General features: G+C 38.8%; 1 protein-coding gene across 3 annotated transcripts; it reads left to right on the top strand.

The window, feature by feature from the left end:
- Positions 1–30,398: 30,398 nt before the first annotated feature.
- On the top strand, positions 30,399–122,235 carry ELOVL5 (ELOVL fatty acid elongase 5). Of its 3 annotated transcripts, none has more exons than XM_007484096.3 (8): positions 30,399–30,774; positions 91,778–91,843; positions 94,200–94,387; positions 105,845–105,922; positions 112,622–112,793; positions 115,440–115,564; positions 118,328–118,462; positions 120,228–122,235. In XM_007484096.3, the coding sequence occupies exons 2-8, from the start codon at positions 91,786–91,788 to the stop codon at positions 120,357–120,359; spliced, it is 888 nt and encodes a 295-aa protein (XP_007484158.2). In that variant the 5' UTR covers positions 30,399–30,774; positions 91,778–91,785; the 3' UTR covers positions 120,360–122,235. The 3 variants fall into 3 exon arrangements, with proteins under 3 accessions (XP_007484158.2, XP_001364339.2, XP_056674382.1); XM_001364302.5 differs by having other exon boundaries at positions 30,509–30,976; XM_056818404.1 differs by lacking the exon at positions 30,399–30,774 and adding an exon at positions 31,905–32,258.
- The last annotated feature ends 21,944 nt before the right edge of the window (positions 122,236–144,179 follow it).

The following is a 144,179-nucleotide window of genomic DNA, read 5'->3' as shown; positions in this document are numbered from 1 at the left end:
GATAGGCATTCCTTTAGTTTACAGTTTTTTATTGCTATCACATAAAGAACTAGTGTAAATATTTATGTATATAAAAGGCCTCTATCTTTTTCTTTGATCACTTTGGGAGATCTTAGTAAGAAAGCTTAGTAATGAGATAGCTGGGTCACTGGTTAGTAAATCTTTGTACCAATTCCAAATTGCTTTCTAGAACCGTCATGTCTATTTTCAAAGTCTTATTTGTTCTACTTCTTCAATATCTTTCACATCCACATCCATCACCTTCTCTCTTCTCACATCACAACCACTCTAGCTCAGGCTTTCATTACCTATCATTTAAGCTATTGGAATTACCTTCTGTATGGTCTTCCTGTATTCAGTCTCTTCCATCTCCAATGCATCTTCTACCCAACCATCAAAAAAACAAAAACAAAAACCCAACAACAACAACAACCTGAGATGTCATATTTCATTTAACAAACTGATAAAGATGGCAAAAGGCAGAAATACCCTATGATGGAAGGGCTATTGAAGGGCCAGCAAATAATGCATTGTTGGTGAAGCTGTAGCATGGTGACTAAAAATGTGACTAAAATGTCCATACCCATTTGTCAAAAGTCCAACTGTTAGGAATATTTCCCTTAGAAGTCAAAGTAAAAAGGAAAGGTCTTATATACACCAAATAATTCACAGAAACTTTTTTTTTAGTAGTAAAGAAGTGGAAACAAAGTAGGTTTCCATTGATTAGGGAATGAATAAATAAACTGTGGTAAATAAAAACATTGTAATATAATTATGCCATAACAATTAATATGAAGAATTCAGAGATGCATGAGGGTGCTTATAGGAACTGATGCAGAATAAAATAAGGCAAATCAGGAAAATAATATACATAATGACTATCATAATGAAAATAGAAAGAACAATAAAGTAAACATGAATACTATGTATTATAATTAATGACTCAGCCTAGATCAAAAGAAGGATTAAAATGTACATCCTCCCCTTTCTTGCATAGGGGAAGGAGTATTGATTTGGAATATTCGTATACTATAAGTTATAACCAAATTATTGTTTGTATGTTTTTTATAACTCTTACCTTCTGTCTTAGAATTGATACCAAGTATGGATCCAAGGCAGAAGAGCATTAAGGGCTAGGCAATTGAGGTTAAATGACTTGTCCAGGGTCACACAGCTAGGAAGTTGTCAGGCCAAATTTGAACTGTCTCCAGATCTGGCTCTCTAGCCACTGAGCCCCCTGGTTGCCCCCATTGTTTGGTTTTTATAAACTACTTTTTTCCCTCTTAAAATCTTTGTTATATGGTAGTAATGGGGATATATCCAGCAATGATTTTTATGTAAAAATAAAAGATACCAATAGAAAAAGAAAACACCTATTCAAATTTAGTGTATCAAACCCACCTAGAAAACTCCAGTTTATGTTGCATTGTTCTAAAGGGCATGAATGTGGCTAAACATAGCATTCACAGCTAAAGGAATGAATAAACTGCCACAAGGAACCTAGATATAGTTCCAGCAGAAAATTCTCATACTATGGACTTGCACTAAGTCCACCTACAGAGGTCAAATGCATCTTAGATTGCATCAAATAGTTCCCTATTATATTTGAATCTGGTTTGGGTCACACTGAAGAGTGTGGTGGGTCATATATGACCCAGGGCCATGTGTTCATCATCTCTATTCTCTATCAATTTAAAGATTTCAAGTTTCACCACTAAAATCCTAAAAATCTAAGTATAAAACATCTTTACCATGACATTGCAACAAGAACACTTGGAGATTTCCAGTCTTCTCAGGTTGCTACAAATAGGTAGAACTCTGGAAATATAGTTGGAACAACCTAGTATTACAACTTGGAAAATAATGTTCCTTTTTAAAAAGTTAATATTCTTTTTTTAAGAACTCATTTTCTGGCTTAGAATCAGTACTAAATATCAGTTGCAACGCAGAAGAGTGGTAAGAGCTAGGCAACTGGTGCTACATGACTTGCCCAGGGTTACATAACTAGGAAGTGTCTGAAGTCATATTTGAATCCAGCACCTCCCATCTCCAGATCTGGCTTTCTGGCCATTGGGCCACCTAACTGATCTAAAAATTAATATCTTAAAGTTCAGCTTTGACCTCTGTCATGTCAACCTCTGCTCAAGAAGCTTTGGCCCACAGGATAAAATATGAACTCTTTTGTTTGGAAATTAAAGTTCTTGATAGTCTGGCTCTAATTTTCATTTCCAGTCTGATTACATATCACTATCAGTCATTCATGGCATATTTTCCATTCCTGATATACAAGATTTCATCTTCCTCCTTTTTTCTCAGTGTCTACATAGATTCTTTCCTAAGACTGAAATGCACTTCTTTCCAAATACTACCCCCTGGATCCATCATCTTCCTCCAAGACTCAGCTCAAGTCCCAGGTCTTTCAAGAGGCCTTTTCTATTTCCTCTCATGGTTAGTCCTCCTCTTCCTCCTCTAATCACTTTTATTTCATAGGATCCTATTACAGACTTGAAGGAACTTTAGAGGTGGTCTACTACAAAACCTTTATTTTACAGTTGAGGAAACTGAAACCCAGAGGGTAAAGTGAGTTGTTCAAGGTTATACAGATAGGAAATTTATTTTGTATTTATTCTATATTTTCTTACCTGTTAATGGGCATCTAGGTGGTACAATAGAACTCCTAGCCTAGAGTTAGGAAGACCTGAGCTTAACATACTTAGATATTAGCTTTTTGACCCTGGGTAAGACACTTTACCCTGTTTGCCTCAGTTTTCTCATCTGTAAAATTAGCTGGAGAAGGAAATGACAAGTCACTCCAGTATCTTTGCCAAGAAAACCCCAAATAGGGTCATGAAGAATCTTATATGACTGAAACAACTAAATAACACAATATATAAATGTAATTTTGTGAGAGGCAGCATAATATAGCAGAAATACTACTAGAATTGGAAGTTAGAGGATCTAATTTTGAACTGGGGATCTGTCACTTGCTTCTGTATGATTTGGGTAAATAGATTCATCTCTCTGAGCCTTGTTTTTCTTCTGTATAAAATGGTGAACTGGGACTACAAGAGTTCTATGAGTCTTTCCAGTTCTAAATCCTATGATCTATAAACCTACAGTTCTTATTAACTGTTGTGGGACAGGTGGTTCAGGGATTTTTGCTAGAGAACAGAAGGCACCAACCAGGGAAAAGTTTCTGAAGAAGGTAGATGGGTATGAGAGGCATAATGTAAAGGGTAGAAGGAAATTTCAAAGGGTCATCAGTGGCTTTCCCCACCAACTTTAGCATCCTACCAAGATGATTATGCACAAATTGTGGTAATCTTTCATGGATGGGATACTCAGAGGAAACTTGTAAGTCCTATGTTGGAGGGGGGGGGGGGATTCAAGAGTTCTGATTTTTGCCTTGCTGATGTCTTTTATGTGTTGTCTTCTTTTATAAAACTGTAATCTTCCTAGGTAGGGAGTGTCTTGCTTTTCTATTTGTTTTTCCAGTGCCTTGCATTTAGTGTTTAATATATGTTTTTTCATTCATTCATTTGTTTCATTCATTCATTTGTTCATCTCTTGGAATTTCAATTGATTTATCATAGTCTCTGTGTGGGATGAGATTCAGTGTACAATTCTCAGAGTAGTATTGAGCTTGTAACCCCAGTTCTCAAGACCCTTTAGTGTTACTATTCCTTAGACTAAAAACTGCCTGCCCCTCCCCCCATAAAACTTCTAGTTTTCCTGACCTATTTTCAAAAACCTTGAGAAGAATTTATTTGTTCCCTGGGAAGAAAGCCAACTTTAAGATAAGCTGAATGAGGGAAAGTACAATGAGTTTTTAAAGTATCATTATGGTCCCTAGCCTGGGAATCCCATGATAGTCACCGATTTTTCTGGATCATGGGGGTCTTTAGGGGTATGTAATATTGAAAATCATGTGCTCAAGATTAGGGGTATGTAATACTGAAAATCATGTGCTCAAGATTGTAAATGTCACAGTCACTTCCCTCCTCCCCCACCTCCTTCCCCCTTCTTTGGGATTGGTCACAGGGGAGGAGGAGAATCACCAGGGTTATTATAAAAGTCTGTGATTGTACCTAGAAGAAGAAAGGACATTTTTGCCCAGAGCAAGCTGCTTGTGTGGGCAGAATCCCTTTTCCTTTCCTTTCCCCTTCCTTTCCCCTGTGATCCACTCTTTTCTCTGAATAAAGACGCTTTTCTCTGCCAGCATCTTATCAAGTCTTCTGTTTGCTCACTAGAGTGATTTCTGGGGTATGACCCTCCATTGCCCCCATCAATTCCACTGCACACAGCCTCTAATGCTGTTTGTCATTATGGAATTAAATACCCATACCCTTTGACACAGAAAGCCTATTCCTAGACATATACTTCAAGTATGTAAAAAAGTTGGTGAGTTCCCATATATACCAACACATTAATAGAGACACTTTTTGCAGTAATCCGGAATTAAAACATAGTAGATGTACATTGAATGAGGAAAATTATAACAGATGTAGTATGTGCATATAATGGAAAATTACTGTATTATAAGAAACCATCAATCATGAAGAATACAGAGAAGCATGAGAAGACAATTGAACTGATGTAGAGCAAGACCAACAAGCAATGACTACAACATTATAAATGGAGAAAACAAAAACATGAAGGTGTACGTTGTGATTATCATGACCAAGTTTGATCACAAAATAGGTATGAGAAAATATCCTTCTATTTTCACAGAGGTAGAGCCATGATTACAAAGGGCTGATGATGAACTAGTTTACCTTTCTCTTAACAAGAAGACAGACTTCAGATACAAAACGAAATGTATATTTTTGGACATAGGCAATATGGGAACTTGTTTTTTGCTATTCATATTTGCATAAGGATTTCTTCCCCTGCTCCCTGAATTGTAGGGGTGGTAGGGACTTGAAAGACAGAAAAGATAAAACAACCATTTTAAGATTATCCATGTAAAGGAAATGGATGGTCTAGACAAACCAAATCAACCCATCCATCAATAAGCACTTATTTGAACATTTAGTATGAGATGATGATCCAAAGATCATGAACTAGGATCCAAAGGTTTTAATTATACCTTCTCCCATCCAACCCATACTGATATCATGTCCTTTTCTTACTCTGAAATTCATCAATCGTATCTGAAAAAATACCCTCCTCAAAATCTCCCTCCTCCTCATACAGATTTCCTTCAAAAGTACTTTCACAAATGATCTCCTTCATACACAATGTATCCTTAATTTTTAAAAAAATTATATAGAAACTTCCAAAATAATTTGAAAAGTATTTGACTTTGAATGTACTATATTTTTGCAGCAGCAATTGTGTTTTCAAAATTATATTTGATTTAGTCTCACATTGAAATTAGCTTTCTTGCTCTAAACAATAACAAATCATGATATAAGAGGACTATATTCTCAGTCAGACCAACTTTCTTTATATGTTACCTTCTTTATGCCATTCTTTAGCTCAAAAATCTTCGTTTCTTCCTATTTGCTTAACTTTTATCTAAGTTCCTTTACCTGACTCTCAAGATTCTTCATCATCTCATTCTATTCTACATATTTTAAATTATTTTTCACTGCTACCCATGCAGTCCAGTCTTATCAATAATTGTTATATAAGCCATGTGGGGTAGGTGGCACAGTGAATACTCTCTACCCCACTTCCCCAGTACAAACAAATAGTTTACCCTGCCCCACCCCCAATATAATTAAATACTTGTGAATCTAGAAATTATGTGCTAACTGAAAAAAAAAAAGAAAGAAAAGAAAGACCAAAAAAAACCCATGCTGGTCTACCTTATACCTCCATCATATTAGATCTTTCTCTCTCTCTCTGAAAATAAATGCACAAATGAGGAGAAATGAATTCCATTGACCAAGACTTTGCTCTCATTCAGCCACTTAAGCAAGTGCTTTTGGTTTTGAATGTCATCGTCTTATCCCCATTCATGAATAATTATCTATATATATATATATATATACATATATATGCCTTTTTGTATGTATGTATACACATATTTAAAGTCTGGACACCTATTTGCATTGGAAGACTATATTCTGCCCTTCAAAGCAAAATATCTATCTATAATGGGCAAGCTGCAAACAACAGGACTTTATCTGGTTTTTCATTAAATGTGATAAAGTTCTGGGTCTGGAATAAGGAAGATCCGACTTCAAATTCAGCATTAGACACTTGCTAGCTATGTAACTATAGGCAATATAATTGACTATAAAATAGGAATCATAATAGAACCTGTGGGACAGGATTGTTGTGAAGATCAAATGAGATAATATTTGTAAAGGCTTAGCACATTTCCTAGCATATAACAGGTGCAAAACAAATGCTTATTCCCTTTTCATTCTTTATATTTTAATCTATATTTGAAATCCTCATATCAAAGGTATTTATAATATGAAGGCCCCAGTTTCACTTTAAGGAATTTTCTGGTTTAGAGCCCCACACCAAAAAATCTAGGGAAATTACTACTTGATTTAGACAAGTATGCTACCATGACTTTCTTGCAAACAATTTGTTAACAAAATTAGCAAAGGAAAAACCTATTGGTTAAAGAAATAAGATTTAGGGGCAGCTAGGTTTCTCAGTGGCTAGAGAGGCAGGCTTGGAGATGGGAAATTTTAGGTTCAAATCTGGACAGACATTTCCTAGCTATGTAGCCTTGCACAAATCACTTAATCCCAATTGTCTAGCCCTTACTGCTCTTCTACCTTGGAACTAATACTTAGTATCAATGCTAAGACAGTAGAGAAGGTTTTTTTTAAAAAATAGGATTAACAATGGAACTCTTAGAAAATAGATACATTATACATTATACAGGGGACAAATAGGCTTTCACTGTGACTAAAGTTTATTGCTCTTCAGAAATAACAAGCATACACTAAGTATCAAAGGTGATAAAATCATCATCTCAACACCCCACCCTCTCAATTCCAAACAGAGTATCTGACTAAATGGTCAAGAAAATTAGTACAGAGGCCCACGAAACAGTCTGAGCCCTACCACAGTATCTCAGGATTCCTAGTGGTGAAGGGAATTGATTCACAGAATTTTCAGATTGACAGATCCTCAGGGACCACCTAGTTCAATACATGTCTGAACAGGAAAGGGTTACCCTGACTTCACTTGAAAACTAACTGTGTTTAGGAAACTCTAGACCTCCCAGAGGCAGAGCATTCCACCATTATATAGTTGTAATTGTTAGGAAGTTTGTTATAGGCTGAAGCCTAAATTATCTCTTATCCAACTTCTACCCATTGTTCCTAGTTCTGCCCTCTGGAGTCATACCGAACTGTCCTAAACTCTTTTCCAAAAGACAAGTTCTTTTCAAGTACTTGAAGACAGTTATCTGTCTGAAGTCATCCAATTTAACTTCTTCCCTCTGGGCTAAACATCCAATTTCTTCAAACCGTTCTCACATACTTCACCATTCTGGTTGCCCTTCTTTGGTTCCTCTCCAGCTTATCCTTTCTAAACAGTGGTACTCAGAATTGAAGCAATACTATAAATATAGCTTGCACAGTGCAAAATATATCCTGACCCTTTCTCTTCTTTTTCTTGATTTTAGGCTTAACAAAAATGAGAAACAGCTCTCATCACCAAAAAAGTTTTAGTATCCCTGAAATAGTTTATTATATTGCATGTATCCTTCCCAAAGAAGAGTTATAAATTAATTAAATAAGCTAGTCCAGTCAAGAAAGGAGAGTTTAAAGATAACACTAGGAATCCTATAAATTTGCACTAAATGAAAAGAATTAATGTGGGTTCATAAATTTTGTATCTTCCTTTCCTGGAGAGATTAAATTGATTCTGCATCTTTTTTTTTTAAACTGGTCATGTTTCCAATTAATTGTTTTTGTCCTATAATGTCCTGATATAGTTCTTCATTTCTGAATTTAATGCAGAAATTCAGTTGGCATGTATTGAGGCAAGTTCTGAAACCCAGGCCTCCTGCTAATCATGTTGGACTCTTGCCTCAATTCTGTTGTCCTTGAGGGATACAGGCTGACATCTAAAAGTCCTATTTGCACTTTGACACCACCAAGCTACCCTTCAAGGAGGTCTGGTTTGGTATCCAAAGAAGTCTGGCCCACTGTCTTTAAACTTTAGAGGCAGAATTCAACAACAAACACTTTTTGGTCATAGGAGGGAAGGAAGCGGCCATTGCTAGCCCCTCATTTCTAACTTTCAACCAATCATATTGTGCCCCATGCCTCAACCATGTAGCCACTTATGTTGTCCTCAGCCTTATGATATTGCCTACCTTGCTCTGTTCTTTGTTCTAATCTTATAAAAATAAGGTAAATCTTCAGCTTGAGGTCTTTGGCTTAAAACTGAGGTAGAGCTATTGACCCATTCTTTCTGGCAGGTTCTTGTCCTGCTAATAAAGTGTTATCTTGCTTGGTGAGAATGTGCCTCCTCAGTCTACCTTTGTTGAATTTTACTCTCAACATTGGTATTAACCTGACTTTGAATGGAAATACATTGGGAATGTCCACTTATTTCCCTGCCATCACCTCTATTCAGACCATTACCTCTATTTTTTCTTCTTCAAAAGAACCTGAACTGTATCTGGAACCTTTGATAGATCAGCTTTTGCCTTTTCTTAAGGGATCCAGGACTCTGCACCCCTACTGGTCTGTGGTAGCTATGTTGCCTCTTTGAGAACCATCTTTTCCACTAGTCCAGATGAAGCAGGAAGAGGTAAAATCCTTGAGAGACAAAATGAGTGCCTTCTGCCAGGCTAGCTAAAGTGCCCCCTGGCCTCAACCCAAAAGCTGTGGGAATAGCAGTGCTCCCTATACTAGCCTAGCCTTGTGTCCAGACTAGTCCCACAACCAGCACTGACAGAAGTGATCCCTGTGGGGAAAGGGTCTTAACGTAAATCACCACAACCAATAATAATTGTGCCTCTTTTTGTATACTTAACACTGAACATAATACCTGGCACAAAGCTGGTGCTTAACAAATATTTACTGATTGGAAAAGGTAATAATAGCTAACATTTATTTAGTATTTTAAAACTGGCAAAGCACTTTACACATCCTATCTTATTTGATCCTCATAACAACCCTATCAGATGGGTATTATTATCTTCATTTTATAGATGAAGAAACTGAGGCAGCTAGAGGTTAAGTCACTTGCCCAGAATCTAATAACCAGTCATTGTCAGGTTGGATTTGAACTCAGGTCTTTTTGACTCTAGGTCTAACACTATCTACTATGCCACCAAGTTACCTCGCAGTCAAATGGTTCCATTTGACAACTAGGCAAGCCCAAGGGTCTTAGAAGTAACCATTCCTCCCAGACCCATACTTCTCTATGAATCTAGCCCCTGTAGTCATTATTCCATAGTGAATGTCCTGGTAACTACTTCTGTGCGTATTGTACCCACAGACACCGAAGCCCCCCCAAAACAACCTCTCTATAACCTAGTCCTTGGCATTGTCAATTGATTTAGCATTAGAAACTGATAAGATTTTATCAATGGAAATGACATTAAAAGATGCATGATCTTTTGGTGCCTCATGTACTCCAGGTATATCCAGATCATCACTTCCAGCTCTTCCTCCCTAGGCTCTATACCTTTAGCTCCATGGTGTATGGCTATTTTGTCCATTTTCTCATTTTGAGGATAGATCTTGGGAGTCAAGTGTCTGTAAGTAAAGGGGCAGTGATCTGAAATTTCAAGATAGAGTCATCAGGTTTTCTTGAACTACCTAGGAGATTGCTTAAATTGGCTTTTCAATAGCAAGAATCACTGTCATCTCTAAGTAAATCAAGCTTTTGGTCAATAAACGCAGGTTTAAGTTTTGTTTTCTTAAGTTTTCAGATAATTCCTGTGTTATTGTTTAATCAAATGTTTCAGTAATATCCAAAACTATTCTTGATCTCATCTGGAGTTTTCTTGGCAAAAATACCAAAGTGGTCTTGCCATTTCCTTTTCTAGCTCATTTTACAGATGAGAAACTGAGTTAAGAGACTTGCCCTGGATCACAAAGCTAGGAAGGATCCGAGATCAGATTTGAACTCAGGGAGATGGGTCTTCCTGACTCCAGGTCCTGCACTCCAATCCACTGAGTCATCTGACCACCCGAATTCCCTGTATATTCTGCTTCAGAGTGGTTGTGGAAATAGAGAATGCCATAAATAACTCAAATGACTGGGAAACCAAAAAGGTTTTTGGTCTAAGTAATTAGAAAGATTAACCATTAATGAGCTATGTCATAAAATCCTATAATCAATCAAAATTTACTAAGTGTTGACTGTGTACAAGCACTATAGTAAGCTCCAGGGATACAAAAATCGGCAAAAGATAGTCCCTGCCTTCAACATCACCAAATATTTACGAAGCAGGTCCAGACAAAAACAAAACCAAACAAACCAAAAAACAAACCAAAAACCAAACCAACAAACAAACCAAAACCCATACATTCATTTTACACCAGCTGCTCCACCTAGAAACAAAAGAAATCAATCCCCAAGCACTGTCTCACTATAGATTGCCCAGAACTTGACTAAGTTTTTTGCTGTTAAGTTAACTGGGGCTTGTAACCACACATCTACTACTATGTGCTACAGAGTAAAGGGCAGAGTTGATCAATTAACATTTATTAAGCGCCTCTTTCCTGCCAGGTACCGTGCTAAACCCTAGGGATAGAGAAGCAAAAAACAGTCCGTGCACCCTAGCAATTCCCAGTGAAATGAATAGAGCGAGATGGGGACGGGGTTGGGGGGGGGGGTGTATGTGGAGACGACATGAAATCAACTACATACAAACAAGATAAATACAGGAAATATTAAACTAGGGGAAAACGCTAGCAGTAATAGGGGTCAGGAAAGACTTCTTGTGGATGGTGGGATTTTAGCTGGAACTTGAAGTAAGCCAAGATGTGGAGGAAGAGAATTCGTGGCATGGGGGACGATCTGTGGAAAAGGCCTTAACTTAAGTCGGGAGATGGACTGTCTTGGGGGTGAGGGAGGTACAGCCTGGAGTACGGTGTCACCGCAGCTCAGAATGGGTGGGAGTGAATTGGGTGTAATGAGACTAGAAAGATGGGACGGAAATGGGAATAAAGGGCTGCAGAACCCACGGTCAAAGCCATCAGAGAATAAAGAATCCAAAGACTTCGGAGTCGGGTCTCGACCGGTCTAGAACACGTCAAGAACCATTCTAGACATCATGTAACAGATTTACCTTGGTGACAGACACTATAAATGGCCGAGTCACATTCTACACACAGAGAGAGGAAAATGGGAAAACCCTTTAAACTGGGCGGCCTTTGCTTTTAAAGCCTTCCCAGTGTCACCTGGGCAGCTGGTAACCTGCCTGGCTCCACGGGGAGGCCATGTGCAAGAACTCCAGTCCCAGCCCAATTACAAAGTAAATGGTGAGAGAAGGCATTTATTCTGAGGCTTCTCTTACATCTTCCTCCTTTCCAGTCCAGCGCCTCTCCAGGACTCCCGGCCCCGCCCTCCCCCCTTGCACCTTCCCCGCTTGCGCGGACCCCCCACTTCGCCACCCAGTCTTGGCGCTACTCTAGGGTTCCTCCGCCCCGCAGGCGCTGGTTGGCTGCGCGGTCCCAGGGGCCCGCAGTGCCGGCGCGTACACTCCTAGGCCTTGGCCGAGGCCTCCTCCCCGACGCAGGGTCAACGCGAGGACGAGGTCCTAGGACAGTCATTGCCCTGGAATGACTCTGCGACCAGAACCAGAGGAGGGTGGAGAATTAAGCTACGAGGGATAGGGAGAAGTTGGGGGAAGGAAAGCGCGTGCTGCCGAAGCCCCGCCCCGTCTCCTAATGCGGGAGCAGCAGGTGGGAGCTGATTGGCGGTCACCGAGGCGGAATGAATGGGGTGACCGCGGGAGTTTGGCGCGGCTCGGGTAGGGGTGAAAGGGGCGGGAGATAGGAGGCTCCAGAAAAATATAGAGGAGGGAAGAAGGGAGGGGACGTGGCGCGGGAAGGTTGCGAGGAGGCGCGCTAGCCGCCTAGAGGGCCTCCTCCCTCTCTGGAGTCTGAGGAGGCCGAAGCGCATTCGCGGTGGGTGGGTAACGGTTAACGGTCTCCTCTCCCGGCTGCTCTTCGGTTGGAGAACGGCCGGGAAGGCGGAGGGCAAAGACTAGAGGCAGAACTCCTCTTTCTTCTTGGACCGTAGTAGAATCCTGTGGCCTCCCCCAGCGCGCCTGGAACAGCAAGAAGATCGGACAACTCTATCCCTCCCCCTAAAATCCACAAGCCCAGACAAAACAAAGCAAAAAACCCAAAAAAACAAACCCCAGATACTAATCCCCAGAGCAGTGAGGCTTCTAGGATTTCTAGGCCCATGGGATGAGTAAAAAGTGCCCGGCACACAGTAGGGGCTTGTTTGACTTCTAAGTGCTTGTTTAATTGAACATTCTTGCCCCAAATTCCTCAGAGGTCCACGTTTTCCTTACAAAAAAGCCTCTGTGAGACAAAGCTATAAAAGCCCTGGGTTGTTTGACATCAAGAAAGCCACTGAACTTATTTGACCCGTCAGTTTCTGTCTGTAAAATGGTGATAAAACTTATAGTACCAACCTCAGTGAACGAGCATTTATTATTAAACTTAGAATGCGGAACTTGGAGTTATGAAGACCTGAATTCTGGCACCTTATCATGCCAGGATCTTTGGAATCTTCCTAAGACAATTCAGATAGAAGCAATTCAATTTCCTGGCCTGGCAATGGTAGACTGACCATGTTTCACAAGCATATATCATTTCTTAACATCACAACAGTATTACATCCCATAATTTATTCACCTGTTCCTCAATTACCAAGTACCCCCTCAGATTCCAATTCTTTGCCTTCACAAAAAGATGCTAGGATATAGACACAGCTGTAATATTTCTGGGTCAAATTAGGTGACCAGTTCAGTAGCTTTTTGAGCCTACTTCCAAATTGCTTCTCAAAATGGTTTGATTGAACTCGTTCCCAGCTCCATCACCAGTACATAAATGTACCTGTTTCACCATAGTTCCAATAACATAATTTTCCTTTTTGTTATTTAGTTTATTATATTACCTATTTATGTCAATCATATCCATTTTGAGCTTGTTTTCACATATGGGGTGAGATGATGAGCTATATTTAAGTTCTGCCAAAATAATTTCCAATTTTCCTATGGTTTTGGTCAGATAGTTCTTGCCCCAAAGCTGAGTTTATCAAACATTTGTTACTGTAGTCATTTTCTTCTATATATTGTGCACCTAATAGATTCCACTGATCAATCTTTCAAATTTCTTACCTAGTACTAAATTGTTTTAATAATTATAATTTTGTAGCATTTGTATTATCAATCTGGTATATCTAGGCCCCCTTCCTTCTCATTTTTTTCACTGATTTCCTTGATAATCTTGATTCTTTGTTCCTCCAGATGAATTGTTATTTTTTCTAGTTCTTAAATGCAATTCTTCAGAAGTCATTTTTACAATATTAGCTCAGCCTATTCATGAACAATGAATATTTCTTCACTTATTTATGTCTTTATTTGTATGAAGATTGTTTTATAATCATGTTCATACAGTTTCTGTATTAGCTGGCAGACTCCCAAGTATTTTATCAGGTTCCTAATTATTCTCTTTCTGTCTCTTTGCTGCATTTTGTTGGTATTATGCAGGCAGAAATTCTAGTCACTTGTACAGTTTTATATTTATAGCTTTGCTGGTGTTGTTGTTTTGATTAGCTTTTTAGTAGACTCGATGGTTCTTAGCATGCAGCCTCCAACACTCCTGTATGTGGTTTGAACCAGATTAAAATGTAATTGGAAAATATATAATAAAATTAATAAAAATTTAATAAATAAAAATGAGATATACATAACATTACATTTTAAAACAAAGTCAATATGTGGTCTTCAGGAAACCCTGTGTATAGATAGATTAGTGGCTCCCATTTCAAGACAGCATTGCTCCAAGTAAAACAACATATCTTGAGAAAGTGATCATTTGTTTCCTCTTTGCCTATGTTTATACTTTTAATTTCTTTTCCTTGGTTAATTGGGATAACTCACATTTCTGGGGCAAAATTCTAAAGTGATGATACTGTTGCTTTGGTTATCTTGGCTTCACCCTTGATCTCAATAGGAAGGCTTATAGCTTAGCCTAGTTACAGATGTTTGTTCTTAGTTTTAGTTAGATGCTACTTACCATTTTAAGAAAAGCTCCATTAATTATTTTGCTTTCTAGTGTTAACAGGTATAGATGTTAAAAATTTTGGCAAAAACCATCTCAGCATTTATTGAAATAATCACCTAATATTTGTGGGTTTTGATATTTGTATGTCAATTGTACTTATACTTTTGCTAATGTTTAACCCACACTGCATCCCTGCTCTAAATGTATCCTGGTCATGGTTTATAATCTTTGTGATTATATTGCTGTAATCTTCTTGCTAGTGTTTAATTTAAATTTTTTTGTTGTTAGTATTCATTTGGCTTAGGTATTAAGGCCATATTTGTGACATAGAAGGAATTTGATAGGACTCCTTTATTTTTAAAAATAGCTAATGTAGTATTAGAATTACTCATTCTTTAAATGTTTGATAGATTTCACTTGTAAAACGCTATGATTTTGTTTTTCCTCTTTGGGAATTCATTTATTGCTTATTCAGTTTCTTTTTCTAAGAAAGTTATTTAAGTAGTCTATTTCCTCTTCTGTTGATCTGAACAATTTATCGTTCTACAAATATTCATTTACTTTATATTGACAGTTTTATTGGCATATAATTGTGCAAAATAGTTCCTAATAATTGCTTTTGTTTCTTCTTCATTAGTTGTGAATTCCCTTTTTTCATTTTTTATGCTTATAATATTGTTTTATTTATTTTTCTTAGTTAACTTATCTAATGGCTTATTTTTCAATTGATTTTTAAAAAATAACTACTGAGGTTTTTGTTGTTTTTTTTTTTACTTTCAATTTTGTTCACCTCTCAATTTTAAGAATTTCTATTTTGGTGTTTGAGGGAAGGGTTAATTTGTTGCTTGTGCTTTTTTAGCTGCACATCCATTTTGTTGATTTATCCTTTCTCTCTTTTATTGATTAGAGAGTTTGGAGATAATTTTTCTCCTAATTTCTGTGTTGGCTATCTCATTTTTTTCTCACCATGACTCTGGAAGGTGGATGCTATTATTATCCCCATTTTGCAGATGAGGAAACTGAGGCAAACAGACCTTGTGTCTGAGGTAGGGTTTGAACTCAGGTCTTCCTTACTCCAAGCTCTTTAATGTTGATATTGTCTGTACACCTTTTAGTAAAACTTAATTTCCCTCATTTTAATTTGGTCAATTTTTGCTTTTGCTTACTACCTCTGCCTCTTTTGGCTCATCTGAAGTATAATAGATTCTGATCTAGCCTTTTATTTTAACTCCGTATTTTTCTGTTTAAAGTGTCCTTTTTGTAAACAGCATATTTTTGGATTCTAGTTTCCAGTTCATTCTGTCCTCTTTTATTTTATGAATTCATACTATTAACATTTACAGTTATGATTCCTGTGTATTTCCCTCCATCCTATTCTTTAATACTTACCTTTCTCTTTTTTTCTACTACCCCCTCTTTAAGAATCTCTTTTGCTTCTAACTAATGCCTCTTTAAATCTCCCCTCCCTTTTATTCTTCCCCTTTCACTTAATCCTTCTCTTTACTATTTACCTGTTGGGTAAGATGCATTTTTGAATCCAACTGTGTATATATGCATTCTTCTTTCCAGATGTTGTCAGCTAAACTCCTCTTTCCAAATTCCACTTCAATAAGTTTCCCCATTCTTCCTCTCCCTTCTCCCTTTTCCCAGTGCATTCCTCTTGCCCACTCATTTCATTCTTCTGAGATGATCAAAATACAACAGAAACATACCTAAGTTCTCTGTATAATTAGCCAACCTCCTTGACTCCTGGTTATGATAAAATTCTATCATTTTCTCTTAAGAGAATGTAAATAGAGAAATTGTTATCAGGAGGTAGATCCAATATGGTGGAGTCAAAGGAAGGAATGCAGTGAGTTTCTCCTCACATACTCCTCTTAAAGGATCTAGAAAATGCCCTAGACTGAATTGTAAGGAATCCAGAAAAAGTATAGTAAGTCCATTGTTGGACCAGTTTGGCATAAAGAGACATACAGGAAAAAAAAAGTTTTTGGACACTGGAGACCAATTGCACTGTAGTACACTGCATGTGGAACACTCCAGTATCCAGGAAAAGGCTATGTATAAGGGGAAAAAGAGATCTTACCCCAGACCCATATTGGAACACTCTGGGCCAGATACCAACTGGCAGCTTTGTTGACTAATACCCAGTTCCTGATCACAGATGTTGGATAAAGAAAGAGACCCAGTGTGGAAGCCCTATACAGAAAAGGAAGAAAGTGTGCAAAGGAAAAAATTTAGAAGCCAGCAAAAACAGCAATAGTATGTAGCAGTAGTATGTCTCAGATCTCAGGAGGAAACCAAGGCCTTATTTTTAACATTTAGTCCAACCTGCAGAGGAAAACCAGTACAGAATTCCCAGACCAAAGGAAACCTATTTCTGTTGCTCTAAGTCAACAGAGTTTTCCAGGTGGCTGATAGGGGCAGAGTCCAGCAGCAGTATACTCTTGTTGAGAACAAAACTCAGGTCAAGAACTTGCAGGAAGGAAGCATTCAGACTTTGCCCTGAATCAGACCACTTTGGGAACACTGAAAACTTGTAAGTCCTTAGCCTGCCCCTGAAACCCTGGTATAACATAATACCTCAAGAAAGCAAGAACAGGATGAGGCCATACTTTACCTCCAGAAGTGCCACAAAAACAACTAACCTAGAAAACAGATTAAAGAGGGGGGAAAAAATTTAAGTCCTTGAAAAAAATCTACATTTGAATGAAAGAGACAATGTATATAAATCAGTACATAGAAAATAAAGGCAGAATTAGATGAAAGGTAACCTCAGAAAGGATGGCAAGAAGAAGTTGGTATAGATAGTAGGAAAAGGCTGGAGATGCCACCTGAAGTGAGTTTTAAAGGGACTGTATGAATTTGAGATTTGGAAGGAAATTCTGATTCAGTTTAGGGAAATGGGGGATAGTGTCTGGTTTGCACAGTAGAGAGCAGTAGAAAGGAATAGAATGTAAAAAGACTGGAAATGTTGGAAGTGACCAAGTTTTAAAGAGCCATCCATATCAACAGTCTTTATATTTGATCCTGGTGATAAAAGGAACCATTAAGATGGATATGGGACAGGTTACATGGTCAAAACTACACTTTAGGAAATTCAGTGTCCACAGTGAAGAGTGGATAGACATCAGGGAGACATGAGCAGAGTGAGCAATTGGGCTATTGCAAGAGTATAGATGAGAAATGAATTAGGATATTAGCTTCGTGAGAAAACAGAAGGGGACATATACAAGAGATAATGTAATGAAAAGAATTATAAGGGTTGACAACTTATTGATGATGTAAGGTATGTGTAACCTGCTAATGGTGGTTACAAAAAGGGATTTTTCCTTTGTGTGTTGGGACTCGAGAAGAAGCGAGGAGTCTGAGAATATGAGTGAAGAATGAGACACACAGACAAGTCAAAGTAATTGACAGGGCAGGCGTGATCCCTATGACATTCTCCTAGGTAGGAGAATGTGAGAAGTTTGCAGACACATGGAAGTAAAGATTCCAAGACAGAAAGCATGTGGCCCAGAGAGGCCTTAGTAAAGAGACAGTCTGGAAGCTTTAAGATTGCTGGAACAAGAGAGAGAGAGGGAATCACACCTTTACCCCAGGCTTTATTGGGGATTGCCAGGATCAATGACCATGTAACAAAGCATAGATAATTCAGATTGGATGACAAGGTGAAGGTGATACCTTTTGGGCATGTATATTTCAACCCCTGCTTTTTCAGAGGAATGCGAATGAGCCAAATGTTAATGAGTTTGTCCTAGGCACCAGATTTCACTCACAGATATCAGAGTATCACCTTGTGTCTGAAGACACAGTAACCATATAATCATTCATATTTCATAGATGTGAATATGCTTGGAATGCTACAGTATGCAAGAGAGAGGGTTCACAAATGGCACCAAGATTGTGAACCTGAGTGACCAGGCAGTTGACTATTCAAGGCTAGAGCTCAGGAGAAACACTGAGGCTGGACAAATAGGTTTGGAAGTCATCTGCATAGAGATAGTAATCCAACCCATGGGAGTTGATAAAAATCACATTAATTGAGAGATTATAAAGAGAAAAGAGAAGGCAAGGGATTGAAATAAAATCAGAATAAATGGGAAAGACAAGGATGAAGAGCCAGTCAAAGAGGTTGAAGAGGGGTAGAGAAGAACAAAGAATGTAATCGCAAAAATCCAGAGTGGGGAGAGTATCCTGGAAAAGAAGGTTGTCAATAGAGTCAAGTGGTGCAGAAAGGTCAAGAAGGATAAGGAATGAAAAAGGCCGTTACATTAGGTAAATAAAAGATCATAGGTAACTTTATAGAGAACACTTTTAATTGAATGATAAGATTGGGAGACTGGTTGCAGAGTGTTTAGATGAGAGTAAGAGGAGAGGAAATAGTGGTGCTTCTTAAGGAATTTAGCTGAAGAGAGGAGAAATAAAAGGAACTTTCAGGCAAGGTAGATTTGTAAGGTGTTTTGTTTGTTTGTTTGTGAAGATTATGGCTTGTTTGTAGGCAGCTGTAAAGAAGTCATTAGATAAAGACTGAAGATTATCAAGAGAGTGGGGAGGATAGTGAGGGCAATCCAACAGAGATGATAGGAAGTGGTGATGGGATCAGGGCTACATGAGGAGGGGCTGTGTTGGCAAATAGATTAGCAATTTTTTCAGATACCAGAGTAAAGGAAGAGGTGATGTTAGAGAGATGGAAGAGGAAGGGGAAATGGCTCCATTGTTTTGTTATTGTTGAAGAATGAGGCCAGGTCCTCAGCAGAGAATATTAAGTGCACAAGTGTTATGGGAAGTTTGAGAAGAAAATGTTTGAAGCTGTCAGAGTGAGTGGTAGGACTGTTTTAGGAGGATCCAGTTGAGATTAGCTATCATAAACTTATTGTGAAAGCCAGTAAGCATGGTTTCATGGTTTGATCCAGTTCTATTCAACAGCTAGTGAGTAGGATCAAAGGAAATGGTAGGAATAATACTAGAGTGGGTTTGGCAAGGTACGGAACATATAATTAAAGAGTTCATATGAACATATGATTAACTGGTTCATTCAGGGATTAAGAGAGGGAAGAGAGAATAGAATAGCCAGAGCAGGAGTGATAGCATGTGATAATGCTGAAAGATGAGTGATTGAAGATCATGGTGAAGATGAAGAGTAGATTTAGGAGAAATGAGGCCGAGGAAGAGGTAAAAATATAAAATATAAAAGATTAAAATCAGATAAAGGAAATCCAGAATCCTTGACCATGAAAGTACAATATTTTGGGTCGATGTCAAGATCAAAAATATAACCATCCATACCTATGTATGCCTGACGTAAGATGGAAGATTAGGATATGGGTCTTGGGTAGTAACTGGGAAGTTAATGAAGAATTAATATGTATTAACATTAACAAGTCTCCTATAATGAAGGAAGGACATATGGTAGAGAAAGAGGTTTTGAGTCAGCCATTGAATTCATTGAGAAAGAAGAATGTCCCAGGAATCAGTAAGTAATAGCTACAAGAATCTTGATTGAGTGACAAATTTGGATTTAATGAATTCTAAAGGAGAAATTGCTGTATAATGAAATAGTGGCAATAGAGATCAAGTAGTATTCTGACTGCCACTGAGACCAATGAAGGGAAGGGGGAGAACGAAAGTAAACCCAGTTCTGGAAAGGGTGGTGTGGGAAGCAATGTCAGCAGAGGAAAGCCAGGTCTCAATTCAGGTAAAAGATGAGAGAGAAAAGAAGAGTTTTAAGATGAAATCTCTCTGTGCTTCAGTTTCCTCATTTGTAAAATGAGAGTGTTGAATTGGATTACTTTTAACATCCTTTACAACTCTAAATCTCCTTTTGCTTAGGGACCATATAATTTTCAGGGAGTTATAAAAGAACAACTAAGCTTTGTTAGTTTAGGTTTTCTTTAAGTTAGGACCAATTATAATTTTTATATTTCTCTAGCATTTTGAAGTGCTTTTCCACATCCACTGTTGTGATGTGAAAAAAACTTTGGAGGTGGGTCAATTATCTGTTTCTCATATTAGTTAACTGAAGCACAAGGGATATTGTGATTGGCTAAAGGTCATAAGACTCCAGACAGGTCTCTAGATAGCTAACAACTCTCTCAACAATCAAGAAGGTCTGGGCAAATTGTGATTTAGTTGAAGTTAATTTTTGGCACCTCCTCCCATAGAGAATTGCAATAATTTCTGAGGCTTTAAGATTTGTAGGGCTTATTATAAACATTATCTCATTTTATCCTTACAACAGTCCTGGAAAACAGATGCTAGTATTATCCTAATTTTACAAATGAGTAAATAAAGGCAGACAGAGATAAAGTGACTTGTTCAGGACTACTTGGCTGGATTTGAATTCTGGTATTTCTGATTCCAAATCCAGCACAGTGCCACCCAACCACCTTTGAACACTCTTCCTCTTTCCTGGCCCAATACCTTCGTGATTTTCTTGAATTGAGACTTCACTAAGACATTTCCTTTAGGGTTACTCTTGATCCAATGCTTTGGATTTGTCCTTAGTCCTTACCCCAATATGACTTGCTTTGTAATGGTCTAATGAAATTAATTTGTGGTACAGTACTAATTGGTGAAAAACTTTACAGTTCCTAAGTGTCCCCCATGTCTTAATCCAAAAGACTAACTAATGTAGAAATTTGGGGCAAAAAGGCAGTGGAAGAGATACTTCTGGCCAGGAAGCCTGTATGAGTCCCTCAAATCCTATCATACTGACAGCAACCTATTCTGATTACAAGTATAATTAGCCCTAGCTCCTGTTTTAAAATTTTACAAAGATACTTCCATTGGTTTGCTCTATGGCTTTGAAAAATGGAGCACAATTTCTGAAGACTTGAAAGTAGATATTGTACTGAAGGAGAAATCTAGGTTGCTCAGTGGATAGTGTTGGGCCTGTAGGAAGACCTTAGTTTGAATCCTGCCTCAGATGCTTCCTAGCTGTGTGACTCTGGGTAAGTCACTTACCTTCTGATTGCCTGACAAAAGGATCTACTGGAGAAGAAAATGGCAAATCCATATCTTTGCCAAGAAAATTCCACGGATAGGTATGGACTATGGGATTCCAAAGAGTCAGAGACTGGATAGCAACAATAATAATCAATGAAGACAATGGAGAGTTGGATGTGAGGAGGCTGAAACATAAAATTAAGGAGAATTTTTGAAAAATTAATTTAATCTTTTAGTTCCAAATTCCTACCCTCCTACCTCCCCCTTTCCTACTTACTGAGGCCAAAAAAGGGTTAAAAAATGGATAGTCAATCAAAAGAAATTCCCACATTAGTTATGTTCCTCCCCCAAAATATATACTTCACTCAACATCCTGAGTCTACCACCTCCATTTGGAGATGGATGCATGTTTTATCACGAATACCTTGTAACTCCTTTGTATTAATCAGAGTTCTCAGATCTTTCCTAGTTGTTTCAGTATTATTGGTATTGTATAAATTCTTCTCCTGGTTTTGCTCACTTCTCTTTGCATCATTTCATACAAGCCTCCCCAGGCTTTTCTGAAATCATCCTCTTCATCCTTTCTTATAGCACAATAGAATTCCATCACATAGATAACTTATTTACCCCATTTCTTAACTGTTGGGTACCCCTCAGTTTCCAATTCTTTGCTGTCATAAAAAGAGCTCCCATAAATATTCTTGTACATATGAATCTTTCCCTTTTTTCTTTGATCTCTTTGAGGTATTATATAGATCTAATAGTGGTATCAGAAGATCAAAGGGTAAGAACAGTTTAACAGCTTTTAAGGCATAAGTCCAGATTGCTATCCAGAACTGGACCAGTTTACGATGGCATCCATAGTTTGTTAACCACTCTCACATGTCATTTTCCTTTTCTGCCAACTTTGCCAGTCTGGTGGGTGTAGAGTTGCTTTAATATATATTTTTCTAATTATTAGTAATTTAGGTTATCTTTTTTTTATATGGCCATTGCCAACTGTAAAGATTAAAATTTAGGGGAGACTGGGGAGATTGAGACAGGTGAGGCAGGTAGAAATTAGTTTCTCTCTGCAAGAAGTATTATATTTTTTAGAGGTTTATTAAAGGTTAAAGATTAAAGAATATACAAGAAAGAAACATGTGCCTAGGCCAGAGGCCTAGACAAAATAACCTCACATCACGCAAGAGACCGCCTGCTCCCAAATGGAAGTCCAAAAAGAGCCAAGAGAGAGTCTCTCAAAAGCCTTTGAATCAGCTTAAATACCTTCTCGATCTCGGCCCAGGTGAGATTACAAGGCATTCTGGGGAAGTGGAGCAAAGGCTCATGGGGATTGTAGTCCTGTATTCGAGTCTATTTTTTACACCATTGATAAGTTGGGTTTCATCCTCTGAAAACTGCCTATTCATATCCTTTAACCATTTGTCAATTGAGGAATAGCTCTTATATAAATTTGAATCATATAAATAATGTTTTATATATCTTAGAAATGAGACTTTTATCTAAGAAATTTGTCACAGAGTCCTCTCCAAATTTCCTACTTTTTATGTATTTTGTTTGTGCAAAAACTTGTAAATTTTATATAATCAAATTTGTCCAGTTTTCCTCTTCTGAACATATCTGTTGTTTGTTATGAAGTTCTCCCCTAGGATGCCCTGTGGTGAACTCATGGCATGATATAGACAAGAAGTACATAGAATGAGCTAGTATGGATGTGTCCGTCTTTAGGATCAACATCATTGAGATCACAGACCCATTTGTGTACTTGACAGTACTTTCAATGGGTATGCAAATGTGGTTTTGTACTTATTAGGGAAATCTGTATGAAGAAATTACAAGGATTAGAAACTATAATACTGACAGCTATTATGCATCTTGCATTCTATTTCTTGTGGTAGTATAAACTAACTTCATTTCACTGTTTGTACCTGTGATAGAATCTTAGAGACTTAGAAGTATTGATACTATCTCAGTAGAGCATACAGATAAAATTATATAAGCTTCCAATCTCTCTTTTATAAAGACACCAGAACAGGCTTCTTAACTTCATATATTGATTTAATGGTGAATAAACACACACACACACACACACACACACACACACACACACACACACGCACAAATAACTTATATGCATATAGCACTTGACAGTTTTAAAAAATGCATTCACACATATTATCAAAGAGGCAACATGCTGTACTGGAAACATTAGACTGGAAATCAGAAGATCTCCATTCCAGAAATTCATTTACATTCTCTAGATCTCAGTATTTGCATCTATAAAAATGGACATGGAGTGCAGGTGATTTCTAAGGTTCCTTCAGCTTTAAATGCTATGATCTGGTTTCATTCTCATATAACCACCCTTTTGAAGTAGGTAAAGTAGATATAAAACTTCTTGAGAATCAGGTCCTGGCTTATTTATTTTTGTCTTTGTATTTTCTTCCCCAACTTACTCTTTCCTTACCTATTTCCTTGCATGTAGTGGGCCAAGGGATTTTATAAATAATTGTTGAATGTTTGAATGAATTTTATAGATGCTGAAATAGATATTCAGATGATTAAGTGACCTGCCCAAGGTTGCATGCTAAGTGGGAGAGCCAATTTTTCTGACTCCAAGCCTATGTGTTGTTTTTTTTTAATACAAGCCCAAAAATTAATAGGTGGCCCAGTGGATTGAGAGCCAGCCCTAGAGATGGGAGGTTCTAGGTTCAAATGTGGCCTCAGACACTTCCCAGTTGTGTGACCTTGGACAAATCACTTAACCCCCATTGCCTAGCCCTTACCATTCTTCTGCCTTGGAACCAGTACATAGTATTGATTCCAAGATGGAAAGTAAGGGTTTTAAAAAAACAAAACACAACTGTGTCTCTAAGTAACCACTAAGAGTGATGTTAATGGGAGTTACTTTTGATATATGTGGTATGACAGCTTTTAGAATATCATTTCATAATTTTATCTTTGACAGAAAAAGCAGTCATTTTAATGTTAGGTTAAATAACAAAAGAGAAATTAAATTTCCAATATTATAAAACCAAAAGTACAGCTGATTTGTTAGGTTCTGATGGAATGAATTTGGTCTTGAGAAGTGTTTACTTCAAACAGAATTGTGCTATATATGTAAATACCCTTATTTTGTTGCAATATTTTCCATATATGATTGAACTGCTTCTCCATTAAAAAAATTGCATTTGATCTCTATCCTGCTTTGCAACTACCCATTCAAGTTTAACCTCCTTGGAATTCAATTTCATCATCAGTAAAATGAAAAGTTTGGACAAGATGATCTCTAATGTCCTTTACAGCTCTCACATTCTATGACTTATGATCTATCTGTTCTTTTTAGATGCATTCCAAAATGAATTTAGTCAGTTTAGGCTAATGTGAGAATTGAAGATAGTGAAAATAAATACATGCTAGCAATTTCTGACATGTAGCAACATGTATAACATTTTTTGGTGTACAAAAGGGAGGGCTTTTAAAATTTGGAATTAAGAATTGATGCAAATATGCAAAGTATCACCTGACATAGAATGACCAATCACTTGATCCTTAATTTTAGAGGGTTCATTTTCTAAATGATAGAACTGGGTCACTAGGCTATGATGTACTGTACTAGTTACAGAAACTATCTAAATAAAAGCATTTCCATGTAAAACAGAACACATTATACTTTTCTTTAAAGGACTATACTGTTTTAAAACAAAAATGTTACAAAGAGCATATAATTCTTTTTTTAAACAAAGGTTTTTTTTTTACTTTCCTATTCTGGCCTAATACCCTAGAATGACAAGCTGGTTATATATGTCAAAGCTACAATCCAGCAGTCAACAAAAAGGGGAAAAGGTAGACTGCATAGAACTAATGGTTGTCTCAGATATATAATGTACATATATATGTATGAATATAGTCTAGCTGGTAAAAAAAAAAATAGTGGGATGAGAATCTGAAGTCCTTGCCTGCCAGTAGCTATGGTATTTGGGGGGAAGCAATAGGATCATTAGATTTGGATGGAGAAAGGAACATTTGGTTTGGGTTTTTAATCTATTATAGTTCATGGATGCCCAAGGGGCAGTGGTTTCCTATTAAATGTCTAAAAATCACTTCTGGCAGGAAAATGTACACTTTTCAGTTTAATCCACATTATTGACATTTTCTCCATCACTTAAGTCTTGACACTCAAAACTATAAATCATGATTTGTAGCTTGCCAATATCTAAGTATAAATAAGAACATCAAAAATTTAATTATCTGCTGGCCTGTAAAAGCTGGCTTCAGCATAACCTTTAATCTGTGGATAGATTTTAGTGGATTTGTGAATTTGTTTTAAAATATTTTGATAACTGAGTTTTGGTATAATTGGTTTTCCTTTGTAATCCCATGTATTTTATGTATTTAAAAACATTCTGAAAAGGGATCCTGGGCTCCACCATACTTCCCAAGGGTCCATGACAGAAAAAATTAAGAAATCCCAAGGCCTAGTCAAACTTTATTTTACAGATGAAGAGATGAAGCTAATAAAGGTTAGTGATTTGTCTCAAGTCACACAGTTTCCTAATTTGGAAAAATGGGGATAAGAATAGCTGTTTTACCTCTTAGAACCATTATGAAAATAAAATGAAATAATGTATGTGAAAGCATATATTATTTGAAAATAAAATTATAATTTGAAAAATTGAAAATAGGTATTTAGAAATTACACTGTTCAGTTAAAGTCAGCTTTGGATTTGTCAAGGTATGTTCTAGAAAAAGTACATAGTATTTATTAGAAAATTGATTTATAGGAAAAGCAGAAGAAAAAAAATTCATACAATTTTAAATAATAGCCTTTTTCTTCCAGTCTTCATCTGTATCTTTGAAACAGGAGAATTTACATTTTTCAGACTTTAATACTTCAGAGGAGGCAGTGGTAGTTATGAAAAGATACATTCAATTTCCCTTTAAAGGGGAACAGTCTGAATAGAGAACAGTTTTTTTAAAATTTATATTTACAAGCATTCCAGTTGAACAATTAAGAAAACAAAAAGCAAAGCTCTCAAAACAAACAGACACACACACACACACACACACACACACACACACACACACACACACACATATATATATATAAAACCAAAAATATATAGGCAGTAGTTAAAATTCTCCATTCTTTTAACCAGTCTCTTTAACCTTCTCCTTAGACTTCACTTCTTTACTAGGAAAATATGTTATTGATATGCATTGTGCATCTGTGAAAATCTAAGCATCAAGCTTATATGCTATTAGTAAGTATTTAGTAAACCATTGAATTGAATTCCATCTACTCTCCCTTGCCCCTATATCCTGAAAAAGATGCCAATGGCAGGGAATTAAATGGGAAAAGATCCTAGGGCCTTGTTGGTGAATCTATGGCATGTGTGCCAGAGGGGGGCAGTTGCCTTTCCCCTCTCCTTGTGTGCCTGAGGACATTTCTCCCATCACCAGCCCCTCTTCCCAGCAGCCCAATGGGAGTGCTTCTTCCCTTTCCTGTCTGGGGTAAGGGGGCAGCTCAAATGCAACATAAGGGTTGTAGTTTGGGCACTTGGTCTCCAAAAGGTTTGCCATCACTGCCCTAGAGAGTCAACAAATTATTAATCAATCAATGCATAGCAGAAAGCTGAGTGTAGACTCAATTGTTTCTTGAACAATGGCTGGAACACAAGGGAAAGTTAAGTCAAAGTGGCAAAAGAAGGGGAAACCTTTGCATTTGTGGGTTAAAAATAGCTGGTTATTGAGGTTTTTTTAAAATCTTTTCATGCTACCAGAAAGACAATGCAATACTTGTGGGTATGACATTCAAGATAGAAAGATAAAGAATAGGAGAAAGAAAGAAAATGCATATGAAAGATTATCTCTACTGTGGTCTATAGGAACTTAACCCTTTGTCAACACAAATGTTTCTACAACATAATAAGTATATTCTAGGGATTTGCTTGAGGCAAGTCAAGGTTAAATTATTTGTTCAGACTCGCACAGCTAAAAAGTTTCAGAGGCAGGATTCCAACTCAGAGTTTTGTGGGGTTAAGCTTGGCACTCTATCCACTACAGAAATTACTACTATTACGTAATAGTACTATGCCACTGTGTAATATTACTACATGGGATTACGTTATAATCCCATTTTACTCCCTATCCTATTTTACTGTGTAATTCTATGTAGCAGTAAATTTAAAATATTCAGAGGCAAGCAATCTAATCCAGTCTCAAAGAGTAGACTTCATTGTGTCACTCGTACATACCTTAGGCACATAATATATAATTAAGGTAAAGAATTCTTGCTAATTGGGACAATACTGTAATTGGACTTTCATTTGTTTTCCTTGAATTAACTCCAACGATATGACAAATGTTTCATAAGCCCTTTTTCATCATTCCAAGTAAGAACAATTCTAAATCCTGAAAAAAAAAAATTTGGATTAGGCCTGTGGGTGAAAACTGACACAGGGAGAAAAAGGGTTCATGCTGGGAGGCAAAGGGATCAAAAATTATATAATTTAACTAGAGTTTGTCTAATTCAATTAAACTAAATTCAACAAGCATTTATGCATTTAATAAACTTTTTTTCATGATGATCCATGATGAATAATAGTTTGGATGTACAAAGGGAAGTTAATCTTTTTTTTTTTTAATTCAAATTTTGGAAGAAGTGATATGAAGTGATGAGGTAAGAGACATAGGCTACATGGACAGTAGTCTTTGGTGCTCAGCTTAAAGCCATAATACACATGAAACAATTTCTGAGACAGCCACATAATGGTTCAAAGACTAATTGATAAACTCTGGATGCCGTCTTGTCTTTTGATGAGCCTGATATTGTATCTTATGTTTTCTTCTGTGTCAATTTGAAACAGTTCTGCCCTTTTGCTTCTAAAGATTTAATGATATTCTCTCTGAAGTTGATTATATATGACATATATATACATATATAATATATATATATAACATAACTTATAAGATACCAAGCCTTTTACTGAAATACAAAATATAATAGAATATAAAAGTGCTCTTTGGGATCTTGTTAAAATGGCAAATGATAACTTTCTGATTCAGATCCAGTCACTGAGACTTAAAATATATAGCACAGCCTTAACATTGCTACACAACTTTAGCTGTGTATTATTGCCTCTCGATTTTACCTTGATATTCCTTGGTAATTTAGGCATGTCAAACTCAGTATGACTAAAATGGATTAATATTTTCTTTATCTCTATATCTGTTGATGTGTCCATCTTCCTACCTTCCATCTTCAGATCCTTCACTCTCCCCCAAGCTAATCAGTTTCAATCATTTGTCAATCACATAGCTATATCAGTTCATTCATTTCATTCCTCTGTTCATGCTACCTCTATCCTAGTTCAGATCTGCATCACCTTTCACCTAGATTATTTCAATGACCTCTTAAATGGTCTCATTGACTCTAGTTTTTACATCTCCAATCCAACATATCTTCACATAGCTGGTAAATTGATATTCCTAAAACATTTCTGAACACTTTAATCCCTATCCCCTAACTCAAGGACCATCAACAGTTTTTCTCAAGGTTAATCTACAAAATTTTAGTTTGGCATCTATTAATCCACAATACAGATTATGTCTACCATAAACATACTATTCTCCTTCATGTACTCTCCAGTAAAAATGGTCTACTAGCTATTTCTTATATGCACATTTCATCTTCTTCCTCCATATCATATCAGAATTGGCTGATGTATTGATTAGTATTTCCTTTTTTATTGTTAAAAGAGCCAGCTCTTTGGATGGAGCAGGAAAAGGGATATATAAATGAAGATCATATAAAAGCAAAAGTTATCAATAAAATTTTAAAGAGGACTTCCATCTCTTTATCAAGGATGTCTTAGTTATTCTTTCCATCATGACATAAAGTCAAGGCACACACTTTCAACAACTACAACAAAAATCAAAACCTTCCTTCTCCTATCATATGTGGACCTTCAGGCTGGCTGGGGCCAGAGTAAGCAAAACACAGTTATGTTGTAGAAATGGCTGGCTAATGTTTATTGCAAAAGAGATCATAGTCCAGGGAGATAACTCTGAGATAAGTTTCAGAACAAAATAAAAGAGAATATATAAAGTCCTGTGTAGTGAGTGACAGAGAAGTTGTGAAGAAATAGGAGGCTTTTAGAGAAACTGTAAAATCAAAAGGAATGAAGAAACTTATACAGAAGAGCTGTTAGGACAAAGGCATTAAGGAGGAACTCAGGAGAGTGACTAAATGCCAGTTTTAAAAAAAGACCCCAGGTCAAAGTACTTCTGCTTTCATAATCCAGGAGAGTCAAATGGACATTTCAAGAGGTTTGGAGGAGAGGAATATTATTCACTCAACAACCATTAAGCATCTACTATGGGTAAAGCACTGTGCTTGGTAATGGGGAAAATAGAAAAATAAGACATCCAGTAGGTATTATTATAGGACAAATATACCACAATTTGGCTATCCAAATAACTCTGAAGTCTAAGGCTAGATCTATTTCAGCATCTCTGTTTAAAGCAAACTAGAACTGGGATCAAAAGGGTTCTTATAGTAGGGAAGACCCTAGATATCACCTCATCCAACCTTTGATTTTTCAAATGAAGACACTACTAATTCTTTGGAAAATTAGAAATACTTGTAAAACTTTGAAGATCTTTAAGGAAAGATAGGGAGAGGGGCAAGGATTCCTGAAGGAGAATCCCTGATTTCCTAAGTGATGGAAGCTGAAATTTACTCGTGATGGCAGAAAATGATCCTGGGCCCAATTCTGTGGCCACATTACCAGCCAACAAGGATTCTCTACCCTTCCACGAAGCCAGCTTCTCTCTCATTCAAGTAATTACATCTATTATATAATTGCTTCAAAAAGAAAAAAAAAAGCACACTCCAATTTATATGGTTTACAATATTATCAAGGCAACACCAGGCATGGCTTTTTGAATGGCTTTCCACCTTTCCTTGACGTCCTGGCCCTTCTGCGATTTAAAAGCCAAACATTCTCTCCTGCCTTCTTGTTCATTCAAATCTTTCTCCTAAAAGCTCCAAGTAGCGGTCTGCTGTCCGGGCGCTAGAAACATGCCCTCCTGCTGGGCATGCTCAGTGCTAGGGCAAGGTTCTGCTAGAACAGTAATACAGTCCGGCATTCTTTGGGATTAAGACTATCTGAAAGAGTTTAGGGCAGCGGGAACTTCATTGCTGTTACTGCGCAGGCTCTTCTTTTCACGCAGGCTTATTGGGAAGAAAGCGGGTAAAACTGACGATAGACACGTGAACTAGAGGGGACCACCCCCCTCAGCCCAACTGCTTTGGATTCTCAAATTTACAATCACGAAAGTTCTATTGTCTCAGGATTGGCCCTTAGTGACACATGACATCATAGAACTTGATTCATAGTTCGGTTTCCTATTCGCCCATCGGGCCATTGTGACGTCACAATCAGCCCACGTTTTATTGTAGGTACCCAACTCCCTCCTCTTCTCATCTTCGTGGTTCCTCCCTGCCTCGTCCCTCCCTCCCATATCCTCTTCTGCTCTAGCGTGACAGCCTGAAAGAGCCGGCTGTCCGCTCCAGCTTTTGCTGCTGCCGTAGCTGTTGCTGTTTTCGCAAAGCTGCTGCTCTCGGTCTAAGGAGGTAAGCAATTAGCTTTAGGAAACTTCTTCGTGCAGCTTCTGTTCTGCTGTGGCAGATATTAAAAAAAAAATGAAGGAAGCAGAGGGGCTTGCTTTTTAGCGTTACATTTTCTGTTCCTGCTCTCTCAAGGCTGGACCGAGCTTGAGAATGGTTTATCTTATGAATGCAACTGTTCCCGCTTCACCACTGTAGGTTGGAAGAGGTATGTTTTCTTTCGGTCGCCTTCTGGGGAATGGAAAAGTATGCTTTTTTGGAAGGTGCTTGCACTGGGGGTAGATTTTGTAGATTCTCGCCACCCACCCTTCCCATTCCTACATTTTACTCCATTCTTACTCAAAGAAACTGAAGAGTTTTCCTCCACCGATGCCTGTCGCACCTGTTAGGCTAGTGGAAACGACTACAAGCTGATTTTCCCCACCTAACATTCTGTGTGGATGCACGGACTCTGCAAAGAGACCTAGATGCCGGGCGGAGTAGATAGGGTTCTCTGTGGTAGGTCTCTCTATGGCTGTCGGCTGACCGGGTTTGGATGGATTCGCTGAGGAGAGGTCGGGAGAGCTGTTGCTGCTGGTGTGGCTTCCGTTTGGGTGGATTTAGAAATGTTGAAGGAGGGGGACGCTTTGGAGTAGGATTTCCCCTGCTGTTGTCATCTTAGACAAAAAAAAAAAAATCAGCTCCTTGAGTCCATTTCTGCTCCCCGGGCCATGAAAAGAGGTGGCTGTTAGGTGCTCAGTCCTTTCCGCCCGGTGATTTAACCTCTCTAGCAAACCAAGCTGGGCTTTAGAGGGTGTCTGTCTGTTTGTCGGTGTGTGTCTGTGTGTGCGCGTGCCTGTGTATGCAGCCCTTCCCCCAGGACCCGGGTGGAAAAGATTGCTTTCCTGGGACTGCTTTGGGTTTATTAAAACCAGAAAGGAATGGTGATGAGTGGTGAGACGTATGAGGCTGGTTGAAGAGGCAGGGTGGCTCTGAGGGAGCGGCAACGGCAGCCTTTTAGGGAGGTAGGAAGGGAAGAGCCTCGCTGCCGACCCCCGCTACCCCCCAACATCAGCCCATGAGAGCGGCGTGAGCTGGTTGGCTGTGTGCATGAGCCTAGAGCGGACTACCTCTAGGGAGAGAGGAAGGGGTGGGAAGGAAGGGTTGCTCGGAAACTTGAGTACAGGCTGATGAGGGGGCTAAGGAAGGAGGGAAGCCGGGAGTAGGAGTGTCTTTTTTACGTTGTAAGGAAAACGGTTTAAATAGCGTTTTCCTACAAACCTCATTTCCTTCCCTTCTTCCCTCTTCCCCCTGCCCCAAATCCCCTGCGTACTAGATCTTTTAGGAGTCTTGAGTCTTGTAATATGTCGAGTGCTATTGCAAGTTAAGGGCGAGATTACCCCCTTTCAGTTGTGACTTAACTTCACCTCACAACTCCAGGTGGCAAATCTGGGAGTATAGTGTGTATTGTCCAAATCAGGTCACAGGAACCCGTACAACTGAGAAATACGGTGAGTGGTTTATTTGCCGGGTGGGAAGGGATAAAGGCGGAGTTGAGAATTCCGGGGACTGGCTTCGTGGTGGAGACAGACTTAACTGGATCAATTACAGGAAGGGCTGTATTAGAGTTAAAAAGACGGAAGAGCTGCAACATTGCAACCTGGTCCTTTCAAACTTGCAGATGTCTTGTTTCTTAATGTTGACCAAAAAGTTAAGATTTAGCTATTAATTTTTCTTTGGCCTTTTGGGGAGTAGCAGGAGCACATTTTAAAAGATCTAGGAGTTTAGTTCATTGAATCTACACATACAGAAACTGAAAAAACAAACAAACAAACAAACAAAAACTCAAACCAAACCCTAAAGCTCTTAAAACTTCAGTAAGAGGGGTTATAATGTACCTCTCATGGAAGGCAAAAGCCCAGCTGTACTCTGTACTGGTCAGACTATGGGTGGATTTTTGAGTTCAGTTCTGGGTACCACAGTTTAAATAGGGTACTTGATAAGCCAGAATATGTTCAAAGGAGAACAAGCAGGATGATGAGGAAAATAAAAGGAAACCATGAATAGATCAGTTGAAAGAATTGGGGATATTTAACTTGGAAAAAAAGACTTTTGAGAAGGGACAAGTTAGCTAAATGAGGCACTTATTAAGGTTGTCATGGAGAAAAACAATTAGAATTGTTGTCCCTGGTCCTAAATGAATAAAAAATATTAGTTTGTCAGACACTCTGTGATAATCCAGAAAAGTATCACCATGAGAATCACCATGAGATATGATCTACCTTCCTTTCTATTACTTAGGTATTTGCCTTTTTTTGTTTTTTGTCTTTGGTCCTCAGGCCAAAAACCAAACCAAAACAAAACAACATCATCAGGTCAACAGTTATAGATTAAATATTTCACCTGGAGGTGAAACAAAAATATCCTGATTACTAATATTCTTGAAAAATGTATACATATATAGTGACTTAAAACTTCTCTGTCCTTCCCATTTTCATAAAGATAAAGTGCCTAAAGACACTTAATTGGAGAGTTGGGGTTGGAGGAGGAGAATTAGATGAACTTTTTTTTTCAAAGCTACTCTTAGAGGCTTATGATTCAGAGGGTTTGTTAAGAAAGCTAGGTTTACTTGGATTTCTTAACCTCTCTGAATCTCCTTTGGCAGATAAGATTAAAAAGATCTTATCTTTATATTTGCCTCTTGGTATCTGTAGAAGACTATAGTTACTTATCTTTTGATTGTTCACCATTGAACTAGGAGGACATGGGTTTCTGATCATAGCTTTGCCACTAACTGTGTAGCCCGAGTCTGCTTACTTCATTGTGCTGGGTTAATTTGTTCACATGTAAAATGAAAAGGTTAGAATAGGATTATCTCTTAAGTCCCTTCTAACTCTAAGACAGTCTGATACCACCTTTTTTATCTTTCTTTCTTTCTGGTGTCTTTATCTGGCATTTGTTCAGCACCATTTTCTCTCCTTATTCACCCTTTTGTCTACCAATCTGAATTGGGCAGCTCAAAGTGGAAGAGTTTAATTTTTTACATTGCAACTTGTCTTGGTCCTGAGGACAGATAAAATTTCACATAGCCTCAAAACATGAAATTTTGTAGTTACCTATGGTTTCTTATCCTTTGGGTTTTAATATCCATTTCAAATGAAGTTTTCTCCCTTTGGGCAGTTTGACTGTATCTTCATTTCCCTACTTTGGCTAGATCCTGGCAGTGACTAAATTTGCATTTTTATCTCCAGTGCAAATAAGGAAATTATTTTCTTTGCCTACTTTTTTGACCTTGTGCTTCTCAAATGTGTTGCCATTCTGCCCCCTCTCCCACCCACCCCCATCTTTCACCGAATGCTTCTCCCATCAAATTATCTAGGCTCATCCATCCTTTCTCTTGTCTGCTTTTTTGTTTGCTACTGAAAACATATCGCCTCACTCACGTACTGCATGAGAGACACATGGGGTCTCTCAGTACAAATGGAACCTGAAGAATCATCCCCAACAAGTAATCAGTCATCCAACTATCACTTAAAAAAAGACTTGAAGTCAACCTGTAGAGGGAGCCCTCTGTACTTTTGGATAGCTCTTATTGTTAAAAAGGCAGGAGATTTGGGTTCAAATTCTGTTTCCCACACACTGTTGTGGGGACCTGGAAAAAACTACTTAATCTCCAAATCTCAGTTTTCTTTGCTATGTATGAAATGCTCATCACTTCTAGGGGTTATAGTAAGGAAATCCCTTTTTCAGATCTTAAAGTGTTATATAAATCTGAGTTGTCTAATATTGTAACTCATTAAATCAAACTTAAATATGCCTCCTTAAAGCTTCCATCCAGTACCTCTTGTTCTGTTATTTAGTTCCAGGGAAAATCTGTTTAAACCATTTTTTACAGTGATAGTTTTTTAAGCCCTTCAGTACAACTTCAGCCCTCCCTGAAATTTTTCTCCTCATTTTCTTTAGCTTATCTTCCTGTCATGGTTTCCATTTCCCTCACCATTCTGCTTGTTCTCTATTAAATATTCTATCTAACTGTGTCTAGAACTAAACACAATTCTAGATATGGTCTGACTATGGCAGAGTACAGTAGCCTATTACTTTCCATGAGCTCAGACCTCTCTTAATATAGCTTAAAATTGCTTTAGTTTTTTTAGCTTCAACAATCAATAAGTAAGCATTAAAGCACCCTACTATGTGCTAGGCAATAGGGATTCATTTATAAAAAATGAAATGTCAGTGTTGACATTGGCAGTCCACTAAAATCCATAACTTCTCCATAGCCAGCTTGTACTTTTGAACCCCAGGTGTAATTTATATTATTACATTTAATCTTATATCCAGCCCATCATTACAACCTGCCAACATTTTTGGATCCTGATTTCGTCATTTGGTGTTAGGTATCTCTTCCAGCATTGAGTCTTTTTAATCTTGCGCTCCAAAAATCAATATGCTATTTGGCTATATTCTTTTTAAAATAGGACTTTCTATGCTTGGAACATTCCTTCCTTCGTATACCTCAAATATTTTCTAAGCAATAAAAGGCAGAGGGCAGCTGGGTAGGTAGCTCAGTGGACTGAGAGCCAGGTTCAGAGTCAGGATGTCCTGGGTTCAGATGTGACCTCAGATACTTCCCAGCTGTATGACCTTGGGCAAGTCACTTAACCCCCATTGCCCAGCTCTTACCACTCTTCTGCCTTGGAGCTGAAATACAGTATTGATTCTAAGAGGCAAGATAAAGGTTTAAATAATAATAATGATCATAAAAGGCAGATTGTTTTTAACTTTTTTAATGCTAGTACTCATATGCATCTACATGGTTATCAAAGTTCATATATTTTATTCACAATATATAATCTCTTAGAAAGGTTTCCACTTATATAGTTTTGTCCTTTTTTTATGTGTATCTATATCATTCCTCTCCTTAGAAGATTTTTATAAACTTACTCCATGAAAAAAATGAGAGTATTGCTATAGCATTTATTAAGCATAGTAAATATATGAACCTTGTTGGTTTGACATAGTTCACGTTTCTCTCTGTATCTGTCTTACATAAAATCCAATATGGTCTGTGGTCTGTGTAATTCAATATCCATTCTACATATGCTTAATTTATCATTTTAATGTAAACCAGAGTTAGCTTTGGGCTTTTGTGAGTATGAGATTTTGGGGTGTTTGACTCATTTTATGTCATTTCATGCAGAGATTCATACACAGATTCATTCAGCAAAAACATTTTCTTCCTGTGTGTGTAAGATACTGAGCTAAGGTAGAAAAGAGAAACAGTAGGGCCCCCATATTCATGGGAGATAGGTTCTAAGCCCTACCAAGGATGCTTGAAAATGCAGACATAATAGAACACCTGCTCTGACCCCATAGGTATATGTTCTCTTGCAGCCTCCCACATCCCCACCAAAAAAAACCCTTAGAAGGTGAAAGTGAACATAGAAGGGGGGGGGGGGGCAGACCTGCCCCATGACCTCTAGCACAGAAAGTGAGACTGAGGATAAGGCATCCCCACTATATTTTAGGAGAGGTTAAGACTAGGGATGGTGGGAGTCAGTGGAAAGATTTCTTCTACCTAGGGAGATCAGGAAAAGTGCTTTGAAAAACTTTAAAATGAGTATTATTTTCATAATTTTTTATAATTTTAACTAGGGGTGAGGAGAGGTGAGACTTTGTAAACTGAGGGAGATTATGTAACAGTAGCACGGGGGAAGGCAAACATATGGTATGTTCAGGAAGGATTAGCTTGGTTTGGTAGAGTTTGAAGAGAAGTGACATGAAGCACGTGCTCCTTGAATTCTAAGCTAAGACATTTGTTTGGCCTTTATTAAGTTGGGAGATGAAAGCCATTGAAAGCTTTTGAACAAGAGGCTGACCTGACTATTGGCTGCCCTTTGGGGAAGTTTACTTAGATAGTGAGGTGTAAAATAAATTGGGTGATGGGAGAATGGAGAAGTGTAGAGGGGCTATGTACCAGCAAGCATTTATTAAGCACCTCTGTATATGTTAGGCACTGGGGAGGCAACATGGTCAGTAGGACTGGAGTAAGGAAGACACTTGCATTCAGTCCTGCTGTGTGACCCTAGGCAATTGACTTAAATTCTCTGCCTCAGTTTCCACATCTGTAAAATGACAGAATTGGACTTAGTCTCTAAGGTTCCTTCCAGCTCTGCATCTATGTTCCTTTTAAGATAATCTCTCTCCTCTGGTTTAAGGTCTGTCTTGGAGAGAGATTCTGTACCTAGATGTCTATGTTAAGACAAAGCAATTGGGGGTGGGAGCAGGAAAGACACCATTAGCTAGGAAATTAAGAATTTCCTCATTTAGAAGGTGATTTTTGATTTGAGCCTTCAGAGAAACTGGAAATTCTACAGAAACAGTTGAGGAAGGAGGACATTTCCCCTAATTGAAGGTAGAACCCTACACTCTATTTAAGAAAAGGAACAAATCTGACATCTCAGATATCACCCCCGTTCATACCCACCTACCCCCAAATTAGACCCACCGTGCCCCTGTCCAAATACCCCCTCCCCCTTCCCAAAGACCACCTTTGTCTTTTGCTGTACTCTCTTTTTCAGATTTGTATCCCCATGCCTTAGCACTGTGCCTGGCAGATAGTAGGTGCTTAATAAGTGTTTATTGAATATTTTTTTAATTAAGTAAGGTGGGGGGACACAGGGCTGTACATTTTGTGAAGGATGGAGTGTACAGGACAGAGACCAACTAGGAGTCTCTTGCAATGGTACAGGTAAGAAATGAGGAGATCCTGAATGACAGTGGGGGCTAGATGAGTGCAGAGAAGGGGACAGACCTCAGAGATGGAGATAGGAATGACAAGATTTGGCATTTAAATGGATATGTGGGGTGAGAAAGAGTGAGAATTCAAGCATAACTGAGATTCTCAAAAGCTGCTGGTGCCCTTAATAGAAATAGGGAAGTTCAGAAAGAGGACTGGGTTTGTGGAGAAAAACACCGAGTTCAGTTTTGAAAGAGTTGAATTTGGTACAGTGCTCTTAGTATAAGGAAGATGTGTTCATATTCTGTCTCAGAGGCTTACTTAGCTGTGTGATTGAGCAGTTTCCTTGTCTAAAAGATGAGGAAAATAATAATACTGATCTCAAAAGGTTGTGAGGATCAAATGAGATAACATATGTGAAGAAGTGCTTTGTAAACTTCAAAGCGCTATATAAAATGCTAGCTTTTATTGCACAAATGCCAATGGTATTTCTAGTTGAAAATGTCCAGGAGGCAGCCTATTGGTACAATTAGGGCCAGAAATAAAGGTCTAGGAGTCCTTAGCATAGAGAAAAGAATTAAACCCACGGAAACTGATATGGTTACCAAGAAGGAAAGAAAAAAGGGCCCAGGACAAAGCCTTGGAGTGCACTCGTGGTTGGGCATAGGGGCAGCTAGTTGGTGCTATGGATAGAATGCCAGGACCAGAGTCAGAAAGATTTGAGTTCAAAAGGAGCCTCAGACACTTACTAATTGTGTGATCCTCGGCAGGGTGTTTAATCCTGTTTGCTTCAGTTTCCTCATCTATCAAATGAGCCTGAGAAAGAACTGGCAAACCTGTCTACCTCTGTGCCAAGAAAACTCCAAATGGAGGCATGAAGTCAGATATGACTGAGAGACTAAACAGCCCCATACACGCAGGTGGCACGTTGTAGATGATGATCCATCTACTGCACTATTCCAAGCTGGGACAATGAAAATCTTAAGCTGTGGTTGGGATACCAAGAATGGAATATTAACAGTCACAGTAAAGATTGTGGAAAAAAATAATCCCCAGGATTTTTTCAGTTGATTAGATGTAAGAGTAAAGGGTGGTGGCTAGGAGGTCAGGGAAGACTGTAGATTTTGAGCCTCATTAAGTGAGAGAATGGGGGTGCCACTAACAGATACACCCAGGTCAGAGGGGAGATCTGGAAGAGGGTGGTGATTACAGCTTTGAATATGTTGAATAGGAGGTGCTGGTTGGATGTGACCAATAGGGTGTTGGAAATGTAACTGACACTCAGGAGACCAGTCTCAGCTTCCAAATCCAATGCCCTCTTCTCCCCTAGTATTCCTATTCATCTTATCCCTCTTGCTTTTTTCCCCTCTCTGTCATCATCATCTTTAACAGTAGTTAATTTTTTTTTCTGTATATCATCTCACTGAGTTGGAAGAATCCCACAAAGCTCCAGTTCTTGGGTTTCTTTTCTTTTTCCCTCAGAGTCCTCCTTCTCTGACACTCTTATGTGAGGAACTTGTTTTTTTAATTAAAAGAAAAAATTTACTTGTCCAAACAATTCTGTAATTTGGCTTAAGCCACAGCAAATCAATAGAGTGTTAAGACCTGGAGAGTACCTTTAGATTCATCTATTCTATCTCCTTCAGTTTTTTTTCTTTTACTTGAGTAAATAGAGAGGTTAAACATCCATTAAAATGTAAGGCCCTTGCAGCCTGTTTCAGTTTTGTCGTTGTATCCCTACTTCTCGACCCAATCCCTTGCACCCAGTAGCACTGGATAAATGTTCATTGTATGTGGTTCATAACCACACAGCCTTAGCAATGTCAACAATGACTGCCTTCCTGCCTTTCTACTGTGCCATATTTATGGTCTCAGGTGATAAAACAATCTTGAGAATTTGCGTTTCAGACTCTTAGTTTATATAACAGGGAGAGCCTAGGTTCTAGGCACATGCTCCCGGATCCCTGTCTGACTAATCGGCCGAGTCCACAGAGAACACCCGACTTGCTGCATTCCCGGGAATGCCGCCCCACACAAGCCTCCATCGGCCGTCCTCCTGCCCAGTCAAGCTGGCCAGCCGCTCTCTCCATAACAAGGGCGGATGTACAGAAGCGCCCCTTTCAGAGCCCATCTCCCCTGCACACTGGCTTGGGCCCTGGGAGTGCGGGCTCACACTTACGTGGAGACTTAACATAGGCCTACCAAGCTCCCTTCTGAGTAGAGTCCGGAAGGACAGAAGGCCAGGACATGAAGGGAGTTAAAGGAAAATAGGAAGGAAGGCGGTGCCGCTCTGCCAGACCTCACACTGTGGTAAAGCAGCAACCACCAAAACAATCTGTTTTGGCTAAGAAAAATGGAATAGATTAGGCATTCGGCGACCCCAGGAACCCAATGTTTGACCACCCCAAAGAGCCACACTGCCGGGCAAACTGGAAACAGTATGGCAGAAACAAGACAGAGACCCGCACTCATGCCATATGTCAAGGTAAAGTCCAAATGGAGACATGATTTACAAATAAAGGGCGAGGGTGGTTTGGCTTGAGAGCCAGGCCCAGAGAGAGGAGATCCTGGTTCAGAGCTGGCCTTGGATATTTCCTAGTGGTGTAAGACCTGGGCAAGTCACTTAACCCCCAGGGCCTCGCTCTCACTGCTCTTTTGCCTTAGAACCAATACATTATATTGTTTCTGAGACTGAAGGTAAGGGTTTTTAAAAAAAGAAAAAGAAAGAAAGGGTGAAATTAAGCAGATTAGACGAGCGTGAAAGTTTACCTGTCAGATCCATGGATAAGGGGACAGACCTTGGAGATGGAGGTAGAAATGACAAGATTTGACAACCAAATGGATATATACAAGTCAGAGAATAGGATAAGATATAAAATAGTTAACTGACTAAATTAAATTTAAAAGTTTTTGCACAAACAAAACCAGTACCTCCACAATTAGAAGGGAAACAACAAACTGGTAGAAAAAAATTTTATAGTAAATATCTCAGGCAATGGCTTCATTTCTCAAAAATATAGAAAACTGAGTTAAGTTTTTAAGAATAAAAACTTTCCCCAGCTGACAAATGGTGGGTTAAAGGATAGGAACAGGCAATTTCCAGATGACAAAATTGAAACTGTCTTTAGTTATATGGAAAAATGTTCCAAGTCACTATTGAGTAGAGAAATGCAAATTAAAACAACTTTGAGATACTACTTCTCACCTATCAAATTGGCTAATATGACAAAGAAAGGAAAATGATAAATGTTGGATGGGATGTGGAAAAATGTTTTCACGATGTTTTAAAGAGTTATTTTTGTTTTGTTTAGTAATTTTCAGAGCATATCCTTGTATTTCCTTGTTTTATTTCTACTAGTCATCTAGGTTAAAAGCAAAATTAATAAAAAATTTAAAAAAGAAACTCATGGCTGAATAGTAATAAAAGTAACAGGCTGCTACAATAGGCTTTTCTAAGAGGAAATTTTCTTTCCCAGTGATGTATGTTGTACATGAAAAAGAAAAAAGACCTGACCTAATTTGAAGTTTCCACTCCATAGTAGAACACACCACCTGACTAGTCTCTAAATGCTATCATTCCCAAGCTGTTCAACTCCTACTGAACTATGGCATGTTCCCACTGTGGGAACATTTTTAGTTGATTTGTGTCTATTTGTTTTTATAATTACATGGGCCTTGTATCAAAAAACTATCTGACTGGTACATTTTTAGAAACATGAAATAGCCAACCAAATTCTATGCCTCCTCTAGCTGAGCTACAGCTGGGTGCTTTTGAAAAGAAGAGCCATTGCTGCTAGAGGGGAATATAATTAAGCTCAGTAGAGACCTTTGCTCTTGTTTTTTGGTTAGAGTCTTAAGTGACTGGCATTTAGGGGATGTGTGTTTAGTCATTTTTTTAAGTCAACTCTTCATGATCCCTTGTTTTGTTTTTTTGGCAAAGATACTGGAGTAGTTTGCCATTTCCTTCTGCAGCTCATTTTACAGATAAAGAAACTGAGGCAGACAGGGTTAAGTGACTTGCCTTGAGTCACACAGCTTTAGGGGGGAGAGCATTTCTGTTTAGAATGATGGCATAGACCCTAAAGGAGAGAATAACGGCTTTCCCAAAATAGAGCTGTGGTTATGAATATAGGCTATAGAATTAAACTCTATCCATCCAGTTTAGTTATAATATGTTACTTTCTCCCTACCCTCATGAATTTCCATCTTCCTTCCCAGCCTTCATCCTCAACAAAAGCATATTGTAAAAAACTTGTCCTTATCTTCTGTTATTATTATGGTATCATAGATTAGGAATGGATCTCATTGATGATTTAGTGCAATCTCACATCATTACAGATAAAGAAACTGAAGTTCAGAATGATAAAATAATTTATCTAAGAACACATAGCTTTTAAGTAGTAGAATATCAGCTTTTCCAACTCTAGACCTGGTGCTCCTTCCAGTCTACAATGCCAGGAATTATTCCTGTGAAGTGATTGTTATGAAATTCTCCTTCCCCAAGGAATAGTTCTCAGGATGCCAAATTCAGTAATTATTCATTTGCTTCCCTAGGGCATGATAGCTGTCTGGTGTGCTTATCCCTGCGGGTAGTGTTCAGGGTACCTCTGTTCCTATTTTTGGCATTCATTGCATTGCTCCACTCTAGAAAAAATGAACTTTTGGAGGAAAATTTGTAGATACGTCCCTTTATTGTAACTGATCTCAGTTTTGTTTTGTTTTTTGTAAGTGGAGTTTAATGCAAATGACTTCTTTAGCTTTGCACTTACATCTTTAAATGATAATTATTTAGACTAGAAGCTGTGGGAAGGTAGGGCAGTCCTTATGGTGTATCTCTGTCACAGCAGCCTAGTCAATTGCTTGAGAAGCTCTGTGGTCCGGTAGAAAAGAATCTTGCACCATTTAATCTCTCTTGAACCTCAGTTTCCTTCTCTGTAAAAATGAGGATAATGCCTTTTGGTAGGATTCTTTAGAGTAGGGATCCCCAAACTGCGGGTCATGGGCCACATGCAGCCCCCTGAGGCCATTTATCCAGCCCCCACCGCACTTCCGGAAGGGGCACCTCTTTCATTGGTGATCAGTGAGAGGAGCACCAAATGTGGCGGCACCGCAAAGTGTGGCATCTCTCACGTACACTACTACTTCCGGTGACAATCCTTTGCGGAAAGGATTATGTGGCTGCACAATGGAAGACATCAGCATGGTGAGCCGTGATCTGGGGGAGGGGATTCCACACTGTGTATACTGCTGCCCCGTATAAGTGGTGGCAGTGATGGCCTATGCAAGGTGTGGCAGGCCCATCACAGCCAGCGCTGCAGCCTCCGCTATCCCAGACAGCGTATACAGATTTGTTCATCATTTTTTTTTTAGTCCAGCCCTCCAATGGTCTGAGGGACAGTGAACTGGCCCCCTGTGTAAAAAGTTTGGGGACCCCTGCTTTAGAGTCTAATGAGATCATGTCTATGTATATAGTGTTTTGCAGATGTAAAGTATTAAATGGAGATGGTGATAAAATAATAATCTTCTGGTCTGCAGGTAGGCCAGTCGTGTTGGCTGAGCAAGGGATAATTAATGGAGACTGCAGGTTCTGGAGGTATCCACACACTAGACATTTAGAGGAAGTCTATTGGCTGGATCCTTTGTGGAGAAATTCTAGGATGAGGAGGATGAGTTGCACAGGATGAGGTGGTCTGGATGGATTGAGACTTAAACTTATACATACTTAACATATGTCTAAATCTTTTTAACTTAAAATTTATTCTGTCCAATTTTCTCACTTTAGCCTTCAAATGTAACATTTACTTTGTTTCAGGCACTATACTGACAAAACCTTTGTAACAAATATGCAAAATCAAAACCAATTCCAGCAAAAAAAAGAGTCCAGAACTGTATGCCTCATTGTACCTAGGAATCAATTGCTTCCCTGTCAGTAAGGAGGGAGCTTTCCTTTGTCCCCTGAAATCATGGTTGATAATTATACTGATCAGAGTTTAACAGTTTAATATGTTGATGTCACATAAATTGTTTTCTTGGTTAGCTCACTTCATACAAATCTTCCCAGGTTTCTCTTTTTATGATTTTTTTTCTTACAGCACACTAGCATTCTGTTGCATTCCATGAATGTGCCATAATTTCTTCACCTATTCCTCAGTTGATAACATAATATCCCCTTTGTTTCTAGGTCTTTGCCACTACCAATAATTAGAATAAAGATTTTTCTCATAGTAACACCTGAAGAATTTAACTGTTTTGTTATGATGGACAGATTATGCTAAAAAATTAATTTTATAATATATTTGGCAGATTTTCTGTTAATTTGACATCTGACAAGATGGTGCAATGGATAGAGCACATGGCCTGGAGTTAGGAAGACCTGAGTTCAAATCCAGCCTCAGACATGTATTAAGTGATCTGGGTAAATCACTTCACCCTATTTGTCTCATCTGTAAAATGAACTGGAGGAGGAAACCCTAGTATCTTTGCCAGGAAAATCCCAAGTAGTGTCACAAAGAGTTGGATGTGGCTGAAATGACTAAACAACAAATAGCTGTTAAAACAGTCCTTATTAAAATTATATGGGAGAGGGCTACATCAGTATTTAGCCTTCTTTTAAGAAACATGCTACTCTATAGGATGCTTAAACTTTTTGTTTAAAGAAAACCATATATATTTGAATAGCTTATTGGAACCGAGATTAAAATAAAAAATGCAAGTGGCTTGGTGTCCTTAGCTTAATACAATTACCCTTTTCTTCTATCCTTTCTTAATCCCTGCCTCTCAAGGTTTAATTGAAAAAATCTAGTATTTCTTTTAGGGAAAGCTTAATATAACTTATATTTGTGACTCCCTTTATGGGAGTTGCAATTTAGAGTTTTTTAGATTGCTTCTATTTTGCACTCTTGAGTTAAAGGAACATGACTAATTTAATTGCATATTCAAGTAATCTCATCAAGCTGTAATCAGCTAAAACTTATAAGTGATTTAGGCACAGCATAAAATGTTGATTAAAAGCCTCTGTCATATCTGCCTTTCTTAGTTATTATCTATAGCTCGTTCATTTAAAAAAAAATTTTTTTTAAAGAACCCAGTTCTTTTTGGATCTGGAAATGCCTACCTTAAAATGGGAAGCTATTTTTGGCAGATTTTACTGTAGATCAGAATGCCATTTACTATTGTGATGTATGTTTTAGTCTTGAAGATGATTGCACCAGAGTATAGACTACCATACTAGTTTTCCAATCTAGCTGTGTGAGATGCTAAAGACCAAGGAATATAGGGGCATCCTAACAACTCCCATTTACATGTTTTCAGTCAGGTGCCTAAAAGTAATTTTCACCTCATGTAATACCTCTTTGTGTGATGCCTTTGGGGGGTTGGCAAAAATACTGGAGTGGTTTGCTATTTCCTTTTCCAGCTCATTTTACAGATGGGGAAATTGAGGCAAACAAGATTAAGTAAGTGATTTACTTGAGATCGATGTACCTAAGAAATATCTGAGGCCAGATTTGAACTCAGGAAGATGCCTTCCTTACTCCAGGTCCAACACTCTATCCACCTAGCTGCCCAGATATTTGATCCTTTGTTATTTGATATTTTGAGATACCTCAAATATTTTCCATCTTCATTCCATCCTCCACACAGAAACACTGGGTTTTCTTGTTTCATTTTGTTTTTAATTTTTTTTTAATTAACAAGCATTTCCTTTCCCTTGCTCTCCATTGGAAAAAAGAAAAAAAAAACCTTATAATAAATTTATAGAGTCAGACAAAACAAATTTGTACCATAATCATGTCTAAAAAAGTGCGTGTCTCATTCTGTGTGTTTTGTTCATCATCTCTCAACAGCATCCTTTATCATAATACCTCTGCCTTGGGTGCCCGAAGTCCTGATTGGTGGGTGCCCCATGTGGAGCACTATATAACAAGTCAGCTGCTCCAGCCAACTGCATACACATCTGTGACCATTAACATATGCTAAGAGTGGGATATTTGTTTAGAGGTGGGAGGATCATATATCACACATTGCACATATTTTTTTAAACCTTTATATAATGTTTCCCTTTTGAGTATGAATGCATTTTGAGGCCTATTATTTTTTTACTATTATTAATTTGTTTTCTATGGCTACTTTCATTATAATATGGTTTCATTGTTTGTCCCTTAAAAAAAAAGAATAATTTTTCATTGGGCTAGGAATCTGGAGACTTGGGTTTAAATCCTGATCCTGTTATTAACTAAGTGATATTGGGCAAGTCCAATAAATCACCATTCTTTGGGCTTCAGTTTCCTCATCTGTAAAATGAGGGATTTGGAGTAAATGATTTCTGTGTTCCCTTTCAGTTCTAAATCCTATGAAAAGCAAAGAAGGGCAGAGGAATTATATCATTAAAAGAGCCTTTGCCTGTTTTCACATTTGTTTTAAAAAAACAAACACTCTATTGATGTTTCATTTGTTATAATCTGATCTTCCTTTGAATAATCATGTTGTGAATAAAAGAACTATTTAATCAGCTTCCTGTATCCTTCAGTATGAATGTATTTGTAACAAATTAAAATAACAGCAATTCCTTTTTTATTGGTTGAGTTTTAATTACATTTAAAAAAATTAGTAAGCTTAGTAAGCTTTTCTTTTTCTCTCCTTTCACTGTAAAAAAAAAAAAGCCCAAATCTTTATAACAAATATGCATCATGAAACAAAACAGATCCCCCCCCCCCCCCAATTTCCTATGTCTAAAAAAATCTCACTCTTCACATTGAGTCCATCACCTGTGTCAGCATCAGTCCTCTGGAACCATGGTAGCTGGTCATTGCATTAATCAAATTTTTTTGTCTTTCAGAGTTTGTTTTTATAGTATCATTATTGCTTAATAACAATAGTATAATTTCCTAGTTATGCTCATTTTATTCTATTTCACATTTTGATGAAATTATCCCCTTCATCATTTCTTATAGCACAATAAGTGTCCCATTCCACTGAGCCAGCTTTGGAACAGTTGAGCCCCATGTGTTTGCATTCTAGATGTTTTTCCTTAGTAGTAAGTCATCTCTGCCATTTTCATTTTAGGCAAATGGTATTGTAAACTGAACTTAAGCCTATATTTCAGCACATCTTCAATGTCGCCTATCTCTATGGACATTTTCATCTTTCCTCTTTTATTATTTCTTCTCTCCCCACTCTACTCAAAAAAGCCCTTTTGCAAACTGAAATAATCTTTGATACTAACTTTACCACCCTTCCAGTTATCATTGCCATTCTGCTACTTCTTCCTACCAATGATGGGATTATGTGAATAGTATCCCAATACTTTCTTCCATACTCATTGACGTGTAACACATGTAATTTAAGAGATGATTTATCCTTTTGGAGTTGAAAGTGACTTTCAGCAGAGATCTGGACTTTTGTCCTTGTACAGAAGATGAAATCGGTGAAGTGGTCACAACATATCAAGTTGGCAGAACTTCATTTAGAACCCAGATTTCCTGATTCTTAGTTGATCAGGTTTTCCTGCTCTGCTGTTCTTCTTACTGTACCATTTTATCCTGTGTCCTTCAATGTGAATGTATTTTAAAAAATTTTAATGCTAATTTAGAACATTTCAAAGGAAAAAATTCAGAAATGAGAAAAATGAATATTAAAAAAATAACAGTGATAATAGTATGTGGTTTCTGGAATCTGTGCCCCTTAGGTCCATGCTAATAATCATCTGATACAATAAATTAAAGGTAATGAGTAGCTTCTACTTTTCTTTCCTGTCTTACCCAGCTAAACTGTCTCTCCTTTCTCTTTTCTGCCATTTGATTGTATTGATTAAAGTAAAGATAATCAAACTATGCTTTAGAGAGCATCTAAATGTACATGCATTTGGAAATGAGTAAAAGCCTATGATAACCATAAAAGATGGTTCTTTTAAGTTGGATGCTAGTCCAAAGCTTCTAATGTATTTCCTTGAACTGTGTGCTGACCTAGAATTTAGAATGTTAATGAGTCCTTTCTTGCTATCAATAGGTTTTCCTAGTGAGATAGTCTGTTTTTCTGTAATAATTTCAGTACTAAAAAGTCAAACACGAACATTTCTTGGAAAGAAAAATGCAGGTGTTTGCTTGGGACCAAGTAGCCTGACAACTTTTTTTTTTCATTACTTCAAACATAGGAAACTCAGAACAAGGACTTAGCTAAGCCCTCCTTCTTTAAAGTGAGGCCTGCTTTCCTTAGTCTTGGAAAGCATCTCTAGAAAAGTGAAATGTCTCTCTTTGGGTGTTAGTGTATATCCTCTAGCCACTAGAAGAACCAGGAGAAAGATGGTGGTGTTCTTGTGCAATGGCATGATCTCTGAGTAAGAGGAAATAGTTGACATTTCCTGTGTGTTTAAAGTCCCTTTTATATTCAGGGCTTTGGTCTGGAAATCCACCATGCTGTGGTCCTACACCCCTGCCCCAACTGGCCTGGAGGAGAGTGGGAAATGAGACCTAAAAATGAGTCTTTGAAGGGGTAAAGAAAGGGAAAGGGGATTTAATAAATTAAAAATTAATCATCTTTATTGATGCCCTTTTTTCATTTTATGTATCTGTCCCTTTCCAATGAGCTTCCTCCTCCCAACCCTTCCTATTTCCCCACCTTCCCCTGGCCCAGAGAGAGCCCTCTGGTAACAAGAAAACAAAACATATTGACTCTATCTGACATCCTCTGCCTCATTTCCTACCTTCCGCAGAAAGGAGGGGAATCATATTTTACTCATTCTCGGAAATTAAGCTTGGTCTCTGAACAGATCATAATTCTAATGTTTTCAGTGTTGCTTTTGTCCATTAAAAAACCTCAGTGTTTTTCATTGGCCCAAGAGTCTGTCTGTTCATCACAGTTGTACTAATGAACCAGAAGTCCGAGAATCTCAAGTGAACATTTTGGGGGAGAAAGATGGAAAAGGGATCACTGAAAGAAGTTCATTTTGGAAAGAGACCCATTTTACTTCCCAGCCTGAGATCTGGGATCTGATGGAGATGAAATGAGGTGGGAGGTGGGGTGGCTAGTCATAGAAACCCAGAATTAAGAAAGTATTAGGTTCTACCTAGGATAATTGGGGTAGGGAAGTTGTATATTTTTATTTTAATAAATATGTATCTATTTTATCATGAAATTGATAACTTTAAAAAAGTGAATATTTTAACATTCAGCAAAAGGGAAAATAAAGTGTTTTTAAAAATATATAGTTTATATTTTTTAAAAATGTATATATTAAATTTAACAAAACTGCCCTGTCTCCTTCTGAACTGCTTTCTAACTATGAGGTCAAATTTATTATAAAAGGTAGAACTGACTGTTAAAGCTAGCAAGCAAAGAATCTGCTTCAGCTAAAGCCATCTCAGAGCCAAAAGATGGGGTGAGGAATCAGAGTTTTCAGAGCTTATAAGTAACCATCCTCCTCTCCAGGGGCAGCAAATAGATGTTGGGGTGGATGAGGAGGAATTTTTGGAGGCTAGGTTGGGAAGAGTCTGTATTTTCTGAGGAGTGGCCTTTTAGAAGGGTGATTTCAAGTTCCCTGTGACCTGAAGTTTAAGAAAATACTTATCTTTTGTGGGGATAGGGTAGGATAGAGTGGTGATATTTATCTTCCTGATATTTGGAGGTTCCATACCTTGAGATCTGGATACATGGAAGGAAGCTGACTCTGGGGTCTGAGATAGCTAACAACCTTACTGAATCTATGTGAACGAGTTCCAGATTTTGTCCCAATATCTTATACTGATGTAACTTACCTGATTGACTCTAGGACAAGATTGGGGGGGGCAGGTGAGGGGGACAGAAATGAGGGTATAGTTCTCTAGGTTTGTATATAAGACCAAGAGATACTGTTAAGAATTTTATAATTTTTATTTATTTTTTTTAAAGAATTTTGTAACTTTTAAAAAGATTTTTTGCTTCCTTTTTAAAACTTCCATATATTTATTTCAATTTACTGCCTAGTAGTAATTAACATGAGTCAGCTAGGTGGTACACAGGATAGAGACTGGATTCAGGAAGACATCTTTCTGATTTAAAATCAGACCTCAGATACTAGCTGTTTGACCTCGGGCAAGTCACTTAACCATGGTTACCTCAGTTTCCTCATCTCTCAAATGAGCTGGAGAAGGAAATGGCAAACCACACTAGTATATTTGCCAAGAAAACCTGAAATCAGGTCATGAAGAGTCAGTCAGGACTGAAACAACTGAACAACAAAGTAATAGCATCCTAAGGGAGACCATGTGGAGTTTTTGTGGAAGGAAAAGTAGCAAAACAAAGAAGGGGGGGGGTAAAAAAAAACAATCAATGCCTGGCACTTAATAAATGCTTGTTGACTTGACATGAAAACTTGGAAGGAAGGAATTAAAAATTAGGACATGTTTAGGTCTGGTTTCTTTTATTTGAAAGGAAATAGTTGTAAAGCAAATTTGGTTGTATTTGTGTTCAGTATTATTGATAATCTTTTTTTCCCATAAAGAAAAAATACCCACAGTTGCTATGGTCAAGGAAGCCTGGTTCAGATGTGAGAGGGTATCTTGTGCAGGGGAAACTCAAAAGGAGGAGGGGAAGACACTAATTGGCCCAGCCTTGGCCCTTGCCATTGAAAGAAAAGCATGGGCCTTTTTGGTATAGTAGCCTCTGATTTCACATTCACTTCTTTATTGTTGTTATAATGAAATTATGTATCCCTCTAAACTTGCTTTATATCAGTGAACATGACTAGAGTCAGTGAGGCACTTGCCTTGGGTCATGAACCATCCTGATTCTTGCTGGTCTTAGAAGAAAGTGGAATGGAAAATCAGATCCAAGTGCCCATCTGTAATTCCGGAAGCAGAGGTGACTTTGTCAGCCTTACCATCCCAAGTTGTGATTATACTCCTCAGGTGGAAAATGTTGATTTTCGGACATATGTGATGGGATCAAATAAGATAATTTACATAGAATGCTTTTCCTGATACCCTCCCCCACTTAATTCTTATTGACTTTAATTAATTTGATTTAAATTTTAATGAATTAAATTTAATTATAATTATATATGAATATATAATAGCTATATGTTTATTACATGTAAATATCTATATAACTTTAATTTTAAAATGAATTTAATTTAATTGATTTAATTAATTTTGATTATCTGTCCTATTTATTATCTCTAATTTATCCCATATGTAGCTTATTTGAATATAATTGTTTCCATGTTGGTACAGGAAGGTATTCAGTGGATCTCTAGAGCACCCAGCCTGGAATCAGGAAGACCCCAATTCAGTTTGGCCTCAGATACTTACCAGTTGTATGTCACTTAACCTCTCTGCCTTAACTTCCTCATCTGTAAAATGGGGATAATAATAGCACTTACCTCCCAGGGTGGTTGTGAGGATTAAATAAGATAATTTAAAAAACTCTTAGCACAGTACCTGGCACATGGTAAGCACTATGAATATGATCTAATTTTTTTTATTGTGTATTATGGTGGGGGTGTCCTGTTCCCTATTAGACTGTTCCTAGAAAGCAAGACCTATCTTTTTTGCCTTTCTTTGTATAGGCACCTGATATGTAATAGTTGCTTAATATAGTGACAGATTTCACAAACTCTAAATTGCAATCAATATAAGTATCAATTATTATTATTTAATTTTACTTGTAATTGAATAATTAAATATCATTTATTATTTTATATTGAGCCATTTAAAAGTTTGAAAGATTACTTATAGCCCTGTGTTGTGAGCTACCTAGCAGAACTAGTCATGAGTATATGCCCTTAGTATAATGTAATACCAAGATGGCAGGAGGGCAAAGGAAAATTTAAGTGTAACATTTTGTTATGACAAGTTGTAGTTAGGAAAAAAAAATGTGTTTAAATGGGACTTACTCAACTCCATGTCTCCAAATAGCTGTAGGATTTGGGTTGAAAGGATTTTGGTGAATGATAAGGAAAAAAATTATCTTGGGATTGTATTGCAGAAATCAATTCACTTTTTTTGTGCTTATGTTTAAAAACTGAGCCAAACTAGGATGATAATTTCTGGAAAAGAATTCATTTCCCATCCCTGTTAGGATGGGAGAAAGAGGCAGACAGACTGTAGCTAAAGAAACCAGGACACCTTTAGACCAAATTTTTGAGTCAGCAGAATGCTCTGAAATTGGCCACATTCTCCTTTAAGTAATCACAATAAATTCCTGTAAATCCAACGTTCTTAATCTTTTTTGTGTGTGTCATAGACCCCTTTGGCAGTCTGATTTGAAAACTATGGACCTCTTAGAAGAATGTTTTAAATACCTAAAGTAAAATACATAGTTACAAAGGAAACATTGTTTCAAAATATAATTATCAAAATGTTTTTTAAAAAAAAGTTCACAGACTCATCCTTGAGTTAAGAATTCTTCCTTTAAAGGATACTGATAACTTGGGGAGGAGTTGTCCATGTTTGTATAGCTTTAATTTAACTACTGAGTACCATTTTACTCCTGGTATTTTAACTAAACTGGAAAAATTTGGATCCCTTTATCAAACTCTACAATATCTTTGCCATTCGGTAAGCTGCTATTCTTAAGCATAAGTTTTTATCTACTCTGTAGCTAACTAATCTTCCTCTAAAATTTCTACTTATTAGGACTGTCTTGATCTCTTTATATCCTTAATGGATCCTAATTGCTTTCCATCTCTCAATCTACCACTTTTTTTGTAATAAGTTTGTTTTTGTTGATCAGTCATTTTTTTCCTAGTCATATCTGGCTCTTCATGACCCAGTTTGGGGTTTTCTTGGCAAAAGATATAGGAGTGGCCTGCCATTTTCTTCCCCAGTTCATTTTATAGATGAGGAAACTGAGGCAACCAGGATTAAGTGATTTGCCCAGGGTTACACAGCTAGTGAGTATCTGAGGTCAAATTTGAAATTAAAAAAAAAATGAGGCTTCCTGACTCTCCAGATTTGGCACTCTATCTACTTTGCTACCTCATTGTCTTATTTGTATAACTTACTGCATCACTATAGGGTTTTTCCCCCCTTCTCTCGTTTTTCTCCAGGCTTAGTTTACTTTTGGAACATTTTTAAAATTGTCTATTTTCTTTTGGTTCATTATTGCAGTATGCTATTTAATCATTGAGAGGCATTTTGGTTATAATGGATAGTGGGTTTATCTTAGAGTCAAGAGGACCTGAATTTTAGGCTCTTCTTCTGACATATGTCATGAATGTGACCAGGATCAAGAATATACTTAACCTCTCAGATAGTTCTCTAAGGCTACAAGTTGTTAAAGAGTTATAGCTCTTTAAAGGAGCTTCCACGTGGATGAAATCACAAGTTTGGATTTAAAATTTTTGCTGCTTTTGCAGGGTGTTTTTTTTTTGTCTTAAGTTCCATGTACCACCATATTCAACTGTCTTTATAATTTATTTCATTTTTGCTTTTTAAAGATATTTTGTTTTCCCAATTATATGTAATAATTTTCTAAATACATTTTATGAAGTTCTAAGATCCTAATTTTCTCCTTTGCTTCCTTCCCTCCCTACTTCAGAGATGGTAAACAATTTGATCTGGGTTCTACATGTATTATCATGCAAAATATATTTCTCTAGTGTTCATTGTTGTAAGAGAGTACTCCTATAAAACCTAAACCCCAAAATAAGAATGCAAATACATAATTCATCTTTTAAATTTCATGTGTGAAAAATAATTTGTTCCTTTCATCTTTCCATGATAATTGATCATACATAGGGACCTAGTTTTTGTTCTATTGAATATTATTTATGTGTTTATATCTCATTTCACCTTTTACTCATAGTTCTCTCAGGATAAGACACTTAACTACCCAAGTGGCCTTGAGCAAATCAGTTAAATCGCCCTGGGAGGTATTTCCAGATTCATGATTCTGTATGTAACCTAAGGGCTGTGGAATTAGTGTCAGATAACATCACGGAAGATAAACTGACCCATTTTTAGATTGACTCTAGATCCATTTTAGAATGCTTGTTTTGAAAGGAATGGGCTATAAGTTCCCTCTTAAAATTCTGAAGTTCTATGATGTTAGCATATAATTGTTAGCATAGCAAAGCACTGGAAAGCGAGGATAACTCTCTACTAATCAACCAGCATTTTCTGATCACATGCAATTGATTTTAAACTTGCTTTGCACCATTTTTAGTTAGATAAAAATGAATTTCAACCATTGAGCATCCTGACTTTTAGTCACTGTCTCTAAGTCTCCATCAGTAGAGTAGTAGAATCTATTTATTTCTGTTCACTAAAATGTTCAGCTTTTTGGCTTTTTTTTTAATGCCACTCTCACTTTTCAGGTCTTCTTTTCCTTCCAGTATTCCCTTATGACAAAGAAAAAAAGTTAAGCAAAACAACCCACAAGAGTAACTGCATTTGAAAGCATGTATGTAACATTCTCTACCCTTAGTGTTTCACCTCTCTCTCAAGAGGAAGAAAGGGTGTATCAGTGGTGGTCGAACTGAATCTGGATTCTGCTGTCTTTCAGACTTGTTTTTATTTTCGTTATTGTGGTTACTATGTATCTGTTGTTCTCCTGGCTTTTTACTTTGTTCCCTATCAGTTCACAGGAGCTTCCCCAAGGTTCTCTGAACATTTGTTTTTCTTTTGGTGCAATTACATTCCATTCTATTTATGCACCATTATTTGTCATTCTCCAATAGATGGGTGTACATTTCCATAAATGTTTTTGTATTTGTAGCACTTTTCTTTCTGTCTGACTTCCTTGGGGGTAGATGTCCAGGAGTGAGACTCCTTAGTCAAAGGGGTTGAACAGTAATAACTTTTATACAAAATTCCAAATTGTTTTCCATCATGTTTAGAACAGCTTACAGCTTACCAGCTGTATATTTGTTTACCTGTCTTTCCACAACCCCCTTCAACCAGTGACCTTTCTATCTTTTGCCATGTTTGCCAGATTGCTTTGGTGTAAGGCAAAACCGAGGGCTTGCTTTAATTTGCTTTCCCCAGAGGGCTCTTTAGAAGCAGCATTAGGCCATTTAGTAGCCTGTTAGAACAGTCTTCTTATGATTATTTAGGCAGTGCTGCTTCCTCAGAGGATGGAACCACGTAGGTCTGTCAGGGAGTCAGGGTGTCGGGATGTTGTTGCTGTTCAGGAGATGACGCCGTAATGGAGGATACTGCTGAGAGGTACTTGCCTCAGTGAAAGATGGTGTCATGACTCTTAGAAGTTTGCTATGCTTTTCCCATCTCTTCCCACATCTTGAAGGAGGCAGTGGGAGGCACAGGTGAGTTGTCCTTGTTGGGGTTGCCATTATTCCACTCTGCCTTCCTTCTATTTTCTCACCTTTCCCAGGGGCCATAATGCCTTCTGCTGGGCCTTGAGTTAGTGGTGTAGGTTCAGTTCTAGGAAAGTCCTTGGAGTTGGAACTCATCATAGAGTGACAGGATGGTGAATGAACTCTTGCCATGTCAGGAGCAATTGAAGGAAATGGAGCTTTTAACCTAGAGAAGACTTAAAGAAAACATAACACTCTTCAAGTATTTGAAGTGTTGTTTTGTGGAAAAGTGAGTAAACTTATTCTGCTTGACCTTCGAGGCATAAAGCAGTAGGTAAAAGTTGTAGAGGGGACAGATTAAGATTGTATAGATGGAAGAAAACAGTGTGATAATGGAAGTTGTTAAAACAGCCTGCCTCGGAGGTTGTGGTTTTTCCTCTGTGCTAGAGATATGCAGACAAGAGACTGAATTCCGTTGAAATTCAATAGAATTCTTGTTCAAGTAAAGACTGGACTAGATAGTCTAAGGGGTATCTTCCCACGAAAGGTTGTGACCTTTAGTAAGCAGTGTTACAGAGTCTGGGACCTTCCTGACAGGAGAGAAGTTACAGAAGAGCCAATTATATTCAGAGGAGAGCCCTGAGGCCATATCAGCTTCTTCTTTACTTTCCCCAAAGCTAGGGGCCTATGTACTAGGGGGGTAAGGTGGCTCCAAGAGAATTTAAAGTCCATGTGCAAATAAAGCCTTAAGTTGACTAATTAACACAGAGAAATAAGAGTTGACTGTTAAAGAAAATCGAAATTTTGGTTTAGTAGAACTTATCAAAAGTAATTTTTTTTTCATCTCTCCAAAGTTCCCTCTCTAATGGGGCTCAAACTTGGATATTTTATCTGAAAGATGTCAGCCCGTGATGGAACTGAAACTTAGGAAATGAGTGGGGGTATTTTACTATTCTTGTACCATCTTCCCAGGCATCCAGACTTGAAGTCTACACATCATCCTAGACATCTCACTGCACACCTCCATAGCCAGTCTTTTTCGGAGTCTTGTCAGTTTGATAAGATGTCTTACTGTGTTCTCTGCTTGCTCTGTGTTCACTTCTATTCCAGTGCGCCACCACCTTGGTGCAAGTCATCATCCCCTCACCCTTAGGCTATGGTGATAGCCTTTCTCCCTTTCCATCATCTTCTCACCTGTTAAATTGATCTTGGCAAAGTGAAGGTCTGACCATGCAGTCCCCTTGTTATTAAACTCCAGTGGCTCTCTAGCCTGTCCAGGATCAAAAATAAAACCCTCTGGTGTTCTGAGCCCTCTGTAACCTTATGTCTGGTCCCTTCCTGTCTTTCTAGCTTTCTTACACCTTACACTCCTCACTGCCTCCATACTTTGCATTCTTCCAGCATATGACACTCCATTTCTTCACTCTCTGCATTTTCTCTATCACACCCAGAATTCTCTTCCTCATTGTCTTTGCTCCCTTGTTGCTGGCTTCCATCTAGACCCAGCTAAATCCTACCTTCTAGAAGAAGCCTTTCCTGGTACCCTTTAATCCCAGTGTCCTCTCTCTGAGATTCTAGAGATTTCATTTCTAATTTATCCTTTATGGATTTTTTTTTTTGGTATGGTATGTTGTCTCTTCTGTTAGACTCTGACCTCCTTGAGAGCAGGGACTGGTTTTTACCTTTCTTTTGATCTTAGCACAGTGTTTGTTTGGCACATAAGAAGTAGTAACTGAATGCTTGTTCATTGACTGAATGAAAAAGTGCTCTGCTCCTACAATGACAACAATAATAACTAGCCTTTTTCCCCCTAGCCTTAAAAAGCAGGTTTGCAAAGCACTTTACAAAAAAGATCTCTTTTAATCCTCACAACAGCCTTGGGAGGTATGTGCTCTTCATTTCCTTATTTTACAGATGAGGAATCTGAGGCCGACAGAGGTTAAGAGACTTGTCCAGAGTGCCACAGCCAGTTGTGTCTCAGGATGAGTTGACCTCACTCAGTTCCTGGCTACTCCTTTGCCATGTAGCTGTATGTGGAGAGCTGGGGATGAGCTAAATCAACAGAGATGGGTGTAAGAAATCTGGTCCTGAAAATCTTTGTTTGAATAGTGAAAGATAGTGAATCTTTCCTTAAAAGCAGCAAATTCTGCATGTTATGAATCAAATATATTAGACCACCTCATTCTCTTGCTTCTAAATGGTCATTTACATAATGGTAAACAGTGTGATACAGAACAGCTGTCTTAAATTTATACTGGTGCTTATGAGAAATTTTCACTAAAGGTCATGGTGCTTGTTTTTCTCTTAATGTGATCTTATACATTGATATGTCCAGTTTTCTTAAAAACTTTGCTGATGTTGCTGATTTTTTTAAAAAGAATTTAAAGAATTTTTAAAAAAATAAAACAATTTTAAAGAATTTTTTAAAATACAGTTAGGTGATTTTTGACTTGTTTGTACCTGCTACTCATTTTTTTCCAACTTCCCCTTCCCCTTAAGACAGAGAAAAAAATTGAATTCCCAAAATCTAATATAGAATGACCTTTTTGAGTAATGTATACAGTTTTCCATCATAGTACCCAGCCAGGAGAGAAGAGGGAGCTATATTCTGTTATCTAATACCTGGGACCTTCAGTTTACTCAATCTGATTTTCTTTTCCCAGATTTTTAATATAATCTTGGAACCCAGGTTTAGCTTTTCAGATGTTTGACATTTTCATAAGGGGAGTCGGATAGAAGGAAGTAGTGAAAGCAACCAAACTATTTGCTTCATTAACGAACCAACACTGTTGAATATCTATCTCCTGAGGTGTCTATTTTCTCCTTCTAAGCCCACAGAATCTAGAAGTTATAAATTCTAAACTCTTAAGCGAATTCTGAATTTAATGTAATCTAAAAATAATGGCAAGAATGAAAAATTCTTAATTAGAAAACCTGTATGTGATAGAACGTAAAGTACAAATAGAAATTCCCATTCATTTGATTCATTTTTTCAATCGCTTTTTTTCCAGCCACGTCTGTCTCTTTGGAACCCATCTTGGGATTTTCTTGACCAAGATACTAGAGTGGTTTGCCATTTCCTTCTCCAGCTCATTTTACAGAGGAGGAAACTGAGGCAACCACAGTTAAATGGCTTGAGTTTACGAAGAGGAGTCTCCCTGACTCCAGGCCCAACATTCATACTTTTAGAACCTTCGTTTCTGTATATTTCGGGGGGAACCCTTGGTTTTGCCTAACAAAAGGCCCTTGGTTACGCTTCACACTTTGGGTCATGTCCATAAATCGGTCCTAGGACATGTTTACTGTAGGAAGTCATCTTTGTGGGAGAGCGTTTCCTGCACCGGGCTTGGGCAAGCCACTTCACCTTTCTGGGACTTTGGCTTCTGCAGCTTTGTTGTCAGTGGTCTCTGACGCTGTGATGGTGCTCCTGATAGGGCAGGGCGTTTAATCGTCTAGCCCGCACGTGAGCACGTACATGCTTCTTGCACGCGAGTCCGCGAAGGTAGAGAGCCCTTCTCCATCCTGTAAGCCTCCTTGTGTGCGGCGGATGGCCCTGCACTTACACCTAAGACTTATGCCTGCCGTTGGCATTGCAAGACGACTTCAGTTGGGCCACGGCAACCTTAGAAAGCCGAAGAAAAGCCAGACACCCCAGACCAGCCCCAAGAGTGAACCGAATTAGTATACACTCAGCTTTGGTTCTGGGCCACAGGGGCCAGGAGCCCAGTCCTTGTGGTTTAGTCCAGATCCCTTTAGCTTTACAGTAGTTGCTCTTCCCTCCTTAAATTCATTTTGTTCAGTCCTATAACTGATGGCTCCTGGATTCTGGTTGTGTTTTCTTTGGATTTGGCCGGCCATTGCAGTCCACACCCTGCAGAAACCGCTTCTCTCTACGTCCCCTCTATCCCTGTTGTGCTTCAATCATTTCGGCATGTCTGAATCTTCGTGACCCTATTTGGAGTTTCCTTGGCAAAGATACTGGCGTGGTTGGCCATTTCCTTCTCCGACTCATTTTACAGATGAGGAAACTGAGGCAGACAGGGTGAAGTGACTTGCCTAGGGTCACATAGCTGGTAAATATTATTCAGTCTTGTCTGAATCTTTGTGACCCTGTTTGGGGTTTTCTTAGCCAAGATACTAGAGTGGTTGGCCATTTCCTTCTCCGACTCACTTTATAAATGAGGGCAGTCACAGTGTCTGAGGCCACTTTTGTATTCAGGTCTTCTCAGGCCCCGTCCTCTGGCCTCTGTGCCACCGAGCTACCCCAAACCCTAGATAGACGCTATGAGAGGGCAGAAAGCATATCTTAACTACATACACCCCATAGCCTCCCCCACATGTCGCATTGTGCTGTCCACATGATAGGTTCTTACTGATGAATGTATGATGTCAGAATGTCTGGAGTAACCTGCAGGAATTTCTTGTTCCTGACTCCCGGGCTTCATCATGTCGGAGCCCACAAGCTCTTCTGCTCTGCTGTTTTTCCCATCCAGAACCCAGAGCTGGTCCCGGGCCTTGTGACCTCCCCCTTAGCCGGAGGGCGCCAGAGTCCCCCGTGAGCAGCGACCTGCCCACTTTCCTGTTCCTTATTCTAGCCAGACCCCTGAAGCATGTTCTATAAGCTAGCGATGAGTTTATTTCTCCCACCTAGACCCCTAGAGGTTCTGGGGCTTGTGGCCTAGGTCATGAGGTCCCCCTCCGAGTCTCTATCTTTCTTTTTTGTCCCATAAAAAAATCATTTTCTCATCCGACATTTTGTTCCCCAGCGAGCTGGTTCTCTCCTATCGACCAAGCTAAGCAGATAGACATTCTCAGAGAGAAAGCTCAAGAGCTCCTGGATCATTTTCTCCTGCCTTTGCTCAGCCAAGGAGCCCGCTGCTTCCTACCCCAGAATGACAGTCAGTGGTTCTGTCCCTACCCCAGCCCTGGGCTTCCATGAACTCAATTCTGCAGACTTCATGTTACAATGCTACATCAATGTCAGATCTTCTGATTCCGGAGTCTACCTCAGTGCCTTCCTAAAGCTCTTCAGCTATTTGAAGAAAAAGATGAAGCAGGGGAAACTGGATCACATAGTAGATAGGGTGCCAGCCTGGAGTCAAGAAGACCTGGGTTCAAAACTGGCTTTAGACACTTCCTAGCAACTTGACCCTAGGCAAGTCACTTAACTCCGCGTGCCTAGTCCTTGCCACTCTTTCTTAGAGTTCTTACTAAGACCAGAGGGTAAGGATCTTTAAAAAAAAAGAAAGATGAGCTGAGGGACCGTTCAAATAATTGGCCCAGCTCCTCCTTTGACATCTACTTAAAGGTTTAGTCATTAAAAAAACAAACAAACAGGCCTCCTCAGACTATCTGGATTGTCACATCTGAAAAAAGACCCCAGAGAAAGTCCAAACCAGTCACAAAACTCGGAAGCCCAGAGCGATATACGCCCAGCCCGGGGGAAGCTCGCTTCCCAACTTCTGCCTCCGCAGGGATGGCAGTCCTTCTTTTGGCCATCTTGCCGACTCTTTCAGAGTGGTGCCTACGACCTTCTCTCCATCCTTCTAGCTCTTTCCTTTTTAGGTTCTTTCCCAGAGCTCAGTTTTTTATTTTTTTCTCTGTGCCCCTTCCTACTTTGGCCTTTTTTCGGCCTCCACTGTTGAAAAATCAAAGACGTGGGTTGACTTGGTTGGTGAGGAACATTCATCACGTGGTATTCAGCAGCTTGTTGTCCATCTGATTTTTTGGATGGATATTGCAGGGGTCATTACTGGCATTTCTTCGATGTCTGGGTGGTGATGTGGAGGAGGGAACCAATATCAGCTGATTAACTTTGTGAATGCCACCAAGTCTGAAGGACCTGCTGATGTGTAGGGGTATTTAAAATAGCCACATTCTTGTCGCCTGCTTTTGGGCAGAACACTTCCACCAAGGCGATCCGCCCCATACTAAGAAGCTTCCGATGATTAAAACTGACAATGATGTAGCGCTTCCCAAATTTTGCTTCCTAAGAGGCTCACGTGAGATGATGCATGTCATGATCATGATCACTTTGCAGATTAAAGCAGCAACCTGAGCCGTAAAGTGGATAGAATGAGGACACCTCCTAATGGATTATTGTGAGGATTTGATGAAAGGATATACAGAAAGCACTCTATAAATGGGAGTTGTTATTTCTGCAAATACTCTAGATTCAGGTGGGATCTGAAGGCAGGACTTTCTGTTTGTTAAATTCAGCATTTAGTTCGCTACCCCCATGATTCTCCTCTTCTAGACCATAATAAGCAATATGGTAGAGAAGAGCAGCTAGATGGTGAAGTAGATGGAGTGCTGGGCCTGGAGTCTGAGTTCAGATCTGGTCTCAGGTACTTCCTAGTGAAGTCTCTTATCCCTGTTGGCCTTGGTTTCCTCTTCTCTCAAATGATCTGGTGAAGGAAATGGCAAACCACACCAGTATTTTTTCCAAGAAAACTCCAAATGGGGTCATGAAGAGTCAGACACAACTGAAAACAATTGAACAACAGCAAAAAAGGGAAAGGATCACTGATTTCCAGGTCATATTTGAATCCCAACTCCAACCCTTAGTATTATGATCTTATAATTATAGCCTTGGTCAAGTCACTTCACCTCTGCATTAAGACGGTTCTCAGCTACAAAAAAGTGGGTTGGATTCGATTTGCCCTGAGTTTTTTCCCACGTGATCTAAACCAGTCCTGCCCTGTCGATAAATTCCTGCATGAAATTTTCATGGGAGAAGTCAACCTTGCTGAGATGCAGAAACAATCACTAAAGCTAACTTTTTCTAACGATCCAGTACTAACAGCTTTGGATTTCAAAAGAACTTGAATTTGACACCCTGCTCTGCCTCATACAGCTGCCCTTAAGGGTTGGGGCAAGCTACTTCCTCTCTCAGGACCTGAGTTTCCTCATCTATAAAATGAAGCAGTTGGATTTGACCACTCATTCAGTTGGCCTGGTTTCCTTTGTGTAAGCACACCCAAAACTTGTCAAATTGAGTCAGTTCAAGGAGGGAGAAGAAATATTAAACCATTTTTATATCTTATCAATAGACTTGCAGACATCTAACAATAATGGAGTCAGGAGGACTTGGCTTCAAGTCCTTTGTTTGACATGGATTAGCTGAAGCTGTCAAGTCCCGATACCTCTCACCACCTTGAGGCACTTGTCTAAGCTGACCAGCAATACTACGACGATGACGATGACGATGATGACAACGACGACGTCTGTATCTCAGAGAGATCCAGGATGAAGGAAAAGGACTTGTGCAACAATATTTATAGCAGCTCTTTTTGTGGCAGCAAAGAACTGGAAACTGAAGAGATCTCCATCAAATTGGGGAATGTCTGAACCAGTTGTGATACATGATTATAATGGAATATTATTGCACCTTAAGAAATGATAAAATGATCACAATAAAAACCTGAAAAGACTTCTATGAAGTGATGCAAAGTGAGGTGAGCAGAACCAGGAGAACCAGTACACCTGCAGATTGAAGCATAACATTCTTAAAAATTTTTTTTTTTCCAGATGAAGCCAGTACAATTTTTAATAATTGTTTTCTGACATTTTGTAATCCATATTCTTTCCTTTCCTCCCAACACCTCCTCTCCAGAATGTCATGTAATGTTATATAGGTCATATATTTTCATACAATACATATTTACAGACTGCAAAACGTCACATAATCAGAAAAAAACATAAACATTTTAAAACAACAGAAAAGAAGTGGGATTTATTTCTAAGTGGACAGAGTTTTTGTCCACTGAGATCTTCTCACAGATTAATTATAGACTTCCCAAGAAGATGTTGAGTAAATCCTTGGTTGAATGACTTTGCAATTTTTAATTGTTTTTGTTATATACCCAGTATCTTGTTTCTCTTTTATAGGTATTTGGATGGTCTTAAATTTTCTTATCTTGCTTCATTTTTGAATATAGATCTTACAGTTACCTTTTTGAATAGTTCAGTATGGGGGGATTAACATTTATATAATTTCTATTATGTACCAGGCACTGTACTTTAATGCTTTTACAAATAGCTCCTTTTGTCTTTGTAACAACCTTGAGAGATGGATGCTATTATTATTATTCCAGTTTTACAGTTGAGGAAACTGAGGCAAATGGAGGTGAAGTGATGGACCCTAGAAAGTGTCTGAGATCATATTTGAACTTGGGTCTTCTTGACTTCAGGTTCAGGATTCTTTCTACTGTGCCATTTAGTGGCTTCAAAATGCATTTAACAACTTCTTGAAAAGAGAGTGTTATGATTTTGCAATAAACTTGTCAAATCATTTCATCCCTTAAATGAAAGGTTAACAAGAAGAATGATAGAATATAAATTTCTTCAAAGCAGAGTTTTGTTTTTTTAGTCTTTGTATCTCTAACACCTTCAATAAGACCTAGTAGATACTTAAGAAAAGATTTTTGATGGATTACTTAATGATATCCTATCTCTTTGAGGGCCAACATGATAAAGGTTGGGCTGACCTAGGAGCAAAGGCTCAAGTTTCACTTTTTGCATGTACTTTGTGACCCTGGGCAGCTCATTTAACTTCTTTGTGTCGGAGAAGATGCTGACCTGCATTAGGTGAGGGGAATTCCTCATGTAGAAGTTCCCTAATGAAATCATAGGTCCAGTCCCTACATCAGACTGCCCAGCAATTCATTGATAACATTCCTACCAGAGTTAGCATGAGTTTGGGGGCTGCTTGCCTTCTCTGCCATTACCTTGGTGATTAGGCTGTCTGATTCCAAAGTGAAGTTATCCCTTAGTCTCCTTTGTTTATTGAAAGTGTGATGATCAGACAAAGTCTTAGGAAAAGGATTTCCTAGTCATTCTCTGTAACAGCCCTGTGGACTATCTTTATGTGCAAGTCAAACAGTTTTTATCTCTGCTCACTCAGTGTCTCTCTTGGAATTAGAAAAATCAGGCTATTTTCTACTGCTTGCATTAATAGAATCTTCTGCTTTCTAGAAAACAAGAATGCACAAGATTTTGTCAGTTGTTTGAGGAGGATGCTTTGGAGAAGGGAGACACTGGAACCAGGAGACCCAACTGGGAAGCTAATGCAATAGTCCAAGCCCAAGATGAGAGAGAGCTTATACTAAAGTGAGCAGTCCGAAGGGGATAGGTACAAATCTTTTTATAGAGAAAGACATGGCAACCAAATATCTGTATTATTACCATGTTGGTGGAAGGATCTTATTTGGGCATGTCTTAAATATAAAATAAAATGGACGAATTAAAAAGAAGACAATTTTATGGACCTCTCTAACAGAACTCACTGGTATTCTACCTGGCTTATTCAATTCCTGTATTTGCTGTTTGTGCTTCTTTGGAAGGGCAAAAGGAAAGAACAAAGAACAAAATTATTAAATATGCTTCTGTTTTTAATTGTTCTCAGGGATAATTCTTTGATTAAGTAATGGTTTCAGATCTGAATTCAAACCCTCTTTCTGTTTCTGTGTGTCCTTGGGTACATACATCAATTCATCTCTGAGTCTGTTCCTCATCCACAAAATGAAAAGGTTGGACAAGATGATTTCTGAGGTCCTTCCAGCTCAAAATCTATGACCCTTTGATTAGATGGTTAGAAATGTTCATAGGTAAGAGTTCTGTCTTAGTGTGGACACATTTTCATTAGCCAGGAATAGAGAGAACCTGTTACCTAATAAGCATGTGACCCCAAACCAACAAACTGCTATCTTGAGACTAGAAATATAAACAATAGCTTTACTGTTATTTTTTGCTATAATATTGGCTGTAAGACATATTATTTATATATATATATATTATATACATATATATACACACATATATATAATATGCCCAGCTAATAGAGTTCTGTGAACATAAATTTAGCATGTTTCTGGGTTTTTTTTTCCTAGAAAACAGAAGATTCTATTAATGTACTAGTCAGACAAATTTAGTATGTTTAGATAATCTCCAAAGTCCTTTCCAAATCTAGAACTATCATCTTATGATCACATGCATCTCCTAGGAATTCAGATTCAGATCAATAGATATTTTATTAAGAATCTACTATATACAGTGTACCCTAGTAGGCACTGGGTATACAAGAACACAAAAGTCCCTGCAATCTAGGAGTTGTTATTCTTGCAGAGGAATGCCACCAACAGAGATACAACAAGGGGATCAAAGACCACTTTGCAGAGGTGACCATCGAGGTGAGCCTGGAAGGAGGGAAAGGATTCTAAGAGGCAGAGAGGAGGAGATGGCATCCTAGACTCTAAGGATGGCTTGTGCATTCTATGCACAGACGTGAGATGGCAAGAGATAACAACTAGCAGTCCAGTTGAACTGGAACCTAGAGAGTGTAACAAGTTTGAACAAGGTGTTGTAAGTTGGTGGGAGCCGTCTTGTTCAAAGTCCTTAAATGACAAACTGAATTTGTATTTTATCTGGATAAAACCAGAAGACCCTGAAGGGTTCAGGCAGGGGAAGGACACGTTCAGATCTATCTTGGGAAAATGATTTTGGCAGTTGTGAGGAGAGGGGGAGACGCTCGAACCAGGAGACCCAAGTAGGAAGCGAATACAGTAGTCCAAGCCAGAGGTGAGGGTGGGCTGCGATTTAGGAGAATAAAGGGTAGCCATGTGAGCAGACAGAAGGAGAAAGGGACAAAACATTTTATGGAGAGAGACTTGGCAACCAAATAGGATGGTGTAAGGAGGGGGAGAATCAAGAATGATTTGGGAGTTGAAAACCTTGGTGCCTGGGATGACGCAGAAATAGAGTTTGGAGGAAGTACTGATATAGGGGGAAAGATGGAACTGTGCTTTCGACAGGTTTCATTTTCGAATTTTTAAACTTTATTTTCTGCACAATGAGAACTAGTTGTATAAAAAGATACATTTATTGCTTTAAATAAATTTGCATTATGCAAATTTGACTTTACAGAAAGAATTCTGAAAGAAATCTGCATTCCAGAAGCCACCTCTGCCAACTCTCCTACAGGAGTGTGCTCTCTCTCCCTACCCCACAAACCTATATATATCCCCCTCCAAAAAACAAAACCAAACAGGATGCTGGTATGCTGGTACCTGGCACTTCTCTGTAATGAACAGTTCGCTTTGGACATTTGGGGTTTAAAATGTTGATGATGCCCAGCCAACAGCGGGCCTTTTCGGACGGAGGCTTGGGAGAGTTTTAGGGACAGGTACGTACATTTGGAAGGAGTTCACGTAGAGCTCATTGAACCTGCTCCCATTTCTGACAAAAGCATTATGGCCGTATCTTCCCAGATGCTTGCCATGAATTTAGAACTAGAGCAACCACGTTCCTCTCATGATTAGTGGCCTATTTAACGTGGGGAAGTTGTCATGTGCACTTGGTCCTGAGCCCATCCGGCTTCCTGCTTGCTTTGGCTTTTCGTGCAGGGCAAACACATCCCTGAACAAATGGGGGTCTCGTCTCCTGGCTAGCTTACGTTTTGAGTCCTCTCCAGACGGAGCGACGTAACTTGCCGTCGGTCAGCTCCCGTTTGTCCTGTGTGTCCGAGGCAGGATTTCCAAGCCCCGGGGTCCGAGAGGCCCAGGCCTGCCTTTATTTCCTGCCCCTTTGCTGCCTCCACAGGTTGGTTACTAGGATGCAGGGTCGGTTTTGATAAAGGGAAACTTCTGACATAGCATCAAAGCTTTCGAGCTGGAAGGGACCTTAAAGGCCAGCCCCGTGGCTGTCAGATCCAATCACAGAGGTGGAGTGACTTGTCCAGGGTAATCCAAGCCAGCTAGAATGGCCAGTTTGACGTTTTAGCAGTTTGGACGTCCAGTCTGCCTCCATAAAATGGCGTCACTCCCACTCACGCCCCCAATTTTTTTTATTGTCTAGTCCTGTAATTCCACTGATATAGGCAACTTCCTGGTGAGGAAAGTTCCTCTATCTATACACATCAGCAGTCGGTCTGTGCCCGAGTAGAATAGTGTAACGAGAAGTTAAGTGACTTACCCAGGGTCACACAAGCCAGTGTGTGTCAGAGGTGGGTCTTGAACCTAAGTCTTCTGGACTCCAAGGCTAGCTTCCATGGTACTCCAGAAGGGCTGTGTCGTGGTAGTACTTGTTGGAAGTTTACAAAAGGCCAACACATTGGAACACTTTTAAATGTTCTAGCAACTTTGGTAAAGAGGGGGAGAAAGTGACTTCAGTCTTGCATGGGACAGACACCTCTAATCTCCTGGTCAGAACCTTCCCTGGCATTTGTCACAGACCAAGTTCCAAATTAGACCTTTTGGAAATGGTTCCAAATGTACTTTGAAGTCTAGCATAGCATAAATTAGGTAAGCTTTGTAGGGAGTAGATCTCACCACTGTTAATGAGAAGAAAACTCTGTGGGCTGCTCTCTAAATCTAACTAAGTAAAATGACCACATAGGCCAGTGGTGATATGGCCGGCCTGGGTAAGTACAGTGTTTTTTAGTCTCTTTTCATCCTCAGTGACAAGAAGGTAAAACATTAAGAGCAGCACTGCCATAAAAAGCAGCACTTTTGAGTTTTGTTTTTCAAAAAACAAACTCCTTGTTATTCAGTATCCAAACAACCAGAAAACTAAAAGTGCCAGGGTTTCTCCCCACCCCACTAAGGTTCTACTTTCATTTTATCTAATTACCAAAGTCCCCCCACCCCCACATACACCCCACTAAGTTTCCACACACACATACCCCACCATGTCCTATTTTCATTTATCTGATTGCCAGGGTTTTACCACAGTGTATTCTACTTTCATTTTATCTGGTTTCTAGAGTCTCTCCCTCCAGCCCCCCATATTCTGTTCTATTCGCTGTTCTGCTGCTTTATCCCATGACCAGGGCTTTATCCCACCGTGTTCTACTTTCATTTATTGATTTTCCAGGGTTTCAATCACTGCCTCACATACTGTTCTCTTCCCTGTTCTATTGTTTTATCAGGGTTTTGCTCCACTATGTTCTATTTTCATTTTATTTAATTTTTACCTGAAACTATGCTTTCATTATTGGAGCGGGTCCTGGCCTCAACAGTTCATTTGTAGTTTAAAGTCTTAGAAGTTAAGTAGTCAGGTCTTGAACCCAGGTCCTTGTGATGGCAAGGGACTGACCTGACTCCACCATTCCATTCTAGTTTTATAAGAGAGAGCAGTGGCAAGTAAATTAACTGATATGGAAATTTTAATTAAGCCTCTTTGAGGCTATGTCCTAGGATTGGACAGTCTAGTCTCAGCTCCTTCTTCTATACTGTACTCAAGTATAAATAGAATGGACGTTTGGTGATAATTATAACTCACATTTCTCTTAAATAACTAAAAGCATGTTGAGAGGGGATCCCCAGGTGTTGCCAGGCTGCCAAATGGGGTCCGTGGCACAGAAGAGGTTATGAACCCCCAGGGGAGTTTTGAGGAGGTGCCATGCTGTTTCCTTACAACAGACCTAAAAGACAGACTTACAGTATCCCTGTTTTCCACCTGAGGAAACAGACTCAGAAATCAAATTCCTTTCCCCAGCGCCTGCTGGTGTTAGAATGAACTCGAAAGGTGTGTGCTGCCGAGAGTGCCACTTCCGGCTCCTGAGGAAGACTGCATTAGTGTGATAGGCTGTTGATGTCTTCCATTTTATCCTTTTCCAATTCTCTGATGATTGATGAATCCATGAAGAGGGTATCTCTGGGCGGCTCTGTTCCCTTAGGATGCTGTCAGTTCACAGTACTTTTATGTAAATGAAATCATTGAAATCAATTGGCAAAGGATGTAAGATTTTGCTTCTGTTGTAGCAGAATATTGATGCCTGTGAGGAGTAAGAAGAGAACTTGGTTTAATAAAAATCGCGCAAACTCCATCTGAAAATGGTATTTCTCCATATGCCTATTTTAGCAGCTTTTTATCTGTGATGCCATGAGGCTTCCTTGCCATCCGGTTGTCCTTTTCAAGGAACTATGTTAAAACACATCTGGCCGCGTGACGACTGCCTCCGTTCCAGGCTGGCTTGGTGGCTGTTTTAAAATATATCTTGTCAAGTTTTTCATCCTGGCGTGCATTGCTCTTCGGGATTCCCTTCCATCTCTTCTGGATTTACCTAATAAGTTCTTAGACAAGGACGTCTCCTCCATTAGACTCTATGAGTTTCTTTGAGGACAGGAAATGTAGCTTTTCTGTCTCATTTGATTTTCATAACACCCCTGGGAGGTAGGCGCTATTATTATCCCGGTAGAGTCCAGGAGATTGAGGCAGACAGAAAATAAGTGACTTGTCAGGTTTACACTGCTAGTACATGTCTCAGGCCAGATTTGAACTCTGGTCTTTCTGACTCTAAGCTAGGTACTCTATCCACTGTGCCACCGAGCTATCTAATTGCTTTTTTATTGTGTCTGTGTATTTTGTACACACACATAGATATATTTGTGTGAGTGTCTATGTGTGTATATGTATGTATTTATGGATCTTTAGCTATTTCCAAACACAATAAAATACTTATAGTCATTTTTTTTTTTGCTTATCATGGTAATACTTTAAAACAAAAGAATACTTTAAAAAATGAAAAGATTGCTTTTCTCTTATTATTTTTTGGTGTTTGTTTTGTCTTGATTTGATTTTTTTGGTCCAAACTCCCTAATGATAAAAACATTCTTTGATGAGATACAGCTAGCCTGCTTTATAACTACTATTTTTTGAGAGTTGCCTAGCCAGTTAAGTGATTTACCCACTTTAACAATCAGTATGTATTCAGAAGAGAAACTTTGAACCCAGGTCTCCTTGGCTTGAAGCCAGCTGTCTTATCTATTATGTCAAAGCTGCCTCTCTTCCTTTTCCACCTCCAGGGTGATACTCTTTAAAATTCACTACAAATCTTATCCCATGACAATGAAGTGTCCTCTAACAGAAAGTCATGCAGTGTGTCTAAGTCCCAGCTGGTGACCCAAAGCACCTTAGGGATCTCTTTACAATGAAATTTTCTACTACAGCATCATAGGATTTTTTGTTTGTTTTTAAAAAAGGAAAAACTATGAAGTAGGGAAGAGTACATGTTTTTAGGGAGCAGATAAATTCAGTTTGGGATGTGTATGGGACAGCCAGAAAGGGAAAATGTAGTAGGCTATAATAGATTCCTAGAGATATGAAAGACAGAGATGGGTGTGGAGATGAAAGATTTGGGAGTCATCTAAAATCATTAAGAGTATCATTACAAGTGATAATTGATGCCATAGAAGTAGATGAAATCACAGAGGGAGGAGTATAGAGTAAAAAGAGCAGAGGAAGGAGGATATAGCCTTATAGCTAGCAACTTTTAACAAAATGTAACAAAAAAGGTCAAAGTATAAAAGTATTTCTTTTAAAATCATAATATAAATGTAGCTATATTTGGTCCCTTTGGGATACCCAATGACTGAAAGAAATGATGATGAAGAGAATTCATAACTTTAAGGGATGTTTTGCCTTTTTAACATCCCTTAACCTCTAATCTCCCATACTTTCTTCCTGAGCTTAAATCCTAGAATATCAGGCTTTTGTGGCTCAAGACTTTTTTACATTCTTTTTTTTTTTAAACCCTTACCTTCCGTCTTGGAGTCAATACTGTGTATTGGCTCCAAGGCAGAAGAGTGGTAAGGGTAGGCAATGGGGGTCAAGTGACTTGCCCAGGGTCACACAGCCAGGAAGTGGCTGAGGCCGGATTTGAACCTAGGACCTCCCGTCTCTAGGCCTGGCTCTCAATCCACTGAGCTACCTAGCTGCCCCCTACTTTTTTACATTCTTAAAAATCATTTGACTCCAAAGAGATTTTGTTTATGCAGATTATATCTATGAATATTTACCCTATTAGAAATGAAAACTGATCAGATGTTGAAATTTATTAATTCAATTAAAAATAATTAAAAACTCATTTGTTTAATATAAACATTTGTAATTTAAAAGCTATTTTTTTCAAACAAAAAATTGTGAGAAAAGTAACTTTGTTTTACATATTTCTGCAAATCTCTTTAATATCTGGCTTAATAGAAGACAACTGTTTTATCTTCTACATTCAGTCTGCTGTGATATATTGTTTTGGTTGAAGTAGGTGAAGATAATTCAGCCTTGTACAAATAGATAGTTAGAAAGAGGAGGGGCATTTTAATACACAAACAGTGTCTTAGTATCATATAGAATAGTTTGCTCGTGAAGACTTTCAGCAGGTAATGAAGAGATGTGTGCCCCAACTCTAGCAACCACAGAGCAGTGTGTCTGATGCTTCTATAGAGCTCTGTCTTGAGAACTCTGGAAAGTAAACATTTGATATTTATATTTTTTAAATGCATAATCATTTCCTTTTTCTCCCTCACTCTATCCCCATTGGGAAGGGGGAGGGGGGACCAAACTCCTGTAACAGATTTACATAATCAAGCAAAACAGATTCCTACATTGGCCATGTCCAAAAATATGCCTCCCTCTGCATCATGAGGCCACACCTCCGTCAGGAAGGATGCATAGGGGAGCATACATCATCATCGGTTCTCTGCAGTCTTGTTGGCTTATGCATCGATCAGAGTTCTTAAGTCTTTTTAAAAGTTGTTTGTCTTTATGCCATTATTATTGTATAAATTATTCACTTGCTTTTACTGTAGTTCAGTTCTCTGATTTAGTGATTTAACAGATATTATATAGTTTTAACTAAACGAATCCTCACAAAATAGACTAGTAGCTTACAAAGATGCCCACAAAGAACTTGCACCTTACAGACAAGACTAACAGTGCAGTACTAAGGGAATAATAAGAAAGTTTCCTACCTGATAGCACTCCTACTTGAAATCTGAGGTCTCAGCCAGCCACAATTTGTTGTAAAAACAGTGATGGTCTAATCAGATTGGTAAAGAGAGAGCAAAAAAAAAATTTTTTTTTAGTTATCAGCATTATTTGAAATACATTTAAGTCTACTGACTTTCATTCTGAGTCCCATTTTTTTTTTTGCTTTAAGAGATTAGTTAATGATAGTCATGACAACTGGCAAGATGTTTTTGTTATTCTAAACTTGACAAACCAAATAAAATGAGTATTTCTATGACTGTTGTAGGAAAGAAGTTGAGGTTTGCACATGAGACAAGCAGAACATTTAAACAGTTAACTTTTTGTTGTTGAAGCTGATATATGTCACCCAAAAAAACTCACATCTGTGACTGGGCTTGTGATTTCATTGGTAAAGGGAACTCCCAGATCAGGAAGTTCCCTCTACCAGTCCTGATGGTGGAACACTTTCTTTTTTTACAACACTATAGTTCCATAGAGCATTTCAAGGTTAAGGGACTTGCTTGAGGTGACACAAGACATTTGGTATAAGAAATTAAGACTTATTTTCCCCAAGGCTTCCTTTCTTTGAGACCAACTCTGTTATGCAGTGTTGCCTCTAATGGACTTTAAAACAAACCTGAAAACTGAATTTTAAACCTGTTTAACAATCTTCCAAATGATAAATCTTCAGAGGACTTTGAATCTGTTATAATACATATAAATGTATCACCTTCTGATTAGTTTGCAACAATGACTGATTGACATCAGGGAAGATGGCAGGGATTTCAACAAATGCCTTTGGATAGACTTGAAAAAGGAGTATCATGATTAGTAAGTGCAGTCAGTGATGTGTTTCTTCTAGCATCTTTGTGAGGGATCCTTTTTAGTTGAGACAACCATGAAAACCCAATATTAAAATCAATGAAACTTAGACTCACACTTTCCAATTGCGTATTCAATCACATTGACTACAAAAAAACTATTTAAATAGTTTATTATAAAATATTATATTATAAATTACATATAATATATGTATAATAAAAATAAACTATTTTTTATTGCTAATAAGACAAAACAATTACTGTTAATATGTTTCTTATTTTATCTTTAGCTCACTCTTTTCTGTTAGCTATTTTGGTATGTGTTGTATAATGTACATGATATAGCAGCACAGCAGTATATATATAAAATTTATAAATATTCATACAGAGTACATGTTTATAAACTTTTTTACTCAGGGCATATGGTCAGAAAATTTTTGAGATACCCGTTTTAAATGAACATACTCATTCTCTTTAACAATATGTATTTAAGCAATTATGTTAACAAAAATTCTATGCAATTGATGTGTGTATTCAGATTCCCTGTTAACTCATCAGATGGCATATATTTGATATGAAAATTCTCCCTCTGGTAGAGTGTAAGACACAATGTTAACCTTTGTTTTAGTTTTTAAGTTTTATTTCATAGGTTTATAGGATTTAGAGCTGAAAAGATTTTGAGATCCATCTAGTCCATGATCCTCACTCATTTTAATTTTATTTTTAAACAAGAATTCCAAATTAGCTATTAGTACAAACAACTACATTTGCTTAGTAACCATTTGCATTTAAATGAATTTTCAATGCATAAATTATCATAGTACTATTTCATTTACTCCCAGAATAGCTTCATCAAGAACAGGTCATGCCAGACTAATCTCGTTTCTTTTTCCGACAGGATCACTCGACTACTGAAGGAGGGGGAAGTGCTGTGAATATAGTGTGATCTAAATTCTAGCAGAGCTTTTGATAAAATGTTTCATTGTCTTGTGGGAGGGAATGGAAAGATATGAATTCTCTGATATTATATGGATTCAGAGCTGGTTGGATGTACAGGCTCAAGAAATAAGTGTTGACGGTTGAATTACCGCAATAGGAGGTCTCCAGTGAAGTACCCTAAAGATTTGCATTTGGCCCTCTGATGTTTAGCAGTTTTATCAGTGACTTCAATAAACCCAGAGTAGGCATGGTCAACCATTTCCAGATGACATCCAGCTGGGAGGGAGAGCTAACACACCAAATGTCAAAGCTAGGATCCAAAAAGGTCTTAACAGGCTGGATTATGGATGAATGAATGAAGATGTATTTGTGAGTGACTGCTATGTGCCAGCCGCTGTGCTGGATAGATGTAAGGATGAAGAATTAAGAGCAATAAGCTTACATTCAAAAGGGGAAGATGAGATTCAGGAGGCATAATAGACTTGAATAAAAACCATCACCATCTTCATCAGTCCAAGATGGGGGAAGCACAGTTAGATAGCAGTTCTGAATAAGATCTGAGTTCTTAGGGGCTTGGGGATGGATATTGTCCTGCCCTACTCCTAGGGACCCCATTTGGGGTTTTCTTGGCACAGATACTGGAGTGGTTGGCCATTTCCTTCTCCAGCTCATTTTACAGATGAGGAAATGAGACAAACAGGGTGAAGTGACTTCCCCAGAATCACACAGGACATGTGTGAGATCAAATTTGAACTAAGGTCTTCCTGACTCCAAGCCCAGAGCTCTATCTACTGTCCCACCTAGCTGTCTTTTGGAGGTGGTGTTTGCTGGACTTTTAGGAAGAGAGACTAGACCTGTGATTTCATTGTTATGGGGAATGCTTAGATGAGGAAGTTACAGTACAGGCCATCACTTTCTTTGTCATTTAGAATGTTAGAAAATTGTCTAGAATACTCAGAGACTGTGACTTACATAGGATCACAGAGCCTTAAGTGTTACCCATATCCTGCAAGCCATGCTGCCTCTCCCTTCCCAGACTTTTAAATCTTAATTATATTACAGTATTCCATTACAATAATGTTTCATTATTTAATCATTCAACCATTGCTGGACATTCAGGTTCCTCCCCCCCTTTTTTTGAAAATACATTTAATACTTTTATGAAAATCTTTGATAGAATTTTTTTTCCTTTTATAACACTTTAGGTATTTCTTCAACAAGGGAATTAATTGGGTCAAAGGATAGGATTATATTTGTGACTTTCATTCTGCCAGATTGTTCTCCTAAAAGATTCTAAAAGTTTGCAGTTCCACCAGTAATTAATGAGTGTATTTGTTAAATGAAATATTTTAAATTCACTTAAGTAAGTTGTTCATATCCTGAATGTTTTAGGGGTTTTATTTTTTCCTAAACAGAACTTTGTACTGAGAAAGGCTGTCACTGTCCCAAATAAACCACAGTGGTTCAAGTAGCTGGATGGAAAAATAAGGCTAGAGAAGGAATGAAAAAGTTATTAGTTCTGGAGTAATTATCTCAGACTATAGCCATTATGAGAAAGAGAGACAGAAACTCCATTTTGGAATAGCTTTGGTTGCAAAATGGATCTTTTTATTTTTTTTTTAATGTTTTAAGATATATATAACTGAATCACTATCCCAGCTTTGTAGTAAATTCTGGAATTTATTTAATTTCCTGAGTCTGAGATAGTATAGTAGGAAGAATGCTTAATTTAAAGTCTGAGGCTTGGTCTTACATTCATTCAGCTTTCTTTCTTTTCTAGGGTGCATCCTGGGTAAGCCACCTAAAGTTGGGTTAGCAGGCTCTCCATCCATCAGGATTAATTATCTTGAAATCTGTAACTTTACCTAGTTAAAAGAAAAACTGGTCAGCACCATTGTTACCACAAAAGAAACAATCAAAAAGCACAACTATAGCCAATATTCACCAACTAGGGGAAAATGTTTAAAATTTATTGCCCATCTTATATTATGGCTAATATAAACGTATGCTTTGCCAGCCTTCACAGATATAACAGGGATCATATTATTTGTCCTTCAATGGTTGGACATGGAGCTGGGAGAGAGAATTTGGCTCTCGGTTTTAAAAAGTGAACATTAAAAAAATTAAAAACAAAACAATCATGTGTTAAATTCAAGTTTGCACTTACAACAGAAAGTAGATACAAGTAAAAAATATCTGCCCTCCCCAAGGAAGCATGGATTTGGAATCTCTAAAACACATCCCTCTTCCCCCTTACCTCTCTTTCCTCTCTTCCACATTCATAGTAGATGGATAATGCAGTCCACATTTGCTTACTATCAACAGGTGATGGAGGATCCTAGGATTTAGAACTGGAAGGTTTCTCAAGAATTCTAGCCTAGCCCCCTTATTTTACTGATGCAGAAACAGGGGTCCAAAGATTCAGTGGCTTGTAAGTCTAGATCACACATAAGTAGCAGAGCATGCATTCAGAAGAAAGGAGATCAGCATTTAGTGAACATTTACTATGTGCTGGGCACTGTCCTAACATCTCATTGAATCGTCACGTGACTCTAGGAAAGTAGGTGCCATTATTATCCTCATTACAGTTGAGGAAAGGCCAGGTCTTATGATTCCAAATCCAGCTTACTGTAAATAAATACTTTGCCAGTTTATTATTTATATAGTATTTGTTATAACAAATAATATATTTGTTATTTATATAAATAAATACGTGCTAAAATGTAAGCACCTTAGGTGTGGCTCAGTGGATAGAATGCCAGACCTAGAGTTCTTGGGTTCAAATTTGACTTTAAACACTTTTTGACTGTGTCACCCTGGGCAAGGCAGTTGCCTATCCCTTATCACTCTTCTGCCTTGGAACTGATTCTTAGTATAGATTCTAAGACAAGGTAGAGGTTAAAAAAAAAAAAGAATGTAATCCCCTCAAGGGAAGGGTACCATTTATTTCATTTTTGTCCCTTTCTCCAGCCTGGTATATAGTTTTGTTTTGTTTTTTCCTTTTAGACTAGGAGCTCTTTGAGAGCAGTAACTGGACTGGCCTTTTGCCTTTCTCATATACCCCCTGGACTTACCCCAGTGCCTAGTACAAACTAGATGCTTAATGATTGCCTGTTCACTGACTTAACTGACTGGTTGGTGCTTGATAAATACTTAACTGATTAAACATTAATAGATTTTTATTTTATAAGGTTTGGCTACAAAGAGGAAATGTGGCATTGTAGAGTGCTGATCTTGGAGCACTGAAGACCAGGGTTCAACTTCTGCCTCAGATGCATGTTAACTGTATGATCACGGACTGATATTTCATTTAACCTCGAGTATCTGTCTATGACTTCGCTACTAAGTTAAAGAAGGATTAAGGTCTTTTTTTTTTTTTTTAATTTTATAGTATTTTATTTGATCATTTCCATGCATTTTTCATTAAAGACAAAGATCATTTTCTTTTCCTCCCTCCCACCCCCCGTGGCCGACGTGTGATTCCACTGGTATCATATGTGTTCTTGACTTGAACCCATTGCCATGTTGTTAGTATTTGCATCAGAGTGTTCGCTCCGAGTCTTTCCTCTGTCAAGTCCCCTCAGCCATTGTAGTCAGGCAGTTGCTTTTCCTTGGTGTTTCTATTCCCTCAGTTTGTCCTCTGCTTTTGGATAGTGTTTTTTTCTCCTTGATCCCTGCAGATTGTGCAGGGACATTACACCACCACTAATGGAGAAGTCCATTATATTCGATTATACCACAGTGTATTAGTCTCTGTGTACAATGTTCTCCTGGTTCTGCTCCTCTCGCTCTGCATCACTTCCTGGAGGTTGTTCCAGTTCACATGGAAATCCTCCACTTTATTATTCCTTTGAGCACAATAGTACTCCATCACCAACATATACCACAGTTTGTTCAGCCATTCCCCAATTGATGGGCATCCCCTCATTTTCCAATTTTTGGCCACCACAAAGAGCGCAGCTATGAATATTTTTGTACAAGTCTTTGTGTCCATTATCTCTTTGCGGTACAAACCCAGCAGTGCTATGGCTGGATCAAAGGGCAGACATTCTTTTATCGCCCTTTGTGCATAGTTCCAAATTGCCCTCCAGAATGGTTGGATCAATTCACAACTCCACCAGCAATGAATTAATGTCCCTACTTTGCCACATTCCCTCCAGCATTCATTACTTTCCATAACTGTCATGTTAGCCAATCTGCTAGGTGTGAGGTGATACCTCAGAGTTGTTTTGATTTGCATCTCTCTGATTATAAGAGATGTGGAGCACTTCTTCATGTGCTTATTAATAGTTTTGATTTCTTTATCTGAAAACTGTCTATCCATGTCCCTTGCCCATTTATCAATTGGGGAATGGCTTGATTTTTTGTACAATTGATTTAGCTCTTTATAAATTTGAGTAATTAAATCTTTGTCAGAGGTTTTTATGAAGATTTTTTCCCAACTTGTTGTTTTCCTTCTGATTTTAGTTACATTGCTTTTGTTTGTACAAAAGCCTTTTAATTTGATGTAGTCGAAATTATTTATTTTACATTTTGTGATTCTCTCTATGTCTTGCTTGGTTTTAAAGTCTTTCCCTTCCCAAAGGTCTGACATGTATACTATTCTGTGTTTACCCAATTTACTTATGGTTTCCTTCTTTATGTTTAAGTCTTTCACCCATTTTGAATTTATCTTGGTGTAGGGTGTGAGGTGTTGATCAATTCCTAATCTCTCCCACACTGTCTTCCAATTTTCCCAGCAGTTCTTATCAAATAGTGAATTTTTGTCCCAAGACCTGGGATCTTTGGGTTTATCGTATACTGTCTTGCTGAGGTCGCTTTCCCCCAGTCTATTCCACTGATCCTCCTTTCTGTCTCTTAGCCAGTACCAAATTGTTTTGATGACTGCTGCTTTGTAATATAGTTTGAGGTCTGGGACTGCTAGGCCCCCCTCTTTAGTGTTTTTTTTTCATTATTTCCCTGGATATCCTTGATCTTTTGTTATTCCAAATGAACTTTGTTATGCTTTTTTCCAAATCAGTAAAGAAATTCTTTGGGAGTTCAATGGGTATGGCACTAAATAGATAAATAAGTTTGGGCAGGATAGTCATTTTTATTATGTTGGCTCGTCCTACCCATGAGCAGTTAATGTTTTTCCAATTGCTCAAGTCTAGTTTTAGTTGTGTGGCGAGTGTTTTGTAGTTGTGTTCATATAGTTCCTGTGTTTGTCTTGGGAGGTAGATTCCTAGGTATTTTATTTTGTCTAAGGTGATTTTGAATGGGATTTCTCTTTCTAGTTCTTGCTGCTGAGCTCTGTTGGAAATATATAGAAATGCTGATGACTTATGTGGGTTTATTTTGTATCCTGCAACTTTGCTAAAGTTGTTGATTATTTCAATTAGCTTTTTGGTTGAATCTCTAGGATTCTTTAAGTAGACCATCATGTCATCTGCAAAAAGTGATAACTTGGTCTCCTCCTTGCCTATTTTGATGCCTTCAATTTCTTTTTCTTCTCTAATTGCTACTGCTAGTGTTTCTAGTACAATGTCAAATAATAGAGGTGATAATGGACATCCTTGTTTCACTCCTGATCTTATTGGGAATGCATCTAGTTTATCCCCATTGCAAATGATATTAGCTGTTGGTTTTAGATATATACTGTTTATTACTTTTAGGAATGACCCTTCTATTCCTATGCTTTCTAGTGTTTTTAATAGGAATGGGTGTTGTATTTTATCAAAGGCTTTTTCTGCAGGATTAAGGTCTTTGTGGGGTTCCACTGAAACCATAGCATCTTGATATATTGGATAGAGCTTCCCATTTTGAGAGGGACCCACATTTTAATCCAGACTCCCTCTGTAAACTTGGACTCAAGTCTCTGCGAATCTGAGTCTCCATTTCCTTCATCTGCATTTTTATTAAAATAGGGTTCTACCCATTGTTACTCAAAGAAGTGAGGCTCCCTACCTTGTTCTCTACTTCTAGGAAATTTACTTTTGATGAGAGATAATGCACAGAGGCCCCAAGAGAAGGGAAATACGTTGCTTTGCTGATTTCTATTCACTGACAACCTCTCATACCAAAAGAGATGGAGGAAAGGAGTGCCTGTTGTGCAAACTTCCTGCCTTTTATCACTTAGAAGGTCAGATCTTTGTGAAAGGTATTCTGTGCCATCTGTCAGGACAGCCACAATTTTTCCTCATTGAATCCTCAGTTGCCTCAACCTTCTCTGATGTGGGATCTCCACAATTCAAAGCTGAGTATTTTTAGTTCAAGAACAGAACTCATTTCACTATGTCTTGCTTCCTTTCAGGGCCAACATTTATTAACCATTTAATAGTAGTATTTATGACATTTATAAAGCCCCTTAAATTTTGAGAAGCATACTTTACACTATCTCATTTAGACCTCCAAACAGCCCTGTAAGGGAAATTTTGTTGTTCATTTGTCTCAGTCATGTCCAACTCTTCATAACCTCCCTTTAGGATTTTCTTGGCAAAAATACCACAGTGGTTTCTCCAGCTCATTTTAAAAATAAGGAACTGAGACAAACAAGGTTAAATGACTTGTCCAGAGTCTCACAGCTGGTAAATGTCTAAGGCCAGATTTGAATTCAGAAGATGAATTCCAGGCCTGACACTTTACTTTGGCTGCTAAAAGAAAAATACTGCAACTATTAATGCCCCCATTTTACAGATGAAACTGAGCTCAGAGAGGATAAATAACTTGCTTGTGGTCACCCAAGTATTATCACACACAAATTTCAGGTTCCTTCCATTATAGCAGGAGTTCCCAACCCTTTTAAGTCCTTGCTCCACCTTGTTCTTTCAGTAAACCTCTTACTCCCTATTCAATAGAAAGGGTAAGAAAATTAGATTTGTACCATATTTATACATGCAAATAAAATAGATTAATTTTTTTCAAAAGAAAACTTCACCTTACAAAAAAATATTTTAGAATCATAAAGCTATCAAATGTTTATCGGACCACAATCAAGTAAATTAGTGAGAACTCATGATTTTGTTTCTAATAGTTTCATTCTTTGTACAGTTTTTTGAAAGAAATACTGGCATATCATATTAGCCTTCTGTTTATTTCTTGCTTTGGATTTGATGGGAAACTGGATTGAGAAAGGACCAATGGATTTGGTGATTAAAAGGTCATTGGTAACTTTGGAGAGAACAAATCAGTTGAGTGATGAGGTAAAAAGCCAAATTGTAGAGGATTTAGAAAAAAAAGGGTTTAGAAGATAATGAGAGGAGAAGAAGCAGGGGTATGATGGGTGTTGACCCTAGAGTCAGGAAGGTCTGGACTCCAATTCTACCTCTGATACTCAACATGAACAAATCACTTAATCCCTAAGTTTTCTCCTCTGTAAAATGGAGATAGTTATATCTGTAATACTTGCCTTGTGGGGTTGTTGTGGAGTTAGCAGACTTTAAAGCACTTTAATAGCTTCTCTTTTTCCTTCTCCACCTTTCTCTTCCTTCTCTTCATCTTCGTTTTCTTCCTTCACACTTCCTCCCACCCTTACCCTAATCTAATAATCATTAAATAACATAATATACTTCCCCTTGGCCCTAATTTCTGCGAAGTACTTAGGACCCTGAGGAGGAAGAGAGTTTAATGAGGGCAGAATCATAGGGGAAGTTGGTGGTCAGAGGAGATGATTATGAAACTGAAAGGACCATTGTCTTAACTAAAAGTGGAATCTCAGGGATCATCAGAGGTTTTTGAGTAGACTGACTGACCACTTGTTGAGGATGTAGAAGGGATTTTTGATCAAATGTGAATTGGACCGGGTGGGGCTTGGAGATCCTTGTGGTTCTATGTGGTTCCAAGGCAGTAGTAGTTAGCAACATCTAAGTTGAAATCTGGGTCAAAATCAAGAGCAGAGTCAAATTCAAAGGGGAAGAAATATTGAGAGGTGAGGTTCTCAAGGGTCAGGAAAATGAGAGATGTCCAGGATTAGGCTCATAGCCAGGTATGAAGCTAGCCCAGGAAAAAGTATAATTTGCCAGTTTTCCTTGCTCTTGGGCTTTTTTAGAAGTCTGCTATTTTCTCCCTGAGTTTTCTTCACTTGGAGAGTTTCTGATTCCACTCAACATCTTAATTCTCTTCTACATCAGAAGTTCTTAACTTTTGTGTATATTGTAAGTTGTGTGAGCTCAGACCAACTAGGTGATCAAGAAAGTGGTCCAAAGAATTGCAGTTTGAGACAGCACACTACCTCATTCAGGCAGGGATGTTTGGAAGCAAGGAGAGAAAGCAGTTCTTACAAGGCTGAGTCATGGGAAACAGAAGGAGGAGAGGGTCTAGACAGGATACAAAGAACAGCCAAATTGCAGGAAGGGAGTGTTGAAGATTTTGAGGGATGACAGGAATGTCCTTGGGATTATCTCTGCCCAGGAGCCCAAGTAGTTAGAAACTGCTGGAGTATGCAAGTATCTTCCTGGAGGCAAGAAACCTCTGGTCAGAGCAGGGTAGGGACCCAGAGTTTCCCAAGGCTTGACAGTCCCTGTGGCAATCTGATAAAGCATAGGGACACCATCTCATAATATTTTAAAAACATAACAGAAAATTGATGATTATAAAGGAAACCAATTCAGTACTTAGAACTTTGTTTCCTGTTCTCTGTGCTGTTCCTCTTTGAAGCTGTCCTCTGTTCCTGAAATGATCTCCTTTCTAATCTCTGCTTCCCATCAAGTTTCAGTTAAGAAGCTTTTCCTGGATTCCTTCCCCTCTAAGATTATCCTTGATTTTATTCTCTATGTAGCTTGGTTGTTCATAGGCGATTGTATGTTTCATCTTCCCATTAGACTGAGCTCCTCAAGAGCACAGATTGTTGTTCTTTTTAGGGTTATTTATTTATTTATTACCAATTACATGTAATAACAAATTTCCACCTCAGTTTTCTGAAGTTATATGATCCATATTGTCTCCCTCCTTCCTTCCCTCCTCTTTCCCTGGAACTGGCAAGCATGTATTATCACAAAAAGTATATTTCTGTATTATTCATTTTTGTAAGCAAATAATCTTAAAAAACCAAAACCCCTAAAACACAGGCCCATTGTATTGTTTGGTTGTTTAGGTAGGTTCTTAGGAAATGCTAGGTGACTATACAGAAGTTCATTTATCAAAATATTTTTTAAAAACTAGTTCAGAGAACTCAAGTTAAGAACACCTGTTTGAGAGCAACATATAACAGCAGGCATGTTTTCTATAAGAAAGTATATTCTGAATTGCAGACAAATGAATATAACTCTTTAGGAGGGATTTGAAGATTATGCTTACCATCTTTATCATTTACCCTTTCGTTGGCAAACCAATGGCAGCGTGCTGGAGGGGGCTGTTCCCCTCCTTCTCTCTGCAAGGCCAGAGGACATTTCTCCCATGCCTCTCCCCAGCAGCCAATGGGAGTTCTTCCTCCCTCCCCTGCCCAGGGTAAGGTAGGAGTTCACAGGCAGTGTGAGGGTGTAGTTTGGGCACCTGGTCTCTAAAAGGTTCACCATCACTGCTCTGCCCCATGTATTAGATGTTTTAGTTAGATGGCCTCAGTTCTGATTTGTAGGTCAATTTAAATGCTCTTCCAATAAAAATTTAAAGTTTTATGGCAGGTTTAACTATAATAACAGCAGATTGGCATTGATTCATAAAGATGGCCCTGAGTCATTGCTTTAAGACTGTGAATAGCTCCAGGGGCCTGCTTTTTTTTTTTTTTTAGGGAGGCTCTCCAACCTCCTCATTTCCAAATCTTTCTCACTTGGTCATTAGTGTTGCCAAAAAGCTTATCTTAAGGATTTTGTTGTTGTTGTTTACTCATTTCAGTTTCTTCACAGTCCTCTTTGGGATTTTCTTGGCAATGAAGTAATGTGCCTTTTCTTTTCCAACTCATTTTACAGTTGAAGAACCTGAGGCAAATGAAGTGACTTACCCCCAGGTCATACTGCTAAACCAGGGTCTGAGACTAGATTTGAACTCAGATATTCCTGACTCCAGGGTACTTCTCCACTGGGCTACCTAGCTGCTTTCTTAAGAATTTAATCCCTGTTTAAAATATAGTGCTTTTTAAATACTTGAAAGTGAATGACTTCCATATCCCTTTTTCCCCCTCCTCCCCCCAAAATGAAAGAATAGTAAGGTTCTGAGTGTCCGGGGTTGGAGAATGGGACACTGGAAGCCTTGAAAATACATTTCCCCTTCACAGCTTTACCTTGAACTAGGAGTGACAGTTGTACTCGCAATTATTTTTACTTTCCAAGCAGCCAAGATGGGCCTGCACAGACCTGTGCTGACTCACTCACCGAGTGCTTCTTAAGCTCAACAATGTGCGTATGTTTTCAGGATGGCTCCTTAGGGATCCGTGGCTTGTGAACAAAGTAATGACCCACAGAGTGACAAGCCTTGCACGGTGTTCCCCCCTAAGGTAGGTGCAGGGGTTCAAAATGCAACCCTTCTTTCCAGATGCTTAACCAAGGGCCTTCCTATCTGATTAGAATTTAGAGTTTCTTTCTGAATTAGAATATTTAATTATGTTCTGAGGATTATCATCAGGGGACCTAAACTGGCCCTTGGGAGTAAGGACTTAGAGGTTAAAATAAAGGACATTTAATGCAGGATTACCTTTCCATGCCTTTTCTCTTTAGAAGCTTGATTGATCTAATCCCAATTTATTTCAACATGCTTTTGAATATTAGCATTCTGAAGAGATGGTCCTATCATCCAACTTCTTTTTTCCAGTCTCTCATGGAACACTTAAATGGGTGTGTACACACACACTCACAGAGCTTTGTGTTATACCTGCTTGTATGTTTCATGTCATGGAAACGGCCAACAGGAGCTCGGGCAGACATTGAGAGATCGTGGCGGGTAGACGAGCCTGGAGTGCCGCGGCCTGTGGCCTCACGGAGAATGGAACCTGATCCCAGATGGCCTGACCTCAGGGACCAGGGATAAGGCTTGATTCCTTTTTTAATGTCACTTTGGGTTCTCAGCACAAACACCTCGCCCCTAGTGGGTAGTAAGGAAAGATGTGCAGAATTGAATTGTGCAGTTATTGAAAAGAACCCTGGAAATGAAGGATGCCTTCTATTTTTTTTTTTAACTCTTACCTTCCATCTTGGAATCAATACTGTGTATTGGTTCCAAGGCAGAAGAGTGGTAAGGGCTAGGTCATGGGGATTTAAGTGACTTGCCCAGGGTCACACAGCCAGAAAGTGTCTGAAGTCAGATTTGAACCCAAGACCTCCCATTTCTAGATCTCCCTCTCCATCCACTGAGCCACTCAGCTGCTGCCCCCTGATGCTTTCTATTTTTTTTTTAAACCCTTACCTTCCATCTTGGAATCAATACTGTGTATTGGCTCCAAGGCAGAAGAGTGGTAAGGGCTAGGCAATGGGGGTCAAGTGACTTGCCCAGGGTCACACAGCTGGGACGTGTCTGAAGCCAGATTTGAACTGAGGACCTCCCGTCTTTAGGCCTGACTCTCAATCCACTGAGCTACCCAGCTGCCCCCTGATGCTTTCTATTTTTGAAGATCAAAGTGGCATGTGCTTAATCTCCACCCCCCCCCCCCAACCCTGCCCTTGGTAGCTGCTTTTTGCAACTTATACCCCTCTATTTTAAATTCAGCAACCTGTGTTGTGACTACAGAGTCGGAAAGCAGCATTTAATTTTTGCGGCATCATTGGCAGCAGAAGTAAAGAATGTTCCCATGCCTACTTGAGACAAAAGCATTCTGTTTTTAAGTGGGATGAATTTGAATGAGAAGAGAAAAACCAGAGAGACATTTCATCCCTTCCTCTCCCTCCTCCCCACATCATGTTCCCTCCCCCCAGTTGGAAGATCAGTTCTTCTGACTCGTTTTTTAACTTCACTGTGTGAGACAGAAAAGTAACAAAGCAGGTCATGATGAAGAAGGCAGTGTGGGCTTTGGGGGCAAGATCTGTATTTAAAGAACTACAAAGTCCTGTCTGCCCTATGGGAAAGAGAGTTTTCTTCTTAGGAAAGTTGTCAGAGGGGGGAAAACTACTCCATAAAATTTCTTTTACTGGTTTATTCTCTATTCTTCCTGTTCTCCTCCATTTTTTCCTTCTTCCAGTAACCCTAATAACTAGCGTTTACACAGCATTGTAAGGCTTGTCAAGCAGACCCACATAAAGTCAAATGTAGCAGATATCAGCCTTTCACAAAATGACTCCATTGTGAGGTTTCCTTTATCATTCCTTTGTATTTATTTTATGCTTTTGAAAACATTCTGAAAAGAGGTTCTTGGACTTCACCAAATTGCTAGTCACCCGTCCATGACAGGAAGAATGGTCAAGGACCCAAGCCTTGGTGGGTGTGTGACTAATGGCTGACCTAAGATCACAGTCTCCTTTCATACTCTGACTTTTTCCTTAAATGCAGTTTTTTCTTGATCATTTAAAAATAAATCTTGTGGCAGCAAAACAACACAGTAGATAGAGTGCTGAGTCTGGAGTGAGGAGGACCTGACTTCAAATCTGGCCTCGGAGACCTCCTAGCTGTGTGTCCCTGGGCAAGTCATTTAATGCCAGTTGCCTAGCCTTTTCCACTCTTCTGCCTTAGAATTGATGCTTAGGAAAGGGTTTTAAAATTTTTTATTGATATCTTTTGACTTTGCTTCACCTTCATTTCCAAATATATCTTTTCCCTATCCAGTGAGCCTTCCCTTGAAACAAAGAGGGAAAAAACCCAGTTCAGCAAAATGAGCCAACCCAGCAATGAGATCTGACAAATTCACACTATTCCTCATCCTCTCCAATGATAAAGGGACAGAGTCGTATTTTCTCAACTTCTTGGGGCCAAACCAGGGTCATCATAATGACTGACTTGCTCATAGTTTTCTAAGTGTCCAGGTTTATTAGCCATTATAATCCTATCTCCTTAGTAAAGGAGTAGTACCTGAATTCGCATCTAATACTCTCAAGCCTTTGTGCTGGCAGCTTTTCTTACTTCCTTAATCTGGTTTCCTTCTGGCCCTTAAGTCTTCTGAAGGGAGGGAAGGAGGAGCTTTTGTGCTTATTGGGAATTTTGGATGGAAGGAAAGCAGAAGAGCTAATTAGCAGAAGGCTCATTGTATTAACCTCTCCTCCAATATGTTACAAGGGCCCATTTGATGTTGGATCAGAGTGAAAGCAATTGTGTCTTTCACTGCACAGTGATATTGAACAAGAAAACAGATGGATTTTCCCACGTTATCCAGCTGTTTTTGAAGAACTGGACTTTGGCCATTTTGTGCTCTATTGCTATTACAGTGTTTCCATGATTCTGCGTTTTATGATGCTATGATGGTTTGTCTTTTTGCTTTTCTTTAACTTCAGGTAACATTCGAAATGACATCAGTCTATGTCTGATCCAGAGACAGAGGGAGGGGAGGGGAAAGGGAGGTGTGTGTAGTCTTTTATTTTGAGGAGGCTTTCCCTGGGCTTGAAGTCCCTCTGGGGAAGTCTTAAATGTTAGGCTGTTTTACAGGCACCCCAGGGTCTTAGGCACAGAGTGGTTTGGCACTTAGCAAATGCATCAGAAGGTGAGCAGGAACTGTGCGATGACACCTGCTTTCTTCGTTTTGGCTGTGCAAGCTCCTGAGAGTAAGACCAATATGGTCAAGACTCATCTCCCTGACCCTAGTTTTCCCAGACGGCCTGATGGAATTTATCCAGAAAAAGGAGGAGAGGAGAGGCAAGGATGGTTACTCACAAACAGTCTTTGCCAGAGTCCCCCATTGAGAAGGCAGGCTGTATGGTGTAATAGTCGGGGTACTGGATTTGACCTACATCCATGTATGTCGTGTGCCCCTGGGAAAACACCCTGCCTTGCACTTAGTAGGTGCTTGATAATGTTTGATGAACTCAGTTGACCATTAAGTGGTATTATTTGGAGCATGCCTGTATAAAAAACCACTCACTGCATAACATAATAAAATTAAGCCATCCCTTATGCCAGTATGTTGGATAAATCCTCTGAAAGCCTAGAAGAACATGGATGATTGCCACTTTTCTATCTTGGAACCAGTATTCAGCATCAGTTCTAAGACAGAAGGTAAGGGCTTGTTTGTTTTTTTAAGGACATGGACAAAGGATCCCACAGCATGAGAAGTCAAGGATAGATTATATCATGAAAGGAAAACCACCACATGCATGAACTCCTGGGTGTGATTTTAGCTCGTTATATGGATGCTAATCATGCTTTTGGCATGTCAGCATTCATGGCGCCATGAAGTATTTTATTAGCCTGTAATATGGATGCTAATCGTGTTATTGCCATTACCAGAGCTATAAACAAGAATGTACAATTCCCATTCAATAGGAACAGAGTAGGAAATGTCAAAAGCTGTTCAGATGGACTGTGCCTACAGCTTCCTGTAGCAGGGTCTTCAGTAGGTCTTAAATGATCTAGTCATTTCAAGGTAATTGCATATTCCTTTCATTTTTCATCTCAAGCTAATGTGGAAGCTGGGAGATGGTTTCAGAAGGCTCTCAAATAGGGCTAATATCTCCACACCAACGGAAGTCTGAACCCTAACCATAGAGCATGTGAACATTGAAAAGCACCTTTTTCAAGTAAGATATTCCTTATCTTATTTGATCCCCGCGGTAAGCCTGTGGGCTGTGTGTCAGATAGCAGCCTTCCCATTTTACGGAAGAAGCTAAGGAATTTGGCCAGGTCTCATAGCTCCAAATATTCTGAAGCGTTTACTTTTTACACTGAAGTGTCTACCTTATGCTATGTACTAGAGATGGAAGGATAAGAATCAAATAGTCCCTAGGCTCAGGGATCTTGTATTTCCTCGTGGGAGACTATGTGTATATGCTGATAACAAAACAAATTCAAGACATTTTGTTGGGAGCGTGACACTAGCAGCTAAGGATATCAGGAAAGGCTTTCTATTGGAGATGGTGTTTGAACTGAATTCTTTTGTTCAGATCTTACCTCAGACACTTCCTAGCTTACCCTGTGGTTTGGAATCTACTCCTTATGAGTCCTCTATAGTGGAGCAATTGAATACAACTGTACATACAATGTTCCATACCTCATAGTCCCTTCTCTTCGATGAAGAGAGGGAGAAGCAGCCTCATGCCTCTTCCGGACCAAACTTGGTTGCTCTCATCTGACAGAATTTAGGGTTGTTTTTTTTTTAATTTAATTTTATTATATTATCAAGCCTTTAGCATGTTTTCTCCTTCACAACTCTTCCTCTCCCCAACATACATACAGAGACAGAGACAGACAGACAGACAGACAGACAGACAGACAGACAGAGATGGGGGGAGGGGAGACAGAGAGAAAACCAATCCTATATCAACCATATCTAAAATTGTGTGCTTCATTCTGCTTATTAGTCCATCAACTCTTTGTCAAGAACATTTATCATCACTGGCCCTCTGGAATTATAGTTGTCATTGCACCGATCACAATTCTTCAACCTTTCAAAACGTCATTTTTGCAATGTGTGTTTTAATCTAAATTGGTTTTCTGGTTCTCTTTATTTAAGTCTGTTATTAATTCATACAAGTCGTCCAAGGTTTATCTGAAATAGTCTCTTCATTTCTTAGAGAAAACAGTAGTATTCCATTAAATTAATACATCATAAATTTGTTTAACCATTCCCCAATTGATGGGCATCTCCTTGGTTTCCAGTATTTCTTCCTTATTTCTGAATCAAAATATCATAGTATTCCATTGTCTTTAGGAACATTTATGTGGATAAGATGTGAACTGGTAGCTCTGAATGATTAGAACCAAGTAATAATGTTAAATGGGTTTGATATCTTTAAGAGACTGTGAAATTCTTGACTTAGAGCACAAAGGGGGCCATCCAGATCAATGCCTTCAATTTATAGTTGAGGGACACAGAGACACAAATGTAGGTATTGCAAGGTTAAGTGACTTTCCCAGGGTCACACAAGGCATTATTACCATCTGTATAGCCTTCTATTCCACATTTTTACCATCAACTTGACTAAAGGCACAATTAGCACACTCAGCAAATTTTCAGCTGCAGTAGAGCATTGGGGCTACACCTGACATGGTGAATAACTAAATTAGGATCTAAAAATATATGGACAGGTTAAACCAGACAGCTTACTCATAAGATGAAATTTAATTGGAATGAATGCAAAGCAGTTTTTAAAAAAATCAACTGCAGGATTTCAGGATGAGGGAGAAAATATATCTTTGATAGATTTGATCAAACCAGAATCGGTCATCCAGAGAAAAACAGAGTGGCTTGGAAACAGATCAGGATCTGAAGAGAAATAGACAGGTCAGAAACTTGGGAAGTTAGTCAGGGCTTGCCCAGGCCCAAGTCAAGAACAGCAAAAGTTAAGGGATAAGAATGTGATGCAGTATATCAGGGCTTAGATTGGATGCTGTGTTTTTTGGGGGGTATACACACACACGTATGTATGTATGGTATACATATATAGTTGGTATAAATATATATAGTTGTATATATATATATATATACACACACACATTCACATATATACATAAATAAAAGTTCTTTTTAAAATAACCTTTCAAAATTTGTAGTTGGAGTGAGACAGAATTCTTAACCTATAACTTTTAAGAGCCTAAAAAAAGGTAATTTTTAAATCTAATTGTACTTAATTGATATAGATGTATATATCCTATATAGTTATTTATTTCTATATGTATATATGTAACCCTATATATATATCCCTCCTGCTCCTTCCCCACCCTTTGAGAAGAAAATAAATATGAATATATCTAAGTTGCCCTGCTTATTGGTTTCATTCTGTTCATCTGGTTTTTTTTCTTGTATGCATTCACATGCTTCATTCTTGCTTGACCCTTTTTTTTTTTTGAAGAGGGGGAAACCCTATCACTAGTCCCACTCTTCCCAATTTCTCCCCCAAGATGAAAAAAAAGACAAGTATTATCTACTCTCCTCACAACAAACCTAGTAAAACAAAAGACAAACTCCTACATTGTCTGTGTCTCACTGCATCTTTAACCTGTCCTCTCTCTGTCAGGAGGTGGGAAGCATGCTTCATCAATTCATCCTCTGGATTCCTGGTTCCTAACCCTTATTTTACTAGCTTTCTGACCCACTAGTCAGTGATCCCCAGAGTTATTGAATAATTCTTGTTTATTCTCCTTGTACTTTTCAGATTGGCCAAGTATATTTTAAAAAAAGAAACACTAAAGAACAAATTAATGAAATTAAGTGGTTATATGATCCAGTTACTAAAACTAGTTCCAGAGAGGATGTCTTTTCTTGCTGTCTTCCCATTATTTTTGCCTCCTGGCAATTCTGCTTTTTCAATAATTGTTGTTTGATATAACAGGATAGAAAAAAGTATGATCACTTGTAGAAAATCATGAAGGGATTTGTGTTTGTGTGTGAGAGAGAGTGAGAAATTTCTTCTTTCCTTTCTCTTTTTCTGTCTGTCTTTGTCCCTGCCTCTCTCTGTCTATCTGTCTCTTTCCTTCCTTTAATTTTGTTACATTTTGGGTTCCAAGTTGTCTCCCTCCCTCCTTCCCAAGCCCATGTTAGACAAGGCCAGAATAAATACCAAATAAATACCAAATAAATAAATACCAAAAAAAAACCAAATAAATAGTTGTTGATTTGAATGATCAGAATAGCTCAGCTCTTTCAACAAAATTGCCATTACTATGTACAACTTTATTTTGGTTCTGCTTGTTTCATTGCATTATTTCATGCAAGTCTTTCTCTGTTTTACTTAAACCAGTCTGCTCATCCTCTCCTACAGCTCAGTTGTATTCCAGATTGATTTACTGTAAAAATAAAATAAAATAACACTGTTTGAAAGCCCCTTATAAACTGAAAAGTCCTTTATGAAAGAGGAAAATTTTATGCTAAAACAACATCATAGAGAAAAACAATCTTGAAAACCTTTAGAATGTAATGACATGTCACACATTGAGAAGGCTGCAGAGGAAACAGGTAGCCCCACACCTACCTCTGGGCAGAGGCAAAAGACTTAAGATGCAGAATGAGACATACGTTTTTGTACAGAGCCAATGTGGGGATTCGTTAGTTTTATTCTTTCTTTTTATAATTGTTTAATGGAGGAGTGAATAAATGGTTGTAAAAACAAATAAATAGATATGTTTATTTTTTAAAAGTTTTGGTCATTACAAAGGTTGCATTTTTTGGGATATGGTTCTTTTTTTTTTGTTCTCTTGCTAGTCATGTTTCCTGCTCTGAATGATTATTTATTTTTCTCATCCCCCTTTCTCCAACAAGGAAGGAAAAGAATGCTTGAGGAACTAAGAAAATGTGGAATGACATTTTAATGGTCAGGATTGTGTCCTTTTAAGTTGCTTTTATAGTTTTAAAAAATATGGGTGTTTTTTATTTGTTGAAGTGTATAAAGTGTACTGAAGTGTATTTTTTACAGTTTTGAAGAGATTATCTTTTGACTAAACTATGAAAGATTTGTTTTGTAGTTTGTTTTTTTTCCAGATAAATATATTTCAATTCTCCTAACAGATTATGCTTTTAGGGGAGAGAAGACATTTTGAGTGAAGAATAATTGATTTCTATTTTGTTTCTCTTAATAGATTAAAAAATGGAAGCCTTTGATGCATCCCTTAATAGTTATATGCAGACATGGCTTGGACCAAGAGGTAAGGCATTACAATTTTTATGTTTCCTTCTTAGAGACACTAGTATAGCAAAGTTTAGGGGAACCATTTGGATACTAGGACTTGTTCCATCCTGAAAAAGGCATGTTCATTTCTGTATTCTGAATGAAAGAGTGGTCATGGGCTTTTGGAAATCCCTATAATTTAGAAAGTTATATAGAATTACATGGTTGTCAGAGCAGAGAGGAAGCCATAGTAATCCCTGGCTTTAGCTAAAAGTCAAGGTTAGGAACCAAAGCTCATGGCCTGACAACTTTAATAACTTTACCATAGACAATGGGATTGTAGGTGTCCAATTCAATCCATGAATTGTTTTTAAATTTTATCTGAATGCCCTGGCCACCTAGAGTCCTCATTAGGCAGAGGCTTACAGGCCAAGAGTTTAAGTGAAGACTTTGCCTACTTTTCTTCTTCTTTCATCATCTTGTTTTTTAAAATACCTTCTCCTTTTTATATCATGGCAAAGGTTAGTGTCTATATAGAATGTCACTTTTTATTCCCTGTTACTCTTTTCCTATTCCTAGTACGTTTGTTCTGTTTGCCTACACACGCACCCCTTTACACACATGCATATACATGCACACATATCTGTCTCTGTATTTATGCATGTATATGTTTATATGTAGATATATATGAATACATGAATTCAAATAGAGTTGTGTATGTGTATATGTATATGCAGATCTAAAATATTTTCCCCAGCAGTTACAAGTATAAACTTGCAATCTCAACCCCTCCTCTTATTTTTAAGCAAGAGAAACAGTATCCATTGGTGGGCCATTTCCCTGATTTTTGAATCACAATCATTTTAACAAATTCTCAGGAATAAGATCAGATCTAGATCTGGAATGGACCTCAAGGACCGTCTCATCCAACCCTCTCATTTTACAAAGGGGGACATTGAGGCCAAGATGAATAAATAATTTGCCCAAGGTCACATGTAGTAGAGGGAGCCAGAGGCCCAAATGTAACCCAGGTCCTCTGACTACAGAGCTAGTATTCCTTCTATTGTATCATGCTGAATGTTTTTCAAATTTATCTTACTTGCTTTTTTTTTCTTCATTTTTTTGTTACCTTTTGGGCACTTCATCAAAATAAGTTAAGTAGAATAGAAAATACATAAATTTCACTTAAGAAAAAATAACAAGTTTGCAATTTGGCACCCCATGTTTAAATTAGGTCTCCCTTTGAGCTTTAGAGAATAAAAAAATAGCTGTGAAATGATTAAACTAGCTTCCAAACTCAGAAAGGGACCTCAGATAGCATTAATAAAAGTTGGAGCAACTGTTTTCTATCTCAAGGAAAATCTCATTACCTTTTGAATTTATTATTTTATCTCAGTTTTGAAGACAAGAACCATGAATAAAAATTAACTTGGCATCTAACCTTAAGGAATGTCAGTCAAGGAATGAAGAGTGGTTTTATTGAACATGGTTGCCACAGCATCATTCCCTCCCTCACACATTCAGCTCACCAATTGGAAGCATTGTTTCATAGGATTTTAGAACTGGAAGAGGGACCTTAGAGATGATCCCATCTTCATTTCACCAATGAGAAAAAGGAGACTTGCTAAAGGGGAAGCCTATGCCAGAAATGGGGGCTTTTGCCATCAAGCCACATTGCTCTCTCTGCCTCTATCCAATTTCTGCTCTCTTCTACCACTTTGGTCACTCAGTTCCTGCCCCTTTAGAACATTCTACTTATTTTGTTGTTATTGCTTCTCTTGAGTCCCTTGTCTGAGTATTTTCACAATAGCTGCTCCTCATCTGGTTAGGGGGAACCGTGTCATTAAGCCCGCATTACCTGACCCTCTTGGGGTTGGCCTTGCTGGCCATATAGGCAGAGACAGGGCTGCCAGGAGGAACTTCTGAATTCCCAAGGCTACCACTTTTTGGTTTGGTCTGCCTTCCCTACATGCAGTTTTAAAGACCTAGTTTAAATGTTGTAGTATTTGGCTCTCTATGAATTTACCAAAAAAATTTTTTTTTCTCTTCAGAAAGGAATGTTTGTTTTGGATGGGTTATTTCTCTTAGAAACAAATGCAAATAAAATCTCCATTCCACATGGATTATTGCATGTTTGGGAACTCATCCTGAGGAAGTTTATTTTCTGCTAAACTTGTTGGAAACTCACCTGGGGAAGTATACCCCAAGTAGTGGGGTTTTTGCTTGTTTTGTTTTGTTTTAAAATGGCTTTATACTAAAGAGGCCAGTCTAAAAAGAAGTAGGTCAAAAATATCATTACCTTCTTAAGAAATATTTGACACGTTTCTGTTATTTTAATATCTGTGCTTTGTTTCCATTCACTAAATATGCCTTTTTTTTTAATTCTATTTCAGATTCCCGTGTAAAAGGGTGGTTTCTTCTGGATAACTATATACCTACTTTTGTCTTCTCTGTGTTATACTTATTAATCGTATGGCTAGGACCAAAATACATGCAGAATAAACAGCCAGTCTCCTGCAGGGGCATTCTAGTGGTTTATAACCTTGGACTTACGCTGCTGTCTTTTTATATGTTTTATGAGGTAGGAGATGGGTTGAGATTTTATTTTTATTTCTGACTGTTACTCTTGACTCCTTCCTGTCTGTTTATATAATGTTGATCTGAAAATGATAAAGAAAAGGAAGCAGAGGGAAAGGATTATGCTAATGAAATATCTTTTTTCAGTGGTTTCATCCAAATACTCAAGGTATTTTTTTATAAATAAACATTCCCTGCAGAAAGAGGGATATGGAAGCAATTCTTTGCTTTCAATATTGCTGTTTGTTATTGTTTTAGTGGAAGCCAGTTTGAGCTTTTTAAAGTTAGTTTTGATTGTGATATACCACATTTTTAGAGTTCAGAATCTAACAATGGATTGTTCCAAGAGTTTTGTAATGCAAGCAGAATTCAGGGAGAAATTCAGGCCAAATGTGAAAAGAAGCAAAAAAAAATTGAATATTTTATTAATAATAAGTACAAATAAGTTATTGTTGCTTGCTGGTTTCATTTTTATTAGGTTTGGGAGTTTGGGCATTTTTTGTTGTTATTTGGGGTTTTTTGGAGATTTGGGAGGTTTGTTTAATTTTTTGTTGTTGTTGTTTGGCTTGGTTTGGTGAATGTGAGCCACGCTCCACCTTGAGCAGATAAAAGTAAATAATTTGTGATTTGACTGTTAAGATTAATGTCCTTTTTTTAAAGCTTGGAAAAAAGCCTGGTTTTAGGTTTCTCATTCACCGGATATGTGGACTGAGTTCAGTTTAGATTTGGTTATATCTCTTCCATCACTGAGAGCTCAACAGATCAGACTGTCTCTGGGACAGTCACTATAGCTAATGAAAAGGACAAGTTCAATCTGAACCCACCCTATTTCTCCCACTCCCTGGTTTTATGAAATGTGCCTATATACCTCTGGGCCACGGGGGCTAGATAATTTGCTTTCCGTGACCCCGAGGACAAATAGTCTTCTGTCCTCCTGGAAACCTTTAGAGCTCTGGCCCTCTGTAGCTTTGTGAGAGACTGATCTCCATCCACCATTTTGCAATGGAGAATATATCTAGTACTTCCATTTCTCACGTTTACATTTTCCATCTCCTTTGTAGTATAATATTAACAATTGAGGGTAGAATTTAAAGGAGAGGGTTGGAGCTTAAAGAGATTTATGCAGGTGGAAAAATGGAAATCTCTTTAATTCATCTAAGTTGGGTAGATAAAATCCTTCCCTTATATAGATCTCTTATTGAGCCCTAGTATAAAGGATTCTGTTCAATTAGGAAATCACATTTTTCCACCAATATTTTCACAGAACAGTCTAATTTGTGTGGTTAGATTATGAATAGATATGTTCTTTTTAAAAATTATTATTATTATTACATGAGAAGATTTCTTTATTAAAACAGCTAAGTTTAACTAAACATTAAGTAAATATAAAAAGATAATGATTTTATAGTCAAGGGTAGCTAAATTATAGTAGTATAAATGATGAAGGTAATTTTAAATTAAAAGACAAATATGTCTTTTATTATACTATGTAATCTCATTTTGCTGCTATTTATTGTAATCCCTTATAGCCTTAAATTATATTTAATATGAGCTGTTAATGTCATGTTAAAGCCCTCACTTTTTTTTGCCTTTTTTCCTCTCTTGTCCTATTCTAGAACAAAGGAAGTTTAATTAGCCTCCGCGATGGATGTTGGAGGATTGGAGGCAGGGGCTATTCACAGAAATGAAGTTCAGGGACTTCCTGGCCTCAGCAATATGTGCAGAACATTGATCAGTATACAAGTGATTAACAACAATACAGTCAGTTTCCTATGAGTAAATGCTTTATTTTTCCAACTTACATTCATAGATGATAGAGCCATCTCCTTAAGGAAACTTTTGTTTATAAAGTTCAAAAGAGAGTGTTCTGTTTTTGGTCTACACAACAATATTCTGCAACTTTTAAAAATAAATAGCCAGATTATGCAACAAAAAACCAAGGTGTCATTTGGCATACTTATTTTTTTCTTTACTATATCATTTGTATTTTTTTCTTTTCGTTTTATAAATTGAGCATTCCTTATATAGTGCCAGTATATTTTAGGAAAGGCTTTAGATCTTAATTTTACATTAGTAATGAATTAGTATACTAATAAGATGACAGGCAAGTAAAAATACATTTTACTCAAAACTTTATAGCTCTCCAGTATTTTTCTTGTCACAGAATCCAAGTGTTGGAAGATACTACAGAGATCGCCTAGCTCAGTTTATACCTGAAAAAGGACCCCTTAATAATACACTCAACAAGTGATCATCCAGCCAGATTTTGCTTGTAGCTTTGGATTAGGGATAGCCCACTATCTTCCATGGAAGCCCATTATGAATTGGGTAGCTGTAATTGTGGGGAAGTTTTTCCTTAATCAGCCAAAATTGGTGTCTGCAACTTCCACCTATTGATACTAGCTCTTGGCTCAGAAGACAGAAGAACAGGTCTGATCCTTTTTCCACATGGTTGGCCTTCAAATTCTTGAAAACAGCTCTCCTGTCAGGGGTTCTTAACTTGGTATCCATGGACACCCCCAAGATGGAGTCTGTGAATAAATTTTAGGGAGTCCGTGAATGGGAAAAATATGTATGTATTTAAATTCTTATTAATCTCTTAACTGAAACTCAACATTTCTTTCAGTTATGATTAGTCAACAAAATTATTCTTAGAAGGGGTTCGTAGACTTCATCAGACTGCCCAAGGTGGGACCATGACACAAAAAAGGCTAAAGACCCCTGGACAAGTCTTCTCCAGACTAAACCTTCTCGTGTGTTATTATCAGAATCTGGTTTACCATCACCGTTGCCCTCCTAGATAATATCCATCTTGTATATTATGTTACTTGGTTTTTTTTGGTTTGTTTTTGTTTTAAAAAATAATTTCATCCTCCTTTAGTAGGTATACTACTTATTATGACAAAGAGGAAAAGGAAACTGTGTATAACCACAAGTAGAACTTCTCTCCTGTGCCCTGCTAAGTAATTTCTAGAACTCTGGACCACTCTTTAGGTATCTTGGAGTGGAGTTGGAAGGAATCTCGGGGTCAGATTCTGGTCTCATTCATACTGGTGAAAAAATCCCCCCCAGACAACGTAATTTTCTTACTGTCCCTTTTCTAAAAGTATTTTTCTTTCTTCTATCCAGCAAGGCCACGTAGCCCTCCTTTGCTCTTCTTACTTTTCATTTTGCAGACTGGAGAAGAAGTTAGGACTTATACAAAATGAGAAAAATGCTATATTCTTTAATTTTGTATAGAATGTGGGGGAGGAGGGATCAGGAAAGCACTCCAAAAAAAAAAAAGGGAATAGGGATCCTATTCTGACTGTCAGTTCTATGACAAAAGAATGTCAAGACCCATACAGTCAGGGTTAGATGACTTGTGTAAGGTCACACAGCTAGGAAACCTTGGAGGCCAGATTGGAACCCAGGTCCTCCTGATTCCAGACCTGGTACTCCATCCACTGTACTACCTAGATACTTCTTTGCCAATGCCATTATTACCAAGAAAGAGGGGAAAGAACTTGGAAGTTATAGTAGGTTTGGAATTGGAAACGCCTTAGAGGCCAACCTAGTCTAACCCCAAGATTTTATAGGTGAGGAAGCAGAACCTCCAAGAGGTTATAAGTGGGTTGGTCACACAGCTCTAGGAAAGAGTAGGACTCTACTGACTCAAACTCTGGTGGTCTTTCTACTTCATTATCTCTATTGCCTCATCTTAAGTGCCACAGCTTTCAGGTGGATGCTATTGACTGTTAATTTAAGGTCTTTTCCTGGAGAGAGAGAGAGAGAGAAAAAAAAATGAAAACCCTTAATTTATTGCCTATGAAAACATAGATTCAGCATATGTTTGCACTGATTGTTTTAAAAAAAACAAAACCTTAGCTTTAAATTTTATTTAAACTCAAAGTTTATTTATATATATATATATATACACACACACACAGACACACAAGTACCCAAACCCCTTTTTGCAGAATCTAGAACTAGTTCCAAAAATTCATGGATTAAAAGCACTAAAGTGTGCGAGTCCTGTTACTCTTAGATTCAGTATTGTCAAATATATGTCCAGTGAGTTGAGAGAATTGTGCCTTCTCTGTGTGTGCAAGTGATGGAGATACAAATAGGGCTGGGATAGCCACTGACCCCGAGAAGCTTCCATTCTTATACTTGTTCTCCTCTGGGGCCAGGAGCTTACACTTCAGGGGTGTCATGGTAAATACAAGATATATACCCAAATAACATTTAGGGGACACTTTCAAGTAGGGGAATTAGGGAAACCTCTCTCGAAGCTAAAGGACCTTAGATGAACTTTGACTGTTTAAGAGTAGAAGCGAGAAAGAGTATTACAGATTATGTTGGGGTGAGGGTCAGCCTTTGCAAAGGCACGTAGGAAAAGGAAATATTTGCATAGGAAACAATAAGTAGGTAAATTTGGCTAAAAGCTAGAGGATTTGAGGGCTGTAATTGCCAAACAAATGAGGTTTGCTTATTTTCCAGAAAAAAAATATGGTTTTTTTCACCTCCCAGAATTTCAGAAAATCATAAATGCCAATATTTTTGATGTAAAGCTTCAGGCATATGTGTGTGTATGTATATGTTTCATATACATACACACACACACATACATATATATATATATATATATATATATATATATATATATATATATATATAAATCGATGACATTCTCTTATAGCTTTTGAGGGGAAGATTTGCAGAGTGATTTTGTTGATTGTAAAACAAGAAAATAATTGGAATATTTGATGGTATACATATTTAATAGGCTCACGGGCCAGTTAAATCTATCTGTGTTCTCTGAACTCTCTAGGACATCCAGGGATATTAATAGCATCCCATTAGTACTTGCACAAAAGCTCTTTTAGACCAAGCTGACAGGCCATCCTTTTTATTGCACGTTTTGAAAGGTATCCTGGTAGAATTAAACAGCAGAAGCTTGGGCAGCTCACTGCTCTCTAAATTGACTTGTTGGTTTTCTGGCCCTCCCTTTTGGTGTTCTTAAAATAGCTACAGCAATTTTAGGGAACTCAGATTTGAAAGGATTTGGCATAGGATGCACTTCTTGTAAACATCACCGTTACTTTGCTGTGGCAGGAACACATCTGTGGCAAGTCTATAAGGTTCTAGTTCCCGGCTCTCTCAACTCCCTGAAAGGAAGTTAATCAGACCTCACCTATCCCAAAAGGTCACCAAGACTGAATGACTGTGAGCTGCATGGCTTGTGGAGGGATTCTTGTTCAGCTATGGATGACTCCTGGCAGCCTCTTCCAAAGTCCTTTTTCTTTGATTAGTAGATTTCATTGGGCATATTTAGAGGTTGAAAATACCTTAAAAATTGCCTCCTCCAACGTCATCCTTTTAGAGAACTGAATCTCACAGAAACATAGGGGAGGTCATAGGCTTAGAGAAATAGTAGCACATTTAGGGTCACAGCTCAAGACCTCTAACTCCAAATCCACTGCCTTTTGATCGCACTACACTACCTCTTTTTTATATATATTTGGAAAAATATTTTGTATGCATGTTGACTGACTTATTTTCCATTTAACATATGGGGAAATATGGAAGGTACAATAAGTACCCAAGACCATAGGCACTCAGCACAGTGTCTGGCACATAGCCGACATTTGACAAATATTTATTGATACTGATATTTAAGAGATACTCAACAGCATCTCCAAACTCAATCTCTTTTCTTAGTTAACTTTGAAAAAAACAAGACAGAACAGGTAGATAGGATCATCCCCCTCAATCGCTTGCTCATCCATGTTACTTTGAAAGACAAGAGATTATGGTTTGACTGGGTCCCTCTCCCATTTTTTGCAAAGGAAAGTAGCTGTAGTAACTGACCACCACTTCAGACCCTCAAGAGGTAAGGAAGCCCTAAAGAGAACCTTTCATTCATGGAAAATAAACTCAGGAATAAGCATCCAGTTTATGCCAAAGCCCAATGAGTTGTTTCCATTTAGTAGTCACCAACATTCCATTGAGGGGAAGAGGAGGGTGCAGAAAGTGCTACGGCTCAGCTCTAAGGAGGCACTATTCTAGAACACCCTTCTAGGAGGATGGAAGGACCCAAGTGTTGCTTGACTTAGGTTGTCAAATGCCACACATACCTGATTGAGGTTGGGCTTAAAAGACTCTAAAAGAGTCTAAAGGCCTCTCGGACATACAAAACCAAGCTTTGTGACTTAGCTGAAATCATTTTCAGTTGCGGCTCAAGGGGGTTCCTGGTAACAGAAAACAAACATTCCATTGGGCCACTAGTGTAAAAGGACATTAATGGACATGCTTGTGTGCGTTTTGCACAATTAACAGTTGAAATTCAAAACTTCATGCCCCACCTGGCATTGTTTTCAGTGACGCCACCAAAGTTTTTTTGCTTTAGAGGAAAATTTATTCCAGTAATTTGGTGTGACCGATAAACAATTCCAAGCAAGATTTCTGCTAAAAGGAATGGCTACTGACACTTCTGGTCCTGTAGGGCTGCATGTGTAAAAGGTGTTTGTAAGGGCATGTTTTATAGAAAAAGCCAAGCCAACTCTAGAGCTATCCAGACAAGTCAAAGTGACTAGAATCTGAGTTTCAAGGTTACCTGGGGACCAGAGTGCCTTACCTTTCCTGGCCTGCCATTAATTGCTTGTGTCATTTATTTGCAAATCATTTCCCCTCCCTACCTCTTGGGTTCCTCATCTATAAAATGGGAATAGGGTTGGACTAAGATTAACTCTTTCCTTCTGAGTCGTGGAAAGGAATTCTACTCAGAAAATGTGTCAGCCCTCTATTCACATCACCACATTTCTACTTCTCACTCATGGTTCGCTCCTGCCTCATCCTCACTGAAATGCAGAGGCCACAGGCAGAAGCCCCCCTGCTCACTGATTCTTGCTGTAGCAGTGGTGGCGGGGCTGAAAGGCTTGGTCCTACAATGTTTTCTCCCCTTAGTCACTTATAATGACCTTGCTTACTGAGATTTTTTTTTTGGTAGAATTCCAAGAAGTTCTCTGTGTATTTGTTTTAAGAGCCTGTAGTTCTTCAGCTTGTGTACTCCATTTGATTTGTCCAGATGCCAACCAAAGAATCTTAAGACAGAATGAATACCCAATGACTTCACTTATGGAAAAATGAAATGTTAGCTTTAAAAAGCCCAAATCTTACTGTAGCAGATGTTCAAACGGCAAGGTTCAATTCCATTCGTCAGATTGGTCATAGGCCAGCTGTTGTCAGGGTTGCAATACTTGTCCTCTAAGCACCAGAATGCACCAGACCATCATCGGCAATTTAATTTGTCACATCAGAAGAGAAGAGATGTGTGCCAGGATTAATTATAGACTCATCACATTGCCTAGTACCAATTAAAACAGTCTTTACTCTGACAAGATTGGTACCTACCGACATATGAGGTAGTACTTGCTGAAAATAATCTTGATTCTTTGGAAGGAACAGAGTAAATAACAATCACTGGATTTATTATTATTATTATTATTTTGAGGCAGTTTGCAGCTCTGGGAAGCAACGTAGACATAATGAAGAGCTGTTCCAGGCTGCTTTGGGTGCACAGTGGTGCTTTAGATCTGCTCCCTGAAAAACCAAAGTTATAAAATCATGCCCCATTTTCTGTGTTGTCAGAGGGGTTCTGAGGAAGATGAGGAATTATGCTACTGAATTCAGACTGCCCATCCTGCATAGGAAAGCTATCTTTATACTCACTGTAAAGAAACTAAAAGGACAGTCTGAATTTGGACCACCTCTTTGCTTAAGAGGAGACTTACAGTGTTCTAAGGCCATTTAAAGAAATTACTTCAGTAATCTTTTCGACTCAGACTTTGTTTTTGTTCAATCATGTCCAATTCGTGGCCCGGGGGAACAAACCATCCATGGAGTTTTCTTGGCAAAGATGCTGGAGGAGTAGTTTGCCATTTCCTTCACTAGTGCATTAAGGCAAACAGGTTGAGTGACTTGCCCAAGGTCCTACCGCTAGTGTCACAGACCAGATTTGAATGATCTTCTTGCCTCCAGGTCTAGCTCTCTATCCACTAAGCCATCAAACTGCCTCCTCAACGCTGCCTACTCCCTTGCTAAACCACTCATTCATCTAACACTTGAGCCCTTGTGCCGCACTCAGAAAAAGAACTACTACAGTAGAGTAGTAGTTTACATTCTACTGCATGGACCCAAATGTGTAAAATCTAGGTAGTTTGAGAAAGGCAAATTAGGGTGTTCAAGAAAGCCTTCCTCAGTCAAATGGTGACCATCTCTAATGCAAGGTAGGGAAAGAAGGAGGAATGCGACAAAAAAATGAAATTCTAAAAAATGAAATAGACAACCTCCAAATACCCTTTTCCAGCAAAATCTATGATGAGCGTGAATACAAATGTGGCACACATATGTACTGAATTGTGTCTGCCATTAAATATTTCATGGTTCACATTCTAGAACTGAAACAAATTTCATGAGCTAGAAAGAAGATACTCTCTTGAAGCCAGAAGTTGTGCCTTAGTGGCAGTTTCACCACTGGTTTGCCCAGTGATCTAGGCTGGTTTCTAGCACTTCCCAGATAATTGTAGTTTGTTTTTTTTGTAAGAAACTTACAGAGCCTAGCATCCCTTGGAAGGGTAGGCAAAGTGTAAACGTTAAGCTATAATGTTACTATTAACTAACAGTTAAATACTGTTAGTATTTAAATTGATACTGTAAATTGCCAGGTTCTTCCATTTTTTATTGTCTTTATATGTCTTTATTCAGGGAATAACATTCTGCTTTCCATAATCTCTCAGAGGTGGCTTGTGACAGTGGTTTGACCATCAATCTCACATCTGCCTATTTCTTTCAGCCCCTAGAGATATAGTTTAGCTGGGCCAGATGGCTAGAATTCATCTACTACCTCCTTAATCTTAGGTATCCATACAATAAGTGCTTAATAACATTTTTGAATGGACTCACTGTGCCTATTTTTGTTGTCAACAAAACAAGAAAGTATGAAATGAACAGCTCTGTTATCATTACATTATTATATTATTATTAACAGCTTAGTTATCATTGCCCCTTCTGCAGGAGGGCAAATAGTGTTCCTTTTTTTTAAAGCCTGTCCTGTTTCTTTTAAATATGGGATACCCATTCAGAGCTACCTATGTGCAATGTGGTAAAATTTGCCTCCATATATGAAGATCTTCAGAGGGTCTTACATAAACTGGGCATTGTCATTTTCAGGACTTTAGATTTTATTAACAGTTACTTTTTTGGATTTTGTTTCCAATGCACTTGTAGATAATCTCAGTGTTCTTCATTTAGCTTGCTGGATAAAAATAGACAAGTTTTTCTCCTTTTGAGGTCATAGGCAGTACAATGGATAAAGCATGCTGGAAGACATGGGTTCAAATTCAACCTCTGACATTTCTTAGCTATGTGACCCCAGACAAGTTGCTTAACCTCTGTTTGCCTCAATTTCCTCATCTGCAAAATGGGGGCCATAAAAGCACCCCCCAAGGATGTGAGGAAATATCATCTATTGGCATTATTATTATTCCCCAGCCTTTTTACTTTCATTTTAAATCTTTTTGATTAGATTTGCAAGACCTCAAGCAAGCATATTCTAACCAGCCTTTGTTGAATATACTCCTTCCCTGGGCAGAAGTCCGTCGCCCCTTTGTTTCTAGCTGTCATCCAGAGATCAAAAATCCCATTCTTTTGAGCACCTTTTTAGCCAGTTTTTCTCTTCTGTATCCTCAGCTTTCAGTGGGCAACAGAGAAGAAAGCACAGTCCTTCTACTTTTGAGTTTCTTGCCCCAAACCTTGGAAGCTCTTTCTAGCTGTATCGCCAGAAATTGGGAGTCATGGTCTGTCTTGACAGGCCTTGGCAAGATCTGTTTACATCTTGGTTTACATGCCCTAAAAGAGAGGTTTCTCTTTTGTTGTTTTCAGGTCTAGAAACAAAGGTTTCAGTCATCCTTTTCTTCCTCTAACCCTTCCTGGATGATCTCTCACTTGATAGCTCCTGTTGGCTATACTTTGGAGGAAGAATAACTGTGTCCCCCTAAAAACATCTGTCTTTTCCCCCTTTGGCAAGAGCTTCACATTTGGCTTTTGCCTCCAATAGTCAGTTATCCTCATTCCCTTCTATCACAGGACATTCCTCCACTCTCCAGCTTCCCATCTCTTCAAATCCTGGTGGGTTTTGTTTCCCTTTGGAAGCCCCACTAAGGAAGGATTTTACTTAGTGCCTAGTAAAAGCGATTTACAATGCAAACACACCTTCCAAATCCTACTCCACATAGTTCATATTCAGTTTGATTTGTCCATTTTTTGGTTTATCACAGACCCTAGAGGTACCCCAGGTAATACCGTTGATAACAGCGGTAACATCAGAGGCAAAAACTGAGTTCAACCTCAGTTGAATTTCCTCTGTAACTGAGCAGGTTATTTAACCCCTCTGTCCACCTCTTTGGTGGTCGTTTAGTCATTTTCAGTCTTGTCTGACAGTTTGTGACCCCATCTGGGGTTTTCTTAACAAAGATGCAAGAGTGGCTTCCCATCTCCTTGTCCAGCTCATTTTTACAGATGGGGAAACTGAAGCAGGCAGTGCCAAATGACTTGCCTAAGGTCACACAGTTGGTCAGTGTTTGAGGCTGGATTTAAACTTAAATCTTTCTGATTCCTGACCCTTTATCCATTGTAACCCTAGCAACTCCTCCCTCCATTCTTCTGGCTGCTGCCTACACTAGTGAAATCACAAATAAAAAAGTGTGTGGGGGTTGAGGGATCATGAATCATGTAACTATGGGAAATTTTTCTAAATAAAAAGGAGGGGAGAAAAGAGAATAAAAAAATCACAAAGACCCCCCAGAGAAGTATTACAGAAGACCTACAAAAGTGAGTAAGACCCTTCCTTCCTCTGGCATCTCTCAAGTTCCTTCAGTACCAGTGCGTTCCTTCTGTTGATTATCTCCAATTTATCCTGTAAGTAGGTGGTTGTTTTCATATTGATTGCAACCGCTAGAAAGTAAGGAACTTCTTTTGCCTTTTCTTGGTTTTTTTTTACTCTTTTTTCTTTCTTTTTTTTAAAATTATTAACACAAATAGTAAGGACTTAATAAATACTTGTTGACTAATAGGGATCAGGTCAGCAAAAAGAACCCTAATGTAAGAGAGAATGGGATGAGGTCAGACTCTGCTGGAAGCGTGTTCAAATCATGCATGGCCTGGAATCCCACATTCCTCCTCCTGGGGGGACATTTTCTGGGGTGCCATGTCCTTGGCAAGCCTCCATTTTAATTTCTAGAAAATAAGAATACTAAGCTCTCGAGCACCTGCCTCATGGGGTGGTGGTGATTTCCATGGAGATCATCTTTTCAAAGTGTCTGTCAGTCTTTAAAGCATTTATTATATAAAAATGTGAGATGTTACTGCTATGATTATTTTGGTTATGAGCTGACACACTGTTATTTTTTTTCCTTTTTAGTTAGTTACAGGAGTATGGGAAGGAGAATACAATTTCGTCTGTCAAGACACCCACAGTGGAGGAGAAGCAGACATGAAGGTAATCGATCACGTAATTTTTTTTTTAGCTTTTAATGCTTCAGAACTCCATTTGTGAAGATTAAATTTAATTTTCCCCTGATTGTGAAAATGAAATTCATTAACTTTCCCCTGATTGTGAAGATTAAATTGTAACCCCTGCCCATTTTTAGATTTAATCACCAAAGGTGCAAACAACCCCATTCACACTTGAGTGGGGGAGGTCTGTGACCCACATGTGCAATAGTGGGTGATGAATCAGAATTGACTGACTGCCTCTGGGCAATCCTAAGCAAGGCTTTAGACTATGATTTGTCCACATAAAAAGTGGAGGAAGAGACAGGAAGTGACATGAAAGAAAATGTCTTCAAAAGGAATTACAACTTCCTGTGAGACACAGTTCTTTCTTTCTTTGGGGTGGAGGCTGGTGGAAAATCTGCTGACTGGACCCCAGACCAGGTGAATGAAAGGCTGACTCCTTTCATATTGGATTTTCTGAAGAGACTAACCCCAAAAGAGACTTTCCCAGGTATTCTCCCTGCCTGGTTGAGCCAGGGGCCGGGAGTAAATTACTTAGTGCTTAGGCTAGATATCTTACCCTATCTTCTCTGATTTTCTAACTTCACTCTTTCTGTATTTTGTAAATAAATCTCTTTGGAATTCATATAAATTCTTGGTGACCCTATTTTTTTTTTATTTTAAACATTATTTTATTTGGTCATTTCCAAACATTATTCACTGGAAACAAAGATCATTTTCTTTTCCTCCCCATCCCCCCTCCCACCACCTTTCCCTCTCCCATAGCCGATGCACGATTCCACTGGTTATCACATGTGTTCTTGACTCGAACCCATTTCCCTGTTGTTGGTATTTGCACTAGAGTGTTCATTTAGAGTCTCTCCTCAGTCATATCCCCTCAACCCCTGTAGTCAAGCAGTTGCTTTTCCTTGGTGTTTTTACTCCCACAGTTTATCCTCTGCTTGTGGATAGTATTTTTTAGATCCCTGCAGATTGTTCAGGGACATTGCATTGCCACTAATGGAGAAGTCCATTACCTTTGATTGCACCACGGTGTATCAGTCTCTGTGTACAATGTTTTTCTGGTTCTGCTCCTTTCGCTCTGCATCACTTCCTGGAGGTTGTTCCAGTCTCCATGGAATTCCTCTACTTCATTATTCCTTTTAGCACAATAGTATTCCATCACCAACATATACCACAATTTGCTCAGCCATTCCCCAATTGATGGGCATCCCCTCGTTTTCCAATTTTTGGCCATCACAAAGAGTACAGCTGTGAATATTCTTGTACAAGTCTTTTTCCTTATTATCTCTTTGGGGTACAAACCCAGCAGTGCTATAGCTGGATCAAAGGGCAGACAGTCTTTTATCACCCTTTGGGCATAGTTCCAAATTTTGGCAACCCTATTTTTAATAATCCAGTCCAACCTTTTTATATAAATAACCCCTTTTTCCCCATACACATTTAAATTCCACGTTTAGCAGGAGGCCTTTTCCCAGTCCATCCCCAACTGTCTTGATCTATCTTCCCCCTTTTCCTCTCCTTATACCTTCCTTCTGAGATTGCCTTTTATTTATACTGTAAATATCTTAGATATACTTTTTTTTTTTAGTCCTACCTTCTGTCTTAGAATTGATCTCATGGCAGAAGAGCAGTAAGGGCTAGGCAATTGGAGTTAATCAACTTGCACACAGCTGGGAAGTGTCTGAGACCAGCTTTGAACCCAAGATCTATCTCCAAGCCTGGCTCTTTATCCACTGAACCACCTAGCTGTCCCTCCTCTATATCCTTTTAAAAAATCATCTCTTCCATTAGAATGTGAGCTCCTTTTGGGCAGGGGCCATTTTCCTCCCTTTGTACCCTCAGGATTTATTTAGCATGCTGCCCGGCGCGCTGTAAGCCCTCGTCATTCTGTCATTTCAGTGGTGTTTGACTCTTGGTGACCCCATTTGGAGTTTTCTTGGCAGAGACCCTGGAGTGATTTGCCATTTTCTTCTCCAGTTCATTGTACAGATGAGAAAACTTGAGGCAAACAGAGTGAAGTGACTCTCCCTGGATCACCCCACTAGTTAAGTGGCTGAGGCCAGACTTGAACTTGGATCTTCCTGACTCCAGACCTGGCACTCTATGCACTGTGCCACCTGGCTGGCCCTGGAAGCACTTAATAAATGATTTTGACTCGCTTCACATTGAATAGGGAAGATGAATGGAGGATGAGCGGATAGTGGCAAGGTAGAGGGCTTTGCTCACAGCTATCTTTTTATCATCAAAGGCTAGCACTGTGCTTGGCACAGAGTACTTGCTCGATAAATGCTGGGTGATAGATTGATCTCCCTGTTTATTTGTTTTTCCTAGCAGAGAGAGAGCTGAACTTAGAGTCACAAGTCCTGCCTGTGCAATCCTGGCTTAATCCCTTAGTGGACCTGGGCAGAGACTCTAAACCAGGGACAAAGCCACAGAGGAATTCCTTCCCTGGGAAGAATTCCGTACACTAGCAAAGTCACAGGTGTGGACCCCGAGGACCCACTGCACAAAAAGTTATGGGAGACCATACATAGACAAATAAGATCCAGCAGCCTTTAAGGGACAGCGAGGTGGCACAGGAGACCGAGTCAGACTCATCTTCCTGAGTTGAAACCTGGCCTCGGACACTTCCTAACTGTGTGACCCTGGGCAAGTCACTTAAACCTGTTGGCCTCAGTTTCCTCATCTGTAAAATGAGCTGGAGAAGGAAATGGCAAACCACTCCATTATCCTTACCAACGAAACCCCAAGTGGGGTCACAAAGAGTTGGACATGACTAAAATGACTCAACAACATCTCATTGGTTTAGATTAGTGTCTGGTCTATAATACATATATATATGCATATTTATTAATTAATAAATGCCTATTGATTGACAGATGTGTTAGGCAGAGCTCAAGGTGGGAAGGGAGACATTTAGAACAGAAATCTAGAAAATTAAATTAGAATCATATTGTGGGAGGCCTTCAAATCTAGTCAATAGAGTCTGGCCTCTTTGGCAGTCATTGGGGCACGCTCTCTCCCCTCTTAAAAGCAAACCCCAGATATTTACAAGTGCAAAGGCAGAGTCCCGGCCTGTGTGTCTGATTCCTCTGACTCTGCACTCTCCTGAATCAGAGGATCCGGCCTCTTTTTTTTTTCCTTTTTCCTTCTAACACTTCCCTTGCCTCCTTTCATTCCCTGAAATCAAATACGTCTCTTTTTTCAGTGGTTTCTGAACTGGTTACTGCACTCACTCTCAGAGGGAATCCAAAGGCCTGTACTTTTCAGTTATTCTTAATGGGTCTTGGTGACCTCATTTAAGTCTCTTCCCCATTGTCATTTCTTGCTTCTCCTGCTGCGTTTTTAAGTTAGAGCTCTATGGACCGAAGAACTGACTTTGTTGTTAGAACTTCAGCTCTGAGAGTGATTTCACCTCTTTAAAATCACTGAAGGTTGTCTGGTCCAACCCCCCACCCAGTGCAGAACTCCCTCCTCTCCTTATTCTGTCTTGCAGTTGTTTTTCATTGGCATCCAACGCTTCATGACTCCATTTGGGTTTTCTTGGCACAGATACTGGATTAGTTGGCCATTTCCTTCTCTAGCTCATTTTACAGATGAGGAAACAGAAGCCAACAGGGCTAAACGACTTGACCAGAGTCACACAACCAGAAAGAGGCCAGATTTTAATTTAGGAAAGATGAGTGATCCTGATCCAGGCCTGGCACTTTATGCATTGGATACCTACCTGCCCCCTTTCCTACAGAGTAGCAATCCTGTTCATCCTCTTATTGGATTATCTAAGAGATAAGGAACACACTGCCACAATTAAGGCAAAATGCTTAGAATTTTTATTTGCTTGTTCATTTATGGAGCCCCTTTCTGTTTCTTTATAACTTGTTGGTCCCCTAAAGCCACACAGAACAAGTCTAATTCTAATTCCTTCTAAATACAGTTTCTTTTTCTCATGTATTTAAAGATTATAATCTCATCCTGCCAGTCCCCAAGTCTTCTCTTCTCCAGCTTAGCTGCCCAATTTCCTTCAAGGACTCCCATGACATCTTGGTCATTTTCTTTAAGACATATTCAGATTTGCTAATATGTCCAGCATAGTACAATAATTCTCAAAATTTACAGTCTCAGAACTCCTTTCTACTCTTAAATTACTGAGATATTTGTGTGTCTGTATTATATCAGTATTTGTGATATTAGAAATTAAAATATAATTTTTAAACATTTATTGATTTATTTAACAATAATAATAGGCCAACATTTAAAAATGAAAAATAACTTTTCCAAGAAAAACAGTGCAGTGAGAAGAGTAGCATTGTTTACATATTTTTGCAAATTTCTTTATCATTTGGCTTAATAGAAAACAACTTCTCTCATCTGCTTTTGCATTTGGTGTATTTTGTTTTGGTTGAAATATATGAAGGAAATGCAGCCTCCCGCTGACACGTAATGGAACAGAAAGGAATATTTTCATAGTCAAATACTCTTTATCTTATTATGAAAATGATTTTGACCTTGTAGACTCTCTGAAGGGGTCTCAGGAATAGTATTCCTCTCCCCCAATGGAGAGTGCAGACTGCACTTGGAACCACTGATATAGTAGAAAGAGCATTAGATTTGGCATCCCATGGACCAAGTTTAAATCTCCAGCTCTGCCTCTTGTAAGATTATTTATATGGAGGGCAGCTGGGTAACTCAGTGGATTGAGAGCCAAGCCTAGAGATGGGGAGATCCTGGGTTCAAAGCTGGACTCAGATACTTCCCAGCTGTGTGACCCTGGGAAAGTCACTTAACTCCCATTGCCTAGCTCTTACCACTCTTCGTCCTTGGAATCAATTGATTCCAAGATGGAAAGAAAGAGTTTACAAAAAAAAAAGTTTATCTACATGACCATAAGCAAGTTCCTGCTCCTCTCTGGGCCTCAGTTTCCTAGGGAATCTATGGAATGATAGAGTCTGTCTAGGGCCTCCAAAGGCCCTGCAGGTCTCTATATATGATCCTGGGAGCAGAGGACACTGGATCTTTCAACTTCCTTGTGCTGGGCATTGAGCTCTTATCATTCAGGTTGGTGGGGGGGCCTGGTTTTTTTTGTTTGGTTTTGTTTTATTGGAAGCTATATCACATTTTGTTGATTCACATTAAGCTGATGGTTAACTTTCCTTTTCAGATGAATATCTATTGAACCTGGTCACCTCGATCCTATAATTTTGTGATAGTTTAAACCCCTCTTTAACCTCAGTACAGGCTATTAAGGCCACAATGGAATGTACTAGACTCCTTTGTGTCTTTATCAGACCTTCTCTATGACTCTTTAGAGGGCTAAAAAGAAATTAATAAAATAAAATTTTAATTTTAAATTAAATTTATAAAATTGAATTCATTTTAATTTCATTTGATTAAAAATTACATCTGCACAATGACTTTGGGAATACCCTTTTTGTGAGCAGCTGAATAGTTTTGTGTTGTTTTGTTTGTTTTTTTTCAAGAATATTTTTCCATGGTTACATGATCCATATTATCTCCTTCCCCTCTTCCTTCCCCCTCCTGGAGCTGACAAGCAATTCCACTGGTTTATACATGTCTTATTACTCAAAACCTATTTCCATATTTTTCATATTTGTAATAGAGTCAACTTTTAAAAACCAAAATCTCAAATCATATACCCATAGAACCAGGTAATGAATCCCATGTTTTCTTCTGGATTTCTGCTCCCACAGTTCTTTCTCTGGATGTGGATAGTGTTCTTTCTCATTAGTTCCACAGTATTGTCCTGGATCATTGGCATTGCTATTGTAGCAAAGTCTGCAACATTTGATCATCCCACAATATTTCACTTTCTGTGTACAATGTTCTCCTGGTTCTGCTCATTTCACTCCATATCAGTTCACGTAGGTCTTTCCAGTTCACATGGGATTCCTCCAGTTCATCATTCCTTATAGCACAATAGTATTTCATCACTATCAGATACCATAATTTGTTCAGCCATTCCCCAATCGAGGGACACCCCATCATTTTCCAATTTTTTGCCACCACAAAGAGTGTAGCTATAAATATTTTTGTACAAACTTTTTTATTTCTTTGGGGTACAAACCCAGTAGTGGTATGGCTGGACCAAAAGGCATGCAGTCTTTTGAAGCCTTTTGGTTGTAATAGCTGGATAGCTTTGGAAAGACACTCCAATTCTTTCTCTTCTCCTGTCATAATGACTTTTAACGTCCCTTACAGTATAAATATCTCAATCCTGACATGTGCATATTACTTTATCCTTTGTACGAAGAAGGCATTTAATAAAGCTTTGTTGAATCTAATTGGATTATTTTCACAAATCATGTTCTGTGCCATTATTAACACTATTTAAAAAAAAAAGAAAAAGACACTCCAATGGTTAGGCTTTAATCCTCTTTCTTCCCAGTTCATCCTTTTGGTACAGTGATTAGGGCACTGGGCCTGAGTTAGGAAGACCCAAGTTAAAAATCCAGCCTCAGTCAGTTACTAATTGTTTTGCTCTTGGCAAGTCACTAACTTCTACCTGCCTTAGTTTCCTCATTTGTTAAAGGGGGATAATAACACCTACCTCTCCACAGTAGTTGTGAGGCTCAAATGAGTTAATATTTGTTAACCATTTTATAAACTAATAGCTTTATATAAATGGAAGTTGCTTATTATGATTTGTTATTCTTCTTATTAGATCATCCGGGTCCTCTGGTGGTACTACTTCTCCAAACTCATTGAGTTTATGGACACCTTCTTTTTTATTTTACGAAAGAACAATCATCAGATCACCGTCCTGCATGTGTACCACCATGCCTCAATGCTGAATATCTGGTGGTTTGTTATGAACTGGGTGCCCTGTGGTCACTGTAAGTATCATTCAGACTGGCTGTGCAAAGATGGCAGCTGAGTCTTGGGGTATTGAGTGGTGAAGGTTGAAATGTCTGGGACCTACAAATTTGGATTTTGTATCTGATCCATCTAGTACGGGTTTGTGTAGCCCAGGGAGAGAGGATGAAACTGGAGTAGGCTCTTTTTTTCCCCTACTCATAATTATCTTTCTGGGCTAATTTGGCAAATTAACCAAATGGGATAATGAGATAAGTGGGAGAAAGAGAAGGCAGTTCAGGGAAGTTTTAAGAGCCTGGAGAAACAATGACATTGGTTGTGAGAGATCCAAGCCTAATCTAAGTCAGCTAACTAGCTATGTACCTGTTTGTTTGGAAATATCTGGACTTTCTTACCTCTCCTTCCAGGTTTCTTTGTTTTTTTCTCTTTTCCCCTCTGGCAAGCCCCTCAAACCTTCTCTAAGGTGATTTGATGGATTTTCTTTCCCACCTAAACTATGTTTGGATCTCTCTTAAATAAGGAGTAGACCAGACTGCACAGTGGAAAGAAAGAGCATTAGATTTGGAGTCAGAGAACCTGGATTGAAATCCTGTCTTTGACAGTTACTCCCTTGCCCTATTAAATCAAAGATCATATGAGTCTAAGTCACTGGACCTCAGTTTCTCTTTCTGTAAAATAAGGTAATTGGATTAGATGGCCTCCAAGGTCTCTTCCATGCTAAATCTGTGCTCCTGTGAACCACCTCAGTTTCCCTATTTGTCAAATGAGAATGTTTAGACTAGCTGGCTTCTAAGGTTTCTTCTTTAAAGTAACTGTAGCCTAATTGGTAGTAGTAGTCTCTTCCATGCTAAATCTGTGCTCCTGTGAACCGCCTCAGTCACCTAGCTTCCCTAAACCTCAGTTTCCCTATTTGTCAAATGAGAATGTTTAGACTAGCTGGCTTCTAAGGTTTCTTCTTTAAAGTAACTGTAGCCTAATTGGTAGTAGTAGTCTCTTCCATGCTAAATCTGTGCTCCTGTGAACCGCCTCAGTCACCTAGCTTTCCCTAAACCTCAGTTTCCCTATTTGTCAAATGAGAATGTTTAGACTAGCTGGCTTCTAAGGTTTCTTCTTTAAAGTAACTGTAGCCTAATTGGTAGAGTAGGAGCCTTGGAGATAATATGACTTCAAATCCTGACCCAGACCTATAATCTTAGGCAAGCAACTTAATCTCTATTAGCCTTTCTTTCTTCATCTGTAAAATGGGATAATAGCACCTACTTCAGTGGCTTATCTTGGGGATTAAGTGAAATAACTGTTAAGTGTTTTTGCAAACCTTACAGCAGGATATAAATGTTCTCAATATTATCATTATCATCATTGTCGGTTTTTTAAACCCTACTCATATATGCTGATATAATCCATTCCATTTTCCATTAGCAAAGTTTCATTTCTGACAAGCCTTGGAACCTGGAAATGCAATCTCTAAGAAGAGTCTCCTGTGCTTGGGAGGCCTGGGAGCCTTTTGCTGTCCTTCATCTGAGAGGGCTTCTCATGTTCACTCTTCCAAAGGTCACCCTTGAGTTCAGCCAGTTCTCTTAGCCCAGAACAGCTATTCCTCTTGATAGGAATCTCATTATGCAAAAAGGTTTAACAAATGACTTCAATTAAAATTCCAGTCCCGGGACCCTTTCGAATGTTGATGGAATACATCCTGGCCCATCTCAGTCTGGCTGGCTTGTCTAGCCATCAGTTGTTTTGTTTGTTTGCTTGCTTTTCCTTGGGACCTTCCCTTAGAGCTGCAAGAGGCTTTAGAGGTCATCTCTCTTTTTACAGGCAAGGAAACTGAGGCCCGGGAGGTTCAAAGAATTGTGGGTGTCCTGACTCTAAATCCATTACCATCCAATCTCCTTTCCACATAAGAGCTCCTTTGCTAGTGCTGCCCTTTTATTCACTGGTTGCTGGAGCTCAGAGGGACTGCAGTCATCAATGACAACTTGCATTCCTTCAGTAATTCAGCATTGGCAAAGCTAGTCCCTTGCAACAGTGCCATGGCAGGGGGGCAGGTCATTGAAGGGTTAACCCACAAGGAACCATAATTTGCCCATAGTCATACTCACATCCTTTGAGTGTCTAAGGTGGATTGGAACCCAGAACTCTTCTGTCTCTAACAATATTGCTTTGAAGCTATCCATTCAGTTAGTAACAGGGTAAGGACTAGAATTGAGGGCTCTCAATTCTCAGCTCATTGTTGCTTTTTGCTATCCCAGACAGACTTTTGCACATGGTTTGACCACTTTAAATTCTTATGAGCAATAATAGAATCCTGGGGACAGCTAGGTGACTCAGGGGATTGGGAGCTAGGCCTAGAGACAGTTAGGGTCCTGGGTTCAAATGTGGCCTCAGACACGTCTTAGTTATGTGACCCTGGGCAAGTCACTTAACCCCCTCCATTAGTGTCCTAGTCCTTACTGTTCTTCTGCCTTGGAACCCATACACAGTATTGATTCTAAGATGGAAGGTAAGAGTTTAAAACAATTTTGTTTTAACTAAAGTTTTCTAAAAAAAATTTTTTTAAATTAAAGTTTCCTAAGCAATGTGACCTTTTTACCTTGTGGTATAGAAAACCATGTTGACACCTCTTTCCCTTTTCTCTCTACTCCCTTCCCCCACCCCACTCCATACAGCATACTTTGGTGCCACCCTTAACAGCTTCATTCACGTCCTCATGTATTCTTACTATGGGCTGTCTGCCGTTCCATCCATGCGCCCGTATTTGTGGTGGAAGAAGTACATCACTCAGGGACAGCTGGTGAGTGCTCTTGGCCTCTTCTTCAGGATGCGGCTGCCAGGTGGATGTCGCTTACCTCTGACGCTGTCGTACTTGCCGTCTCCCTGCTCAATTTTTGGGCTCTTGGGAAGGTGTGGGTGGGCGTGTTTCTTTACACTCTGTACCAAAATCCCAGGTGTGGACTCTCCGGGCCTCAGCTTAGTCCTCTGGGCAGGGACCGTCTTCTAGCTCTCCATCTCTGATCCACGCTGATGCAGAGAAGGAAGGAGTGCCCGTGTTTCAGAACTTTGTTGTGAGTCACTCCACTGAGAGGCGTCTGCTCAGCCTCAAAGGAGGAGAGCCGAATGGCCCTTCAATCGGCAGATATTTTTTGGAGGGCCTCCTTATGTGTGTTTGGCATAGGGTGTGATGTTTGGCATAGCAACCCTTCACCAAAAGGTAGATCTGCTGCCAAAGTGGATAACCCTGGGAGATCCTCCGCTCAGTTGTAGCTCCTTCCTTGCCTTCCCTTCCCCAAAGAATTTCCCAGTGACCCTCAGCATCCGAGGTGCTTTACACTGATGGTGACTATATTGTTGCTGTGCTTTATGGGTAGATCACCCTCTTGGGGTAGGATACGCCCCTTCCAAGCAGGGATTAGCTCTGTAATACGTGGGACAGCTAGACTTCTGAGAGTCTGAGTATTCACAGAAGGAACCTGCAAGAGGAGAAATGTGTGACTTGTCAGAAATCTCTCATCGTTTTACAGCATTGTTCTCCCCATCTGGCTCCAGCCTCCCTTCTCAGGCTGATGGACTCTGACTCCACTATGGAAGCCCTCTCCATTCCAGCCCAGCGTACCCAACATTCCATCCTTTCTGTCCTTGCCCACACTGTTTGCCAGGATTGGAGTGGGCTCCTTCAGGGTGCTCTCCTGATCCCTCCGGCTGTTGGGGTGGGGAAGACTCTGTATAGGTTCTGTTTTAAATTCTATTCCTGACCTCAAGTAGCCAACCATCCATGTGGAGTAGGGAAAACATGCCATCATCAAGAGATAACTGCTGTAGCATTCCCTAAGGGCCCCGAAGGTACAAAATGCTTACCTTAGCAATGTACTTTAAATAAACTAAGCCAATGCAAAGCTCTCCAAATAAATTTTTGTCATCGTTAAGAGATTTTTCTTAGGTAAAATTTTTCCTTGGAGTACTTCTTCATCGGAGGCCTTCTTCATTGTCAGTTCTTTTTCTCCATCCTTTCTATTATATACAACACCTACTATGTGTCAGACCCTGGAAATACAGAGACAAAAAATGGTAGCACCCCGCTGCCCTCAAGGACCAAAGGAAAAGAATATGTAAGCAAGTAAATACATACAGTGAGGTGACACAGTCGGTAGAGTGGTAGAGTGCCAAGCCAGGAGTCAGGAGGATTGATTGTCTTGACTCAGACCCTAACTAGCTGCATGGCCCGGAGCAAGTCATTTCACCTGTTTGCATTAGTTTCATCTTTAAAATGAGCTGGAGGAGGAAATGGCAAGCTGCTCCAGTATCATTGCCAAGAAAACTCCAAAATGTCATCATGAAGATTTGGGCAAGATTGAACAAATATACAACGAGAAGACATTCATAATTTGGGGAGGCATTGGGAATCACCTCCAACATGAGACTCCCAGCCAGCAGGGCCTCCTCCCCCCAAATTACTTTGTCTGTATTTCATATATACTTCTGTGAACCTACAGTCTTCCCTGATAAAACGTAAGCTCCTTGAGGGCAGGGATTGTATCATTTTTGTCTTTGGATTTAAAAAAAAATTCCGTATTTTATTCCAGTAACAAATCTACACATATGTTTTCCACATTTTTGTCTTTGTATACTCCGTGCCTGGCATTCTTTATGAACACTTGTTGTTTGGTTGCTTGCTCACTTGAAAGGGAAAAATAGAGACTGACAGCCAGCACAGCTTCAGCAGAACAAAGATCAGAATGGCTGGCTCGCCAGTTTACAGAACCCTACTGATCTATTAGAAGTAGTTTATTGAGGGCCCCATCCTGTTGGGAACAGGAAAGGCTGCCCCTAATTTCCCTCTTTTTATTTTTAGAACTATTCTCAGAGTACATTTATTCATGTGTACATTTTTTTTCAAGAATGTTCTACAAAAACAACTGCTTCTTAAATATCAAGCACTCCTACATCATCATTAATCTGACAGAACATAAACTTTCCAACAGCAATATAGTCTCCAACATGATAACTTTTTCAGACCTGCTTCATGCCTCTGTCTTACTTATCAGAAACAGTGCATGAGTGTAGCTAAACTGCCATCTGCCTAAAATTTTCAAACCAGACAGTGCCTTTTTCCAAGAGAGAGATAAGCAGGAGAAATGAGAAACATTCTATTATTTGTTTTTTACATTTCCTGCTACAACACATCTTCTAGATCACATTCATACCCTTCTTCCTTTAAAAAAACAACTATAAATATGAACTCATTAATTTAGCAGCCTACTATAAACTAAAAGCACCTACCTCACAGGGTTGTTGTGAGAATCAAGTGAAATTATATGTTTACACTCTCATACTCTCTTCCTCTCTGTCTCCCACTTCCTCTCTCCCCCTCCTTCTCTTGCTTCCTCTATCTCCCAACTTTTCTCTCTCTCTCTCTCTCTCTCTCTCTCTCTCTCTCTCACTCTCACTCTCTCACACACACACACCCCCGTGCCCCTCAGGAGCTTACATATTTTTTCTCCCAATTACAGATGCTAACTCTTTCTACCCTCCTACTCCTTTTTTTCCCTTTTCCCAACAGCTCCAGTTTGTGTTGACAATCATTCAGACTAGCTGTGGTGTCTTGTGGCCTTGCGCATTCCCTCTGGGCTGGTTGTATTTCCAAATTGGCTACATGATTTCATTGATTACACTCTTCACAAATTTCTACATCCAGGTAAGATCACTTAAAAAAAAAAAAAACAAGCTTGTATTGGGTGTCATTTGGGCCTGGTTTGAAAGCATATCCCAGATGATTTTAAAACTCAAATCTCCAGTGCCATTTCATTGTAGATGCTTTATCAATAACCTGCCTTAGAATCCACATTAGAAGCTTTAAAAGACAAAAAACAAAAACCTTTTTCATAAAGGTTCTGTAATGATGGGTTTAGGAGTGAGCACTCCTATAAAGTAATTTCCACCAAGGTCTTATGAACCAGAATCCTCAGCGCTTCTGCTCCACATTCATTTCAGATGTTCTCAGTGATTGATGGGAAAGGATTCTTGAGGCAGTTCAGTGGAGTGGCTAGAAAGCCAACCTCAGAGATGGGAAAACCTGGAGTCAAGACCTGTCTCTGGCCCACATGGCTGTGGAAGGCTGGCCAGGTCACCCAGCATCCTAAGCAGCTACCCAAGGTTTTTAAATTGTTCAGCCAGACTGATCTGCCTTGATGAAAGGAGTTGTTTGTTGTACATTCCCTATGCCAGTTAAGTCTCTAATACTGCAAGATCCCTTTGACATAGATACCAAAGGTATTTTTGGATGGGATCTCATTAATATAGGGGACTTGCAGTGAGGAAAATAACCTTTTCCCTACACAGCTCAGTACTTGCTTTGTAACTCATTGTCTTAGAGAGCTAGTTGGGCCACTAAGAAATTACTTAGTTTATTATTACTGTTTTACAGATAGGGAAACTGAGGTTCAGAGGAGAGGTGACTTGCCCACAGTCACTATCTCGTAGGTGTTAGGGACATCATTTAAAACCTAGATCTTCTCTATGTTGGATTTAAATTAATATCCAATTCTCCAAGTGTTATATTTTATAAAGTTTATTAATAATCACTAGAAGTAAAGGAATATCTAATAAAGTAAAACCACATGACTAGTTTTTTCCACCTGCTCAAAAACGCCGTGTCCACAGCTGCCACCACAGGAAGAGAAGAGAGCGAGAGGCGGAACTACACAGCATTTATATCCTGCCTATGTCAGCACATAAGGGCAGGAGGAGAGTGGAGTGCTGGGAAATGGAGTTCTAGGGTACAGATATTAATTTCACACCTAGTTCAAAACCCCATTCCCCTCTCTACAATACCTGCCTGCCTCCCGGTGTGTTTATTTTCTTTTTTATCTCAATACTCGAAGGAGAGCAGGATGAGAGGTGTCTCTGCTGGCTCATTAATTATGGTCAGGGTGTATACAGTACTGTTAAGATATTGACAGATAGTGGGAGTAGAAACATACAAGAAAAACATGATCAGTCACATGGTTCAGTGAGGATGTGATTGACATTAAAAGATCGCTCTACTGAAAATATGAATAACATGGAAATGGGTTTTAAACAATGATACATGTATAACCCAGTGGAACTGCTTGTCGGCTCCAGGAGTGGGGAGGGAAGAGGAGTAGGAAAGATCATGAATCATGGAACCATGGAAAAATAGCCTAATAAATCAATTTTAAAAAATAAAATTTAAAAAAGATTGATGGATAGATAAAACTAGAAGTTAGAAACTCCCATTTGATTATCGACCTCAAAGGCCATTTCACAAAGAAACTATCCCTTCCCTCCCTGCCCCTCCATAGATTTTTATATCAAAGTATCAAACATCCAGTGGTTTGTGCTGGAAGGTAGCCTTCCTCCTCCTCCTCCTCTTCCTCTTCCTCCCCTCTGGGGCCATTTTGGCCACCATATTAAATCCCATTTACTCTTCTCCTCCTCAGACTTACAACAAGAAGGCATCTGCCCGAAGGAAAGACTATCAGAACGGCTCCATGACTGCGGTGAACGGGCACACAAACAGCTTTTCTTCTCTGGAAAACAATGTGAAACCAAGGAAACAAAGGAAGGATTGAAAACCAAACATTTAGAAACCCCAGACAACAAAATCATCTGATTGTAAGCACAATGTGAGTTGTGCACTGATACTCCTAACAGCTACTGTAACTATTCCTGCCTGCAATAGTGTGATTTATGTAGGACTTAACCAGTGCAAACTAGAAAAATTGTATAAAGATTATAAAAGTAGGCATAAGATTTTTAACAATTCTGGGCTCTCACTGACCCTGCTTTATAGACTGTGGAAAGGAGTATTATTATAGTAAATGACACTGCTGTTGCCTTATTAGTCAATATGATAGGTGCTGAATTGTGATTCACAATTTCCAAACACTGTAATCCAGTCTCATTTTTTTTTTACCGTAGATCATGCATGTGATTGTAAATGTAAATTTGTATGTTGTTTTAGTAGAGATAAACACACATGCCTTAAAAGTTTAACAGAAGAAAAAAAAAGCAGGGCCCAAAGCTTTTTAGTTTAAAATTAGGGTTAAGCTTTAAGTTTTTTTTTTTGTTTTGTTTTGTTTTGAAATTTGATTTTCTTAATATGTTCCATTTAGAAAGATCAAAGACCACAATTCATGACATGAATACTGTCTGATGCATAATTTTTAAGTGGCTTGTCCAAGTTTCAGTGAAATAAGCAATGGCACCTCCGGTTTTATAATATTGGCTTTCTTTAAGCAGGCCTAGATTCTAATGGAGCAATCAGTTTAACTTTTTAACAGATCGTATTTTTTTATTTTGCGTGCCGCTATTAATGTAAAAAAAAAAATAAAAATAAAAATGTGCGCTAGAGCAACTGTGACAGGATCTATCTATCTATCTATCTATCTATCTATCTATCTATCTATCTATCTATCTATCTATCTACCTACCTATCTGTCTTTAAGGTTTAAAGAAGAGTGTATGGTGGACTGACTGTTTTTAATTTCTCCACTCCAAATTGCTAAGTGACTTTTATACAGTGGAACAATGCTGGTTTTGTTCACACATCACAGTTAGGGTGTACACCTTTCCAAAAAGACAGCTGAGTACTTTTGACGTAACACAGTCCTACAGATGATCTATGACCGGTTGGCAGGGGTCATATTTATATTGGTTTCTGTACTGCTATCTGTTCAGATGCAAAGTTTTCGAAATGTGCCTAGTTTACCGAAAAGAAGAGAGAGATCACTTTCCCAAATTTGGGTTTTTTGGTTTTTTTTAAGGTAAAATTTAAACAGATAGCTACAGTAGAAGAGAACTTGGAAATTTGGAGATGATTGTTTCATGTATGTCTTATATATCACCTGTAATTTTTCTGCTTGGTATCTAAAGATTTGTTTAGAACTGCTTATTTAAAAAAAATGATATACTGCTTTACCTTAAAAATCTTGTCTTGCACTCTCGAGTGGCAAAAACAGACAAGAGCTACTGTATATGTCCTTTAAAGTGTTGGAACTTAGCCTATAAATAAATACCTTATTCACTGAGCAGCAATTACATTTAACCACTCATGCAGTATGTTTTAGAGAATCATTGATCTAAATGTATAGACTGTTGGTTTGATATTTATGTAAATATCAGTTTACCATGCTTTAATTTTGCACATCCATATTTTAGGGGAACTAATGAGTTCTCTTATTAGTCTTGTGGGTTTTCTTTCCTGTTTGGAAGACGTCATGGCATCTGTTTACATTACCTTATCCAAACTAGAGAGTGTATGTGTGTGTATATGTATGTCTTCATTCCTAGGTACCAGTTTGCAAAAGTCTTTACATATTTCAGTACAGAAGCTGTAATACTCAATAGTGCTAAGTGTGCTAGAAATAAATCCTTAGCTCATCTGGATATACCCACATTGTTAAACAATGTCCAAACGTTAATCATTAAAACATTTTTGATTATCTATGCTTGGGCTCCTTGGTGTTTGTGCGCTCTCAAATCGGCAGAGGGAGTTCCACATCTTTCCAAACCAGCCGTACTAGTCAGTGGGCGCCAGGCCCACGAGAGGTATTGGCACCCCTGGAATGCAGAGGTTCCTTTATGGGAGGGCAGGGCAAGAGTTTAAATTGAAACAAAATATGAACCAATGTGGGGTGGCCTGGACCATGATGGCAGACAAGAGAGGACAGAATTAATGATCTCCTATTTTAAGACAACGATCTTTGGACTGGGGAGGCCAAAGTCTTAATGAGATGTTGAAATTCAAGATAAATGAGGCAGCAATGGGTAGAAATTGTGAAGAAAAAAAAAACAGACTTTGGTTCAATCTAAGGAAAACCTTCCTAAGCATTAGGGTTCAAAATCAGAACTGGCTGCCTCAGGATAGAGCCCCAAGTGAGATGGGGAAACCATGAAAGGAACAAAAAAGCATCTGTGCCCAGGGCACTAACATTTAGAGGGTATAAAAAGTTGGGTTTTGTTTTTGTTTTTAATATACTAGTTTGCACAGTTTTAAAATTGGTTACATTTACATTTTTAGCAGTATTTATTAGAAATAAAAATTTGGCACCTTGTTAGCAATAACTATTCAAACAAGGAAGCCTCCAAAGGAAATGCTTCTTCTCCCTTTGCCTCTTCTATGCTCAAACCTGGCTCACATCTGGTGAGCTGATCCCTCCTTAGAAAACGCAGCTTCATGCCCTGGTATCTCTGTGGTCTCAAGTTGAGCTGGTCCTGCAGGCTTTCCCTTCCTATTCATATAATTTCTATTCATTTCACATCATAAATTGCAGTTTGCTAGAGAGAGTTTTGGGGCCACATGCCCCAAGAGCCAGTAGATGGTGAGATCCCCATCCCTAGAGGTCATCAAATAGCAGCTAGATGACCATTTGTCAGGGATGTTGTAAAGGGCATTCCTAATTGGTCCAAGACTAGAGTGAATAACTTCTCAGAATCCCTTCAAGTTATGACATTCAAGATTCTGGGACTAACATCAGCTAGCACCCAGCCAAAGAAAACCTTAAATCTTCTATAATAACTGATGGAGGGTTGGTTCCCTCCCCCCCCAGAGGATACACCCCCACCACCATCATCATCATGACTGCTAATTTCCATAGGCATTGTTCTTAATGCTTTACAAGTATTCAACAACCCTGGAGGGAAGTGCTAGAATTGTTTTACAGATGAGGAAACTGAGGTAAAGAGGTTAAATGACTTGCTACAGGTCACACAGCTCAGTGTTTGAGGCTGAATTTGAGCTCAGGCCATCCTGACCCTAGATCCCACTTAGATAATAAATTATTGAATGACTCTTCTCTCTGCCACGTCTAGAAAACTCATACAGCTGGCACAGCTCTATAAAGGCTAGGAAGCCTTTGGAAAAGTGATTTGCAATTGTAGCGTTTAATGCAAAAATTTTCCTCCTGACGTCACAGCATCATAGATTTAGAGCTGGGAAGGATTTTGAATGCCACACAGTCCAAACCGCCTCATTATACAAGTGAGGTTACTTAATTTAACCCAGGTCCACCTAGGTAGTAACAGGATCTATTGCAAATTTATAATGAGCCTGTTCTTGACCCATTCATGTAGCATTAAGGGAATAATAATAATAACATTTACATAGCCCTTTAAGGTTTGCAAAGTGCTTTATAAATATCTCATTTTATCAATAGCCCTGGGAGGTTAGTGATATTTATCTCCATTTTACAAATGAGGAAACCGAGGTAAACAGGTTAAATGATTTGTCCAAGGTTGCATAACCAGTAAGTGTCAGAGGCAGGATTTGAACTCAGGTCTCCCAGACTAGGTCTTTTTGCTATGTAAAAGAAATTCAGTTACTTTGGAAGAAGATCCTCTTTAGCCTTTTTAAATTTTTTTGTTTGTTTGTTTGTTTCTGATACCATTTTTAGTATCACTGAAATCCCCAATAATCTCCTCTTCCCCACCTTGTAACAAATACTTGCTTGATTGTGTCCAGCTCTTCATGAGCCTGTTGGGACTTTCTTAGCAAAGATACTGGAGTGTTTTGCCAGTTCTTCACTAGATAACAGAGGTTAAGTGACTTGCCCAGGGTCACATAGCTAGTAAGTATCTGAGGCCACATTTGAACTCACATATTTCTGACTCCAGACGTAGTGCTCTGTCCACTAAGCCACTTAGTTGCCTCCTGTAACAAATGTAGAATATCCCAAAGATTTCACTGCTGAGACATTGGGGACGTCCTGGAGAAACAGCACCACACCCAGGCTTCTCGAGATATTAGAGTTGTAGTCCATTGCTTGGTATGATTGAGTGCATCAGAACTAGTGCCCAAAATGAACGAATACCAGAAAAAAGTGGCATTTCCCAAAACAGTGGAACCTGTGAGACCATTTATCAGAGCACTTTCCAGAGTAAATTCTGTTCTCCAATTTTTTCCCGTTGTTCATTTTCTGGAGACATCTTAGGAAGAAGATTGTAGTCTTATACTCCATGTTTTAAATTTCACTGTGCATTCTGTGACCAGAGAGTTCCCCCCCTGAAATGTTCTTTTGTTTTGAGGGTCAAAATGGAAATGTTCTCCACTGAGGGAGCACTTGTTGAGCATCTCCACAGCTTGATGCAGGCTCCCAGCCCATCATCTCCCTGTCCACCCTTTAGAGCCTGGAATCGATAATCAGTAGGTGAAATATTGTTTCATCTTGCCCAGATCCAGGTCTTATTCTCTTTCCTTGCCGTGAGGACTGCACACCCTTCACCTTTTGAGCTCCCCTTTCGTTTTAAGACTATAAGCTTGTAGAGAATTTAAATGCCTGGCTTGCTAGTACCTAGCACATAATACACACTTAATTTCCTGTCTATCTGTCCATCCCTTCATCTCTGTCCATCCATCCATATCTATCTGGCTCTTCCTATCCATCCGTCTATTTGCCCAAATATCTCTTATAATCTATCTCTTCCTATTTATCTGTCCATATTTATCTATTCCATCTACTTATATCTATCAGTCATCTATATCAATTCTTTTCTATCCATCTAGCTATATCTACCTCCTCCCTTTTTATCCATCTGTCCATATCTATCTCTTCTATCTATCCATCTATATCTATCTCCCTGTCTCTCCATTTATATCTAATGTCTTCCTATCTATCCATCGATCTCTCCCTATTTAGCCATTTATATATATATATATATATATATATAATCTTCCTATCCATTTATCTCTATCCATCTCTATCATCTCTCTATTTGTCCATCTTTCTGTATCTATATCTCTTACTATCTGTCTCTCCCTATTTAGCTCTCCCTTTCTGTTTACCTCTATATATCTCTATCTAATTATATAACTCTATCTACCTACCTTATTTTAGAATAAGAGAGAATATAGTGGAAAGAGCACAAGCTGTGTCAGAGGACCTGGGCTCCCATCCCACCTGATGCTTAGCATCTGTGTGACACCAAACGGGTCACTTAACCTCCTTTGGCTTCATTGTGTTCATCTATAAAACAAGGTATTTTACAAAATCTCTGTATTTTATATGGATAAATAGATAGATGGCCTCTAAGGTCCTTCCCAGCCTTAGTTCCATTAACCTAGGCATGATATTAGGTTTCACACCATTCTTAATTATATACCATGTAACTGTCTAGATTGATTTCACTTGCCATCTTAAAAATGACAAATTATTGAGGACAAAAATAGCAGCAGCTAATGCATTCAGTCCTTCCCAAGGACAAGCACCCATTTTGACAGAAGTGTGGAACCTTGGGATTTTGAGGTATGCCATTTGCCTAAGATGACTTTCTGATTCCCTATCAACAACCTTCTAGTCAGTCATTAAACATATGCCTGCTATTTACCAAGTACTATACTGAAACACACACTCACTCTCTCCATCTCTCTCATTCTTTCTTTCTCTCTTCCTTTCTCTTTCTCTCCCTCTCCTCTCTCTCCCCCCTCTCCTGTCTCTCTCATTCTTTCTTTCTCCCCCCCTCTCTCTCCCTCTCTTTATTTCTCCCTCCCTTCCTCTCTCTCTGTCTCTGTCTCCATCTCTCTTTCATTCTTTCTTTCTCCCCTCTCTCTTTCTCTCCCTCTCCTGTCTCTCTCTCATCCTTTCTTTCTCCCCCTCTATCCCTCTCTGTTTCTCCCTCCCTTCCTCTCTCCCTCCTTCCTCTCTGTCTCTCTATCTCTCTCTTTCTTTCTTTCTCCGTCTCTCTCTCCCTCTCCTCTCTCTCCCTCCCTCTCTCCTTTATTTCTCTTTCTCTATATATTATATATATCTTTTTCCTTCACTTGCTATATATACACATATATATGTATATATCATATTCATAGAGACAGACAACAGTTAGAGCTGCCCAGCAGCCATACCCTAACAAACCATCTTGACAGGAAGGCTAAATTGGGTGGAGGGTAACCAACAGCCCTCAAACCTGTTGATGAGTTAAGAGAGTATCTTGTCTACCTCAAGCATGTGAAGACTTCCCCTGGTGGAATGGGCAGATGACAACAATTTGCCCTCATGGCTATGAAGGAGGCTTAAGTAGGAGCTGTGGAGAGCTCAGAGCTTGGTTAGACATTGAAGACACTGACATCCACCGCATCCCGGGCCATCCTCAGTCATTCTGACATTTGCCTTGCCACTGGACTTGGATGACTCTGGAAGAGAACGCAAGGCTGAAAACTGTGCAACTCTGCCTCATTTAAGTCCAATTCATGAGAGTCAAGACGTCACCCTTTGATGTCATTGATCCTCTTGGAAAACAAAGGACAAATAAAAACAAATGTGTATATATGTATATGTGTATATAGATAGATAGATATAAAACATAAATATGAATATGATAAATTGGAGGTAATCGATACAAGGAAGGCACCAAGTGCATTAAAGGGGAACAGGAAAAGCTAGTAGAACATGGGATTCTATCTGGACCTTAAAGAATCCCTGGAGGCAAAGATGAAGAGCCAGAGGATTCCAGGCATGAGGAAATGGAGGAACTGAGTACTTAGGCATGAATAGCATGTAAAAGCCTGGAAAGGTAAGAGGGAGGCAGGTTATGAAAGACTTCCAAAGCCACTGGGGATTTTATATTTGATCTCAAGAATAATAAGGGGCCCCAGAGCTTATTGAAACAGCTGCCTATTTCTGTCATTAGGCAAGTATTGTTTTCTATGGACCAGTCAATGAAATACAAGTAAAGAGACTGAAACAATTCCTGCTCACGAGTGACTGGAGTAGTCTTCTAACCATCTCAGTGTGAACCTCTACGTGGAGAGCTTCTGTCATATATCACAGACCCTTGGCCAGAGACATTTACAGTGCATCCTGTTGGCACAGAGGTTAAACTACTTGGGGACTTGTTAGACAGTTCACTGGCTCCACTAAGTCTGGGTCAAATCTATAAAACAGGCCAAGGCTGAAAGTCAAACTCTTCCCTTGCCAACTTCAAAGCCAACTCCTCTATCAATTCAGGTCAGTGTCCTCTCTGAAAACTAGAGTTCCTCTACCTTCTTCTACCAATGTAGAAGGGCTTTTTTTTCTGCACCCGGTGGCCTTAGGTAGCTGCCTGGGGTTACCAAAAGCACAGTAACATACCTGGGGTCACACAACCAATATGTCTCAAACAGGGGACTCAAACCAAGCTAGACCTTCCTAACTCCCAAGCTAGCCCTCTCTGCACTGCCATGCTGCATACTCACTGCTACAGGTCAGATATAAGCATATGGTAGCTAAATGGAACAATGGTTAGATAGAATTGTGGACTTGGATGCAGGGAGACCTGAGTTCAAATCTAGCCTCAGATATTAGCTGAGTGACCTTGAGTCACCTCTTTCTGTCCCATTTTAAGTCCCTCTTCTCTCTCCCCTCCTCCCTCCCCCTCTCTGTCTTTCTTTCGCCCGCTTCCTCTCTCTCTCCCTCTCTGTATCTTTCTCCCCTCCTCTCTCCCTCTTCTCTCTCTCTCTCTCCTGCTCCCCCCTCTTCTTCTCTCTCTCTCTCTCTTCTCCTCCCTCTCTCTCTCTCCCTTTCTCTCTCTTTTCCCTCTCTCCTCCCTCTTCTCTCTTTCCCTCCCTCCCTCCTCTCTCTTCTCCCTCTCTTCCTCTTTCCCTCTCTCTCTCTTCTCCTCCCTCTCCCCCTTCTCTCTCTCTCCCCCTCATCTCTGTCTCTGTCTCTCCCTCTCTCTGTCTCTCTCTATATATATACATAAACATATGTATACATACATGCATAAACCCCTTTTTTTGTATTTAAATATGCCTCCATATCTTTATACATCTCCTCTAAGATCCATCAGTAGTCAGTTAACAGGAAACAAATGTTAGCAAATCCATTAATTATGGGTTGTGCCAAAAGTCTATTGTCAGTTGTTATTACTATTTGTTTAAACTGAGGTTTATTATAGTTATTATCAGCTGTTAGCAACCGAGACTGTAAGTAATTCCAACAAGCTCAGATCTATACGCTTCTTCAGCCGGGACTAGTCTCGCCCCAGGATTTGTATCTGACAGTTCACAAATCGGTCTTAAGGACAGCGATCCACTCTCAAGTTCTGACTTAAGGCACAAACAATCGTCCCTTGCCATTAACCATCTGCTTGACCTCTCACAGTGATTCAGTTTTATTTTGTTGAGGTCCCTTTTAGCTTTTGGAACCTCCAATTATACTCCAGCACTGGAAAGAGCTTCAATGTGTTTCTTTTAGTCATTCTTTTTTAGGGACATTATCCCAAAGGTAAAGCTATACACTCATTGCATGATGACATGTATTAGGATACATACACACATGCTTATCTCTTATCAACTAATTTATTAAATGTTAAATATTTAAATAGTTTAAATATAAAATTTTAAATATATTAAATATTTATTAAATGTTTTCAGTGTGCCAGGCACTCTGCTAAGCACTGGATTTCACTACACTTTTAGAAATATGAATTGGACTGATGTCTTTCCAAACGTATTCTGTGGTCCTATGCTACCACCAAAAGGGCTGCTATGGGTCACCCCATTTTTTACTCCCTTTTCTTATTTCAAGAACCCTATTAAAGAGTACATCTAAAAGCACTTCCTTCTTTAGAAACATCTTGGGAAAACTGGTACACAAATAGTAGTACTGTGGCAGCTCAGTAGCCCAGTGGATAGAGAACCAGATCTGAAGCAGGAAGGTCCTGTGTTCATATGTGGCCTTGGACATTTCCTAGCTATGTAACTCAGGGCAAGTCATTTAACCCCACAGCCCAGCTTTTCCAGCTCTTCTGCCTTAGAACCAATCCGCCATATTGATTCTAATACCAGTAGAGTTCCAATTCTCATTCTAACATATTTTCTCTGTGATCAGCATAACTCTCTTAACCTGAGTCTCAATATCTCCCCCCTATCAAATGAGAATAATAAATGCCATCTCTAGAGGTTATTGTCTGTAAACTTTAAGCGCTATAACAACGTGAGTTTATTTTTATTTTTTTACTCTAAGTCACATGCACTTCCTCATTAATATTTTTTGGGCACAACAGAATTTGCACTGCATCAGGATGAGCCCATCGGCCTTTGGGATGAGGGAGGAGAGATGGACTTTTGGTTGGCTACTTCTTGATTTTCACAGCCTGTATCGATCTCCCTTTCTTTTTAAAAATAGGATAGATTGATGAGGTCTGAAGAGGTTGAAATGTGGGCTTGATCTAAATCGGAAAAGATTAAAAATAACTTCAAGGTCTCTAACATGCCCAAGGATTCAGACACAAAACTAGCATGTAGTGTGAATGTAGAAATGTGAGCACATATGTGTGTTTGTATATGTATATACATACACATATATGTATATATATATACAGCATTCCCTAAGACCAGTTTTACTTATTAAAGCTTTATATGTATATATATATGTACATTTTGTATATATGTGTGTATATGTGTCCATCACTTTGGCATCAAAAATCAAATCCTCTATTTGGTATTTAAAGCCTTTTAGAGTCAATCTTCTTAAATCTTACAATCTTTACCACATTCTCCATGGTCCAGTGACACTGGCTTCCTTGCTGTTGCTCACATCCCTTTCACAAGCTAGCTAGTATCCCGGGAGGGGGATGCTCTCCCTTCCCATCTCTGCCCCCTGGCTTCCTTCAGGTCTCAGCTAATAGCCTACTTGCACATATACTGATAAATGCATAAATACACATGCAAAAGCCTTTTGGGGGTCACTAGAGTTGTTTGCTGAAGATCTAGAGGCAGGGAAAGGTGAAAGAAAGTACAAAGGAAGAGAGGAGGGTCAAAGTGAAACTTGAGTAAATGAAAATTCAAGAGAAGAGAGGACCAAAGACTTTGAGCTGGAAAGGAACTTAAAGGACCTTGTTAAAGGCCCAAATCTGACCTAGTCCCTTTATTTTACATAGAAATGGAAGTCCAAGGATAAGAATTGATTTCTCCAAGGTCACACAGGATTCCAGCCTCATGACATTCCTAAGGACAAGGTTCAAAGAAAGAAAGAAAGAAAGAAAGAAAGAAAGAAAGAAAGAAAGAAAGAAAGAAAGAAAGAGAAGAAAGAAAACTTTTATTAAGCACTTAATACCTCTGCCAAGGGAAGTATGATACTAAATGGTGGGGTAACAAATGCTAGCCAGAGATCTAGTCCTTGTCCTCAAGGAGTTTGCATTCAAAGTGGAGTAGGAGTCAAGGAGTAGTGTTTAGGACTGGGAAATCAAAGGAATGGTGATTGAAGTCCTAGGACCATTGATTGACAAGTCCTTCACTGAAATGTTAGTATTGATCTGATATCACTTCCCAGGTCTTACACATTCTGAAGATGGTTCTCTATCCTCCACACTGCATGGCCAGACAATTTCAAAATAAATACCTGTGTGCCACAAATCACAAAATTCTATGAAAAAAATATAGATATACATTAAAAATTCTGCCACAACATGTACTGACTATTCAACTAACCTTGAACAATTCACTAATGCTTGGAGGGTTTCTGACAACCCTCTAATTCTGCAAAGGGAGGAAAGGAAGAAATAAACATTATTATTAAGAATTTATGTGCCAAGGACTGTGCTAAGCTCTTTACAGACATCTCATTGGATTGCCACATTAACCCTGGGAGATAGATGCTGCTATTATCTTCATTTTAAGGTTGAGGAAATTGAGGCAAACAAATTGAGTGAATTGCCTAGTGTCAGAGAACTAAGAAATGTTCAAAACTGGATTTGGACTCATATCTTCTCAAATCTAGACCTAGTGTTCTATCTGCTCTGCTCTCCAACTGCCTCTGTAACTGCAAGTTGCCAAATAATTGCTGATCCATTTTGGGAGAGGTTATTTCAAATCATTACCCAAATTCAGTGATAGTCCTAAACAAAAACAAATAAAATTAATAAAAACATTAAAAATTTGTCATAACCTATCTCCACCTGACTGCCCATGTTGCACCCCTGGCAACTGACCACCCTACCAACCCCTAGGCCCAACTTTGCTGAAAAAGGAACATTACAGTGAAGGGTCAAATCTAGACCAACATCATTCAAAAATGAGTGAGCTTCCCATCCTCCGCCATGCTGTTTTATCAACTATGCTATGTTATAATGTGCTGACCTCAGAGTGAAGGCTAAAATAATTTAAGGTAAAGAACAGCAGTAGGAAAATTATTATTTTTAGAATTGTGGGGCAGATGAAGTTTAACAAGAAGGCTCCCAGGTTAGGTTTTATTGGACTTAATCACCTTCCTACAATTCACCCTCTTCATTTCTGGTATGGGAATAAAGCAAGATGACTTTTAAGAATAATAGAACAATCCAGGGCCATCCTGAGGAACTTATGAAAAAGCATGCTCTCCACCTCTAGAGAAAGAACTGTGGGAGTCAGAATGCAGATGAAAAAATATATATATATAAAAAGAATAATAGAATACTGGCCTTTGAGACCTTCCATCTCTAGGCTTGGCTCTCAATTCTCTGAGCTACCCAGCTGCTCCCTAAGGACCATTTTTTAAAGAAGGCTATTTTAATTAGCAAGATACCCTCTCCTATCTTACTTAGCCTCTGTGACACTACTATCCCCTGGTTCCTCTCCTACCTGTTTGATCATTCTTTCTCAGTGTCCTTTTCTGGATTATCATCTAGATCTGGAATCCTTTGTGGAAACATACTTCAGGTCTTGGGCACCATAAAATTCTATTCTAGCTCTCAATCTAATAAAGGAGACAAGCTATGCACTCATATTAGAATAATAACAGAGAACAGAAGATCAATATCATAAGAGTGGTATCAAGAAATGGTGCTATGAGAGTTCAGAGAAAGCCAAGCATGGTGACCCATGACTCTAATCCCTGCTGCTGGGGAAGCTGACACTAGAGGATGCTTTAAGCTCAGAAGTTCTGAGCTATAGTAGGATAAGCCAATCAGGTGTCCTTACTAAGTTATGCCTTAATATGGTGGGAGAGTAGGGGAAGAGCACTCAGTTGTTGACTAAGTGTGAATTGGCTCAAATGAGAAATGGAGCTGGTCAAAGCTTTCATGCAAATCAGAGTGGGGCCTGGCCCTCTGAGTCTTGGGGACCTCAGTGAGATAAAGAGAACTCAATATTTAATAAACAAGTTTTAGTTAGATTAGATAGATGGACAGAAGGATGGACGGATGGATGGACAAACAGACAGACAGACAGATAGATAGATAGATAGATAGATAGATAGATAGATAGATAGATAGATAGATAGATAGATAGATGGGAGGATGAATGGATGGATAGATAGATAGAAAGATAGATAGATAGATAGATAGATAGATAGATAGATAGATAGATAGATAGAAGGATGAATGGATGGATGGATGGATGGATAGATAGATAGATAGAAAGATAGATAGATAGATAGATAGATAGATAGATAGATAGATAGATAGATAGATAGGAGGATGAATGGATGGATGGATGGATGGATGGATAGATAGATAGATAGATAGATAGATAGATAGATAGATAGATAGATAGATAGGTGGGAGGACAAACCGATGAACAGATGGATGGACAGATTTGGATGAGTTCTCAGGAGGTCTCTAGTCCAACCTATATGTAAACAAGAATCTCCTCTATCACCTATCTGACCAATTGTCACACAACCTTTGCTTGAAGATATCTGACAAGACGCTCATTGCTTCAAAAGGCAGTGCATTCTACTTCTGAATATCTCTGTTTAAAAAAAAAACCCAAACCGACCAGGAAAGTAGTCTAAATGATCACCCTAGTGCAAATATTAATAATATGGAAATAGGTCTTGATCAATGACACATGTTAAACCCAGTGGAATTACATGTCAGATATGGGAAGGGGGGAGGGGAGGGAAAGAACATGAGTCTTGTAACCATGGAAAAATATTCTAAATTAATTAATTAAATAAAATTAAAAAAATAAAAAATACAATAAAAAACCCCAAACCAAATGTTTTCTTGCAAATGTTTTCTTTGCTCTCAGGCACTTCCCAGCTGTGTGATCCTGAGAAAGTCACTTTAACTCCAATTGCCTACCCAATACCACTCTTTTGCCTTAGAATTGATAATTACAGGGAGAAAAAATAAAAGATTTATATCTAGAAGGGACTTTAAAGGCCATATAGTCCAATCCTCTCATTTTACAGAGGAGGAAACTAAGACTGGGGAAGTTTAAATGACTTTGTCCAAGGACACACAGGTAATAAGCATCAGAGATGGGATTTGAAGCCATATCCTCTGACTCTAGAGATAATTTTTTTCTCATTGTACCATTCTACTAGGAATATTATAACACACTGAACATCACTATAGCTTCCCTCCATTTTGGAACTCAGAGATTTTGTTACAAAATAATGTTCTTTGTAAAAAAAAAATGACTCTTCAGGGAAAAGAATCAGAATAGACATATACTCCTTGAGTTTGGGGATGTTTTCATTTTTGTTTTTGTATGCTAGACATCTAGCGAAGTGCCTGGAATTTAGTTAGTGTTCATAAATGTTTGTTGAATTGGGGTGGGGGGGAAAGCCTATTTGTCAAATATCTCTACTAAAGTTCTACACTTATATATGGAGAATGACAGTTTTTTGAAGGCTATTGGTGGGGAGGGAGGCTGGGTTCAAGTTCTGGGACAAGCTGAAAAGGTATAGAGGTCTTGTATTAAGTTTTTTAAAGGAAAAAAAGAAAGGAAAAGAAATGTTTACAATCCTCTTATTACCCCTCCCCCCGGACAATGTATCCTTAAAATTCATTTTAATTGGAACAGAGGAGAAGCTAAAACATTTATCTGAGTAGGATTATTGTGGGCAGCTAGGTGGTGTAGTGGATAAAATACCAGGCCTGGAGTCAGAAAGACCAGAGTTCTAATCTGGACTTGGACACTTATAGCTGTGTGATCCTAGGCAAGTCACTTAACCCTATTGGCCTCAGTCTCCTCATCTATAAAATGAGCTAAAAAAGGAACTGGCAAATTACTTTATTATCTTTGCCAAGAAAATCCCAAATGGAATCATGAAGAGGTAGACACAAATGAACAACAAAAGGATTATTTTGGTCCCAAGGCAGAGACCCAGATCCATTTCAAAATAGATATTTCTTGCAAATTAAAATAACTCTGATGGACCACCTCACTCCTATCAGATTAGCCAATATAATAGTAAAGGAAAGTGATAAATGTTGGAAAGGATATGGCAAAATTGGTACACTAATGCATTGTTGGTGGAGTTGTGAACTGATCCAACCATCCTGGTGAGCAATTTGAAACTATGCCCAAAGGGCTATAAAATTTATAAAGAGCTAAATCAATTGCACAAAAAAATCAAGCCATTCCCCAAATGATAAACAGGCAAGGGACATAAGTAGGCAATTTTTCATATAAAGAAATCAAAACTATAAATAAGCACATGAAAAGGTGTTCTAAACCTCTCATAATTAGAGAGATACAAATCAAAACAACTCTGAGGTATCACCTCACACCCAGAAGATTAGCTAACATGACAGCAAAGGAAAGTAATGAATGCTGGAGAGGATGTGGCAAAGTTGGGACATTAATGCATTGTTGGTGGAGTTGTGAGCTGATCCAATCACTCTGGTGAGCAATTTGAAACTATGCCCAAAGGGCTATAAAATTGTGCATTCTCTTCAATCCTGTAATATGTTTCCTGGGTCTGTGTGTGCCAAAGAGATCATAAAAATGGGGAAAGGAACTACTTGAACAAAAGTATTTATTGCAACTTTTTTTTGTGGTGGCAAAGAATTGGAAATTGAGGGGATGTCCATCCATTGGGGAATGGTTGAACAAATTATGGTAAATGTTGGTGTTGGAATACTATTTGTACTATAAGAAATGATAAATAGGGATAATTTCAAAAAATGCTGGAAAGACTTACCTGAACTGATGCAAAATGAAGAGAATAAGCAGAATCAGGAGAATATTATATGCGATAACAGCAATATTGTGGAATGATCAACTGTGAAAGACTTAGCTATTCTCAGCAATACAGTGATCCAGGACAATCATGAGGGACTTGGGACAAAGAATGCAGAGAAAGAACCATTGGAGTCAGAATGCAGATGAAAGCACACTATCTTTCATGTTAGTTTATTTACAGTTTTATTTTGAAGTTTTTGTTTTATATGAGTACTCTCTTACCCCAATGACCAATATGGAAGTATACTTTGCATGATAATACATGTATACTCCATATTGAATTGCTTACCATCTCTGAAAGGGAGGAGGGAAAGAAGGAGAGAAGACTTGGATCTTATAATTTTGGAATTGTTATGCATGTAATTGGGAAAATAAAATATCTTTGAATTTTTTAAAAAAGCAAAATAAAAAAAGAATAATTCTAAAATGAATTTTTACCTATACAATGGAAGCCAACTCCAGTAATCTGAAGATTTACATTATTAGTGATTAGTTGAGGTCATTAAAATTTATCCCTCTTTTTGCTCTCTTTGCCTCCCAAATTCCTTTCTCTTTTCTGTTCTGTTCCCTTTCCCATCCCTTCCCCACCTCAATTCTTCATAAGATTTTATATTTAAATATAGAAAGGACCTTAAAAATTGCCTGGTCCAACCTCCTTATCTTTGTTTCTGAGTCATTTTAGTAGTGCCTGACATTTTGTGGTGCCATTTTGGCATTTTCTTGGCAAAGATACTTGGAGTAGAACATGAGGCAAATTGAGTTAAGTGACTTGCCCAGGGTCACACAGCTAGTAAGTGTCTGAAGGTGGATTTGAACTCACAAGGAGGAGTCTTCCTGATTCCAGGGCTCTATCCACTTAGCCACCTACCTGCCCAACCCCTTTATCTTAACACTTAAGATTAGGATAAGGATAGGGAAGGGAACTAGACCTATGATTTTTCCAGTACAAAAAACTCCTGAATGAATAAATTTTCTCTGTGATTCAGGCATCTTTTCCACAATTTGTAGTGGTAGAAGGTTGTGCGACTGAGTGCGAGTGATTTGCCCAGGATTGCTCAGGCTGTATATGTCAGAAACAAGACTTTACCCTCTGCCTTCCTGTTTCCATGGTAACTAGATGATGCAGTGGTGATGCTTAACTAACTGTGTGACCTTGGGCAAGTCACTTGATCCTGTTTGCTTCCTTTCTTCATTTATAAATGAGCTGGGGAAGGAAATGACAAACCACTCCAGTATCTTTGCCAAGAGAGCCCAAATAGGGTCTTGGATGTGGCTGAAATTATTCAATAATAACAATTTTCTGTTTCCAAAGTTGACCCTCTCTCCATTATGGAATATGGTCAGTTTTAAGAAATAGGCAAATGACCTGCCCAAAGTCACACAGATAGCTAAGATCTGAACTTAGGTCTTTTAGCTCCAAATTCAATTCTTTCCACTCTTCCACATTTCTTCTTTCATTTCCATCCATTTTTCTTTCTTAACTTCTTCATTGAATTTGAATTCTTGCTGACACCAGTCAAGGAAAACATCCTCCGCTATACTTAGATATTTTGTTCTTTTTTCTAACCCTCGTCCTTTGATAAGGGGACCCACTTTACTTTTTTGGGACCATGACCTTCTAGCCACTGAGTCCATTCCTGAGCAGGATGGGAACATTGTGGTTACAGTTTCCCCTCCCAATATAATCAAATATTTCCCATGTTTTGTCATAATATGCCTTAACAAAAGCAAAAACCCAACCAAAAGGTTTTAATGACATCTTTTGTTCTGATACAGTTATGCCCATCCTGCTCCCACTGAAACTCTTGGAGCAAGGAAACAGACAAACCCAAAATTGGGCAAAATCAACCGACAGAAAACATTTAATAGCATTTACAACATTCCTCCCTGTAGTCACTATGGCTTTACTAAGAAGAAGTGGTTTTTCATGGTCTTTCTGATGAAGATCAGTCATTATCAATTAATCCTTGCTCAGATAGCATTGGTGTTTATTCAGAACAGCTCGTGGGATGAGGCCAAGGCAGTGATCATTGCCTCTGCTCCCTCTCTAGGATTGCCTCTGCTCCCTAGTAGAGAGGCACCATGATGCCCTGGCTAGAGCACCGATCTTGTCTGAATGTCTTAGTTACTTAGTGATAGAGCTGGAAGGGAGTCATACCAAAACAGTCCTCTTCTCAACCCAGTCTACTATGAGGTCCTAGAATGAGGAACCCAAATGGCACAGATTTTCCAAAGTTTTTCCTCCCCTTCCTCTTTTCCCTTCTTTCCCACATTGAATTCTATATTCTATCTAAAGATGTCATTTGGGGGACAATTGGGTAGCTCAGTGGATTGAGAGCCAAGCCTAGAGAGGGGAGGTCCTAGGTTCAAATCTGGCCTCATACACTTCCCAGCTGTGTGACCCTGGGCAAGTCACTTAACCCTCATTGCCTAGCTTTTACCGCTCTTCTGCTTTGGAACCAATATACAGAATTGATTCCAAGGAAGAAGGTAAAGGTATAAAAAAAAATAAAGATGGCATTTGATGATACAAAATTAAGTAGTTAAAGAGATTATCAATATCTCATTTTCTGATTTTTAGTTGTAATAAAAGAATTTTAAACCCTTACCTTCTGTCTTAGAATCAACACTGTGCATTGGTTCCAAGGCAGAAAGAAGAGTGGTAAGAGCTAGGTGATGGGGGTTAAGTGATTTGCTCAGGATCACACAGCTTGGAAGTGTCTGAAGCCAGATTTGACCCCAGGAACTCCCATCTCTAGACTTGGCTGAGCCATTGATAGTTAAAAGAAAATTTGAGGGAATAACAACCAAACCCCCCCCCCCAAAGATCACATAGTAGGTAATAAATATTTGAGATAGGATTTGAATTCATATATTTAGATTCTAGAACCACTGTTCTTTCCATAATACCATTCTGCTAGAAATATTATAACATGCTGAGTACCATTAGAGAATAGCTTCCTGCCATTTTGGATATAGAATTCAGAACTGGGTTAATTTCATTACAAGATAATTTCTGTCAAAAATATCTCTGAGGAGAAGAATTAGAATAGAAGATAGACTAGTAGGGACCTCAGAAGCTATTTAATTCAACCTCTCTTTTTATTATTTAATTTAAAATTTTTCATTATTTAATTTTTAAACCCTTTTCTTCTGTGTTACAATCAATACTGTGCATTGGTTCCAGGGCAGAAGAGAGGTAAGGGGTAGGCAATGGGGGTTAAGTGACTTGCCCAGGGTCACATAGCTAGAAAGTGTCTGAGGCTCTATTATTTACATTTTTTAAATTTATCTTGTCTTTTTTTTTTTTAACCCTTACCTTCTGTCTTAGAATTGATACACATATACATTCCATAGCAGAAAAGCTAGTAAGAACTAGGCTTTGGTTTTAAGTGACCCATCCAAGATCACACAACTAGGAAATGTCCAAGGCCAATTTTGAACCCAGATTGTCCCAACTTTTGGTCTGGCATTCTATCCACTGAGCCATGTAATTGCCTGTTAATTTTATCTTTTCAGTGAATAAGCATTTGTTTTCTCTTTCTCCTACCCTCTCCAACTGAAAAGAAAAAGAAAATCTTTGCAACAAATATCCCTGTCAAGCAAAAACCAATTCCCATATTGGGCATGTCCAGAAATGTGTTCATTTTTATCTTGAATTCCTTGTCTCCCTTTGGGGAAGTGGGGAGCATGTTTCATCGTGAATTCTCTGGAATCAGGGATTTATTCCAAGGAGTCATTCATAATTCTTAAATCTTTCAAATCAATTATCTCATTTTATAGGAGAGGAAACTGAAGTCCAGGGGGTTTAAGTGACATGCCCAAGGACACACAGGTAGGAATGCCCCTTTGCCAGAGGCACCATTTGAATCCAGGTCCTCTGGCTCTAAAGACAATACTTTTCCCACCTGACCACACTGGTGTGTCTGCCACAATCTCCTTGAATTATCTCACACTCTCTGCCCTTGACAACTATTCATAACAAAACTATTCTACATGAATGATTCATTCTATTCATGTTTCGATAAAAGGAATTGGGGCAGGGACAAGGCAAGGACAGTACAGGAGCAGTGGGAAGCATCTACTAAAGTTATCTCTCCAATAGGGAGGATGAGCCTTTGGAAATGCAATCCCTCCTTGCCTCCTCTGCGCCTCCCCCACATCAGGCTGCCTCCCGTCTTGGCACAAGGTTTCCATCTTGCCCTGGAAGGCCAAGGCCAGTTGACAAGGACAAAGCTCTGTTTAGGGAGACGGAGCTCTCATGCTTGACTAAAACCTAGCAGACAATTTCTATCAGTCGGGTCGCCTACCAAGGTCTGTGGCAAGATTTCAAATCTGGCAATTTCCAAAACAAGACACTGAGCATTGTTGTTAAATATTTTGATCACCATGCCATCTGGAGGTCTGAGTAACTACAAGCCCGGTGCTCACTCAGACTTTTCTCCCACAGGAGGCCGGCTGCTGTCTCCTCGCAGAAAAAAATAAACCGCCTACATAGAAGGCTTTATCAGCAAAAAGGGCTGCAATCGAGACAAAGGGGGGTGCCATTTTACTTCCACTCTCCCCCTCCTTTGCCCCTATCCTTCAGGGGCCCAGTGTCTTCAATCCCTCTCTTCTCCTACTCAAGAGATCTCAAGCCATTCATTTAGCCCTTAGTTAATTAAAGCTATATGATCTACCAAGTCACCAACCAACATTCATTTATTTATTTTTAAACCCTTATATTCCATCTTGGAATCAATAACTTTCTACAGGTTCTTTTTTTTTTTAAAACCCTTACCTTCTGTCTTGGAATCAATACTGTGTACTGGTTCCAAGGCAGAAGAGTGGTAAGGGCTAGGCAATGAGGGTTAAGTGACTTACCCAGGGTCACACAGCTGAGGTCAAATTTGAACCTAGGATCTCCTGTCTCTAGGGTTGGATCTCAATCCACTGAGCTACCCAGCTGCCCCCTTTCTACAGGTTCTAAGGTAGTAAGGGATAGGGAATGGAGGTTGAGTGATTTGCTCAGGATCACACAAAAAGGAATTGTCTGAATCCATATTTGAACCCAAGAACTCATCTCTGAGCCTAGCTCTCAAACCACCATGGCACTTAGCTGCCCCCAACAAACATTTATTAAGTATCTAACATATTCCTGACACTGTTAGTAACAAGGAATCCTGCCTTCAGCTTATATTTTTCTGGAGAGTAATCATATCTGAGTCAGGTACTGGAGCCTGGAGTTTGGGGGCAGAACAGAGATGGCCTCTAAATTCCTTGACGGTGTCAGAACCCCCTAGAACCCCTCAAGCCAAGAGGGAACACAAGATCAGAGCTGGAAAGGCCTTTGAACTTAGCCAATCCAGTATTCTCATTTTTACATATGAGAAAAACTAAGACTGATAGAAATAAAGGGACTTGGGAGTAAATGCAGACAAGGTGATGATTTGAACTCAGGTCTTACCAGGCTAGATGCTGTATTATAATATTCTGCTTCTTTAGATGACTCTGCTACATTCCCTAAAAATGCATTTTAAATCTAATTGTGTGAGAGATCATAGGGGAAAAGACTTGTACAAAAACATTTATAGCCATGCACTTTATGGTGGCAAAAAAATGGAAAATGAGGGGATGCCCTTCAATTGGGGAATGGCTGAACAAATTGTGGTATATGTTGGTGATAGAATACTATTGTGACCAAAGGAATAAGGAACTGGAGGAATTCCATGTGAACTGGAAAGACCTCCAGGAAATTGATGCAGAACAAAAGGAGCAGAACCAGGAGAGCATTATACAGAGAGACGGATACACTGTGGCACAATTGAATGGAATGGACTTCCCTACTAGCAGCAATGCAATGATCCAGAACAATTCTGAGAGACTTATGAGAAGGGATGATATACACATCCAGAGAAAGAACTGTGGGAAAAGAAACACAGAAGAAAAACAACTGCTCTATCACAAGGGTTGATGGGGATATGATTGGGGATATAGACTCTAAACGATCACACTAGTGCAAATATCAATAATATAGAAATGGGTCTTGATCAATGACACATGTAAAACTCAGTGGAATTGTGTGTTGGCTACAAGGGGGGAGAGAAAGAACATGAATTTTGTAACCATGGGAAGATATTCTAAATTAATTAATTAAATAAAATGTTTCAATTAATAAATCTAATTGTGTGAAATCAGAAAGTCCTGGGTTCAAATCTGCCCTCAAACACTTCCTAGCTGTGTGACCCTGGGAAAATCACTTAACTCCAGATTGCCTAGACTTTATTCTCCTTCTGCCTTAGGATTGATGCTTAGTATTTATTCTAAGAAAGTATTTTTTTTACAAAATCTAAATTGGGGAAGAAAAGGCTCTATTCTTGTTCAAAGAATTCAGTATTCCAGGGGATCTATGATCATGTGGTTGTACATACTCCCTTCAGTGGTATAGATTGTGACCCATCCACTCCTGACCATTTGGTGGAAAGTATGTCCATCTGCCACAGACTGCTATCCACCATGCTGGAGATCATCTCTGGATCCCTTGATATTCAATACTGTCTATCAATTCTCCCTCATCCATCCTATGCTACTGATCCATGTTTTTTTATAGTCATCCTTGTCCAAAAATTCATTCATGACATCAAATAAAAAAGGTGAGGCAAACTTTTTTTTATTAATAGAATTTATTTCCAGGTATCTCAGCCTCTCGCTCCCCTCCCTAATCCATAGAAGGCATCATCCTGTAAATATAGATATGTATATATAGATTATTTCGTGTTTCTATTTCTCAGGTCATTCTCTGGAGGTGAACACACACACACGTTATTCTTCAAGTATTAAGCCTGTAGCTGTATATAATGTTCTCTTAGTTCATTTTACTCTTCATTATCTCATGTAGTTCTTTCCAAGGTTTGTTTTTTTTTAAATTAGTCTGCAATAGCAGTTTCTTACAGCACTTGTGACATAATTTGTTCAGCCATGGTTAGCCATTAGTTGATGGTTATTCCCTCGATTTCCAGTTCTTTGCCACCACAATATTTTGAGGGGCAAACTTTCAGGGAGAGGTGAGGGCTATTCCCTTGTCCTAGTATTGTCTCATGTTGGGAAGTAAAGGCAACAAAATCCATCAGATTTAGAATCAGGAGCCTGGGGTCAGAATCCAAGTTCTTCTAATAGCTAGGTGGCTAAGTGGATAGAAAATTGGGTCACAAATGAAAGGACAGGAGTTCAAATTTGGAATTAGACTCCTCCTACCTATATGACTCTGGGTAAATTACTTGACTGCTGTCTACCTCAGTTTCTTCAGCTGTAAAAAGAGAACAATAATAACTCCTATCTACCAATGTTGCTATCAAGATTCAAAGGGATAATAATACTTTTTAAATGCTTAGCACAGTCCCTGGCACATAGTAGGTATTTTATGACTACTTAACCCCTTCCTTCTCTTCTGTGGACTGACTGTGTGAGTCTAGATGAATTACTTCACCCTTGAATCTCTCTTTTCTTATTTATAAAATGAGAGGAGGAAGGAACTTAGGGAGCTCTGTGGTCTCTTCCAATTCTCTGACCTAATTGGACTACTTAAAACCAAACAATAAATATTCATTAAATGCCTACTGTGTGCCAAGTACTATGCTAGGTGCTAGGATCATTCTGTAGTTTCCAAGCTAAATGAAATATCCTGAATCCACAGCCTCAGAAACATTGGGTATATTCTAGGAGTTGTATTTCCCTTTCAAGAAGGTCTAGCAGTGGTATCTTCTCTTTCAAGAATGTCAGACATCCTGTAACTTCTTTCTTTAGAGCAGAATACATCACCTGAGCCATCTATAGTGACATAAAGATGACCAACATTATTCTGTAGTTTCAAAGCTAAATGAGACATCATGAACCCACAACCTCAGAAACATCTGGATATATTCCAGGATGCTGCAAGTATGTACAAATTCCCCTTGGCTAGGATATCCTGCAGGGTACCATAGGGAATTTCTAATTATTTTATTCACATTATGACTATGATTCTCAAACATAGTTATTCAATCAACTAATAATTGGGAATAAATCTATTATTTCAACCTATCACTATAATACTCAGTGTCTAAAAGGATTACATGTAGGTATACAAAGCTATAAGGAGGCATAAAATAATGAAATAATGAATATAAGTTGATTAAAAGCTGCTTCATTAAGTCATTCTTTTCTTTTTCCCCTTTTTTAAAAATTTAGAATTTTTTTTCCATGGCTACATGAGTCATCATCACACACACCCCCCACTTTCCTCCTTCCCAGAAGCAACAAGCATTTCTACTGGTTTATACATGTATCATTGTTCAAAGACCATTTCCATGATATTCACATTTGCAATAGAGGGATCCTTTAACATCAAAACCCTAATCATATCCATTTTGAGCTACATGATTGATCACATATTTTCCTTCCGGGTTTCTGCTCCCACAGTTCTTTCTCTGGATGTGGATAATGTTCTTTCTCATAAGTTCCCCTGAAATGTCCTGGATCATTGCATTGCTGCTAGTAGAAAAGTCATCCT

The sequence above is a fragment of the Monodelphis domestica genome, chromosome 2, assembly GCF_027887165.1.
Source record: "Monodelphis domestica isolate mMonDom1 chromosome 2, mMonDom1.pri, whole genome shotgun sequence".
NCBI classification, from domain to species: domain Eukaryota; kingdom Metazoa; phylum Chordata; class Mammalia; order Didelphimorphia; family Didelphidae; genus Monodelphis; species Monodelphis domestica.
The sequence above is the reverse complement of the archived record's forward strand: the minus strand, read 5'-3'. Positions and strand labels throughout refer to the sequence as shown.

Coding starts and splice junctions, on each gene's coding strand:
- ELOVL5 (XM_007484096.3), top strand. CDS start 91,786: ATGGAAGCCTTTGATGCATCCCTTAATAGTTATATGCAGACATGGCTT. Junction 91,844..94,199: donor GACATGGCTTGGACCAAGAG/GTAAGGCATTAC, acceptor ATTCTATTTCAG/ATTCCCGTGTAAAAGGGTGG. Junction 112,794..115,439: donor CTGGGTGCCCTGTGGTCACT/GTAAGTATCATT, acceptor CACTCCATACAG/CATACTTTGGTGCCACCCTT.